The following is a 137,128-nucleotide window of genomic DNA, read 5'->3' on the forward strand; positions in this document are numbered from 1 at the left end:
CCTCTTCTCCAGACTGAACAACCCCAGTTCCCTCAGCTGCTCCTCATCAGACTTGTGCTTCAGACCCCTCACCAGCTTCGTTGCCCTTCTCTGGACACGCTCCAGCACCTCAATGTCCTTCTTGGAGTGAGGGGCCCAAAACTGAACACAGCATTCGAGGTGCGGCCTCACCAGCACCGAGTACAAGGGCACGATCACCTCCCTGCTCCTGCTGGCCACACTGTTTCTGATACAAGCCAGGATGCCGTTGGCCTTCTTGGCCACCTGGGCACACTGCTGGCTCATATTCAGCCGGCTGTCGATCAACACCCCCAGGTCCTTTTCTGCGGGGGAGCTTTCCAGCCACTCATCCCCAAGTCTGTAGCGTTGTCTGGGGTTGTTGTGGCCAAAGTGTAGAACCCGACAACTGGCCTTGTTGAACCTCATGCAGTTGGCCTCAGCCCATGGATCCAGCCTGTCCAGATCCCTCTGCAGAGCCTTCCTACCCTTGAGCAGATCAACACTCCCGCCCAGCTTGGTGTCCTCTGCAAACTTGCTGAGGGTGCACTCTATCCCCTCATCCAGATCATCAATAAAGATATTAAACAAGACCGGTCCCAAAACTGAGCCCTGGGGGAGTCCACTTGTGACCGGCCGCCAGCTGGATTTCACCCCATTCACCACAACTCTCTGGGCATAAGAAGTGACAACCACAGGAGGTCCTGCCACCTTCAAACTCCAACTGCTCCCAACACACCAGCCAGGACAAAAGTGCCAACATCTCTATTCTGTTAATAAGGAACACAGCAGATGAAGGCCATGTTTGCAAAAAATATTTAAAGCACAACTATTTCACCACTTAATCCCCCTACATTTGTGTTGAATCAAGATCCCTTGATGCTCCTGATCTGTAGGTCAGAGCATTTTACCTGAAGTAACCACAAAATTGCCATTTCACACCCAAATCCTGACTTCTACTTCCTCTCCTACAACCCGATGGGTCCATAAAACTTACCATGCAGCACTCACACCATGGCAGACAGGTGAGTTGGAGGGGGCAGACACAGGGAGAGGTACAGGGGGCCAAGCAGATAAAAGGAGTCCCTGGGAACGCCAGTCACCAAGAATTGAATAAGTGCTGTCTCAGCAGCTTGGACCCCACAGAGTTCCACAGTGCCAGGGATGCTATCCCAGCAGAAAAGGTCCGTCTCATGCATGACACCAAGAAACCCATCTCCCCGCCTTGGAAATCTCTGCCTTGCATGCTGCTGTCTCTTGGAAGGGCGATACCTCAACCTGCAAATCTGCAAGGACGGGGCCTTTAACAAAGCGTAGGTAGTAAGTGAAGACATTTGCAAAGTGCAGCATAGACATTAAGTACAAGGCCCAGGGCTCTCTATGGCAGTCAGAGCCCTGGGCTGCTGCAGAACAGATGCGTTATGGCTTGAGCTCTGCTAATAGGAGAAGAGGCTGTGGGCAAAGAGCTCCTGCTGGGATAGGCAGGGCTCTGTTTCCAGTCTGCCTGTCACAGCTCTAAACTGATGCTGCAGGTCTTACATCAACCAAGGGAGCTCATATGGTTGAAGTGAGGGAAAGATTTAAGCACGCTTCTTAATCATAGTGTGCCCCAGGAGTCAAAAGACAAGGGCTCCTGATGATGTTGAGAGTGAGGAAAAAACAATGATAGTGGCAGGATATTGGGATAGGAGATCCAGGCTTCCCTGACGAGAGGCGGCAGCAGCTGTCCTTGCTTCGTGGAGGCAGGAAAGCAGCTTCCTGGGTTGCATGCATACGGCTCGGGAATTTCAAAGGGGGTTAAGAGCATACAGGTCCATGTCTTCCTAATCCTAACTCTTTTCATTGCACTTCTCCTCGGAATGAATCAGGAACAAACCCCAAGCAGCTACTCTGTTTGTCCAGGTGAATTTACCACAAGAGAGGGCGAGCTTTGCTCTGCAGTCCTGTTTCAGCCCCTACGTGGCCTGTGAGCAGCCCTTAGCAACTGTCTCGCTGACTATACGTAGTCTTTACAGGCTCACGTTGTGCAACTGGTCCTTTTGCTTTCTGCCAAGTATCTCTTAGGATGGATTCCTTCACTCACAAAACCCTTACAAGTATTTTTGACACTAGCTCCCCCACAGAATTATTTCTGCATAAATAGTCACTGTTTTCTGCTTGGAAGTATTTTTGTACCTGGAAACTCATTGACTGAAGGAAAGAAGGTCCCTGCAGCCTCAACACCTGTCCCTGAACTTGAAAGCACCCTTTCTGAACAGTGACAGACTTTCCCCAGCCTAATTAGGGCTGTCTGAGTAAAACCAGTCCTTCCCTGTGCGGCCAGATGCTGCATTGTGCCACTAGCCCGGAGAGAAAGCAAGCAACTTAGGCTGTACTGACAGAATTCTTAATGGAATAATTAAACTCAAATAACTCAATTAACATTGCAATTGAGTAATTGCATTTAGAGCATTGCTGTAATTGAGCAATATTTGTGTTGTTCCAGCAATGAGGATAGGCACAGTCGCCTTTCAACAGGCAGAGGGAGACAGATGGCATTAATGAAGGGCAGAAGATAAATGCGAGGTCACTAGATTAAGTGCTCTTCCTTTTTTGGCTAGAGAAGAAAGTCAAGCCACTGTGATCCTGTTGCCTTTGAAAGCCTAAGTAACAGAAATAGAAGAGACTCTGCAGGATTGCAGGAGTCTGCTTTACCATTAATTACTTTTTATTGAAAGCTCAGAGCCCACTTGGCATTGCATCAACAAGAGAGCAGCCACGGTCCCTGCCCAGCTAGTCCGTTATCTTAATCAAACACTGCTTCAGAGTTCAGACACCAGCAGCAAATGGGGAGCTGAGACTTCGGGAGGAATTTCTGCTTCCCTTCACAACCTGAATGAGCCTGCAGCAAGTGCCAGGCCAGAAGTCAGGAAACCAGATGTCTGTAAGATCAAACAGAGACAGAAAATTAAAACATTCAGTTTTAGGACGCCTCAATTCTTGTGCTAGGTGTAGCTGCATCTTGAGAGTCTGCAGGACTGAGACCAGTGAGGATGCTCTGGGTCAGTGAAGATGGCGGTTAAATTACCACCCATGCCACCCTCACTTGCATCGCAGCTCAGTTCTGGGGAACAGTGTCCAAACTGGCCGCCCCACTATCTGTCAAGTTTGACCCAAGCAAATCCACTAACTCTTCTTTCCCTAACAGAAAAAAAAAAGTGGTGTTGCAGTGAATGTAAAAGCCTGTTTACCTGTTAGTACAAGGGGCTTCAGGTGCCGGGTGTTTGTCTTTCCCTTGAGGCCCAAGCTGATGATCAGCCTTGGGCGTACAGGCACTTGGGTTTTCAGGGATCAGCCTCTAACCAAACAAGAGCTGCAGTTTACAGCTTCCTTGCCTGTATTTGGCCATATGGGTATTTACTGGGAAACCGTTTTTATCATGTAGCCTAAGGTGCTGGGAATGGAAAGGTTAATGACATGGTTAACCCCTTCAAGCCTGTGAAGTCACTGCAAACATGATGTACATCACATCTAGCTATTCTGATCTGGGTTCTTTGCAGCTCTGTTACAGTACCACAAGTATGCCTCTCTCTTCCTCTCCCCAAGCAATTTCAGTTTTGTTTCCCCACTCCCAGAGCTCTCTAAGTAATTTAAATTTGTTTGGCAGATTTTTTTTTTTTTTTTTTTTTTTAAGAAAGAGGCAGCTGATACTATTGTGCTGTTTGCATCTCCTCTCCGCTCCCACTCTCAGGAACTTCTGCGCTTGGTGGTTAATTAATGTGAGACCTCTATCAGAGATAGCTGGAATGATTTTTATTTTTACTTTCTGCATATCAACAAGCAACTAGATGGAAAATAAACTTATTGATGCTCCGACTGTTGGAGAAAACAGTGTGCTGACTCAGGCTCTATCAGGCATTTGAATCCATGTGGATGACAGGCACACCCTGCTCTGCAAGAAAGCTCTGATCACCAAGGTCCGTATTAGGTTCTCCTATGTCCACTGCAAGACAAATCCATAGAAACTAGGCTTGTTAACTCAGCTCATTTGTCCACATGTGCAAAGTTGACTCAATTTAACTGTACTTGAAATACATTTTGAAGGTCTTTTCCCAGGCACCCATAGCCAGGAAGGAGCACGGGACCCTCTCTGGGTGGGAAAGCACTGCTAACAGCCCCAAGGTCTCTTCCAGCCTGTGACCTGGGAGGGCAGCTGGCCATGGGCTGTCTGCATCTCAGTCCCCATGCTGCCACTTGGATTTGCAGAAAGAGAAAACAGAAACAGGTCTGTTCCTTTGGGCACCGCAAGTCTTGCTGCAGACCCGTGGCAGAATAAGCCACAGAACTGAGTTCTGTCTCCTTTTCCTTCAAGGCACACAGCAATGCAAGTATGAGAGGGGACAAACATGTCCTTGTGACTGGAAAGCCACATGATGGTGACGAGTGGATCTGACTCATAGCTCAAGCGATGCTGCAATATACCACCACTGGCCTGCTCTGTCCACCAGAGCACTGAAGTAGAGCTTTAGCGTTCATGTCCATATTTACTGTAGGACCCCATTTTCCCACCACAAGAGCAATCCCAAACCTAGGGGCAGAGTTATCCTTGATTACTGTAGCAGCTTGTCTTCCGATTAAGATCTTGCGCACAAACTCATTCCCAGCTCTCTCAGGGAAACATTACCACTGTTTCTTCTGTTGTGCTTGGGCTTTCTATGTGCTTTGGTTTTATCAGGTGTTTGAGGAAGAACAACTAGCATTAGCATGCTCCAGAAAATCCCGCTGTGCAACTCAAAATAAGCCCAGACACACACAGTGGCATCGTCATAGGAGCAACCCTAGTAGCTCCCTCCCCGCACATTCCCTTTGATAGCAGGGATTGCATTAAAACCAAAATCAGCAAAATCCCTGCAGTGGCACTGTTTTACACTGAGGCAGGTCTCCAATAAACATTGGAAAAATCTCTGCAGGTTTGATGAACCCTGTCCTAGACTTTGGGGGTAGCAAGGTCTCATTGCTTCAGGAAGGTCCTGAGCAGATTTTCATCAAGAGCTATGTACTGCGATGGCCAATTCCTAAACCTCACTAAATGTAAACAAGAGTTGGGCTGTTCCAGCATATTGCATGCTTGCTGGAAAAGTATATGTTTTGGGGTTTCAAAACTGCATTCTGGCTTCTGTAGGTGGGAATGCAGTTGCCATTAGCCCCTGTTTCTGCCAGTAGTCCGTAGTTAATATGCTTGCTCAGAAAGTGGGTAGACAGATACTGGAACTTTTTTTTTAATAAAAGAATGAGTGAAAAGAGTGCTGTTGTCTATGTGTATAAGTAAGTGTGAAAACATACAGCTCAACATCAGCAGGTGACAGCGCACATACATATTCCAACTCTCTGACTACCCTGTTGTACGCTAGCTGGTGGAAAAGCAGTCACTACCAGTCTTAAGAGTCCAGTCTCCAAATTCCCTTGCTTTCCTTGAAGAAGCCCCAAACCAACCGATTTTCCTTCGGACCGAAAGAAGGATTTCAATTTGTGGGAAACAACAACAGAAAATTTATTTTGGCAAGGAAAGAGGAACTTGTAGTCTTCCCCCCTACACTTTGATCAAAGTCGAATTTTTCTGTTGTGCTGCTGGTCTTGAAGGGTGGGGGGTGGGAAACAGTTATTTGCAAAGCCCAATTTACTGTCTGATGACTTGTTTCATATCAGCCAGTGATCAGCCCATTTGTACTTGGGAAGGTATCCAGGTTCTGAAAACTACAGCCACTGTCATCTGTCAGAGTCAACAGCAAGTGCCAGAAGACAATTGCATAATGATAAATAAGCTGCTCTGCATCCCTTTGATAACCCCTCCAGATCAGCGGGCCACTGCTTTTGGCTTCGCTGCAGACCCATTCTGCAGCCTTGGGGAAGTTGTTCTCCCCAGCCCAAAGACAGGACTCAGCTATTCTGCAGCTTCCAATAGTAAAATCCCCACCGCACAGAAGAAAGAGATGCCTGCATGTCTAGCAGGAACAGTTTGGGAGAGACTGAGCAGCATGGCTCTCTCTGGTGGTGTGATGCAGTACGCCAGCTTTCATTTCACCGGGCATCACACGCTCCGCCTGGAGAAGGAGAAGCTGTCACCCAGCAGCACTTGAATGCTCTGCCACATCTAAGTCAGGGAACTTGCTTTCTGAAGATGGATTGACTATGGCTCACCCTCTTCCCCCTCTTGTCCTCTGCAGTGATCTCCTGCCTCTGTGCCCACAAATCTGGAATTAAGTTTCTCCACCTCCTAGCTCTAAGCAAGCTGATCACACAGGCTGCATCAAGGCTCACATCAGGTGACAACTGTCTCCCTGCCATACGTTCCAGTGTTGTATCATGTTAAAGGTTGACAGTACACCCTTTCTGCCCCTCCAGTCTGACTGACAGCATTTATTTTATAAAGATCAAAAAGCCACGTCAGGGTTGTTGGTAAGTGGGGGCTGAACGGCATAGTGCACAGGGGGCCTATGAGTTAACTTGTTCTCAATAGACATTCTCTGTACAGAGGCATCAAGTCCCATCAACTCAAGTGTCCACAGCATGTAATGCTTATCACAGAAGCAACCTTCTCCATTAATCTCTTGGCAGCATCCCTCTGAGGGAAGACATAGCCCTCACTACTTCTATGTCTGTAGGTACAATGTACCAGTAACTGGCCAGCAGAGTCCTGCAAGTTAGAGTGTCTCCAGTTGAAAAATGCAAACATAACACAGTTAAAGAGCACTGCTGAGGCTGTAGCAACCAGCAGGGCAGTGAATGCAGGGTCAGGGCTTTAAACTGCAACCCTCTACCCCAGGGACCTGCATGCCCTTCAGTTGAGCAACCAAGTCAGAGCCCACCAGGACTCCTCCAAATCAAGCACCAAGTGGAAAGAGCTGCTCAACTGATTGCCTCCTGCAGTTTAACACCTCTTCTTCCTCAGCAGTTCACCCCATGGGTGCTCCAATTTCAGTCCCATGCAGACCACTGACACTTTCCTCCAAGTGGTTCTGGACTTACGTAGCAGGCTAATCCCTGAAACACAGGGCATGGGTCAGCCCCATCTCCACTTCAGTCTTATCCCCTCCTGTGAACACCAAAGCAGTCTGCTTCCAGGGGACAAATTATTACATAAAAAACCCACTACCGATAGGTATTTTAATTTTTTTTTTCCCTTTTGGTAGGGCATATAAGCAAGTAGATTCTCTCTTTTGATCTATATCACACTTTCTCCTATTTTTGTCATGTACATTGCTCTATTACACAGTGTACATCTTTGTACCAAGAAATACTATAATAAACACATATGTAAGTGCTATTTATGCTGGTCCATGATGCTTCCAGGGAGAACAATACCAACAGAAAGAAATCTAGCTTGGTAAATGCTGCCCAGGAACAGCCCTGATCATCCTTACGCTGCACTGCACAGCCTTCATTAACTTACAAATGAATTCCTGCTGTGTCTCATGGCTTTCTTCAGACATTATTATTCCAGCCTCCAAGGACATAAACAATTCTCTTGATTTAAGGAACTAGGCTGAGATGCTGCTTGACTGTGGCTTGGGGAGGGGCAACAGCATTGCAAAAGATGTTTTATTCAAGAAAACAAAAAAATTACTTCCAAATAGAAGCAGAGGTCCAACTTAAACTCACAGAGCATAAGCTGGGGAATTAATGCTTAAAGAGAACAACAGAAATGGGGTTTTGTATTACTTCAGCTATTCTCTTCATTCAGGACCCACAACACAGCAAACAGTTGATCACTTTCATCTCTCTCATCTGAGCACTGGTTCGGGACAACCTTGCGGGATCTTTCTAGATGAAGAAATCCTTCTCTTCATCCAAAAGATGCTCTGCCCTGAAGGTAGCATCCTGCTGCTGAATAAGAACAACTCTAATCCCCTCATTTACCTATTTACCTACTGTTCTTAGAGCAAAGGCTTGGGGTTTGTTTGTTTTTTCTTTTTTAAATAAACAAAGCCTGCTTTAAATAGGGAAGAAGGCATATGCATGTGGGCCTAAAACTAGATGTGACATCCACTGTTCCAGGCCAAGGCACAGCAATCTGTCACCCAGGCACTTCACGCACTAACTCTGCTTACACAGAAACAGGTACAGCAAGGACAATGGAGAAAGTCAGGCAGTTGTAAGCATTTGAGAGGGTTCATGAACTGCAGCCACGTTTCCCACTCCTCCCACACCAATTCGCCTTTCATCCACTATTGATAAAAATAATTGCCATGTGCCACCTTGGCCTGATCCCTGGAGTAAGACGGTTTTCCCAGCTCAATAGACCTATGTGACCTTAGCACTCAGGTCCTCTTGGAAACCTCATAGCTATTCCAGGCACAGTGCCCTTCCCACAGCTTCTTTTGGCACAGAATTTCCAGTGCTGGTGACATTCTAACAAAGGTATCTCATCTGTCCCAAGCTTAGGGTGATCAGCGGTCTGATCTGACCTTTCCCTTCAGCACAGTGGTTTTAAAGAAGCTTTGATAATTTCTTTCTTTTCCCAATTGTGCTTTTACCCAATGCACATCACTCCCCCACATTCACTGTCTCACTCCATCACCACACACACCATTTAGCCTGTCACTCACCGCCTTACAGCACAGCTCCGATCCTACATGACCCCCTTACTCCCCTATCCCTGAATTCCCATATCTCTGCCTGCACCCTCCAGACCCACCGGTGCTCTCCATAGCAAGGCTCAGAGCCTTGCCCAGCTCACCACCGCACACATCAACAATGGCCTGCAATACCTTCATCCACATTAGTCACTGGCCTCCAAGCAGCTCCACAAATACACAATCATCCAGGTCTAGCAGCAAGTTGCTAAAGGCAAATCACAATACAAGTTGTATTTGGGACCAGGGTGGCATTTTCAGTGTTTGCCTGTGATCTCCTGTAGCTCCTCTCAGCACCTCAGGTTTCCCCCAGAAACTTCTTACAGTTCTGACAGTTGCTGCTGACCAAGAGCCATACATCCAGCTAAGTCACACTGACACTCCAGCCTTCATACAGTGCCTGTAACCCAGAACAAAACCAGAAACATTTCTCACCTTGTCAGACCTTCCCACATCCAGCTGTTGGCCAATTACCTCTTAAATCTTCCAGGTACGGTACAGGTAGTCCTAAAGTCAAAACAAATCATGCACCTTCCAGCTACCTTACTGCTTCTTGAACAATAGCAATACAACTTTCCCTCCTCATCTCCCCAGGAATACCATGTACATAGCACACACTGTCCCTGCTAGCTCCCCTGCTTGCTTAGCTTCTTCCAGTGCTGCTCTGCAACCATTTAAGTCCTCCTGGGTGGACCCCTCTGGCTCCCAGGTGGCTGGGATCAGCTCAGGTGAGACAAGGTAGAGCTGACTATCCCAAGTGAAGTCAACCCCTCATTCCCCTCTATATACTTGCCAGCTTGCCATAGTGCTACCCAAGGCTCTGCTTCAGGGATATGGCTACAGGTATCTGAGTCCTCCAGGTAGAAAGTTATTGGTCAGGAGATGCCATCACCTGGGTCCCCAGCCAGAGAAAACCATGGGGATGGTAGACTCTCATTACTTGGGCATGTGTGAGGGGTGGAACCCACCCAAAGCTCACAGCATTGTTAAGCTCAGGCATTGATATTTACATCTGCTACAATTCCTAGCCTGCCACTGTCTAGGAAATGTCTTGCTTGCCCACATCATCTCCTTATGAGTTAACAAAATCAGCTGTGTCTATCTCCATTCCTATCCTCTTTCTTTTTAAGTACCTTTTCCACAGGAAAAGAATTTCCCAGAGGAGGTCTATGGCTTTTTTCTTCTCTGCTGAGCAGCTGCAGGAGATAGGTTGCCAAATACAACCTAGCTGCCTTGGCAGTCTTTGCTGACTTGTGGTATCACTAAGTTAAAATGGCATGGATTAAAAAAATGCTGATCGGCATCAGAAGTGAGCTACCAGGGTGCTGGGATCCACAAAGGAGGCTCACAATTAAAGAGAGATGGTCTCGAAGGATTGTAGGTGGACAGTATCAGCTACTGTGCTGGCAACTTCCTATGATCTTCTCTTCAGAAATGAGTGCATGAAGACAGAGAAAAGAGGTGAAAAGGAGACCTTGAAATGAGTATGCCCAAAGTGGTCAAAGATTTCAATGAATTGAGAGGAAACACTCCAAAACCAAAGGCATTCTTGCATTGTCTATATCGCTGTTGCCCTGGACTGGATCTCAAAAACTTCTTTAAGTACTCATCTGAGACACAGGGAGACATATCAGGAAACAGAAAGAAACTTTCCAGGCCCTTGAGAAGGGCTGAAATTCTGAATGATTCTGACTTTTTCTGAATTGGCTCATGCCTTTATAACCAGCCCTATTTGCACCAGGGAGCTGGGGGGCTGGCTATGTTTGAAGCATAGACTCAAGCAGGTTGTTCAAGTGCCAAGAGACCCCTGGTTAATTCTGTCAACACTCCTCACACAGCTCTGCCTTGACCTGCAGCATCTGCTGCTTTTGTGCCGTGGTCCTTCAGTATAACTGCCTTAACGAAATCCAGGTTCTGCCTGTGGTGCCCCTGCTTGTGTCCCCTTCCCATGCACACAGACTGGATGCATAGCAAGGAAGAACAGTGCGTCACCCAGCATTAAGCTGAGTGAGGGGAGATGAATCACACACTTCACCAACATTTGGCACATCCAGCAAGGGTCAGATATGTCAACTACAACCTGTGAGGAGACTGGTGAGAAATGTCCTGATGAGAACGACCAAGGGAAGTGAGATAAAGCACTTAGGAAAGCAGAGAAGAGATCAGAGTCCCCTGAAACAAGCACAGAACAAACATTCGTGAGGGAGAAGGAAAAACGGGGACTGGCTGTTCTGCATCACAATCTGAAAGTAAAATCTACCTGAAGTGTCGGGAGTTTTCCGAAGATGTCGGGAGTTTCCCGATGCCAGGAGTTGACCGACGGTTCGCGGCTGAAGGAACAGATGCGTCCGACTCAATATGAGTGATAAAGCACAGTCCCCTTTATTATTCAAGCAACACATATTTATACCGTTAGACCTAATACGCACCTACTTGTTAGATCCTAATTGGCTGAGCCTAAAACATACGTCTACTTGCAGTTTGAGCCTAACAGTTACTTTTGTTTATGTTCTTCTACTTGCAGTTTGAGCAGCTGTATAACTCCCTTCTACTTTGATCATAACTACTTGTTATCTACATCCTCATTTCTCAAGGACGCCCAGTCCTTGCCACGTAGCCCTTATTTATTGCTTCGCTTGTAATTTTCCACAGGCCCGTCTTTGTCTCTCTCAGAACAAGCTCTGATCCATCAGCTGCACAGGACCACCCCAGGGGCCCGCATCCTGCCCTGCACAGGACCACCCCAGGGGCCCGCATCCTGCCTTCCCACACTGAAGGAGAAGACAGAGAGTGAAGAGAGACACAAAGAGAGAAATCATCTCCTGTTTGTGAAGATTATAGGAAAGAAATAACCCAACCTTCCACAGATTCCAGGCACCTTCCCTGGAGACAAGACCACAGGCAGACAACAGTGACTGACTGTCCATGGCAGCAGCTTTCGAAGGGGATCCCAGAGAATAAGGGTGAATCCAAGATGCAGGTGCTGCAGAGAAGAGGGTAAAGGTCTGCCAACACCAGCAGGTTCAAAGGCACCCACTCCAGCATGAGCACGCAGTGAGCCTGCTGGACATATTCGAGGCGCTGCCTGCATGGCTCGGCATTGGTGCGTGCCCTTGTCCATCAGTCTGTTTTGCTGGATATCCAGTAGCCCGTGCTGCCAAACATCCAGAGCAGATACTGCTAAAAGCAGTCACCTGCTACCTGAATGAGAAAGTCTGGGAGGCTTTGGGGACAGAGGTTACTTCACCGAGAGTTGCCTTTGCGTATCCGCACTCCTCTGAGTGTCAGTGTGCACCACAGCCTGCAGGAGATGCTGCAGACCTCCCCTTTGCCCACAGGAGTCCAGCCTCAGGCACTGAGCGTCGGGGCCAGGGTTAGATGAGAAAGACAGATGCAATACCAGTCTTGTCTCCTTACTGACTCTGTAGGCTGTAGGGGAGAGATCTTTCTGTACAAATAGATACAGCTTATTTATTTTAGATAAACTTTATCTGGAGGGAAGCAGATACCGATAAAGCAGTGTTTCACACAATGGAAGAAGTACATAGAAATTTTGGATACAAACTTTAAACTGAACAGCAGAAAAATGAAGTAGTCTTCCTTTTAAAACAAATACAAGGGGTATTTGATGATACAAACAATGGACTTGGAGGAAGATGGGAATGAGGCAGCCCAGAAGCTAGACTGCAGGTTTAAAGGAAAAATGTAAATTTAAGTTCTTGCTCTGTCTCGGGTGTTTATACGGAGCAACTCTTCTGGGTTTTCTCTTTCTCAGGCTGTAGAATGAGGAAAGTGTCTTTGCCTCAGAAGGTCAGTATGTGGGCAAAGGGGAGTATGAAGAGAGGTGAAACACACAGAGCAAGATGGGCTATGTACTTTAGCACACCACCATAGTTCTGACAGAAGGCAGGAACAAGTCAAAATGGGAATGGTGGCTCTGCCACCACAACTGGAGGACAGAATGCATGAACAAGGCGAGATGACAACCTGCAGTTTATTGGGATACTATCATAAACAGCCTCTATCTCATTTCCATAGCTACAGTACCCTCTACTTAACTGCAATACATTTAATCAAGATGTTTCTTAGGGAACCGAATAAAGCTTGATGATGCTTAATGGCTGGGGCTTAATGGCTGGGTTGTTTAACTGGGCTCATAATTTTGATTAATTAAGATGCCTGCAGGTGTTGGAGTGGTACTTAGGCAGTAGCTTTGATGTTCAGAGGCAAAGACGTTTTTGTATCCCCTTCAAAAGGATTTCTGCCAGTGCTAGTTCAGCAAAGCAAAACTGCCTTCAAGCCCTTGCAAAAAAGTTAACTCTCTTGTGGCTGACAGTAGCCCCCAGATTTCTGTGAAGCTTGGCAGCCTGCATGTCCTTTTGACCAGTTTTCTCTTGGAATAATCTGGAAAAAAAAAACCCAATCTTTTGCCTAGGGCAGCCTCTATCTCCTTCTTAGGAAGAAAGTAAGAATGTGAGAGGATCTCCAGGTGGTGATGGTGCATTCAGGCAATGGACCCAATCAGAACAGCAAATTGACCACCTCCGGACCAATGTTTCTACTCTATTGAAAACAGCAGTAGAACTTGTCCTTTCGAGCAATGGAAAACATGAAACCTGGCTTCCTATGAGTTTGTCCCCTGTGTTCATATACCCTAACACTGTGATTTCAGCTTCCCCCTGCCAGCGTACCTCCCTTTCCCTGCAATACCTTCCCTATCCTGCTATGTTACCAATTTGCCAGCTTCCCGTCATGGAGTGGTATGGATGACCTACTGTAGCCTGGAGTATGGGTGTACAGAGTGACTGGCCAGCATGTGCAAGAAATCACACTAGAACTTTCACCTTAGGCAGTACTAATTTGTACTTCCCTTTTCTATTTAGCAGCCAACTTTCTTATAAAACATACTTACCCCAGATTTATGTCTCTTGAATGTAGATAAAATGCCCCCATGTTAAAAAGTATTTTGGGAGAAAATAGGACATCGATTGCACTGTGGCATATGCTCATTTCCATAGGAAACTAAAACACCGGAGAGAGGCACAATGAGCCAAACTCATCATTGTTTTCAGTATCAAACATTGACACTAAATTAAGCAGAATTAAGATTTAAGGCTTAGTAAATTTCTACTGCCAACGATAAAGACAACATTACCTTGTGGATAGAGCACTGAAATAGGGCTCAGAAGAGCAGAGTTATATTCTGCTTTGCCATGGATTTACTGAATGAATTTGGGCAAATGTTATCTTCTCATGTGTATAAATACAGGTCAATCTTCCACTTTTCTTGTAATCTGTATAAGAAATGCAAAAATGAAGCAGCATATTGTCTAGGGACCACAAAGACAACCTTTTTCCAAGAAACAGACTTACTGTAACTTCTTGGCAACCACAGGCAGTACAAACTGAGTCAGAAGGAATGATCTCAGCCTTTTCATACATCTGCATTGTTCCCCTCCACCACAGCTTTGTAGAGTAGGAATAAGAGACATTAAAATGCAATTTATGGAAACCTAAGCAAATACAAATTGGAGTAGCCCCTTACTGTTATCAGCATATTCGATAGCTTGTGATGAATCATAACTGAGGTATCTGCTTTCCATTGCATTAATACTAAAGCAGAGGTTGGGTAGTATTATTCTGACCCAAGCAATGGGTCCACTTTTAAGGGAAGTGGTTGAAATGTCCAGACACCAGCTTAATTTGTCGTAGAGTTATAATGCAGTATATTACAAACATACTGTGAATTCTGAAAATTCCTGACAAAACAAAAAAATATACCTGGAAACTCACTGTCAGTGTCTTCAATCCATCATGGAGAATTCATCTTCTCATTACAGCCTGTCACAAATTTAGCTGCATGGGTACCGTCTGCAACCTAACTGGTCAACTATTTTTCTCTGCTTCTATGCCAGAAGAATGCAGGACCCAAGCTACTTTGTTTTTAAAGTGCCTACAAGCTTTTGGTTAAGTGTACCTGAAGTCCATCAACATGCAAGGCCCTGCTTGTCCTCTCCACTTTGATCATTGAGCAAATACCTTTGTTTCCTGCATTATTAACAATGTTAAATGAATGTATTTGCCCAGCAGCTAGTAAGAGAAACATTTTGGTTACCCATCTCGGTAGCTCTAGATTGGACCTGAAGGCCAAAGAAAAGCTTTTGTTGCATTTCAGCCCTCTAAGTGATGCTTTGGTTTGCAAAGTTCCTCTTATCTCCCTTTCAGGAAGTCTCTCCAGACATAATATAGAGAAGGCAGAGTGAAAAGTAACTGGAACTGTTCATTAGAACACATTCTTTATTAATCAAGAAAGATCAGAAAAATACCTGGAGGGACAACAGGTGAACAGATGACACTGAACACTGGACATTGTCAAAAATTGTTCAAAAGAGCTGAGCTGTTCAACAATCCAACTATAGTTGGTGACCTTGTTCTGCCAGTGTAAAGGGGTCTCAGATGTGGATATGGATCCCTGAAGAGCTTTGATCTTCTCATCAAGTAGTAGCTAAGAGGAGATTCGGAACCGGTCCCAGTCCCAGCACTGAAGACCAAGCAAGAGTATTACCACTTGCAAGTCTTGCAACAGTAACTAAGCACCAGACTCATTGGCCAAACCTACATTGTGCAACTTATCAGCCATAACCACAAAAAGACTTTCTCTGGTTTACAGAATTGTAATCTCTTAGTTTCTGATTCACAGAGCCTGTATCAGACTGAAGGAAGCAGAACATTAACCAGAACAGTGCAAGAGCTGGACTGCCTCAGCTTATAGATCCTACAGGTGCTCTGTTCCTCCTGACTCATTCAATTTCTCCAGGGATATTCCCCCGGACTGTTCAAGGGAAACAATCTACTATTTCATGACCAGTTAGGTTTCAAGAAGACTTCAAACTAAGAGATTACTTTTTGCAAACTTTCTCTATTTCTCTATTTCTCTATCCATCAGACAAAATTTATGAAATCAAACTTCCTTGATACTCTCAAGGTGACTTCCAAGGTCTCCTCTTCCGAGAGAAAACGAGCTTTACCATTCTTGCTGTCTACACGGTAGGGGAGGTGCAGCAGCAGCTTCCTGTAAAAGAGGACAGTGAATTTCAACGTCTCAGACTGTGTGAGCAATTAAGATGGCACTGCAAGTTACTCTTGCAATTTGTCAATCAGTATACCAAGGAATGTTCTTTCAGTATATCTCGTTCTCATGACGGGTTGTGGGGTTCCTGCAATACCTGATGCACAGCTATACAGGCCCTGAAATATTTCCAACACTATTCCTTTCTTTTGGCTGTGGCTATGACAACAGTTTCCAATGATGGATTGTGAGCTCTCTCCACTGTTCTTGCTTTTGCACAGTGCTGCATTTTAAATGCAGAGGAAGGAGGAGCTGCATTGATAATGTTCTCCTGGTGGTAAAAATCTGAATAATGCCTAAAGCCTGAACATGTCTTCAGGAGTTTGTCTTCTCCAGTAAAAAGAAGTAAGTGGTGCAGCCTGATTAGAGATCCCAGTTTCACAAAGGATATGTTTACACTGCAAAGCACAGTTCAGGTATGAGAATGGACTTACAGTCATGAAGTTGCTGGAATTTTAACCTACATTGAAGATTAATTCAGTGATCCCCTACCTGTGGCTTAAGCACATAATACACAAAGAAAGGCTGGATCTTGGACTCGGGAACTATTCCACAGTTCCTTGCTATGTCAGACAAGACTTCCGGTTTATCTCCTTACGACGATGTCTCAGTCTGGACCCATTCAACTCTTCTCGCTGACAACAGTTCAAACTTACTTTCTCATGCAAATTCTGGACTCTTTCCCCTCTTATCCCAGGCTTATATATTAACAATATGAATGATGGGCCAGTCTTGGACCTCCACTCTACTGACAGTGCAAACAGAATCAAGGACACTTTAGAATCAAGAGATCTGCCCAGCCAAACTCTATAAAGCCCAACAAGACAACATGGTAGCATAGAGGGGGGTTACTTTAAATTGGGATTTAAGTCATGCTGATTCTTTCTCAGACCTTTTCAGCTGTCTTGTAGGAGCCATGCCTGAAAGATGTACAGTCAAAACACCTTTGCACCATACCTACTGAAGGCAAACATTTGCTGTAATTTGGAAAAGTCCTTAAAATCAGCTTGGCTTAGAATCAGCCCCAGGACTACAGAGTTAGAAACAGTTCCTTTGAGCCCTCCTACACATCCATGAGAATACAGTGTTTTTCAGTACGTAGAAATTGAAATCTTGTTTGTTTCTTTCGTACTGAGAAAACTTGCACTACCACTACCAGTTCCAGAGGGCAGACTTCAGCCTGTTCAGGACACTGGTTGAGAGGGTCACTTGGGAGACAGTCCTGAATGGAAAAGGGGTCCAGGAAGGCCGGACCTTCTTCAGGAAGGAAACCTTAAAGGTGCAGGAGCAGGCAGCCCCCATGTGCCGTAAGAAGAGCCGGCGGAGAAGACAACTGGCCTGGCTGAATGGGGAGCTTTTGCTGGGACTCAGGAAAAAAAGGAGAGTTTATCACCTTTGCAAGAAGGGGCAGGAAACTGAAGAAGAATACAAGGACCTCGTTAGGTCATGCAGTGAGGGAATTAGAAAGGCAAAAGCCCAGCTAGAGCTTCATCTGGCCACAGTCATAAGGGATAACAAAAAATGCTTCTACAACTACATTAACAACAAAACGAGAAACAAGGAGAATCTCCATCCTTTACTGGATGCAGGGGGGAACATTGTCACGAAGGATGAGGAAAAGTCTGAGGTACTTAATGCCTTCTTTGCCTCAGTCTTTAATAGCCACACCAGGTATCCTCAGGGTATCCAGCTCCCTGAGCTGGAAGACAAGGATGGAGAGCAAAATAAACTCCCCGTGATCCAGGAGGAAGCAGTTAATGACCTGCTATGCCACCTGGACACCCACAAGTCTATGGGGCCTGATGGCATCCACCCAAGGGTGCTGATGGAGCTGGCAGAGCAGCTTGCCAAGCCACCCTCCATCATTTATCAACAGTCCTGGTTAACAGGGGAGGTCCCGGATGACTGGAGGATTGCCAACGTGACACTCATCTACAAGAAGGGCCAGAAGGAGGATCCGGAGAACTACAGGCCTGTCAGGCTGACCTCGGTGCTGGGGAAGATTATGGAGAGGTTCATCTGGAGGGCGCTCACAGGGCATGTGCAGGACAACCAAGGGATCAGGCCCAGCCAGCACGGGTTCATGAAAGGCAGGTCCTGCTTGACCAACCTGATCTCCTTCTATGACCAGGTGACCCACCTAGTGGATGAGGGACAGGCTGTGAATGTTGTCTACCTGGACTTTAGTAAAGCCTTCGACACTGTCTCCCACAGTATTCTCCTGGAGAAGCTGGTGAATCGTGGCTTAGACAGGTGCACTCTTCGCTGGGTAAAAAACTGGCTGGACAGCCAAGCCCAGAGAGTCATCGTGAATGGAGACAAATCCAGTTGGCAGCCGGTCACAAGTGGACTCCCCCAGGGCTCAGTTTTGGGGCTGGTCTTGCTTAATATATTTATCGACAATCTGGATGAGGGAATTGAGTGCTCCCTCAGCAAGTTTGCAGACGACACCAAGTTGGGCGGGAGTGTTGATCTGCTCGAGGGTAGGAAGGCTCTGCAGAGGGATCTGGACAGGCTGGATCCATGGGCCGAGGCCAATTGTATGCAGTTCAACAAGGCCAAGTACCAAGTACTGCACTTGGGTCACAACAACCCCATGCAACGCTACAGGCTTGGGGACGAGAGGGTGGAAAGCTCCCCTGCAGAAAAGGACCTGGGGGTGTTGATTGACAGCTGGCTGAATATGAGCCAGCAGTGTGCCCAGGTGGCCAAGAAGGCCAGCGGCATCCTGGCCTGTATCAGAAACAGTGTAGCCAGCAGGAGCAGGGAGGTGATCGTGCCCCTGTACTCGGTGCTGGTGAGGCCGCACCTCGAATGCTGTGTTCAGTTTTGGGCCCCTCACTACAAGAAGGACACTGAGGTGCTGGAGCATGTCCAGAGAAGGGCAACAAAGCTGGTGAGGGGTCTGGAGCACAAGTCTTATGAGGAGTGGCTGAGGGAACTGGGGTTGTTCAGTCTGGAGAAGAGGAGGCTGAGGGGAGACCTCATCGCTCTCTACAATTACCTGAAAGGGGGTTGCAGAGAGGTGGGTGTTGGTCTCTTCTCCCAAGTGACTAGTGACAGGACAAGAGGAAAGGGCCTCAAGTTGCCTCAGGGGAGGTTTAGGCTGGATGTTAGGAAAAATTTCTTTCCTGAGAGAGTGGTGAAACACTGGAACAGGCTGCCCAGGGAGGTGGTGGAGTCACCCTCACTGGAGGTGTTCAAGGAACGCATGGACGTGGCATTGCAGGACATGGTTTAGTGGCCATGGTGGTGTTGGGCTGATGGTTGGACTTGATGATCTTACAGTTCTTTTCCAACCTTAGTGATTCTGTGGTATTTGTGAAAGCGGCACTGGCTCAGGCTGTACCCAAGCAACCATTAGATTTACGGCAAACTTTTTGTTTGCTAGGCTTGTGACTAGAGACAGCTGGATACTAAGAAGATAACAGCAGATCTGAGTCACCAAAAAGACAGAACTGCAAAAGAAAAAGGATGCTGAGGTTTTCCTATATCTGCGGTATTGCATTGAGTTACCTCTTTAAACTACCTATAGGTTCTGCAAGTCATTAGCTGAACAATTATTCCCCCTGATTTTCCAGTTTGAGAGCTAGCACTTCCAAACATTCTTCCACTCGTGTTGCATCTTTGGGTTAAATCCAACCAGGGGGTAATCAACTCAGCTGGGTATTGTCTGTGAGAAAGATGGCTTTTCTATAGTTAGTCTGCTAGGGACAGAAGTTATTTGGGCCTTAATCCATGGCCTGCACTTTGAATTTATTTGTAGGAAGCTGTTCACATATGGATCTTCCCACATCCCATTCAATGCCAGCCCAGAGAAGGTTAAGATTTCTTGTGAAAGCACTCTATTGTGAAGAAGGACTTAAAGCAAAACAGACATGGGAATTATCTGGAAATCTCAGGCACGGCAATTGCACGCTGAGGGAAATAAGGAGGAAGACTGACAAGTCTGAGAGTATACCAGTCAGTAGATTATCTTTGTAGGTTTGAAATAGCCCTATATAAAAAAACCAAAACTCAAAGGAAATATCTTTAGGGAAACCTTGTAACATTTCCATCTCTGCATCCCTGCCTGGATATGTCCACAATTTGGATTTCCCCTGCTGCAAATGTATCTACACATTTTTGACCATCTTCAGTTACTTATTTGTACAAATTAGTGTTTAGAAAGCAAACTCCCAAGAAGTCCTTCAAGACCGTGGGCAGTTTTTTGCCAGACATTTGGGGCCCTTGAAGTCTTGCTGTTTAAGTAGCCAAAACCTGTCTTAAAGCTATTTTTGCTAGAACAGTATCGCAGATTCAAAGCTAGCACAATATACACCTACAGACGGACTATGGTGGGTTTTGTCTATATCTATTTTTCATGTGCAATTAATAATCAGACCTTCACCTTTAGCTTATCTTTCCACACAGCATTCAGTGGAAGGTTTGGTTAAACCTCCTTTCAAACAAAATATTAACTGTACTTCTACCAATTGTGTTTCACTTACTTTTTGGGAGTTCGAAGGTCAAGAACCTTGTCCTGGATATCTAATGTGATGTCTGAGTACTTTGTCTCTGGCAGGTTGATTTTAATCTGAAATGATGGGCAGAGGTAAAGCTGTGATGAGATATGCAGCCCTACGAGCCACGAAAGATCTCATCTCCATGAATATTTTGATGCTAGTGTCAAAGAGCAGCATTCTGAGTAGGCAATTTGTATCAGAGAAGATATGACAGTGATAATCATTTGTATCGGAGAAAATAGGACAGTGATAATCATTGCTTTCAATAGCTTAGCGACGTGTATTGATACGCTATTTTCTTCAAAATCTTGAGCTGATAATGTACTTGACAGGTATTCTACATCCAGCAAAACCCCCTGGCTTTGTGTGTGCCAAGAACAGCTTGCTTCGATTAGAAAAATTGCACAGCAGTTCTACCTGTCCTGAAGTTCAGAAAGCAGGGAAGTCTTTGATCATACAATAATGGGAAACGATCTGATACCTGTAACTTTAAAGACTGTCAGTATTGTAGCATTCTGCTAACTCACATACCTTGTAGTAAATGCAGGCAGATGAAAACCACCTCCTTCCCACCCCTCTCCCCTCCAAAACTGTGTCCAAGATGGAACTTCATCTTAGAGCTACTTTTTATTTCCATCAAGTCTGTATGTGGCATATACATTTGCACAGATTCTCTTGAGTACACTAGGTCCGTGAGGAGATACGCAGAGCTCCTCAGGTTAGCAAGTGTGAGTATCATCTACAAATGCTTGGAAGAACCACGAGAAAATTCTACAGGAGGCCAAAGGCAGCAATAGAGCTTGGTGTTTACATTCTGTCCCTCAAGAAGGCAGCAGGATTGAAAAGGGCAGAGAAAGAGCACAAAGAAGGGATGGGAGATACAGGTTCAGCTCACCACCATATCTTCACAGCAGGCTGTGGAGGGGTCTTTCCTGCTCATCCCAAAGAAGACGTCCTCTGTTCCCACACACTGTTTGAATAAAATCTGATACCTGAGGAAGAGAAGTAGTTGCCTAGTAATACTGGAGAAGGGGCAGGAGGCTAAAGGAGATTGTATTTCTCAGAGGACCGTAAATATCCTCATCGCATTGTCTCTCCTCCTTTTCAGTCTCCCTTCAAGCCTTCAACCCGTCTGCACTGGGTTTCTGTTCAGAGCAATGACTGAGTTAGCTAGAAGGCAGATGAAGGTCATTCACTCCACCTTCCAAGGCACTCACTTTGCTGCCTCTACTTCACTAACCAGCCTTTGCAGGATCAGGAAATGCATCCTAAGTGAATAGGGTACTTACCAACTAGTCAAACACCACAGACTCTTGGGAAACGCATTTGAAAAGGATGCTGTCGCAGTTACGCGTGTTCTCTTCTGTCAGGCAGCCTGAGCATTCTTGCAGCCTGAGCGTAACACACCTTTGCCAAATTTCAATTCTTTTGCGTTCAGCCGACATTTATTTTCTCCCCCTCCACGTCTACAAAATGTAGAATCACGTACTCCCTTGCTCTTGAGACTTAATGAGGAAATGCAAACTAAATTTGTCTTTAGAACATGCGTTACTCCTACTAAATAGGGCAAAATAAGTGGAGTGAGTCACTTCTCGAAGCCGTTGGAAAGAGTGTATGGAAACTCTTTTTCATATCTCCAGTGTTCATTTGTGTACGTAATAATTCCTGAGTCAATGAGAAATCTGTCTAATGGCTCTGGATGCACCTCTCTAGCCATCTGTTTTCCGTTTGGGCTGTTTTCCTTGATTCAGTTTGATGAACTATTACAAAGACTCATACTCTCTTTTCATCTGTGCAACACAGGACATAATTGCTTGAGGCTAAAGAAGCCCTGCGTTTTACCCAGGAGGGAGGGGAAGGGTCAAAAAATGGCATGAGAAAAGCTTCCGTTGTGCCCACCATATAAAGAGAGCGTGTTCTATACCTCACACAGGTGACAGTCTCAAGAACAACTGTATGTGAGGCCATAGGTGAATGCCAAATCATTTTCAGAAATGCTGAGTCCAAGTTCAGGTGGGTCTCAGTCCCGTGTTTAGATCAGGAAACTGAACACCTAATGGCATGACTTAGGTGCAGAGAAAAATGAGGATTCTGGACCACAAACTAGCGTACGACGTGCAGCTTCATGGGCTTCAGCCCATCTGCTCCAGCATTTAGCACTCCAGGATATTGCATCAGAACACAATGATTAGAAATGCAAAGGCTGCTTTGTGGATTGACCCTGAAGGCTTTCTGACCTCCACAAACTACAAGTAACATGCCTGATGGTATCTATTTCAAGAACGTTTTTGTTATAGTTTTTCTATGGACAAGGGAAAAGGCTCTGGTTTTAAGGCTGTCCCTTGACAAACTAAGCTTGAATGACAAGATTTAAAAGTTCAAAACTGCCTGCATATAGCCTTCCTTCCCGTAGTACTATTTGTCTCTGAAGAGCTTAATTCTTTGAAATGCAAATACAAGTTGGAGTACTTTATGAATTGATGACTATGAAAAATGAATGCATCTCCGTTGCAGCGGGAAAAGACAGGTATTTCACACAAACGGTGTATCTGAAAGCTAGTAAACCATTTTGCTGGCCTACTTCCCCTCCTAATCTCACTTTATACAAGTATCTTGACACTACATAAGTAGTCTTATGACGGGAAAAACCAACTCTACATTTCTGTTATGAGATCAGAAGGTTTCCAAGAGAGAGGTTAAAATCAACTCCTCATGGGTTGCTGCTTTAGATGCCACACTGATGCCCTTCCTTTCTCCTTCCATGACACCAGCTTTTCAGATGGCTGTTTAACTCATATTTCCATTAATGCTACGTAGAGCCCATGCAGGCAGTCTCAGCTCACTTACTCCGGCTGTTCTCTAGGGTCCCAGGTATCATCAAATTCAGATCCTTCTGGGACCTCCTCTGTATTCCAAATAGTTTTCCTGTTTTCAGATTTCACTTGAAAAGTACCTGTAAGTGATGCGAAAAATCACGCTGTCAGATTTTGGAATGTCTCTGTTCCTCCAGCTTTGCTGAAAACTTAGATTTTTGTAGACTTTAGAAAACTCTTTGTACTAAAAGCATTCTAGTTCACGATTACGGTCCCCTTCACCTCAGTATCTTAGGAATAAGAATTTGCAGAGGGAGGATGTTTTATCTTCCTTTCCCTTAAATCTCCTTCACCCAACCTCTCTGTCAAGGAAATCCTCCTTTCAGGCATAAAATACCTAGCCCTTCAAAATGGGTGAAGTGTAGAAGTATGAAATGTTAATCTTCCCCAAGCCCCCCGACATGAGATTTTTAAGAGAGCAGCGTCATTTACAAAGGACCTCCTCCTCACAAAGAAATCCCGTTCTTCCCATTAATTATTGAGCACAGCCCAGATGAGGTACTGAAGACACATGAAAGTTCACGAGCAGAACACTATGGTTTACGCCTGTCCTACATGGAAAAATGTATTTTCTAGTAAGCTGGTAAATCTGCAACTTGGAGGTTTTTAAAACAGACTCTCTGGTCATTGTTGGAATCCCAGGCAAAAACACTCTATTTGTTCTCTTTGCTACAGCTCCTTTCCTGCTACACTCATCCTGGGCCTTGTTGAAGCTCTTCCTCCTCATAGGCATAGGCTCAGTTCCACACAGTTTACTCCATGATGGTCCTTTCAGGTGAGTACTTAGAAGTCCATCTCCCTTGTTTGTGCTAAGTGAGCATTAACAGTTCCATGAGAGTACTTATACGGAGCTGTTTGCTGCTCAGTTATGATTCCCCTCAGGCCGTGACCAGGTTGTGCTCTGTACTCTGCTTATCATCGCCACTTGAGGCTGCTGTGCTCTGGAGTTACCCTTTCTGCTTCTCTTTGTATATTTTGCAGTTAAGCTTTCAGGAGAAGAAGAATTCCACAGTGTAATTGTAAAAACATAATGCTATTTCCATCTCAAAGGTCAGTGACCACTCTCTTATTGAGGCAAACCCCATCAGTGGTAACTTACTACAGCTGTTACAGTCTGCTAACATGGGACTGAATGCTAAACCATACAAACACTCCTCCTTACCAGTGGTCTCTTTCTTCACTGGTCCAATACTACCAGGAGTCATGGCGCTAACAGAACAGTGTGGCTGCAAAAAAGGCAAATGGAACTGCAATCAATTTTCACAGAGCCCAGCTCATTAACAATGATAATGTCAATAAATATAAAATGTTATCTGAGGTCAAACAAATCCTTGCTAGAATCCAAAAAATATTATCCCACAATTCCATGACCGAACCACTGAACGTTCTCTCTTCTCCACTCTCACCCAGCAGAAAGTGACCTTGACACACTGGGTTTAAGCAGGACTCCCAGAAGCACGGTATTACAGACAGATGTGCTTTTGGAGTATTAGTTCCCATGGCATTTTGGCGAAATTTCCATGCTTTGTCTGCCATGAAAATATTGCAGGAAACCAAGGGTGCGACATGAAAACCCCATCACAGCGTTTGGATTCCTTTTGACAGTAGCGATCATGTGAGGCAACAACATTTTCCTCTGATTATGAATCAATTTAGTGCTAATAGGCCCATGCGAGGCATTTCTCTGTATAGGAAGATTCCTTGGTTTGATAAAAGTGCCTCATATGCGCAGAACATTAAATTAAATCAAAATAAAGATCTCAATTTACCCAGATTGACTCAGACTTAATTGACATCCCTTGTGGCAATTTTCCATTTCTGCCTCTGAAGTATCATTCATGTTATTAATAAGATGTAAACAAATTCTTTTAAAATCAGGATGTTTACTGCAAAGATGTACAGCCATAATGCTAGTTTTAAAAGGCAGGCATTAAACAGCTGAAGGGTAGTTAGAGTGTGAAGGACCACATCTACCACCTACGGAGAGGGAATTTCACGGGATATGCACCCCTTTTACCCCAAATATTACTACCATTGCCACTACTAGCGCACAACTGCCGGGTCAGCCAGCCGGCTCTTTGTCGAGGAGTGATTTGGAGGAACACTGAGGCATTTGCCACTTTTGTTATCCATGCCATACTGTGACTTGTTCAAAATCCTAAGAGACTTGGCAAAGCTTTGAGCCTTCACAGAGGCCTCCTACGTTGTGACTGTTGGCACCTGTGGCCCTCCTGGGATGCTTCTCCCCAGCACACATGCATGCCTAGATAAAAGCAGCAGTTGCACACTGCGGGAACAATGTGCATTTTCCAAAAGCTGTGGTTTTCATCTAGTCCTGAAATGAATTGATGTAGAAGAATGGAAAGATATTTCTCTCATTAATCATTCAGATCATTCACCTTAGAATGATTACTCACCCTTCCCCATTCTACAATCACCAACATATCTATTGCACTTCAGTGATCAGTTATCCCTACAGTTCTTCAACGCCTGACACACAGAATTGGTACACTCAGTCGCCTCTGGATATTTCAGTCTTTACTCAGAAGTTGAGCAGCAACTTTTTTCCCTGCATACGCAGTATTTAGCTCTAATTGCCTTCATCTCTGGCAGACTTCAGGGAAAAGTAGGGGGAAGTCTAAAGCATCTAAAGCTCGTTCAACTACGTGTTCTTGTTTCCTTCAGGCTGAAAAATTAAACCTCCCTCCCATTTTGTGGTCACAATGTCTCCTTGTTTTCCTGGGGCATCTTCCTTATTCTCTCCCGCAAGAGCTTGTTACCCTAAAAGTCTCTTCTAGCTGTTTCAGTCAGTCCAAAAACCTTCTAAGGTTTTCATTCTCTTTTTATTCACTTTGGGAAAAGGGAGATTTGCTTCTCCTCAGTTAACAAGGTTAGGCTGTGGTACAACATGTAAAAGAAGCAGAGCATTTCTTATGAAAGACTCACCACATGTTCATCATCATCATCGTCGTCGTCTTCTTGAGCATCACAAAGCAGTTTGGCAAGGAACTGCAGAGAAGAGCCTGAGGAAACACTGTCCATGCCAATACCCACTGCTCACCTATGCAGAAAAAAGAAGTGGCAGATGAAGGAAGAACAACGTACGAGCGTAGCGTCCATGAAGCACCATTTTCCTGCTGTGTGTTCTGGAAGGATAAAGTTTAGCCAAACTCTTAGATGCGTGATGTCAAAACCTATATAATGGGACACAATCAACCTTCCCTCTCTGAGCTCAGGCTGTAGGCTCTTTTGCTCCACAGGCATCACTTGCAAACACAGCTCAAGCCTTAGAGTGACGATGAGCTCGATGAGCTCTGGTAGACCCCACGATGAGCTCGATGAGCTCTGGTAGACCCCACGTCACCGTGGATTTGCAGCTGCTGCAGCCAGGGCGAGGGCAGCACGACACTTCGGCTCAGGCCCGGCCCTGAGGGGCCACGCAGAGGTCTGCGCACAGGTTCTCTGCCAGCCCGCCTTGCTCCAGGCAGGCTCAGGACAGCCCCAGCTCCAGGCCCAAGCTGAGGGCGAACGGAAGCTCAGTGTCTGTCAGGGAAACCCGCCCTCACCACGGCCCCGCTTTCAGGCTGCACAGCGGCTCCCGGCCCCGCGGTACGGGCACCGGGACAGCCCACCCTCCCGCAGACGGCCCCAGGCTCGGCTCGGCGCAGCGGCCCGCCCCGGGGCGGCCGGCTCTCCAGCGGCAGCGAGCAGCCGCTCTGGCCGCCCAAACGTCCCGGTGCCGCCACCGGCCGCGTCCGCCGTCACCACAGTAACGGGGCGCCGCTGCCCCTCCGCGCCTCTTGTAGCCCCGCGAGCCAATCCGACGGGGCCGCCCACGAGCGGCGGCGGGGCTAGCCAGTAGCTGTTGAGGGCGGGCAGACCCGGCCGGTGATTGGGAGGCGGGGGAGAGGGGCGGGTGCAGAGCGGCGGTAAAGTGCGTCATCCCTGCGCGCGCGCGGCGCCGTGGGGCTCGGCGGGCCGGTGGGCTGTGGGAGCTGGGCCGCCGCCGCCCCCTCCTCCTCCTCCTTCGCCCGGGTCCGCGGCCGCTGGCGGTGGCGGTCCCGGTCCCTCTTCCCGCTCGCCGCAGCCGCCATGAACCAGTTCAACCTCGGGTCGGGTGCGGCGGGAGGCGGTTTCACTTTCGGCACGCCGAAGGCGGCCGCCACGACGGCCACGACCGGCTTCTCCTTCTCCACGCCTGCCGCCTCGGGGGGCTTCAGCTTCGGGAGCGCGGCCCAGACGTCTGCCAGCAGCCAGCCCGCCGGGCTCTTCTCCTTCAGCACGCCGGGCACTGCCGCGCAGCCGGCCAGCTTCAGCTTCGGGACGCCGGCCACGGCCTCCGCGGCTCCGGCAGCAAACGTGTTCCCGCTGGGGTGAGAGGCCGGTGCCGGGGTGGGGGTGTTGGCGTCGCTGAGCGGCCCCGGCCAGTGGGGAGTGCGAGTGGCTGACGTGCTCCTCGTTGCTGTGGAAGCGCTTGGCAAGTAATTCTCGAGGGAGCAAACCTGTTGCTCTCGTGCCTTAGAATTCCTGCTGCGCCATGGCACGTCTGGGAAAGCGTGCAGTGAGACCTGTTAGTTGTCAGCGTTGACTTTTTCTGCTGGGTAGTGAGAGTAAGCTGTTCCACGCTTCAGTCTGCAATTGGGGTATTGATGCTTGCATGAAGAAACGGTAAGGCTTTGCATCTGAGCATAAAACGTCTTGTCCTTTCTGATGGGAATCTGGAGCGCTCAGAATGGTTCGTCAGCCAAGTGGGATCGCTTTGTCCTTAGGAATGGCCGTAGGCTTTGCTGTGATTCTTCAGGACTGCTGTTGTCAAAGGTTGCCAGTGGGAAGGGAGCTCAGATGGGGACTAGCAGTAGAAGTTAGCTGAAAAAAAGTAGTCTTGTGTAGAGGGAGCGAGAAGGGTGCTTAGGAGCTGAGAGAATCATCAACTTCACTTAGACTGCCATAAATGTCTTCTGGTGCCTGGATGGGTGGAGGTAATTAAGGGGGAGTCAGCATAAAGAGACTTAACAGAGGATTGCAGATGGCAGGAGCGGCGATAACAGTCTTTGTCGAAACGGAAACGTTAACCTGGTCAAGCGCACAACTCTTTGAAAGGTGGTTTCTGCTGTCAGCAAACGGTCTGTAAGAAAGCCGACGCTGTACTTGACTGCACATACGTCTCAAAGACATTGGCTTCTTCTCTTCTCTTCTCTAGGGCAAATGCACCAAAATTAAACTTTGGAGGCAGCACTGCAACTCAAGCTACTGGAATCACAGGGGGCTTTGGATTTAGTGGCTCTGTACCAGCCAGCGTGCCCTCAAGTCAAGCAGCAGCCCCTTCTGGCTTTGTGTTTGGATCTGCTGGTACCACCACCACTGCCACCGCCGCTGTGTCTGGGACAACTGGAGGTTTTACTTTTTCCAGTGGTGCCACAACTCAGGCCGGAACAGCCAGCTTCAGCATCGGCACTGCAGCTCCGCAAGCAGCGCCCACAGGGTTGACCTTTGGAACAGCACCTGCAGCTGCTGCCACCACTGCTGCCACCTTAGGAGCTGCAACCCAGTCAACAACGCCCTTCAGCCTTGGGGGGCAGTCCGCAGGTGGGTGCCTGGGCTTGACATGGCAGCTGTAGTCAGGAAGCCTGTCAGCAGGGAGGGCAGCTGGGGATGCTGGGGAGGTTCTGCAGCATCCTGCTTCTGCTGGTGTGAAATGAAGCGAGTGGCTGGAATCAGTGTTTTTTCCGATATGCTTACCCAGGGTCTCCAGTGATGAGTAACAATTGGTATTTAGCCTTCGGCACACTGTTTTCCTGGGAAGTAGATGTCTCCAGCCTCGTGTGTTATTGAACTTGTATTGGTCATTTGTTTTCTTGTGGCCAGCAGGTAATACAGACAGAAAACCCCATCCGTTAGGGTCCCAGCAGGTGTGCTTGAATCCGTTTGTTTCTTCACATTACAGTAACTGGCAGAGTTTGAATATGTGTTTAAATAAGCTAGTGAGTTTGTCTCTTGCCTAGGCCAGTCTGGCCAAGCAAAGCATGTGTTTGGGGAAGCTTCTCAGGACAGTACCTTGGCCTGGCTGGATGTTGTGATTAAACTGCGGTTTACCTTCCCAGTGGCAGGAGCCTGCCCACTCCTGCAGGTTTAGCCTGGCAAAAGTTCAGTTTGCAGCATTTGATTTACTTGTGGGTGACAGTGCAGGCCTCGGAGCGAAGGTCACCAGCTCTGGGGTGAGGGTGGTGTTCATCTGTGTAACAGTCATTCTTGAAAGTCTTTGTAGGCAACGAGCTTGTTAGCCCTAGTTTATTTCCTGGATAATGCAGAGTATTTGTCACATTGACTGTTACTGTTTTTCTTATGCTCTTACTGCTTCTAACTTGGCTGTTGCTGTGATCAGCGGAAGCTACAGTGTCTCTGTAGGAAAAGGTTCATCTTTAACTTATGCTACTTGTTCCAGTTCTAAACTTTGGGTCATTGCCTTCAACAGCAGCCACTAGTGCACCCATGGCAACGCTGACCACTAGTACCACCCAGGGACCCGCTCTGTCCTTTGGAACCAAACTTGGAGGTAGGATGTGATTTTAGGAAATAATTGCTCCGGACTTTGCGACTGCGCTGTCCTTCTGGGAATAGTTTTCTAAACTGGAGTCTGGAAATGTGCTAGAAGCGTTTGTTACTGTGAATTTGCAATGGCGTCAGTAATCTGTGACAGTTCATACAGCCATTGAACTTCGTATCCTGTATTTTTTTTTTATTGCGTCCCACGTGCCAAATTCTGTTCTGTACTTGTTGTTGGAGCGCAGTGGAAAGTGGGAGGGAGCCGCAGGTTTAAAGGATACATTGGAAAAGAGATAGAGTTGAGGTAGAGTAAGAGGAAAATTAGTTTAAAATTCTGACATCCATAAAAAGGTGGTGTGGATAGGCAAATTTGTATTGCATTCTCAGCACGATTGTACAAGATGGACGCTTTTTCTGTTTGTAGTAACATCCACAGCTGCTACAGCTGCCTCTACCACCACAACCTCCATTCTTGGTTCAACGGGGCCTACGTTGTTTGCATCTATAGTGAGTTCTTCAGCACCGACGTCGTCTACCAGCACAGGCCTTTCACGTAAGTCACAATGTAGAGATTTTACCTGTTGGGGGAATAAATGGTCAGCATGGTTGGTGCCACCTGTCAGTAGTGGAGCTGCGGATGCTGGGGTAACATGGGAGAATTCAAAAGGCCAGCTCTTCTCGCTGTTTGCCACCCTCCCTCTTTGTGATTTCTGGCAAACTGCCTTCAGTGGTGAGGCATGGAGGGTTTTGTTCAAACCAAAGCACACTTTAGATTCAGAGTGGGCAAGTGGCACAGGGCAGTTTTAGCTGTATGTGAATTTTTTGTTTCTCTGTCTGGGTAGTATTGCCACAACTGAGCTTTCTAGTGATGTTTTAGCTGCTGTCTTCCAGACGCCAGTGCCCTGAGTCTGGTTACGTCTGCCTTTGACTCTTGCATTAGGTGTTTGCACTTCTTTAAGAACAGTGGCCTGTGACAGCGGACATGCAGCATGCTAAAACCAAGTATTCACACAGCTGTATGTTTGCAAGTTCCTCTGGTAATAACTGGCAAGTTTCCTCCTGCAAAACTATTTTTATGGCAGGAAAATAGTGTCTGTTTTCTGATAGCTTCAAGGCAGTAGCCCAGGTTTGAAGACAGTCCTAACAGCTTGCGTTCTCAACCTGCAATGAGGTGTTAATGCTTCAGTTTCCTTTGATTGTGGAGGCTAGCTACAGCAAATGTCAATGTTTGCCAGAGTTAATACAACTGTCTTACACCTACCTCTGTAAAGTTAGGCAGCTACTCCCAAGGACCTTCACAAGTTTTATGTTAAAGTCACACTGATTATTTTTAACTCTGATGAGCCGCAATTTATATACCATATACACCAGCCTAACAACGTGTATTTTTAGTAGCTCTGCAATGCTTGCATTGCTACTCTGGTTCCAAAGCTGACCTTCATCTTGGTGTTTAAGAATGCTTTTAAGCTAATGGGCACTCTCTGTTTATCAGGATGTCTGAAACCTTGTTCTTAGATGATGATAATAGGTGGGTTCTTTCCAGGCAACAGAGATGTGACCGGCGTGTTTCCTGTAGTATGTGCAATTGTATTGCTTTAGCAAGTAGACTCATGCAGAGATTGCATTTCCTGCCTGCCAGTGCCCGGTGCCCTTTGCTTCTTCTAGCATTTGATAGCAGTTCAATGTTAGATAATTCAGAATAGGTAAAGAGAAGTGACAGTAGCTTGGCACCTGGGTCGACAAATTTCCCTGGAAGAATCGCAGAGCATTCTGGCTATTTTGTAGCTTCAGCCTGCCTTTTTTCATGTCGTGTCTGGATGATCCTTCACCTAAAGGGTGATCCTGGATAATACAAAGAAAGACCAGATGGGGATGAGTGAGCAAGCAGGGTGGAGCTTTTCAAAGGGGCACTGTGTTTACTGGGTTACGCAAACTCTTAATGTTGTCTTCTGTTTACAGTTGGTGCCCCTTCCACTGGGACAGCCAGTCTTGGAACTCTTGGGTTTGGATTAAAAGTTCCTGGAACAACAGCTGCCGCAACAAGCACTGCCACTAGTAAGAACTAGCTGCTGAAAGTAGCTGAAGAGAAGGAAGCCGGCCTTCAGTGCTCTGTAGTAGTGTAAAGGGCCACGCTGGTGTAGCAGCACAGCAGTTGTAATTTCTAATGCCCTCCAGTAACTGAAAATAATGCAGTACTACTTTCTCTGATCCTCCTTTTCCATCTCCCCAAATGCACAGTTACTGATGACTTCTGAGGGCCTGTCCACAGCAAAGGGACTTTGGGTGAAGGAAGGCCCCTAGGCTTTGATGTTCTACTCTGGAGCAAGTAAAGTACATAGATTAGCTGCTCTTCCTCTAGCCTGCCTGTGTAGGTGCAGAATTGCTCTAAGAGGTGAGGGAGAGGTGTCCCAGTGGGGGAAGGGAGAGGCCAAAGACTTGTGGGGATTATTAGGGAGAGACATTTTATGTTTCAGTTCTGCCCCGTTAGTCTGCTTCTTCCCTATTGTAATTTTCAAAGTGTTGGATTTCATGAACTTTTCTTCCCCAAACTGCAGAGGTAAGTGCTGTGTTTAAGTGGCCACCCTCATGTGAAAACCTGCAGTGGAATTTGCTGGTGCACAGTGTTGGGATTCAGGACTGAACATCCTTTTCTGGATGCAGTTAGCGGTCAGTGTCCAGTGTAATAACATGGACGCTGCTCAGCTCTCAAGGTCTTTCTAAAGCTTGTTTCTGGAGTGACTGAAGAATTTGAGCTGAGTGCCTAGAAGTGGTGTTTGACTGGCTGCCAGTACCATCTGACAGATGCTCTTAGCTCTGTGAAAACACAGGAACCTCATCTTCTGCAAAGATGCAGGAGAGGAACTGGGAGCGCTGGTAGTTACTAGGTCTAATACTAAAACATGAGGAGATTTGAGAGAGGTGTGGGCTAAAGCTGTGTTTCTCTGAGTAAGGGACCTATTTGAGCTCATACAGTGCCGTGCTTAGAAGTGTATATTGGACCTGTTCTCGATTTATTAGATAGCAGATGTGTCCTCTCCTGTTGCTTGACTTGAATCTCTTCTTTCAGGCACTACTTCTGCTTCTGGCTTTGCTTTGAATCTGAAGCCATTAACTACAACTGGTGCCATTGGAGCTGGGACTTCTGCAGCTGCCATAACTACAACAACCACCACCAGGTGAGTGTTTTGTTACAACTGACTATGTTGTGACTGGGGCAAGAGGCAGGGTTAATGCTGCTATCTGGTGGAGGAAGGGGAAATGAGTGTTGTTGTGATTATATTTTGGGTTTTGATCTTGTGTTTTGTGCTGTCTCGTGCTTCCTGTCAGCGCGCCTCCAGTGATGACTTATGCCCAGCTGGAGAGTTTGATAAACAAGTGGAGTCTGGAACTGGAAGACCAAGAGAAACACTTTCTCCATCAGGCTACGCAAGTTAATGCCTGGGATCGGACGCTGATAGAGAATGGGGAGAAGGTAAGGTGACATCCAGCGTAACCTGATTTTGCTTGCCTAGATTCTTAAAGGCCTTCAGTGTTACAGATGCGGCAAGCCATCTAGTGGGACCTTCTACTGGTAAAAACCCACATGTGATTACATCTGAATGCTTTTGAAAGGCTCACTGTATGTTCTGTTCTATAGGCACTGCAGCTTGGAAATCTGTTCTGTGAGTTTACACTAAGATAACAAGTTATCTTAGGGTGGGGCTTTCAAAGCCAAACCTCCATTACTCAGTTTTTGGTCTGGAAACCTTTATGTAACTGTTTCTTGTTTCCAGTAGACATCTGTATGGTGCTGGCTTTCTCAGTTCCACCACTCTTCTTTTATGAGTTGACTTTTGAGTTTTTGTAGTATAATTAAGTGTCTTCTGTTTCCAGATTACTTCACTACACAGAGAAGTAGAGAAAGTGAAGCTTGATCAGAAGAGGTAGGAAACTATGAACACTTGAGATGATTTTGTTTCTTTTTTGCATCTTCCCGCGTTGTGGCATGGCAGATGTAGAATGTATATAAACTCTAAGTGGCGTGGTTAACGCTGTCTCTTTTCAGACTGGATCAGGAGCTAGACTTCATTCTGTCACAGCAGAAAGAGCTTGAAGACTTGTTGACCCCTCTGGAGGAGTCTGTGAAGGAACAGAGCGGGACTATCTACTTGCAGCATGCAGATGAAGAACGGGAGAGGACGTAAGAGAAAAATCCGCGTGGAACATGTGATGAGCGGGCTAATGTGGTGATGATCAATCAGCAAGAAGTAGAGTTGGGACACATGACAATATTGAACTATCAGTGGCCTTTGTCAAACATGTAATCCTGTTTTATGCATGGCAACTTAGATTTTACACATTAGAAATAGGGGAATTGCAACTGGAAGCCCTTGAATCAGCACGAAAAGCTCTTTGGATGTTGGTCTAATCTGCTCTCTGGGAAGAGGTTACTAATTTTGGCATAATCTCTGAAAATTAGTGACTATTTAGTAATAGAAGTGGTGAGCCACACACAGTGCATTCTGCTCTCAAGCATCCTTGTAAGCCTTAAGTGTTGAATCGTAGCAGGGTAATTGAAAGAAGTGTTTGGTTCAAGAGAGATGAATCTTGAAGAATCTGGACTAGCTGGTTCCTTCAGTTCTGACAAAACCTTCCAGAAAGCCCTCCACACTGTTGCTTGTCTGATTCCATGTATCTGTCAAGAGAGGAAGAGGTTAAGAGTTGCTTCATCTGTGTGATAGAATGCCTCTCATGGTGCTGTTCCCACGTATCTGCCAGCCTTGGTTGAAAGGCGTTGGAGGCTAATTCTGATTCCCCAAATTGGTGTGACTTGGGAGCAGGTCTTCTGAAGCTCACTTTAAATATTCTGACTTTAGTTCCCATGTGTTTTGCAGCTATAAACTGGCTGAAAACATAGATGCTCAGTTGAAGCGTATGGCACAAGATCTGAAGGACATCATTGAGCACTTAAATACATCAGGAGGCCCAGCAGACACGAGTGACCCGGTAAATCCAAGCTTTATTTTTTGTATGTTGGGAAAGAGACAAAGGATATTTAAACAGTTGTAACTCTTTGTTTGTCCACTCGTGGATACTCCACTGTTTGTAGTTTCAGCCTTGGAAAGGTATTTTGTTTTGCCTTTGAGTTGGTTCTCTTCTGGTAAAATTTGCCTTATGACACAGTACAAGCCAGCCTGACTCGCGTACTTGCTCTGCAGTTCTGTTCATAGTTTTCAAATTATCTCACTCTGGTTCTTTGCTTGTTGTCTAATTTTTGCCTAGATTACAACTTGTTTCAGAGGCATTTCTTAACGTTGATCCGCTGCCTACTCCACCGCTTGCATCTTTCTTGTGGCAAATCTAAATTTTGTTCAGAATGCCCTCCATAGCTGCTGCATAATTTCTCTGTATACTACTGTGGTATCCTCATGAAAACAAGATCTGAATTACCAGCTCTTTCGGATATGTATTAAATTGATCTTGATATTCTTGTGGCTTTACTGAGAAGCTTTTTTTCAGTAGAAATTTCCCTTCAGTACTGCAGACTGAGCTTTTTCCCATTCCTTTTTAGTTTTTCCACCTCAAGCCTAAGGTGGTTAATGTTGTGGTGGTTCCTCGGTCTGAATTGGAAGAAGCCTAAGCCACAGGCATATACTCCCAACCAGTCTGTTTTCTTGATGGTAAAGAGAAGCAAAGCAACACGATTGCTGCACAGACTTCCCTGGGAAAGTGGCTGCTGAGTTAATGGAGCTGTACATAGGAGAAATTTGATTGCATGATGTTCCAAAGGCAGGGACGGGCAGGCTGTCTTCTACTGCTCTTAGTTTTTGTGTACTCTAACAAATGACTTGCCCGTTCTGTTTCTACTCAGCTTCAGCAGATCTGTAAAATTTTGAATGCACACATGGATTCATTGCAGTGGATTGACCAGAACTCAGGTGAGTCTTGTCTTGCAGCTTTTTTGGGAATGTAAACAGAAGGCATGTAGCACGTGTGCAAGTGTTTCTTGAACGTAAATGAATTCGCGAAGATCCCTGAGGAATCTTCTCCTCCTCACTTTCAATGGCACTGCCCCTTCTGTGCTTGAATTCTCCTGACGTGCATTAAAGGCCTCTGCTGAGAAGTAATTCCTGGCAACTGCCAATGTTTTACAAAAAAGCACTGCTTGAAGTGCATCGGTGCAAAGCAGAGGACTTGAAAACCTTATGCTTTGTTCTGTCACACTAAGGTTAAGTATTTCAACTTCTGAAAGGTTGCGGGATTTCCCTTTGGAATAGGACAATTCGGGGGGTGGGGGTGTGTGTGTTTAATATTGTCATCCTCCCCTGCCCCCCTCAACGGGAAAGCCCAATCTAGGTGAGACTGAGCAGCATGCATTTATGTGCAAGGGCAGTAACTCTGGAGCGTGGAAATTTTACAGTAGCACTAACTTGAGATGTAATGCAGAGCTGAAGATGCACTCAGTAGTGAAAACTTGATAGTGTAGTTACTGTTGTTTCTTGTCTTGGATTCACCCTTAACTAGTATACCATGGTGCCATAGTAAAAACAAACAGAAAAAAGGGAACTTTTCTCACAGGGAGTGCCTCCTTGTGAGGGATTCAAGAAGTCTACACGGTTTTGATTTTAACTGATGTTAGCAGCCACACGGGGGCATGGCAGAATAAAGCAGCGCTCCTCTCACCAGCACCAAATTGCACTGTGTGCTGCAGTGCTGTGCAAGTGCTCACATCTGGTGTACTTCTTGGGTGAAAGCAGGCACACTACTATCCACGTTTAAATAGTAGTATTGGCTTAGGTCAGGATTTCATTTGGCTTTTTCTTCCAGAACATATATGCTAACTTCCGCATTCCAAACATGTGGAAAATCTGGTGCAGCTCCCATGGCATCAGAATTCTGACTTTACAGGACGTGTGTGAAAATAGCAACCTGTTTCCTTTAAGATATCCTAGAACGGGGACCCATTTTTTTCCTCTGTCATTCAGTACCAAAGAAACTGTCTTATCAGTTAATAACAATTCATCCTCTTTGCTGGGAAATGTAAATCTGAAGAAACAGTTCATCTTCAGTTCACCTTCAAAGAAGAAAGAAGCAATAAGCCTAAGAAATGGCAGTTTTTGAAAAAGGTTACTGCATCTCTCTGTTTCTGCGGGTTCCTTAGCGAGGAGGAGAATTCCTGTTACTGTGTGCACTTAAGTGGTACGGTGGAAAAACGATGCAATTTTGAAGTAAGCCTTCACGTAGCCCTTGCCGTCAGTAAATGGAGTAGGCCTGGGAAGGACACATTCCTTAACATTCTTTTTGTATGTAAAGAGAAAAAACCAACCAGCAAACCAGAACTAGACGTTTGTGCTGCAGGTAATGTTGCCAGTGTTGCTTCCTTTGGAACACCTCCAGGACTGTTTCACAACAGCCAGTGACCTTTTCTAGGCAAAGTCATATACAGTGGCTACTAACAAGTCTGACTTGTTAAACAATTGTGTGCAGCTGTGGCACTTTCTTCAAATTAATGTTAACCTACACTGCCACATGGTGAACAAGGACACAGGGTGGTGCTGCTTCCACAAGTGAAAGGAGTGTTTGGACAGAGCCTTGTTCTGACCTCCTGCCTCTGCCTGAGAGAACCAGAAAGTCTTCTCTTTTTGTAGTTACAACTGAGTTCAGAGTTGAGTGAGAGAGATCTGTGAGGCAGGGAAGCAGACTGCCATTGTATGCCGTAATCACTTTTGCATGGTGAATTTTTGAAAGGTGACAAACTGAAATGTGTTGCTTAGTATGCTACCGGAAAATTTTGGGTTTGGCATGCTGTACGAAATAAAACTCAACCTGGAATATCTGTCTCCAGGCCACAGGCTGACATAATGCCGTAGCCCTGTTGAATAGCTTCTGATAAGCTTTCATGGAATTAAATTAGAAATTGCTTTAGCTTGTGCCAAGGCTCTTTGTGTATTGCGATGCCCGCTGCATTTAAAGTTGATGATCAATCAGTGGCTTACGTGTTTCCAAATCAGTGATCTGCAAATAACAGATGATCTGTGTTGTGGCTGCAAGTGCTCTGCAGCTCTTCTGTGCGATTGCACTGTCTTTTCTGTATTTACAGTTAAAAGCTTGTTATGGCTGTGTGATATCCTGCAAGAAAATGCATCTATGCTTCTAACAGATTGTGTGGTTTGCCTGTAATTTGCATAATTCGAAGCTAGTTTCACAGGCGGTGGGTAGGGGAAACTGGTTTATAGAGCAATTGCTTTTTCTCAAGCTGCAGACCAGCTTGCAGGTCCTGTTCAGGGAGGGTTTGCTCTGCTCTCTGATGCAGCGCCCTGAAACTACAACAAACTGGCGTGGCAAAAAGTGTCAACGACATGTCCCAGGACTCCTCTGATTCTGCCTGCCAGTCCCTGAATGCCTCAGAATACTTCTTGGACATCGTTTGCTTTGGAGGGTTAGCAGTGCTTTGTGTTGGGTTTTCGTCCTTCTTTGTGCACTGTCAAATCTGAGTGACTGTCAAAATGAAAATGTTTTTCTTGCTGCTTCTGCAGGCTGTACTGTGCAGGGTTGTGTTTTCGGGTGATGGTAAGATTAATCACTTGTTTCTCTCACAGCTGTGTTGCAGAGAAAGGTAGAAGAGGTGACAAAGGTTTGCGAGAGCCGCCGCAAGGAGCAAGAGCGCAGTTTTCGGATCACGTTTGATTGAATGACTCAAAGTTTGAAGGATTAAGCTAAAATCTCCACAGAAAAGAGAGGTGGTTGGGGACCTAGACCTCAAATTATGATCTGGGTTTGTTTCTTGTCTTGCAATAAAATTTGTTGTTTGTTCCAAGGCCAGTCTTTGCAGTGTCTTACTGGAGTTCACCCGCTCCAGTCTGAGAGACTGCATGAAGTTTGTGCTGAAAGCATGTGCTCTTCATCTCTGTTCTTTATAACTGCCTGCAGACTGGGGAGATATACAAATGCTGCCCTTGAGGGATTTAAGCAGTATGTGACTCCATGGCTGAGCTCTCCAGTACTTAAATGTAACTTGAATATGTTCAGCTGGGACTTCATAAGCTTTTATTTGGGTCCTTACAGAGATGGTTTCATGAAGAGCTGTCCTCCAAAGGAGCTGCAGCAGTCCGAGAGCCTCGGATTCCTCATCTCGCTAGCTGGAGTTTGTGTTTAAATTAGGCGTGCTTCCACTTGTGAAAGTGGGCCTCGTTTTCTGGACTTTTGGCAATAAACGGCTTTTGTGCTGGTACCTGTAAGCAGAATTTCTACGCAATTGACAATTTGTTAGATGTGCCATTAGGAAAGTAGTACTTGTGTGGTGATTTGGTGTAGCGAGGCTTGTTCAGTCACAGGGGAACGGGAAAGAACAGGGTCAACAAGTCTGCTGCAAAGACTTTCTAAGAGACGTGTCACCGCTTTCTGATAAAGTGTGATTATAATGCACATTCCAGTGTATCTTTACTAATGGAGGGAAGTGAACGATCACGTATTTAGCAGAACTGCCCTCATAGTCAATTCTCCTTTACACTTCATGCTTCTACTCTGCAGAATGCTGAAGGGGTGCAAATAATGTGTAGTGGCTTTACTTTCTATTTACCGTCCTCTGCCTACACCCCATCTGCCTTGGTCTTACATCTTGTCCCCTGGAAAAAAGGGAAGGGCCTGCTTAATAGAATAATTTACTGACTTTAATGTGACTTAACACTTGGGAGTTGCTCTTTCACTTTTATTTCCCCGACGTGCAGATTCCATTGTCTTTAAAGGAGAGGGAGGGAAGTCTCATAGAAGCTATGGCTGAGACTGGTGTTGAGGGACGTGTGGGGAAACCCTTGCAGAGGGCTCCAGCCACTTCCCTGTGGGTATTCATCGGGGAGGGGAGCTGCTTAACTGCCCCGGCAATTGCTAGTAGTAACTGAATTTTAACTCTGAGGCTTGCAGTGAACTGGTGGAATCCTACAATTGGATTTCAACTTCTGAAAATGTAGGAAACCTTAAAGGTGTAGGAGCAGGCAGCCCCCATGTGCTGTAAGAAGAGCCGGGGGGGAAGACAACTGGCCTGGCTGAATGGGGAGCTTTTGCTGGGACTCAGGAAAAAAAGGAGCGTTTATCACCTTTGGAAGAAGGGGCAGGAAACTGAAGAAGAATACAAGGACGTCGTTAGGTCATGCAGTGAGGGAATTAGAAAGGCAAAAGCCCAGCTAGAGCTTCATCTGGCCACAGTCGTAAGGGATAACAAAAAATGCTTCTACAAATATATTAACAACAAAATGGGAGACAAGGAGAATCTCCATCCTTTACTGGATGCAGGGGGGAACATTGTCACGAAGGATGAGGAAAAGTCTGAGGTACTTAATGCCTTCCTTGCCTCAGTCTATAATAGCCACACCATGTATCCTCAGGGTATCCAGCTCCCTGAGCTGGAAGACAAGGATGGAGAGCAAAATAAACTCCCCATGATCCAGGAGGAAGCAGTTAATGACCCGCTATGCCACCTGGACACCCACAAGTCTATGGGGCCTGATGGCATCCACCCAAGGGTGCTGATGGAGCTGGCAGAGGAGCTTGCCAAGCCACCCTCCATCATTTATCAACAGTCCTGGTTAACAGGGGAGGTCCTGGATGACTGGAGGATTGCCAACGTGACACTCATCTACAAGAAGGGCCAGAAGGAGGATCCGGAGAACTACAGGCCTGTCAGGCTGACCTCGGTGCTGGGGAAGATTATGGAGAGGTTCATCTGGAGGGCGATCACAGGGCATGTGCAGGACAACCAAGGGATCAGGCCCAGCCAGCACGGGTTCATGAAAGGCAGGTCCTGCTTGACCAACCTGATCTCCTTCTATGACCAGGTGACCCGCCTATTGGATGAGGGAAAGGCTGTGGATGTTGTCTACCTGGACTTTAGTAAAGCCTTCGACACTGTCTCCCACAGTATTCTCCTGGAGAAGCTGGTGAATCGTGGCTTAGACAGGTGCACTCTTTGCTGGGTAAAAAACTGGCTGGACAGCCAAGCCCAGAGAGTTGTGGTGAATGGAGTTAGATCCAGTTGGCAGCCAGTCACAAGTGGAGTCCCCCAGGGCTGGGTTTGGGGTTGGTCTTGCTTAATATATTTATCGACAATCTGGATGAGGGAATTGAGTGCTCTCTCAGCAAGTTTGCAGACAATACCAAGTTGGGCGGGAGTGTTGATCTGCTCTCGAGGGTAGGAAGGCTCTGCAGAGGGATCTGGACAGGCTGGATCCATGGGCTGAGGCCAAATGTATGCGGTTCAACAAGGCCAAGTACCAAGTACTGCACTTGGGTCACAACAACCCCATGCAACGCTACAGGCTTGGGGACGAGTGGCTGGAAAGCTCCCCCACAGAAAAGGACCTGGGGGTGTTGATTGACAGCTGGCTGAATATGAGCCAGCAGTGTGCCCAGGTGGCCAAGAAGGCCAATGGCATCCTGGCCTGTATCAGAAATAGTGTGGCCAGCGGGAGCAGGGAGGTGATCGTGCCCCTGTACTCGGTGCTGGTGAGGCCGCACCTCGAATGCTGTGTTCAGTTTTGGGCCCCTCACTACAAGAAGGACACTGAGGTGCTGGAGCGTGTCCAGAGAAGGGCAACGAAGCTGGTGAGGGGTCTGGAGCACAAGTCTGATGAGGAGTGGCTGAGGGAACTGGGGTTGTTCAGTCTGGAGAAGAGGAGGCTGAGGGGAGACCTTATCGCTCTCTACAATTGCCTGAAAGGGGGTTGCAGAGAGGTGGGTGTTGGTCTCTTCTCCCAAGTGACTAGTGACAGGACAAGAGGAAAGGGCCTCAAGTTGCCTCAGGGGAGGTTTAGGCTGGATGTTAGGAAAAATTTCTTTCCTGAGAGAGTGGTGAAACACTGGAACAGGCTGCCCAGGGAGGTGGTGGAGTCACCCTCACTGGAGGTGTTCAAGGAACGCGTGGACATGGCATTGCAGGACATGGTTTAGTGGCCATGGTGGTGTTGGGCTGATGGTTGGACTTGATGATCTTACAGTTCTTTTCCAACCTTAGTGATTCTGTGGTATTTGTGAAAGCGGTACTGGCTCAGGCTGTACTCAAGGAACCATTAGATTTACGGCAAACTTTTTGTTTGCTAGGCTTGTGACTAGAGACAGCTGGATACTAAGAAGATAACAGCAGATCTGAGTCACCAAAAAGACAGAACTGCAAAAGAAAAAGGATGCTGAGGTTTTCCTATATCCGCAGTATTGCATTGAGTTACCTCTTTAAACTACCTATAGGTTCTGCAAGTCATTAGCTGAACAATTATTCCCCCTGATTTTCCAGTTTGAGAGCTAGCACTTCCAAACATTCTTCCACTCCTGTTGCATCTTTGGGTTAAATCCAACCAGGGGGTAATCAACTCAGCTGGGTATTGTCTGTGAGAAAGGTGGCTTTTCTATAGTTAGTCTGCTAGGGACAGAAGTTATTTGGGCCTTAATCCATGGCCTGCACTTTGAATTTATTTGTAGGAAGCTGTTCACATAGGGATCTTCCCACATCCCATTCAATGCCAGCCCAGAGAAGATTAAGATTTCTTGTGAAAGCACTCTATTGTGAAGAAGGACTTAAAGCAAAACAGACATGGGAATTATCTGGAAATCTCAGGCACGGCAATTGCACGCTGAGGGAAATAAGGAGGAAGACTGACAAGTCTGAGAGTATACCAGTCAGTAGATTATCTTTGTAGGTTTGAAATAGCCCTATATAAAAAAACCAAAACTCAAAGGAAATATCTTTAGGGAAACCTTGTAACATTTCCATCTCTGCATCCCTGCCTGGATATGTCCACAATTTGGATTTCCCCTGCTGCAAATGTATCTTCACATTTTTGACCATCTTCAGTTACATATTTGTACAAATTAGTGTTTAGAAAGCAAACTCCCAAGAAGTCCTTCAAGACCGTGGGCAGTTTTTTGCCAGACATTTGGGGCCCTTGAAGTCTTGCTGTTTAAGTAGCCAAAACCTGTCTTAAAGCTATTTTTGCTAGAACAGTATCGCAGATTCAAAGCTAGCACACTATACACCTACAGACGGACTATGGTGGGTTTTGTCTATATCTATTTTTCATGTGCAATTAATAATCCGACCTTCACCTTTAGCTTATCTTTCCACACAGCATTCAGCGGAAGGTTTGGTTAAACCTCCTTTCAAACAAAATATTAACCGTACTTCTACCAATTGTGTTTCACTTACTTTTTGGGAGTTCGAAGGTCAAGAACCTTGTCCTGGATATCTAATGTGATGTCTGAGTACTTTGTCTCTGGCAGGTTGATTTTAATCTGAAATGATGGGCAGAGGTAAAGCTGTGATGAGATATGCAGCCCTACGAGCCACAAAAGATCTCATCTCCATGAATATTTTGATGCTAGTGTCAAAGAGCAGCATTCTGAGTAGGCAATTTGTATCAGAGAAGATATGACAGTGATAATCATTTGTATCGGAGAAAATAGGACAGTGATAATCATTGCTTTCAATAGCTTAGCGACGTGTATTGATACGCTATTTTCTTCAAAATCTTGAGCTGATAATGTACTTGACAGGTATTCTACATCCAGCAAAACCCCCTGGCTTTGTGTGTGCCAAGAACAGCTTGCTTCTATTAGAAAAATTGCACAGCAGTTCTACCTGTCCTGAAGTTCAGAAAGCAGGGAAGTCTTTGATCATACAATAATGGGAAACGATCTGATACCTGTAACTTTAAAGACTGTCAGTATTGTAGCATTCTGCTAACTCACATACCTTGTAGTAAATGCAGGCAGATGAAAACCACCTCCTTCCCAGCCCCTCTCCCCTCCAAAACTGTGTCCAAGATGGAACTTCATCTTAGAGCTACTTTTTATTTCCATCAAGTCTGTATGTGGCATATACATTTGCACAGATTCTCTTGAGTACACTAGGTCCGTGAGGAGATACGCAGAGCTCCTCAGGTTAGCAAGTGTGAGTATCATCTACAAATGCTTGGAAGAACCACGAGAAAATTCTACAGGAGGCCAAAGGCAGCAATAGAGCTTGGTGTTTACATTCTGTCCCTCAAGAAGGCAGCAGGATTGAAAAGGGCAGAGAAAGAGCACAAAGAAGGGATGGGAGATACAGGTTCAGCTCACCACCATATCTTCACAGCAGGCTGTGGAGGGGTCTTTCCTGCTCATCCCAAAGAAGACGTCCTCTGTTCCCACACACTGTTTGAATAAAATCTGATACCTGAGGAAGAGAAGTAGTTGCCTAGTAATACTGGAGAAGGGGCAGGAGGCTAAAGGAGATTGTATTTCTCAGAGGACCGTAAATATCCTCATCGCATTGTCTCTCCTCCTTTTCAGTCTCCCTTCAAGCCTTTAACCCGTCTGCACTGGGTTTCTGTTCAGAGCAATGACTGAGTTAGCTAGAAGACAGATGAAGGTCATTCACTCCACCTTCCAAGGCACTCACTTTGCTGCCTCTACTTCACTAATCAGCCTTTGCAGGATCAGGAAATGCATCCTAAGTGAATAGGGTACTTACCAACTAGTCAAACACCACAGACTCTTGGGAAACGCATTTGAAAAGGATGCTGTCGCAGTTACGCGTGTTCTCTTCTGTCAGGCAGCCTGAGCATTCTTGCAGCCTGAGCGTAACACACCTTTGCCAAATTTCAATTCTTTTGCGTTCGGCCGACATTTATTTTCTCCCCCTCCATGTCTACAAAATGTAGAATCACGTACTCCCTTGCTCTTGAGACTTAATGAGGAAATGCAAACTAAATTTGTCTTTAGAACATGCGTTACTCCTACTAAATAGGGCAAAATAAGTGGAGTGAGTCACTTCTCAAAGCCGTTGGAAAGAGTGTATGGAAACTCTTTTTCATATCTCCAGTGTTCATTTGTGTACGTAATAATTCCTGAGTCAATGAGAAATCTGTCTAATGGCTCTGGATGCACCTCTCTAGCCATCTGTTTTCCCTTTGGGCTGTTTTCCTTGATTCAGTTTGATGAACTATTACAAAGACTCATACTCTCTTTTCATCTGTGCAACACAGGACATAATTGCTTGAGGCTAAAGAAGCCCTGCGTTTTACCCAGGAGGGAGGGGAAGGGTCAAAAAATGGCATGAGAAAAGCTTCCGTTGTGCCCACCATATAAAGAGAGCGTGTTCTATACCTCACACAGGTGACAGTCTCAAGAACAACTGTATGTGAGGCCATAGGTGAATGCCAAATCATTTTCAGAAATGCTGAGTCCAAGTTCAGGTGGGTCTCAGTCCCGTGTTTAGATCAGGAAACTGAACACCTAATGGCATGACTTAGGTGCAGAGAAAAATGAGGATTCTGGACCACAAACTAGCGTACGACGTGCAGCTTCATGGGCTTCAGCCCATCTGCTCCAGCATTTAGCACTCCAGGATATTGCATCAGAACACAATGATTAGAAATGCAAAGGCTGCTTTGTGGATTGACCCTGAAGGCTTTCTGACCTCTACAAACTACAAGTAACATGCCTGATGGTATCTATTTCAAGAACATTTTTGTTATAGTTTTTCTATGGACAAGGGAAAAGGCTCTGGTTTTAAGGCTGTCCCTTGACAAACTAAGCTTGAATGACAAGATTTAAAAGTTCAAAACTGCCTGCATATAGCCTTCCTTCCCGTAGTACTATTTGTCTCTGAAGAGCTTAATTCTTTGAAATGCAAATACAAGTTGGAGTACTTTATGAATTGATGACTATGAAAAATGAATGCATCTCCGTTGCAGCGGGAAAAGACAGGTATTTCACACAAACGGTGTATCTGAAAGCTAGTAAACCATTTTGCTGGCCTACTTCCCCTCCTAATCTCACTTTATACAAGTATCTTGACACTACATAAGTAGTCTTATGACGGGAAAAACCAACTCTACATTTCTGTTATGAGATCAGAAGGTTTCCAAGAGAGAGGTTAAAATCAACTCCTCATGGGTTGCTGCTTTAGATGCAACACTGATGCCCTTCCTTTCTCCTTCCATGACACCAGCTTTTCAGATGGCTGTTTAACTCATATTTCCATTAATGCTACGTAGAGCCCATGCAGGCAGTCTCAGCTCACTTACTCCGGCTGTTCTCTAGGGTCCCAGGTATCATCAAATTCAGATCCTTCTGGGACCTCCTCTGTATTCCAAATAGTTTTCCTGTTTTCAGATTTCACTTGAAAAGTACCTGTAAGTGATGCGAAAAATCACGCTGTCAGATTTTGGAATGTCTCTGTTCCTCCAGCTTTGCTGAAAACTTAGATTTTTGTAGACTTTAGAAAACTCTTTGTACTAAAAGCATTCTAGTTCACGATTACGGTCCCCTTCACCTCAGTATCTTAGGAATGAGAATTTGCAGAGGGAGGATGTTTTATCTTCCTTTCCCTTAAATCTCCTTCACCCAACCTCTCTGTCAAGGAAATCCTCCTTTCAGGCATAAAATACCTAGCCCTTCAAAATGGGTGAAGTGTAGAAGTATGAAATGTTAATCTTCCCCAAGCCCCCCGACATGAGATTTTTAAGAGAGCAGCGTCATTTACAAAGGACCTCCTCCTCACAAAGAAATCCCGTTCTTCCCATTAATTATTGAGCACAGCCCAGATGAGGTACTGAAGACACATGAAAGTTCACGAGCAGAACACTATGGTTTACGCCTGTCCTACATGGAAAAATGTATTTTCTAGTAAGCTGGTAAATCTGCAACTTGGAGGTTTTTAAAACAGACTCTCTGGTCATTGTTGGAATCCCAGGCAAAAACACTCTATTTGTTCTCTTTGCTACAGCTCCTTTCCTGCTACACTCATCCTGGGCCTTGTTGAAGCTCTTCCTCCTCATAGGCATAGGCTCAGTTCCACACAGTTTACTCCATGATGGTCCTTTCAGGTGAGTACTTAGAAGTCCATCTCCCTTGTTTGTGCTAAGTGAGCATTAACAGTTCTATGAGAGTACTTATACGGAGCTGTTTGCTGCTCAGTTATGATTCCCCTCAGCCCGTGACCAGGTTGTGCTCTGTACTCTGCTTATCATCGCCACTTGAGGCTGCTGTGCTCTGGAGTTACCCTTTCTGCTTCTCTTTGTATATTTTGCAGTTAAGCTTTCAGGAGAAGAAGAATTCCACAGTGTAATTGTAAAAACATAATGCTATTTCCATCTCAAAGGTCAGTGACCACTCTCTTATTGAGGCAAACCCCATCAGTGGTAACTTACTACAGCTGTTACAGTCTGCTAACATGGGACTGAATGCTAAACCATACAAACACTCCTCCTTACCAGTGGTCTCTTTCTTCACTGGTCCAATACTACCAGGAGTCATGGCGCTAACAGAACAGTGTGGCTGCAAAAAAGGCAAATGGAACTGCAATCAATTTTCATAGAGCCCAGCTGAGTAACAATGATAACGTCAATAAATATAAAATGTTATCTGAGGTCAAACAAATCCTTGCTAGAATCCAAAAAATATTATCCCACAATTCCATGACCGAACCACTGAACGTTCTCTCTTCTCCACTCTCACCCAGCAGAAAGTGACCTTGACACACTGGGTTTAAGCAGGACTCCCAGAAGCACGGTATTACAGACAGATGTGCTTTTGGAGTATTAGTTCCCATGGCATTTTGGCAAAATTTCCATGCTTTGTCTGCCATGAAAATATTGCAGGAAACCAAGGGTGCGACATGAAAACCCCATCACAGCGTTTGGATTCCTTTTGACAGTAGCGATCATGTGAGGCAACAACATTTTCCTCTGATTATGAATCAATTTAGTGCTAATAGGCCCATGCGAGGCATTTCTCTGTATAGGAAGATTCCTTGGTTTGATAAAAGTGCCTCATATGCGCAGAACATTAAATTAAATCAAAATAAAGATCTCAATTTACCCAGATTGACTCAGACTTAATTGACATCCCTTGTGGCAATTTTCCATTTCTCTCTCTGAAGTATCATTCATTTTATTAATAAGATGTAAACAAATTCTTTTAAAATCAGGATGTTTACTGCAAAGATGTACAGCCATAATGCTAGTTTTAAAAGGCAGGCATTAAACAGCTGAAGGGTAGTTAGAGTGTGAAGGACCACATCTACCACCTACGGAGAGGGAATTTCACGGGATATGCACCCCTTTTACCCCAAATATTACTACCATTGCCACTACTAGCACACAACTGCCGGGTCAGCCAGCCGGCTCTTTGTCGAGGAGTGATTTGGAGGAACACTGAGGCATTTGCCATTTTTGTTATCCATGCCATACCGTGACTTGTTCAAAATCCTAAGAGACTTGGCAAAGCTTTGAGCCTTCACAGAGGCCTCCTACGTTGTGACTGTTGGCACCTGTGGCCCTCCTGGGATGCTTCTCCCCAGCACACATGCATGCCTAGATAAAAGCAGCAGTTGCACACTGCGGGAACAATGTGCATTTTCCAAAAGCTGTGGTTTTCATCTAGTCCTGAAATGAATTGATGTAGAAGAATGGAAAGATATTTCTCTCATTAATCATTCAGATCATTCACCTTAGAATGATTACTCACCCTTCCCCATTCTACAATCACCAACATATCTATTGCACTTCAGTGATCAGTTATCCCTACAGTTCTTCAACGCCTGACACACAGAATTGGTACACTCAGTCGCCTCTGGATATTTCAGTCTTTACTCAGAAGTTGAGCAGCAACTTTTTTCCCTGCATACGCAGTATTTAGCTCTAATTGCCTTCATCTCTGGCAGACTTCAGGGAAAAGTAGGGGGAAGTCTAAAGCATCTAAAGCTCGTTCAACTACGTGTTCTCGTTTCCTTCAGGCTGAAAAATTAAACCTCCCTCCCATTTTGTGGTCACAATGTCTCCTTGTTTTCCTGGGGCATCTTCCTTATTCTCTCCCGCAAGAGCTTGTTACCCTAAAAGTCTCTTCTAGCTGTTTCAGTCAGTCCAAAAACCTTGTAAGGTTTTCATTCTCTTTTTATTCACTTTGGGAAAAGGGAGATTTGCTTCTCCTCAGTTAACAAGGTTAGGCTGTGGTACAACATGTAAAAGAAGCAGAGCATTTCTTATGAAAGACTCACCACATGTTCATCATCATCATCGTCGTCGTCTTCTTGAGCATCACAAAGCAGTTTGGCAAGGAACTGCAGAGAAGAGCCTGAGGAAACACTGTCCATGCCAATACCCACTGCTCACCTATGCAGAAAAAAGAAGTGGCAGATGAAGGAAGAACAACGTACGAGCGTAGCGTCCATGAAGCACCATTTTCCTGCTGTGTGTTCTGGAAGGATAAAGTTTAGCCAAACTCTTAGATGCGTGATGTCAAAACCTATATAATGGGACACAATCAACCTTCCCTCTCTGAGCTCAGGCTGTAGGCTCTTTTGCTCCACAGGCATCACTTGCAAACACAGCTCAAGCCTTAGAGTGACGATGAGCTCGATGAGCTCTGGTAGACCCCACGATGAGCTCGATGAGCTCTGGTAGACCCCACGTCACCGTGGATTTGCAGCTGCTGCAGCCAGGGCGAGGGCAGCACGACACTTCGGCTCAGGCCCCGCCCTGAGGGGCCACGCAGAGGTCTGCGCACAGGTTCTCTGCCAGCCCGCCTTGCTCCAGGCAGGCTCAGGACAGCCCCAGCTCCAGGCCCAAGCTGAGGGCGAACGGAAGCTCAGTGTCTCTCAGGGAAACCCGCCCTCACCACGGCCCCGCTTTCAGGCTGCACAGCGGCTCCCGGCCCCGCGGTACGGGCACCGGGACAGCCCACCCTCCCGCAGACGGCCCCAGGCTCGGCTCGGCGCAGCGGCCCGCCCCGGGGCGGCCGGCTCTCCAGCGGCAGCGAGCAGCCGCTCTGGCCGCCCAAACGTCCCGGTGCCGCCACCGGCCGCGTCCGCCGTCACCACAGTAACGGGGCGGCGCTGCCCCTCCGCGCCTCTTGTAGCCCCGCGAGCCAATCCGACGGGGCCGCCCACGAGCGGCGGCGGGGCTAGCCAGTAGCTGTTGAGGGCGGGCAGACCCGGCCGGTGGTTGGGAGGCGGGGGAGAGGGGCGGGTGCAGAGCGGCGGTAAAGTGCGTCATCCCTGCGCGCGCGCGGCGCCGTGGGGCTCGGCGGGCCGGTGGGCTGTGGGAGCTGGGCCGCCGCCGCCCCCTCCTCCTCCGCCCGGGTCCGCGGCCGCTGGCGGTGGCGGTCCCGGTCCCTCTTCCCGCTCGCCGCAGCCGCCATGAACCAGTTCAACCTCGGGTCGGGTGCGGCGGGAGGCGGTTTCACTTTCGGCACGCCGAAGGCGGCCGCCACGACGGCCACGACCGGCTTCTCCTTCTCCACGCCTGCCGCCTCGGGGGGCTTCAGCTTCGGGAGCGCGGCCCAGACGTCTGCCAGCAGCCAGCCCGCCGGGCTCTTCTCCTTCAGCACGCCGGGCACTGCCGCGCAGCCGGCCAGCTTCAGCTTCGGGACGCCGGCCACGGCCTCCGCGGCTCCGGCAGCAAACGTGTTCCCGCTGGGGTGAGAGGCCGGTGCCGGGGTGGGGGTGTTGGCGTCGCTGAGCGGCCCCGGCCAGTGGGGAGTGCGAGTGGCTGACGTGCTCCTCGTTGCTGTGGAAGCGCTTGGCAAGTAATTCTCGAGGGAGCAAACCTGTTGCTCTCGTGCCTTAGAATTCCTGCTGCGCCATGGCACGTCTGGGAAAGCGTGCAGTGAGACCTGTTAGTTGTCAGCGTTGACTTTTTCTGCTGGGTAGTGAGAGTAAGCTGTTCCACGCTTCAGTCTGCAATTGGGGTATTGATGCTTGCATGAAGAAATGGTAAGGCTTTGCATCTGAGCATAAAACGTCTTGTCCTTTCTGATGGGAATCTGGAGCGCTCAGAATGGTTCGTCAGCCAAGTGGGATCGCTTTGTCCTTAGGAATGGCCGTAGGCTTTGCTGTGATTCTTCAGGACTGCTGTTGTCAAAGGTTGCCAGTGGGAAGGGAGCTCAGATGGGGACTAGCAGTAGAAGTTAGCTGAAAAAAAGTAGTCTTGTGTAGAGGGAGCGAGAAGGGTGCTTAGGAGCTGAGAGAATCATCAACTTCACTTAGACCGCCATAAATGTCTTCTGGTGCCTGGATGGGTGGAGGTAATTAAGGGGGAGTCAGCATAAAGAGACTTAACAGAGGATTGCAGATGGCAGGAGCAGCAATATAGTCTTTGTCGAAACGGAAACGTTAACCTGGTCAAGCGCACAACTCTTTGAAAGGTGGTTTCTGCTGTCAGCAAACGGTCTGTAAGAAAGCCGACTCTGTACTTGACTGCACGTACGTCTCAAAGAGATTGGCTTCTTTTCTTCTCTTCTCTAGGGCAAATGCACCAAAATTAAACTTCGGAGGCAGCACTGCAACTCAAGCTACTGGAATCACAGGGGGCTTTGGATTTAGTGGCTCTGTACCAGCCAGCGTGCCCTCAAGTCAAGCAGCAGCCCCTTCTGGCTTTGTGTTTGGATCTGCTGGTACCACCACCACTGCCACCGCCGCTGTGTCTGGGACAACTGGAGGTTTTACTTTTTCCAGTGGTGCCACAACTCAGGCCGGAACAGCCAGCTTCAACATCGGCACTGCAGCTCCGCAAGCAGCGCCCACAGGGTTGACCTTTGGAACAGCACCTGCAGCTGCTGCCACCACTGCTGCCACCTTAGGAGCTGCAACCCAGTCAACAACGCCCTTCAGCCTTGGGGGGCAGTCTGCAGGTGGGTGCCTGGGCTTGACATGGCAGCTGTAGTCAGGAAGCCTGTCAGCAGGGAGGGCAGCTGGGGATGCTGGGGAGGTTCTGCAGCGTCCTGCTTCTGCTGGTGTGAAATGAAGCGAGCGGCTGGAATCAGTGTTTTTTCCGATATGCTTACCCAGGGTCTCCAGTGATGAGTAACAATTGGTATTTAGCCTTCGGCACACTGTTTTCCTGGGAAGTAGATGTCTCCAGCCTCGTGTGTTATTGAACTTGTATTGGTCATTTGTTTTCTTGTGGCCAGCAGGTAATACAGACAGAAAACCCCATCCGTTAGGGTCCCAGCAGGTGTGCCTGAATCCGTTTGTTTCTTCACATTACAGTAACTGGCAGAGTTTGAATATGTGTTTAAATAAGCTAGTGAGTTTGTCTCTTGCCTAGGCCAGTCTGGCCAAGCAAAGCATGTGTTTGGGGAAGCTTCTCAGGACAGTACCTTGGCCTGGCTGGATGTTGTGATTAAACTGCGGTTTACCTTCCCAGTGGCAGGAGCCTGCCCACTCCTGCAGGTTTAGCCTGGCAAAAGTTCATTTTGCAGCATTTGATTTACTTGTGGGTGACAGTGCAGGCCTCGGAGCGAAGGTCACCAGCTCTGGGGTGAGGGTGGTGTTTATCTGTGTAACAGTCATTCTTGAAAGTCTTTGTAGGCAACGAGCTTGTTAGCCCTAGTTTATTTCCTGGATAATGCAGAGTATTTGTCACATTGACTGTTACTGTTTTTCTTATGCTCTTACTGCTTCTAACTTGGCTGTTGCTGTGATCAGTGGAATCTACAGTGTCTCTGTAGGAAAAGGTTCATCTTTAACTTATGCTACTTGTTCCAGTTCTAAACTTTGGGTCATTGCCTTCAACAGCAGCCACTAGTGCACCCATGGCAACGCTGACCACTAGTACCACCCAGGGACCCGCTCTGTCCTTTGGAACCAAACTTGGAGGTAGGATGTGATTTTAGGAAATAATTGCTCCGGACTTTGCGACTGCGCTGTCCTTCTGGGAATAGTTTTCTAAACTGGAGTCTGGAAATGTGCTAGAAGCGTTTGTTACTGTGAATTTGCAATGGCGTCAGTAATCTGTGACAGTTCATACAGCCATTGAACTTCGTATCCTGTATTTTTTTTTTATTGCGTCCCACGTGCCAAATTCTGTTCTGTACTTGTTGTTGGAGCGCAGTGGAAAGTGGGAGGGAGCCGCAGGTTTAAAGGATACATTGGAAAAGAGATAGAGTTGAGGTAGAGTAAGAGGAAAATTAGTTTAAAATTCTGACATCCATAAAAAGCTGGTGTGGATAGGCAAATTTGTATTGCATTCTCAGCACAATTGTACAAGATGGACGCTTTTTCTGTTTGTAGTAACATCCACAGCTGCTACAGCTGCCTCTACCACCACAACCTCCATTCTTGGTTCAACGGGGCCTACGTTGTTTGCATCTATAGTGAGTTCTTCAGCACCGACGTCGTCTACCAGCACAGGCCTTTCACGTAAGTCACAATGTAGAGATTTTACCTGTTGGGGGAATAAATGGTCAGCACGGTTGGTGCCACCTGTCAGTAGTGGAGCTGCGGATGCTGGGGTAACATGGGAGAATTCAAAAGGCCAGCTCTTCTCGCTGTTTGCCACCCTCCCTCTTTGTGATTTCTGGCAAACTGCCTTCAGTGGTGAGGCATGGAGGGTTTTGTTCAAACCAAAGCACACTTTAGATTCAGAGTGGGCAAGTGGCACAGGGCAGTTTTAGCTGTATGTGAATTTTTTGTTTCTCTGTCTGGGTAGTATTGCCACAACTGAGCTTTCTAGTGATGTTTTAGCTGCTGTCTTCCAGACGCCAGTGCCCTGAGTCTGGTTACGTCTGCCTTTGACTCTTGCATTAGGTGTTTGCACTTCTTTAAGAACAGTGGCCTGTGACAGCGGACATGCAGCGTGCTAAAACCAAGTATTCACACAGCTGTATGTTTGCAAGTTCCTCTGGTAATAACTGGCAAGTTTCCTCTTGCAAAACTATTTTTATGGCAGGAAAATAGTGTCTGTTTTCTGATAGCTTCAAGGCAGTAGGCCAGGTTTGAAGACAGTCCTAACAGCTTGCGTTCTCAACCTGCAATGAGGTGTTAATGCTTCAGTTTCCTTTGATTGTGGAGGCTAGCTACAGCAAATGTCAATGTTTACCAGAGTTAATACAACTGTCTTATACCTACCTCTGTAAAGTTAGGCAGCTACTCCCAAGGACCTTCACAAGTTTTATGTTAAAGCCACACTGATTATTTTTAACTCTGATGAGCCGCAATTTATATACCATATACACCAGCCTAACAACGTGTATTTTTAGTAGCTCTGCAATGCTTGCATTGCTACTCTGGTTCCAAAGCTGACCTTCATCTTGGTGTTTAAGAATGCTTTTAAGCTAATGGGTACTCTCTGTTTATCAGGATGTCTGAAACCTTGTTCTTAGATGATGATAATAGGTGGGTTCTTTCCAGGCAACAGAGATGTGACCGGTGTGTTTCCTGTAGTATGTGCAATTGTATTGCTTTAGCAAGTAGACTCGTGCAGAGATTGCATTTCCTGCCTGCCAGTGCCCGGTGCCCTTTGCTTCTTCTAGCATTTGATAGCAGTTCAATGTTAGATAATTCAGAATAGGTAAAGAGAAGTGACAGTAGCTTGGCACCTGGGTCGACAAATTTCCCTGGAAGAATCGCAGAGCATTCTGGCTATTTTGTAGCTTCAGCCTGCCTTTTTTCATGTCGTGTCTGGATGATCCTTCACCTAAAGGGTGATCCTGGATAATACAAAGAAAGACCAGATGGGGATGAGTGAGCAAGCAGGGTGGAGCTTTTCAAAGGGGCACTGTGTTTACTGGGTTACGCAAACTCTTAATGTTGTCTTCTGTTTACAGTTGGTGCCCCTTCCACTGGGACAGCCAGTCTTGGAACTCTTGGGTTTGGATTAAAAGTTCCTGGAACAACAGCTGCCGCAACAAGCACTGCCACTAGTAAGAACTAGCTGCTGAAAGTAGCTGAAGAGAAGGAAGCCGGACTTCAGTGCTCTGTAGTAGTGTAAAGGGCCACGCTGGTGTAGCAGCACAGCAGTTGTAATTTCTAATGCCCTCCAGTAACTGAAAATAACACAGTACTACTTTCTCTGATCCTCCTTTTCCATCTCCCCAAATGCACAGTTACTGATGACTTCTGAGGGCCTGTCCACAGCAAAGGGACTTTGGGTGAAGGAAGGCCCCTAGGCTTTGATGTTCTACTCTGGAGCAAGTAAAGTACATAGATTAGCTGCTCTTCCTCTAGCCTGCCTGTGTAGGTGCAGAATTGCTCTAAGAGGTGAGGGAGAGGTGTCCCAGTGGGGGAAGGGAGAGGCCAAAGACTTGTGGGGATTATAAGGGAGAGACATTTTATGTTTCAGTTCTGCCCCGTTAGTCTGCTTCTTCCCTATTGTAATTTTCAAAGTGTTGGATTTCATGAACTTTTCTTCCCCAAACTGCAGAGGTAAGTGCTGTGTTTAAGTGGCCACCCTCATGTGAAAACCTGCAGTGGAATTTGCTGGTGCACAGTGTTGGGATTCAGGACTGAACATCCTTTTCTGGATGCAGTTAGCGGTCAGTGTCCAGTGTAATAACATGGACGCTGCTCAGCTCTCAAGGTCTTTCTAAAGCTTGTTTCTGGAGTGACTGAAGAATTTGAGCTGAGTGCCTAGAAGTGGTGTTTGACTGGCTGCCAGTACCATCTGACAGATGCTCTTAGCTCTGTGAAAACACAGGAACCTCATCTTCTGCAAAGATGCAGGAGAGGAACTGGGAGCGCTGGTAGTTACTAGGTCTAATACTAAAACATGAGGAGATTTGAGAGAGGTGTGGGCTAAAGCTGTGTTTCTCTGAGTAAGGGACCTATTTGAGCTCATACAGTGCCGTGCTTAGAAGTGTATATTGGACCTGTTCTCGATTTATTAGATAGCAGATGTGTCCTCTCCTGTTGCTTGACTTGAATCTCTTCTTTCAGGCACTACTGCTTCTGGCTTTGCTTTGAATCTGAAGCCATTAACTACAACTGGTGCCATTGGAGCTGGGACTTCTGCAGCTGCCATAACTACAACAACCACCAGCAGGTGAGTGTTTTGTTACAACTGACTATGTTGTGACTGGGGCAAGAGGCAGGGTTAATGCTGCTATCTGGTGGAGGAAGGGGAAATGAGTGTTGTTGTGATTATATTTTGGGTTTTGATCTTGTGTTTTGTGCTGTCTCGTGCTTCCTGTCAGCGCGCCTCCAGTGATGACTTATGCCCAGCTGGAGAGTTTGATAAACAAGTGGAGTCTGGAACTGGAAGACCAAGAGAAACACTTTCTCCATCAGGCTACGCAAGTTAATGCCTGGGATCGGACGCTGATAGAGAATGGGGAGAAGGTAAGGTGACATCCAGCGTAACCTGATTTTGCTTGCCTAGATTCTTAAAGGCCTTCAGTGTTACAGATGCGGCAAGCCATCTAGTGGGACCTTCTACTGGTAAAAACCCACATGTGAGTTACATCTGAATGCTTTTGAAAGGCTCACTGTATGTTCTGTTTTATAGGCACTGCAGCTTGGAAATCTGTTCTGTGAGTTTACACTAAGATAACAAGTTATCTTAGGGTGGGGCTTTCAAAGCCAAACCTCCATTACTCAGTTTTTGGTCTGGAAACCTTTATGTAACTGTTTCTTGTTTCCAGTAGACATCTGTATTGTGCTGGCTTTCTCAGTTCCACCACTCTTCTTTTATGAGTTGACTTTTGAGTTTTTGTAGTATAATTAAGTGTCTTCTGTTTCCAGATTACTTCACTACACAGAGAAGTAGAGAAAGTGAAGCTTGATCAGAAGAGGTAGGAAACTATGAACACTTGAGATGATTTTGTTTCTTTTTTGCATCTTCCCGCGTTGTGGCATGGCAGATGTAGAATGTATATAAACTCTAAGTGGCGTGGTTAACGCTGTCTCTTTTCAGACTGGATCAGGAGCTAGACTTCATTCTGTCACAGCAGAAAGAGCTTGAAGACTTGTTGACCCCTCTGGAGGAGTCTGTGAAGGAACAGAGCGGGACTATCTACTTGCAGCATGCAGATGAAGAACGGGAGAGGACGTAAGAGAAAAATCCGCGTGGAACATGTGATGAGCGGGCTAATGTGGTGATGATCAATCAGCAAGAAGTAGAGTTGGGACACATGACAATATTGAACTATCAGTGGTCTTTGTCAAATATGTAATCCAGTTTTATGCATGGCAACTTAGATTTTACGCATTAGAAATAGGGGAATTGCAACTGGAAGCCCTTGAATCAGCACGAAAAGCTCTTTGGATGTTGGTCTAATCTGCTCTCTGGGAAGAGGTTACTAATTTTGGCATAATCTCTGAAAATTAGTGACTATTTAGTAATAGAAGTGGTGAGCCACACACAGTGCATTCTGCTCTCAAGCATCCTTGTAAGCCTTAAGTGTTGAATCGTAGCAGGGTAATTGAAAGAAGTGTTTGTCTGGTTCAGGAGAGATGAATCTTGAAGAATCTGGACTAGCTGGTTCCTTCAGTTCTGACAAAACCTTCCAGAAAGCCCTCCACACTGTTGCTTGTCTGATTCCATGTATCTGTCAAGAGAGGAGGAGGTTAAGAGTTGCTTCATCTGTGTGATAGAATGCCTCTCATGGTGCTGTTCCCACGTATCTGCCAGCCTTGGTTGAAAGGCGTTGGAGGCTAATTCTGATTCCCCAAATTGGTGTGACTTGGGAGCAGGTCTTCTGAAGCTCACTTTAAATATTCTGACTTTAGTTCCCATGTGTTTTGCAGCTATAAACTGGCTGAAAACATAGATGCTCAGTTGAAGCGTATGGCACAAGATCTGAAGGACATCACTGAGCACTTAAATACATCAAGAGGCCCAGCAGACACGAGTGACCCGGTAAATCCAAGCTTTATTTTTTGTATGTTGGGAAAGAGACAAAGGATATTTAAACAGTTGTAACTCTTTGTTTGTCCACTCGTGGATACTCCGCTGTTTGTAGTTTCAGCCTTGGAAAGGTATTTTGTTTTGCCTTTGGGTTGGTTCTCTTCTGGTAAAATTTGCCTTATGACACAGTACAAGCCAGTCTGACTCGCGTACTTGCTCTGCAGTTCTGTTCATAGTTTTCAAATTATCTCACTCTGGTTCTTTGCTTGTTGTCTAATTTTGCCTAGATTACAACTTGTTTCAGAGGCATTTCTTAACGTTGATCTGGCTGCCTACTCCACCGCTTGCATCTTGTGGCAAATCTAAATTTTGTTCAGAATGCCCTCCATAGCTGCTGCATAATTTCTCTGTATACTACTGTGGTATCCTCATGAAAACAAGATCTGAATTACCAGCTCTTTCGGATATGTATTAAATTGATCTTGATATTCTTGTGGCTTTACTGAGAAGCTTTTTTTCAGTAGAAATTTCCCTTCAGTACTGCCGACTGAGCTTTTTCCCATTCCTTTTTAGTTTTTCCACCTCAAGCCTAAGGTGGTTAATGTTGTGGTGGTTCCTCGGTCTGAATTGGAAGAAGCCTAAGCCACAGGCATATACTCCCAACCAGTCTGTTTTCTTGATGGTAAAGAGAAGCAAAGCAACACGATTGCTGCACAGACTTCCCTGGGAAAGTGGCTGCTGAGTTAATGGAGCTGTACATAGGAGAAATTTGATTGCATGATGTTCCAAAGGCAGGGACGGGCAGGCTGTCTTCTACTGCTCTTAGTTTTTGTGTACTCTAACAAATGACTTGCCCGTTCTGTTTCTACTCAGCTTCAGCAGATCTGTAAAATTTTGAATGCACACATGGATTCATTGCAGTGGATTGACCAGAACTCAGGTGAGTCTTGTCTTGCAGCTTTTTTGGGAATGTAAACAGAAAGCATGTAGCACGTGTGCAAGTGTTTCTTGAACATAAATGAATTCGAGAAGATCCCTGAGGAATCTTCTCCTCCTCACTTTCAATGGCACTGCCCCTTCTGTGCTTGAATTCTCCTGACGTGCATTAAAGGCCTCTGCTGAGAAGTAATTCCTGGCAACTGCTAATGTTTTACAAAAAAGCACTGCTTGAAGTGCATCGGTGCAAAGCAGAGGACTTGAAAACCTTATGCTTTGTTCTGTCGCACTAAGGTTAAATATTTCAACTTCTGAAAGGGTGTGGGATTTCCCTTTGGAATAGGACAATTCGGGGGTGTGTGTGTGTGTGTGTGTTTAATATTGTCATCCTCCCCTGCCCCCCTCAACGGGAAAGCCCAATCTAGGTGAGACTGCGCAGCATGCATTTATGTGCAAGGGCAGTAACTCTGGAGCGTGGAAATTTTACAGTAGCACTAACTTGAGATGTAGTGCAGAGCTGAAGATGCACTCAGTAGTGAAAACTTGATAGTGTAGTTACTGTTGTTTCTTGTCTTGGATTCACCCTTAACTAGTATACCATGGTGCCGTAGTAAAAACAAACAGAAAAAAAGGAACTTTTCTCACAGGGAGTGCCTCCTTGTGAGGGATTCAAGAAGTCTACACGGTTTTGATTTTAACTGATGTTAGTAGCCACACGGGGGCATGGCAGAATAAAGCAGCGCTCCTCTCACCAGCACCAAATTGCACTGTGTGCTGCAGTGCTGTGCAAGTGCTCACATCTGGTGTACTTCTTGGGTGAAAGCAGGCACACTACTATCCACGTTTAAATAGTAGTATTGGCTTAGGTCAGGATTTCATTTGGCTTTTTCTTCCAGAACACACATGCTAACTTCCGCATTCCAAACATGTGGAAAATCTGGTGCAGCTCCCGTGGCATCAGAATTCTGACTTTACAGGACGTGTGTGAAAATAGCAACCTGTTTCCTTTAAGATATCCTAGAACGGGGACCCATTTTTTTCCTCTGTCATTCAGTACCAAAGAAACTGTCTTATCAGTTAATAACAATTCATCCTCTTTGCTGGGAAATGTAAATCTGAAGAAACAGTTCATCTTCAGTTTACCTTCAAAGAAGAAAGAAGCAATAAGCCTAAGAAATGGCAGTTTTTGAAAAAGGTTAATGCATCTCTCTGTTTCTGCGGGTTCCTTAGCGAGGAGGAGAATTCCTGTTACTGTGTGCACTTAAGTGGTACGGTGGAAAAATGATGCAATTTTGAAGTAAGCCTTCACGTAGCCCTTGCCGTCAGTAAATGGAGTAGGCCTGGGAAGGACACATTCCTTAACATTCTTTTTGTATGTAAAGAGAAAAAACCAACCAGCAAACCAGAACTAGACGTTTGTGCTGCAGGTAATGTTGCCAGTGTTGCTTCCAAAGTGTTGCTTCCTTTGGAACACCTCCAGGACTGTTTCACAACAGCCAGTGACCTTTTCTAGGCAAAGTCATATACAGTGGCTACTAACAAGTCTGACTTGTTAAACAATTGGTGCAGCTGTGGCACTTTCTTCAAATTAATGTTAACCTACACTGCCACATGGTGAACAAGGACGCAGGGTGGTGCTGCTTCCACAAGTGAAAGGAGTGTTTGGACAGAGCCTTGTTCTGACCCTCCTGCCTCTGCCTGAGAGAACCAGAAAGTCTTCTCTTTTTGTAGTTACAACTGAGTTCAGAGTTGAGTGAGAGAGATCTGTGAGGCAGGGAAGCAGACTGCCATTGTATGCCGTAATCACTTTTGCATGGTGAATTTTTTGAAAGGTGACAAACTGAAATGTGTTGCTTAATATGCTACCGGAAGATTTTGGGTTTGGCATGCTGTACGAAATAAAACTCAACCTGGAATATCTGTCTCCAGGCCACAGGCTGACATAATGCCGTAGCCCTGTTGAATAGCTTCTGATAAGCTTTCATGGAATTAAATTAGAAATTGCTTTAGCTTGTGCCAAGGCTCTTTGTGTATTGCGATGCCCGCTGCATTTAAAGTTGATGATCAATCAGTGGCTTACGTGTTTCCAAATCAGTGATCTGCAAATAACAGATGATCTGTGTTGTGGCTGCAAGTGCTCTGCAGCTCTTCTGTGCGATTGCACTGTCTTTTCTGTATTTACAGTTAAAAGCTTGTTATGGCTGTGTGATATCCTGCAAGAAAATGCATCTATGCTTCTAACAGATTGTGTGGTTTGCCTGTAATTTGCATAATTCAAAGCTAGTTTCACAGGCGGTGGGTAGGGGAAACTGGTTTATAGAGCAATTGCTTTTTCTCAAGCTGCAGACCAGCTTGCAGGTCCTGTTCAGGGAGGGTTTGCTCTGCTCTCTGATGCAGCGCCCTGAAACTACAACAAACTGGCGTGGCAAAAAGTGTCAACGACATGTCCCAGGGCTCCTCTGATTCTGCCTGCCAGTCCCTGAATGCCTCAGAATACTTCTTGGACATCGTTTGCCTTGGAGGGTTAGCAGTGCTTTGTGTTGGGTTTTCGTCCTTCTTTGTGCACTGTCAAATCTGAGTGACTGTCAAAATGAAAATGTTTTTCTTGCTGCTTCTGCAGGCTGTACTGTGCAGGGTTGTGTTTTCGGGTGATGGTAAGATTAATCACTTGTTTCTCTCACAGCTGTGTTGCAGAGAAAGGTAGAAGAGGTGACAAAGGTTTGCGAGAGCCGCCGCAAGGAGCAAGAGCGCAGTTTTCGGATCACGTTTGATTGAATGACTCAAAGTTTGAAGGATTAAGCTAAAATCTCCACAGAAAAGAGAGGTGGTTGGGGACCTAGACCTCAAATTATGATCTGGGTTTGTTTCTTGTCTTGCAATAAAATTTGTTGTTTGTTCCAAGGCCAGTCTTTGCAGTGTCTTACTGGAGTTCACCCGCTCCAGTCTGAGAGACTGCATGAAGTTTGTGCTGAAAGCATGTGCTCTTCATCTCTGTTCTTTACAACTGCCTGCAGACTGGGGAGATATACAAATGCTGCCCTTGAGGGATTTAAGCAGTATGTGACTCCATGGCTGAGCTCTCCAGTACTTAAATGTAACTTGAATATGTTCAACCGGGACTTCATAAGCTTTTATTTGGGTCCTTACAGAGATGGTTTCATGAAGAGCTGTCCTCCAAAGGAGCTGCAGCAGTCCGAGAGCCTCGGATTCCTCATCTCGCTAGCTGGAGTTTGTGTTTAAATTAGGCGTGCTTCCACTTGTGAAAGTGGGCCTCGTTTTCTGGACTTTTGGTAATAAACTGCTTTTGTGCTGGTACCTGTAAGCAGAATTTCTACGCAATTGACAATTTGTTAGATGTGCCATTAGGAAAGTAGTACTTGTGTGGTGATTTGGTGTAGCGAGGCTTGTTCAGTCACAGGGGAACGGGAAAGAACAGGGTCAACAAGTCTGCTGCAAAGACTTTCTAAGAGACGTGTCACCACTTTCTGATAAAGTGTGATTATAATGCACATTCCAGTGTATCTTTACTAATGGAGGGAAGTGAACGATCACGTATTTAGCAGAACTGCCCTCATAGTCAATTCTCCTTTACACTTCATGCTTCTACTCTGCAGAATGCTGAAGGGGTGCAAATAATGTGTAGTGGCTTTACTTTCTATTTACCGTCCTCTGCCTACACCCCATCTGCCTTGGTCTTACATCTTGTCCCCTGGAAAAAAGGGAAGGGCCTGCTTAATAGAATAATTTACTGACTTTAATGTGACTTAACACTTGGGAGTTGCTCTTTCACTTTTATTTCCCCGACGTGCAGATTCCATTGTCTTTAAAGGAGAGGGAGGGAAGTCTCATAGAAGCTATGGCTGAGACTGGTGTTGAGGGACGTGTGGGGAAACCCTTGCAGAGGGCTCCAGCCACTTCCCTGTGGGTATTCATCGGGGAGGGGAGCTGCTTAACTGCCCCGGCAATTGCTAGCAGTAACTGAATTTTAACTCTGAGGCTTGCGGTGAACTGGCAGATGGCGGTTTTCCCCCGAGCAGCCCGTGCCGAGGGCTCGGGCCGGGCCCGCACGGCCCTTCCGCACTACAGCTCCCAGCGGCCCCTGCGCCCCGGCCGGGCGGCGCCCGCGGGCTCTGCTGGGAGTTGGAGTCGGGGCCGGCGCGAAGCCTGGGAGGGCCGCGGCCATGCGGAGGTGAGCGGGGGGTGCGGGGCTGGCAGCGGGCCCGGGGCGGTCTGCGCTGGCTCCGGGCGAAGTCTCCTCCTGTTTGAAGCCGGCCAGCGCGGAGCTCCTGTCAGCCTTTCCTGCGGGTGACAGCACGGCCCGGCTATTGCTCATCCGGCGCCTCGCCGGCCACGGCGTTCCTGTGGAGACGGCGACGCATTGGAATGTGCTTTTTGGGCGGTCCGCCGGAGCCGTCAAACCTTCCCGGAGCTGCCGTGGTCCCAAGAGTGGCAGCGACCGCTTCCACCTGTAACTGGGCTGCGTGCCCGCCCCTCGCCGTTGCGGAGTCGGCCCAGAACGGCTTCCCGGGGCGGGCGTGGGCTTCCCCTCCGAGCCCCGGGCCGGGCTGCGGGCGGCGGGCCGGGTCCCGCGCACCCAGCGGCTCGGCGGAAGCGCAGCTGCAGGAGCGCGGTCTCCGCAGGAGCGGTCAGCAGGGCCCTGCTGCCGCGCGGAAATGCGTGCTGCCTGCGGGGCGGCTGTGCAGGCGGTGTCTGTCTGTCTGTCTGCGTGGAAGCAGGTGACCCCAGGAAGGGCAAATCACAGAATCACTAAGGTTGGAAAAGACCTGTAAGATCATCAAGTCCAACCTAAGGGACTTAGGGAAAGGGAGTTTTCTGTAGAGTGCTGCTCAAAGTCGGTGTTTCTCGTCTCTCTAAGCAGTTTTCTTTCGTTCTTAAGTCATTGGAAACTAGCAGCGTCTGTCTACATACTGATACAAAACAATTTTCCAGCAGTAAAAAGAAGATTGCGTGCGATTTTTTTTTTAAAAAGAAAGCTCCCTGGGGTATTTTTAATGTTCTCAAAGTAGTCTCAAATCTGTTGGTTCTTCTAGTTAACATTAGTGGGAGCTTCGGTCAAGTAGTTTTGGTTCCTTGTTGTGTTTTAAATCCCATAAAAATAAGCCAAGGAGGTAGAGAGGCTGTAGCGGTGGTGTGTTTTGAGCAATGTTTTCACCGTTGCCTTACTGACTGCCTCTGTGCTGTGCTTGTGTGCTCCAGGGTCAACAGCAGCCTGTCCAGTGATGAGCCCCTCCTGGAAGATTTGGAGACAGAAGGAGAGAGGCAGCTGAAGAGCCTCCTTCACCACCAGCTCGATACCACTGTCTCCATCGAGCAGTAAGTCCTGAGCTGGCCCCTGGGGGTGCTGCCGGAGGGGCCATTGAGTGGAGTCTGGCCACATTAGGGGCAGCAGCAGTGTCGCCTCACTGGGGCCTCCTCCCCAGGGAGATGTTTGGTGCAGGCTGTTGTCTGCCAAAACAGCTGCACAAACCTTCTTCCTTTGCTGGGTCTCCTGCCTGGACATGCCAGCAGGACATAAGCACGTCTTTTCTTCTGGAGCAAATGCTGGTGGTAACTTATTTTCACCCATCAGGTGAAAATAACCCAGCCCAGGCAAATCGGTGAGTTTTTAGGTTGGAGAGCTCATCCCCACCAGGCTGGCATGCGTTTGCACCTGCAGGGTGCTTGGTGTCACAGTGTCAGGAGGTGCCTCCTGCCCCATGTTGGGGCAGTATCCTGCTCTGTGGGATCTCGTGGGCTTGGAAAAGGGTCAGGAGAGTGTGGGTCAATTGTGTTTTGGAAACATGGCATCTCTGCCTAGGTGCAGCAGGACCAAGTGTGGTTGGGGGGAGAGGTCAGCCCCTTCCTATTCCCCCAGTTTCTCAGTGCTAAGTTGTTTCTGCTGTTCTGTTGCTTTGGGTTACAGGTGCAAGTCAAAGCGGAGATGCTTTGCCCCTGCAGCTTTTTACAAGCCTTTTGGGGAAGAGGCTGCGGGGGCTTTGACTTTGTCACAGTTCCAGGCCCTGCAGGAGAGCAACAAAGAAACTGCCTCCCTCCGGGAGCTAGGGCTCTCCGACTCAGAGATCCTGCTCTGGAAGAACCAGGCTTCAACAGGGAAGGTAGGCATGCCTTGCTGTGATATGAACGTGGTCAGGTCCCTCTAACACCATGGCCTGTGGCACCCTGGAAAAAAAATTCAGGTCCTTTGTAAGCCCTCTGGTAAAGAATGGCTGTTCCATGTATCTCTTGCCTTTAGGCCAGCATGATCCCACATTTATTCTGGCCTGTTTTCTTTGGTGGAATGGTCTCTGCTAAAAGCTGTGGTGGAGAGAAGAGTTGGTCCTTTGGAACATAGCAGGACCTGACTATATTCCTGCCTCTGCCTTGATGGTCTCAAGCAAAACACTTCATCTGTTTATAGCTGTGTAAGAAGGATTTAAAGGCTGGAGGAGAAAAAGGAGGAAACATTTCAAAGCGCTTCAACCTCCTCCTTTCTGTATTCTGACATCCCTGGATCCCATGGCTGGCTTGGGATAGCTGTCCGTAGGGAGGGTTTTGTAAGTTCTCAGGGGCTTGCAGATGCTTCAGGGGACTTGAAACAGCCGTGTAAAAATAGCAGTGCAACTATCTATAGTTAGACCAACTGTGTGATTGCAATGACATACTCCTCTTTGGATGCAGTTTGCAGCAGAACAGTGCCAAAGCAGGTTTCTCCCCCTCCCGTACCTTCATCCTTTTCATTCACATTCCAGAGACAAGGGGCTTTCAAGGTTGTCCTGTGGCAGGTGCACTGGAGTGTCCTGCTCTTAATTTGGTAAACCAGAAGGTGCAAAATAGGACTTGGGCTGACCCTTGACTTCTCTCTGTCTCTCCTTCTCTTTCTGAGTAATAGCTATGTGCAGGAGGAAGCTGGTTATGGTAATCATGGGGTTTGCCTCTCTTCAGCTGAAGTCTGCTTGCTTTGGTGTTTAAATGCAAACCCAGCCCTGGTGTGTGGCCTGCATTAAAGCTTAGGTTGGAGAGGGGTGGTATTAATTTAAGAATGAAAATTAATGTCGACAGTACCAGCTGTTGTATTTGGTACAAAATCAGTTCTGGAATGTTTAGAAATAAAGATTAGCATGGAAAACACTACTCTGACAGAAAGAACCAGTAGCATTAGGGTACATCTTCTAGAGCATGTGAGAGAAGAAGAATATTTAGAGAGAAAGCCCAAATTAGGTAGCGATGTGCAGCTTTGTTTGTGGAGGCCCTGACTGAAAGATTCCACCAAAGATGAATCAGCTGAGACAGAGCGGACTTCATATTACCCGTGGAGCTCTTGGCAAAGTACTGAGTGCAGGCTTCTGTTATTTTCAGCTGTTAAGTTGCAGCTTTTTTGAAAACAAAGTACTACAAATGATTTCCTGGAATTGCTTTTCCATATAAACAGTGGTTTGTGTCCCAGGGAAGCTGTGAAATGGTGAATGGAAGCCTTGCAGATGTGAGCCCATGCAGTCAGGAGGGAAGGGAAAGGTACCCATGGGAAAGTCTTTGTTAGATTGTGCTCAGTGCAGGGAGAAAGCCTGGTTTCTTGCCTGAGGCAGAAGGATCTGCCACAGTAATTCTTGAACTGAATTTGAGAAAAGAAAAGCCACATAAAAAACAGCCCCATAAAAGTGTGTTCTGATTCTGATAGAAGTGGATGGGGAAACAGAAATGCCCCTGCAGAAGTTGGGGTATGTCTCTGTGCTTTGGCAGCCTGAGTCTGGTGAATCTTAGCTGCCCTGGCCCCATGCAGTGAGGAATATATACAGGAATGCTCACTCATAGCCAGGTTACCTATGAGGTCTGTGCTGCAGTAGCTGGGTGATTTCTGGGAGCTGGCTCATGTGAAGCTGGTCAGGGGTTTAGTCCTCAGCATAAACTTACCCTTGGGTGCCAAACGGCAGCTTGGGGTCCACTTTTCAGCAAATAAGGTTCTCTTAGTGACACCAGGGTCATAGACCCAAAAGCTTGGTGGAATTGTGAGCTCAGGGATGCTATAGGCGTGGCAAAAGAAATGCCAAAGGGGTATTGTGCAGTTACTTGTAGGTGGCCTTTAGAAAATGGCGATAGCTGGCAGAGGCAGGGATTGCTGGGACGGAGGCACACAGGCACCATCAGACTGTGAGGCCAGGGGAAGGAAAGCAGCACAGAAAGGTCAGGAGAAAGGGGTTGTTTCTCCACTTCTCTCAAGAACTGAGGCTTGCTGAGTGGTTGTATTTCTGTCCTACCCTTGCAGTAACAGAACCTCTTGGTGACCTGCTCTTTGGGGGATGGTTTCTAGTTGCACCTGCTCCAGGACTGGAGGATGTGAAGTTTGACTGCTGGCTGAGCCTCTGAAAAGGAGGCATGTGCCATATCTGAGCAAAGCTGTGCCTGTCTTCCAGGGCTCTGGGCTCGGAGCAGCCCCAGAGGCCACGCGGGACCGACTCCATGCCATCCAGGAGAAGATGGAAGAGCGTCAGCGCATACTCGCTCTGCCCCAGAGGTTTGCTGGCAGCAAGCAGCTGAGCCGGCGGGAGATGGAGATTGAAAATGCCCTCTTTCAGGGAACAGACCGCCACTCCTTCCTTCGGGCACTCTACCACCAAGGTTTGTGGGCTCAAGGCTGTTCCTGCCTTTGCTCCAGCACGGAGAGCCAGGATGGGTGGGAGTCCAACACATTTCTGTCTGGTCTTCTGTCCCTGAAGACATGGTTCTGTTTTGGCAGTGTGTGGGAGGAGATAATTTTCCTCACTTACGTGAGCAGATAGAAAGTGGGCTTTCTGAAGGGTTTAATATAGAGGCTTGTAAAGTCCATCTGTGTTTGGAGAGCGTGGATCTTGTTGATGTGCTGCATGTACTGCAGAGCCCAGCTTGGTAAGTGGAATAGCTGCCAGGATTATGCTTTGGTAGAACCCAGAGGTCCCCATTGCACTGAGTGACACGAGGTGCCTGTGTGGGGCTAGGGGTTGTCCCATCTCTGATTTAACTGCAGTCTAACAAGGGTGGGAGGGAAGCAAAGGCACAGAGCAAGAAAGAGTAGGAGTGACTTGTTAAAGGCCCCTCCTAGTAGCCAAAGTGGAAGTGGAGCCCAGTTACTGATTCCCAGTACCATGTCCACAGGATGACAGCACTTCTCACCCCAGCAGTGTTGTCCCTGTGCTTAATGTGAGCCTGTGGCTTAATGTGACTTTTCTGGATGGAGAGTCAAGTGTTGCCCAGAGATGGCAAAAACTGCTCCAATCTGCTTTAGCTGGAGAACATGCGTGCATGAAGCTCCAGCCCAGACTAATTTTTTGTATGTAACACAGTATTAAATAGAAGGTGAGGGGGAACTCCAACTCCTAACTCCTAAAACACCACTTTGATCAATGTTGACACTGTTAAAGCTAAAATGTCCAGCTGATCCAGTGTCCTCTGGCCCCTACTCCCTCCTTTGATGTCAGTGTTGTGGCATTTAGCAAAACCAAGAGGCAGCAACGTTGAGGCTTGTAGGCTGGGAGATGCCCCTCTCGTTTCTGTCCTCATTTCCATTAAATAAAGAAGATATCATTGGTCAGTCCATGCCATGGACCTTTTTTAAACCCAGGAGCTTAATGTGATGTCCCTGGAAGCAAAAAGTTTATATTCCACGTAGCGGTGTAGAAAGGCAGCATGGCACAGCCTGGCCATGCATGCAGGGCGAGGAAGGTGTGTTGAAGGAGTCACTAGAATGTGCTGAAACGTGGCTGCAGATACATCTCTGGAATCTCTGCAGGACATGTCTGGAAGAAATGAGCTCTGTACAAAGCACTGGTGGAGCTGCTGTTCTCTGCAGGTTCATCCTGAGCTGGGACACCAGCACTTGCTGGCTGCTGAGGCTACTCTTGTTTTAAATAACCTGCAGGGCCTGGTTGGCAGATGCATATAGGCTGGGTCAGAACAGGGTTTCTCCTGTCTGTGTCTCTTCCTGCAGTCTGTGCATTTTCCAGGTTCTTGGTGGTAGTCACATTACCATGTTTCTCTGTTGTGGATTAGATGACACTCAGAAGAGGGTAACAGATGAAAAGGACCCCATGGTTCATCTGGAGAGTGTTTACCAAGAGCTGCTGAGCAAGAAGCGGCCTGAAGAAGTCCAGCCTATCAAGAGTGACCCATGCTTGTGCCCTTCCCTGGCCCCGCAGGGGCCTGTGGCTGAGGAGTCATCACTACCAGATCAGGAAGAGCAGGCAGAACAGGCAAGAAGTCCCAGCCTTCCTGCAACAAGTCCCCACCAGTCCCCTCCAACGCTTGTGATTATCAAAGAGCCTGTAGAGTTTGTCCCGGAAGAGGAGATCTGCAAGAACCGTCTCTCAGAGGAAGAACTCCGGAATATACCTAGATTCTCATCCTACCATCCTGGGGACCCCAACAAGGTATGTTGAGATTAACCAGGATTTCCTCTTCTTCCTTACTAGCATGCCCTGAAGCTACTTCAGCAGGCAAAGGCTCCTCTTTGCTATTTACTGGCTGTTGCCTGGAGGGTGCTTGACTGATCCTGCCGGCCAAGGGAGAGCAGCCTCCATTCTAGGAGGGAAGGGAACCTTTGGATCTATGGGGAAGTCGCCTGGCTTGGCAAAGAGCTGTACTTCAGACACCAGCCTTTCCTGGCTCTGGCAGGTCATTAGTCAAGATGCCCTCTCCTTATTTGGGCCTGAGACCAGCTGTGATTTACTCAAACTGTGCTTAACTGGTAGCTGAAGCGTTTTATAAATAATTGAAGCTATCAGCACTTGGCGCAGGCAAGCATGGTGATGCCTTCAGTCCAGAGCTGTCCTTCTCCCTACACCCACCTGACTTTCCAAACTCCACCATTAGCATGTGTATGGGAGAAGGACTCTGGGATGGCAGGGGGGCTGAACGAATTCATACCTTTGAGGTGTACGGACTTGGGACCAGGTTGAAAGGTGTCTGTTTGCAGGGCGCAGGCCAGCTGACCCTCTGTCTCTGGAACAGGTGCTGTATTTGAAGAACCTGGGCCCTCGAGTGACGATGAAGGACCTAGTGTCTTTGTTTGCTCGGTTCCAGAAGGAGGACAGCCCACCGATCCAGTTCCGCCTCCTGAGCGGCCGGATGAGGGGTCAGGCTTTCATCACCTTCCCTGGTGAGTTGCTGCCTCGTGCCTCTCAGTTCTTCCCTGACCCACGAAGGTGCCGCATCTTCCCACAGGGCGCTGGGCTGGTGCCAAGCCTGCTCTCCAAGGAGAAGGAGGGGAGTTCACTCTGTCTTCTTCCTATCACGTCATAGTCTTTTCCCTGGACTGGAAGAGGATTCATCAAAACAGAAGGGATGCAGTCTGTTACGTGCCGTATTTATATTCAGCACGTCACTCTGGTGGGAGGATTCCAGCACCGCACTGGATCACGGTGCAGGCTGAGAGTCTGTGAGCCAGGAATATCTATGTGAACACCATGTATGTCTGTGCCAGAACTTGCTGTGTAACCTGCGCCCGTTTTTCTCTCTTGTTGCAGATACTGAGATGGCCCAGGATGCCATGCTGTTGGTGAATGGGTACAATCTGCAGGGGAAGCCACTGGTGATTGAATTTGGGAAAAGCAAGGGGCATTCGCCAGAGGCTGACTCTGCCATCCCCTGCTCCTCTGCTGGAGAGAACGCCCCGGCCAAGTAAGGGATGGGTAACTGGGAACCTTGTGGATTTGCATGGGCCATGGGAACTCCTTGGTCGTAACTGGGACAGTGAAGGACTGTTGGAAGTTAACGTGCAGGTCCATAAATCTCAAAGTGGGGAAGGGAGAGAGCTGGGGACTAGGCTCTTCCTTGAGAGAGATGGGCTCTGTCTTTACACTGTTGGGGTGTACTGGCTTTTTCCTCCTGTTCTACATGTGTGTCTGCCTTCTCAGCCCTTTGTGGCAAGTTAGGGAGGGAGGAGGCCATGTAAATAAATGTATTTATTACGGTATTTCCTTAGTGTGTGTTTATTCACCTTTGTCCTGGGCAAGTCTTCTAGAGCTAAGGGTGCTGCACTCTACTGATGCAGGACTGTGTCAGCAGAGTTCAGTCGTGGCCTCTGTGCTGGGAGCTGACTGATTCAGGGACTGGTGGGGCTGCTGTGCCATCTGTGGTGTCAGCAGATATGTTTCTGTAGGACAAGAAAAAAGACTGCCCCTTTTCTTCCAGACACTATGGCTGCACAGGTATCTAATTACACAGGTGCTTTATGATCACAAATATGTCTTGGCTCCTCACTATTGATTCCCATAAAGCCCTGTGGAATGGAGGATGGTTGCTCTGGTGGGGTACCATTGTGGCAGACACCAAGGTTTATCTGCTGACCTGTTTTAACGCTTTTTGTGAACAAGGCAAGCTAATGTCATATGCTTCCCCCAGTATCCCAGCGCTCCTGGGAGAGCAACATCTGAGCTCTTGGTGATGCTGGCTGAGGGAACTCAGGCTTTCCCAGCAGAGCTGAGTTGCAGGCTTCCTTTGCATACCTAAATACAGCCATGTGGAGAAGAGGAATGTTCCCAAGAGCCGTTGTTTTTCTCCCTGCTGCCATCTCCTCCTCCAGGCTGCATGACTCCCATCACAACTGTCTTTCTGGTAAATGCACTCACAGCAACACACAGATATACCGATCTGGCCAAGGCTGCACCCGATCTACAAGGAGGTGATTCTGGTTCAGAGCAAAGTGAAAAATTGAAAGAGAAAAGGGGCTGTGGTGTTGCTGAGCACCAGCTTTGCCATGGCTTTGCCCTGTCCAAGCTCCAGAGGAGTCAGTGTAGCTGCAGGGTGGTTCTGGGCCCCAGCGCCCCAGAGCTGTGAACAGACCGGTGCTCTTCTGCACTGGGTGCTGCCACCCTCTTGCACAGCGCCGGCGCTGCCATGTCGCCGTGTCCGGCGGGGGAAGGAGGGGCCTTAGCGCTTTCAACCGCCCACCCGCGTGGGAGCCGCTGTTGTGCCGCCGAGTGCTGCATCCCGTGGCGGGCAGCGGGCTGAGGGGGCCGGGGGCATGGCTGTGGCCAGCCAGGCCGGGACCGAGGGGGTCATCTGCTTCCGAGCTGTAAAGCGCGGGCTGGGCCGCCGGCACTGACCACCGCTGTCTCTGTCCCCACAGATAAGCCCCTGCTACCTGTAGAGCTGCAGCACCATCTACGCGCGGCCCTTCAGTGCCGTGGCCGAGCTGCTCAGTAAGCACCGGGCCCCGTGGGGAGAGGGGGTCCCAGCACTGCCCCACCGGCCTTGCTCCCGGGCAGGGCTCAGTACACCTTGGCAGCAAGTCCGTGGCCTGCACCCGGGCTTCAGCCCCGGCCCCAGGCTGGCTGGGGTGCTGGAGGCATCAGCGCAAGCTGTGGTGTGTCTTAACAGAAATCCACATGGATTTACTAAGTGGCCTCTCCATAATGTGCGTGATGCACTGAGGGGATGTAGATCATGGAGGTTTTATTAGTAGTTGCTGCAGTGACTGCTGAGTGGATTCACACAGCTCGCCCGCAACTCCCTCAGCCCTGGTGGCAGCGGTCCCCATTCGTTGCCGTCCAGCTGATGTCGTGGCGTGTCCCCATGTGCTTTGTGCCACCTGGCTCCGGCACGCCCTCCCCACCTCACCCCCGGGCAGGTCGTTCCCTGCCACCGGGAGGTTCAGCCAGCGTGCCACCTCCCTTCCCACATACAACCTCCCGTTTGGAAGAGAGGAGGTTTGGGAAATTGCTTTGCTCCTTGGAACTGACCTGAGGGCAAAGAGGGTTTGGGAGGGAAAGAGGGTGAAATACCGTTGTTTCTTACAGCCCAGATTTCTTCTCACCATAGACAATGCTTCACATTGCAGCATGACAGCTAAGCTTTTCTGCATTGATGTTGTGGAGCTCAAGGGTCACCTTTGTCTAACTTTTATGGATAATGAGGCAGGAATGACTCCTCGCAGTCTCTACTGTGTGCTCAGGTAATGAGCTATGAGCCCTCCTACGTCCAGATGCTGGGCTGGATTCTCCTCCCTCCTGTGAGCATTGCCACTGGCCTTTGGCTTGCTATTGTAAGCATCCAGCATTAATGTATACACCTCTCCCTGCTTCTTCCTTACTTTCCCAGTATGCAGAGGTGCAAAATAAACTGCTTTTATACGTGTACAGTCTGCCTGGGTGCTCTAGGTGTTGGAGATACGTGAGAAACGAAACAAAGTCTATTGCTCAAATAGTTAACAAGACATGGCCCTGGGAGAAGGAACAGGATGGCACCATGACCCAGTCAAGCAAGGAAATGCCAAGATAAGCACAAAGGGAACAAAACCACTGATAAAACCAAAGAGAAAATTGCTTGAACTATGAGCACAGTAAAAACCCCGCCCCCAGGTAGGGAAACCCCTCACCAATGAAAGCCCCTTCCTCACAGAATATGCCCAGTAAAAAGAGAGGATGCTGTGACTTTAAGTGAAGACGAAGCATCTAAGAGGCAATGGGAATGAGGGTAACTCAGCTTAACTGTAAAAAGTACTGATAACTGTTGCTCGGAATGTATAAATGCTTAACCGTGTGTTAACCAAGGGGTGCTAGCTTTGTGGAGTTACTACCTAGCACCCATCTCTGCGCAGGCATGAAATAAACAAGTATCTCAACTCTGTGTGTATATCGGCCTCTTGTGCACCGGGTAAAGAACCCAAATTGTGGGACACTGTAGGGACTCATAGCAACTTTTTGCTTGTCATTAACCACCCTAACATAAGCCATTTGGCTTCTTGGTGTGCAAACTGTGTACTAAGCAGAGGAGATGCTTTTGTGCTGGGACATAGAGAAGGTCCACGTAAAACTGAACATATGTGCCTGAAGTCAAACCAAGAGTCCTTTTCTGTAGACTCATGCTACGGAGGAGTTTCCCCTCTTGTCTGTCTTATCCTGTGGATGCTGAAATGAGTCATGGCTTTAGAGGACGTGTTTATATCACGTTAATCATTCTATGTGAACTTATTTTTCTATAGCGATGAGAGAGAATGAGGCAGGCTAATGGCAACAGGATTAAAGCATGATATTGTGTGATAAGGAATTTCAGTTCAGTAGGGCTTATCTTTTAATTACATAACTAACATTAATAAAAATAGGTTTTAAGCTTTTACTTGAACAATCAGTGATGCGAGCTTTACAGAGAGGGTGTAACACTACCAGGGCATTTTGAGCCATCCCTTGCTGGTATAAACCATCCCAGTGAGAGATGGGTCCTGGTGCAGAATTATGAAGAACAGGCACATGGCGTTTCCCTGGCTGGCTGTTGGCCTGGGTGGGCAGTGCTGGAAACAGATTGCCTTGCTCCTCTGCTTCTTGATTTGCCTGTCTGTAATGTAAAAAATGCTGTGGAGGTGCTTAGGGTAAATTAGGGTTTGGAGTCCTTCCCTAGGTGCTAAAGAAATCCTCCCTGTGAGTAACTGTTCCTGACCATCTATGTGGTTCTTCAGTGGTGAAGGCAGTATAGGACTGGCAGGATTTGGCTTCTTTACCAGCACTGCAGCCATCCTGAGTCTTCCTTGTTGAACAGGAGCTAAGCTCCCTTTGCAAAAGTTAAGAGAGGTAATGTGGACCTGTGCCTGAAGTGAGGCAGGCACTCCCTATTTCTAGCCCCTTTCTGCTTTGCTTGCTTTCAGCTTCAGTTTCACGGAGAAGACTGTGAAGAGCGACCACCAGTCCGTTGGATTCTATGGCTTCAAGTCTGCCTTCATGTGGCTGGGGAAGGATGCCACCACCTTCACCAAGACTGGAGGGGCTCTCAGCGTGGGGCTGTGTTCCCAGACCTACATGGACCATGTCCATGCTGAGACTGTGATTATCCCACTGGTGTCGTTCAACCAGCAAAATGGTATCCTCCCTTGGCCGAGTGGCCAAGCTGCTACCCTCCTCCAAAGGGACATGGGGGGCCAGTGGCGCTGCCACGATGCTGAGGGCACAGGCTGCCTGCAGCTGTCCCTTGGCCACGTGCGCACAGCACAATGTTTGGAGAGGGTGAGAATAACTGTAATCAGAGCTGCACCTGGAAAATCCCTGCAGCAGGCTTTGCTGTTAACACACTGCCATGCAGCATTATTCCCTTTTCCTTGAGCTAGAACTTGTCTTGCATCTACTTGGGGGCATCTGCTACTAACTTGGCTCCTGGAAAGCCTTTGCAGTCATGCCACCAACCTACAGGCTACCTGTTTCTGTCCCTTTCCCCCCCTGCCATGCAGACCCATGTACACATGCCCAGCCCAGGAGCTACGCTCTCTGCTGGTTTTCTGCACCTGTAATGGCCTTTGGTGCTGCCTGGGCATGCTGACATACTTCCAGGCTGTGTTTCCTTCACGCCAAAGGGAGTTGAGAATATACAGCTCCCTAGCACCGCTTGTGTATTATCAGCTGGCATGGCGTTACTGCCTCTGACTCAGCTTGATGCTTTTAAGTGTTTTCCTTCAAAGCATTCTACTGTCATGTCTGTCCTGGCTCAGTCTGTCTCTGAGACCATCCTCCTGTAGTCTCTCCTGTGTCACACCGCTCTGGAGTGTCAGGCCTGTGACCAGGTCTTTGCAGCTGGATTTTTTTTGTGCCCCTGTGGCAAAAGGGATGTAGGTGGACTGGGCAACCCTGTTCTCCTTGACTCTGGCTTCTAGAGAAAATGATTATTACTGAAGACTCTGTGCCTAGCGCGGAGGCCATCCTGGAGCATACCCTCTTCAACACCAGGAAGGAGCTGCTGGCACAGTTCAATGCCATTCCAGGCAAAAAGGGCATGTGCATCCTCATCTGGAACATTCGCAGGTGTGGGGCTGGGGCGTGCAGTGAGGCAGTGGTGCCCCAAGGATGGGGAAGAGCTAAAAGCAGAGACAGCTTCAGGACAGTCTGGGTGGTCTAAGCCCACTGTCATCCAGCATGGCCACTGGAGGAACAAATTTCTCCCTCCTCCCTCTGTACGATTGAGCGCTTGGGGTGCCATGCTGGGAGTTAGGAGAGTTGGGTCTAGTTCTGTCTGTCACAGGCATGCTCTTTTTTTCAGAGGAAACCAATTAATACATTTACTTCCTTTTCGCAAATGGAACTTCCCTATTTCTGTGTTATCAAGACTGTTCTGAAGTGTTCTGCTACTTTGGTGTTCTGCACAGAAATACCTGTAATTAAATGACTGACTAATGAGATCCATGGAGCGTGTGAAATACGCTGTTTTATCTGCTCTTCAGGAAGTTCCCTTGGGATCCTGATACAGAAGAGCAGACTCGGGTACTGATGATGGGAGGAGACTGTCTTTATTTTTGTGTTTGGTGTTTTTCAGAAATGAGGATGGGAAGCTGGAGCTGGATTTTGATACAGATAAGCACGATACTCTGATAGCAGACTTCCTTGCAGACGATGGGGAGATTCCCAGCAGAAAAGTTCTGCTCTCTCAGAAGATAGTTCCAGAGTTTCCTGGCCTGGAAATGGAGTAAGTTGACAAGAGCTGAAAGGGAGCAGGATGGCCCTTCCCCAGCTTTGTTCTGTGCATGACTCACAGGGGATGAAAGACATTAAATCCAAACTAGATTTTGGGTTCATCTGGAAAAGACTACATGCAACTAGAATTCTCCTGCCTGTTCTGTTTTGCTGTCCCGTCTCTCAGGCATACTGCAGTATCTTGTATCTGAAGCCCCGCGTGCGGATCATCCTGCGACAGAAGGTGGTGAACACTCAGCTGATCACCAAGAGCCAGCCCAATGTTGAATATGGTTTTTACAAGCCAAGATTCATCGTATCGTCCCTGCCACGTCTTGGGTCCCACAGCAGCCTCAGTACACTGGGGGGTTCCAGACCAACCTCACAGCTGGGCTCAGGCCCATCTGGTCTGATGCATAGAGAAATCCAGGATTTAAATTAATAGAGAGGCTGAATTATCTTCTCCTTCCTATCTTCTGGTCACCTTTGAGAAGCCAAATCCTGATGTGAAGCTTAGAAGGGAGCCCTCAAAGCTGCTTCTGCTGGAGCAGTGGGTGATGGGGCTCACGGCTCACTTTGTACGTGAGCCAGTTTCTACTATTCCCCAAGGCTGATGTGCTGTGTCAGGGGAGAATGAGGTGGAGAAAGGCTTGAGGCTTTTGCTGACTGGTCAGTTTTGCTTGGGAAAATATCTGCTGAGATGTATTTTAAATGACAGGATTATTCAATTCAGTGGAAAAAACACTTTATAAAAGTGTATAATGAGACCAGAAAAGTCTTTCTTCCCCTCTGTCCTGTTCGGCAGCAGCTGGTTGCTGACTTTTCTCAGCTGACTAGAAGTTGGTCATTTGAGTTCTTGGAGTATGTTGATTCTCATTCCCAACACCTGCTCCTAGGCCACCCCAGCTCTTCGGGAGTAATATGACTTTTTTGGCTTACCTGCTGACATGTGCTTTTGGAGAGCAGTGTCCACAGAACAGAAACCAGTATCCCCAAGTAAAGCCAAGTGTGAAGAACAATCCATTCTTCAAATCTCTCCCAGAAAGAACTTTGCTTAAGCTATCTTGAACTACACCTGAGCATCTTTTATCCCCTCTGCTCCTACGTGCTTTAAAGGTCATTTTGTGTCATGAATTTCTGTGCTTATGTTAATATGAAAAGATTGACCAAAGATGAAAAGGTGTTACTTACATTCTGTACCTACGTACTTAGTCAGGAATTGGAGAACCAACAAAGCTGCTTTCCTGCTTTTGTAGCTTCACAGTAGTTCACATCTGTGTGCTAATGCTTTCTCCAGAGATTGCACAGCCACTGTGTTTTGAGATGATTTGCAGAAATGCAGCAGGTTAGAAACCTGTAGTGGTCGTGCCCAAGCAGTAGTGGTTTTCCACTTGCTTTCAAAGGTGGTTTGGCCTTGCATAGCTGGTGAGCATAAAATAATAGATCATCGAGATTTGGAGTTTAGCACCTGTTGTGTACAGATAAAGTAGCATTGTATTGGAAAGCATGTGATGACCATGTGCATTGCAAACATGAGCTCTGACTCTAAGAAATAAGCAAATGAAAATATATTTAGACAAAAAGTGGTTAATGAAATATTTTAATCCTAAACACACAGTGCCCCATCTAATAGTGGCCTGTCTAGAACTGAATTTATGAAACTGGAGTCTGCTGAAGGAGAACTTGCTTTTCTTTGATGGGCCTTAGTGTCATTCTTAGTTACTAACATTTCTTCAGCCCCAACTGGATGTGCTTGATTTGGTTTTGTAAACATTGGTCATTTATCTTTTAGTCACAAATAAAATTATTAGTCATTAGTTATCTCATTTGTGATATACTCCAAGGCAGTTTTCTTTGGCCAGATCTTGCCTGTGCTATTATCAGGGTAATATAAACGCATATCAGAGTTTTTATTAAATCTATAACCAAGGCATATTTTGACTTGGCAGTGACGGACTGGCTTCGCTCAGTACAGCTGTATCCAACTCCCTTCCAGTCTGTTACACGTGTTCTTATCTGTAATTGTTGGCTGCGTGCATGGGGTTGTTAGCAGGCCAAGGCTGAGCGCTTTGACCCTGCTGAAGATCAAAGGTGTTGTGCTGAGGAACGCAGTGTGGGCTGCTTGATGCTGCGGCCTCTCCAGAGTGTTTCACTCCTTCCTGTGGAACTCGTTCATCTCCTCTGCTCCTCCTCTGGTGCTTGCTGTTTATTTCTTCCTTGAGACATTTCCCCTCAGTGCAAAAGGGTGAAGATCACCTTTGGATTCACCTGCAAGAACAAAAGCCACTACAGGATCATGGTGTACCACAACAACCAGATTATCAGATCCTATGAGAAGGTGGGCTGTCAAAGGATGGTGAGTAGTTGGACTTGTCTTTTACCCCTTTTTATCTGGGAGAGGAGAGAATGGGATTTTGCAAAAAAGCACCCTTGATTTAAATCCTTGCTTCTACATTGCATGGTGTCCAGAGTTGAACAAGGAGACCTGGTGTGTCTAGGATCAGATCAGTGTGTGCATCTGCACAATGGGTGCCTGTCTGAGTTTTAGGTGACTAGAGACTTCCAGCTACTGTTTAATACTACTGTGGCTGGAGGTGCTACCAGAAGATGGCAGCTTGCCTCTCCTCCAGGGTGATTTCCAGAAGGGGATCTGCTCTGGCAGGATAGCCTGGACTCTGTTAGGAAGTAGTCGCTGAAGCAGTTGCTTCTAGGTGTTATCTTGCAGCAGTATCTCAGAGCTATGGCATGCCTTGGAGGTGATGACCGTCTTTGCCACAGATAATTCTGGTCTGTTAGTTAAGCCAGCCTGTGCTCTGCTTTCTGGAAGAAAAAGCTTCAGTATTATATGCCCAAAATACCTTTGCAGTGGGATTTGCCAGGTGTTTGTACCTCATATGTGCTGTTGGCATGCAATACACAGGCGATGGTGTTGCCATCAACCTTTGTGTCAGGGGTTTGGGGTGTCAGTGCTCCCCAAAGGACTACTTTTTTTTTTTTTTTTGAGCAGAATTGGCTAAAGCAGCTCTTTCCCTTCATTTCTGGCCCCTGGTGCAGGAAGGAGGTGTAGGTGTGATTGTTGTAATCGAATGCAACTTCCTGAATTGAGCACACAACAAAGAGGACTTTGAAGAAGGCAAAGAGTACGGGTAAGGGAGACCTGTGGCCAAGGTTGCTGCTTGGAGAGGGTTTTGTTGTGATACAGCCTTTGTTCTGAGCACTGCACATGTTCTTAGGTCTGTTTATTGTGAAGTAGCCCCAGACTGGCCCATTTTTTCCTTCTCTAGTGACCCTAGAGAGCATGGAGAATTTTATCCTGAAAGTCTGGTGCAGACATATAGCCTTGGGTTGAGGAAAGGACACAGTCTCTGTGTTCTTCCAGTTCATTCCCTCACAAGACTCCAGCCCTGAGGACACTCCACCAAAATAAAATGGAACCTGTGTTCGTGTACAATTTAGCAGAGCCACCCACACTGGGAACACACCTATAAAGCCAAAAGAAAAAGTCAGATGCTTATGTGGAGCCTCCAGTTAAGGGGTGCAGCAGGAGCAGGCAACGTCCTCCCTCCAGGCACTAGCCCCTGCTCTCCTCAGGGTGCATCACTCCATACTTTGGGAAAGGCTGCACTTGGGAAAAGGGACCTGTAGCCTGAATTTTTTTGTGATGATAGCGGTCCATTTTTTGATTCTGTGGGGTGGGTCATACAGAAGGGCTGCTAAGGTGCCAACCTAAAACCTGCAGTCACAAGTCTAAGTCAAGTTCTTGGGGAAGGGGTTTGTGTTTGCCCTGGTTGTTCCTCACACTGCCTGTTGTGCCAGTGGGAGTTGCCCATTTGTTATGGAGTTCTTCCTTCCAGACAGATGTTCACTGTACTAGGACAGAAACTCAACAGCTATTGGAAGGAGAAGATTGCACAGATGAACTTGGGAAACATGGATGCAGCTTACATGATATCGTAGGAACCAGTTTGCCACTGCGCTGATCTTTCCTTGTGTTAAAGGCCTGGGGGTTTCCCTTGGGCAAGTTGGGGTGGGAACATGCCATCAGGAGGAGCAGAGGCTGCTGAGGGGTGACTGGACTCCTCCTTCCTATAGGGAATTGGATGCCCTGGACTATCCTATGTCCTTTGCCAAATGGGCTGGAATTGCTTTGGGGTCAGGTGGCAGCACTCATTCTGAACAGCTTTTCCTGGTGTTTACTCCGCACTTGAAATACTCAGACTGAGCAGTGGTTTTTGCAGAGAGAGACCAGACCAGATGTGGGTACAATGTGAAGAGTGTCTGAAGTGGACGAAGTTTCCTGACCAGGCTGACCCTACGTTGTTACCAGTAAGCTGGTTTTGTCATCTTCATCCCCTCCCCAAATACAGGTAGGAGACTCATGAACTGAGCCCTGGATGACTTTTTTCCATGCTGTCTCACATCCCTGAAATACAAATGGTTTCTGTCAAATGCTTGACTTCCTGCTTTCCTTCCACATACCCGTGAATGCAGATCTTTGTTAAAACAGGCGATGTTAAAATAGGAACATGTTTCAGTACATGCTTGCTTTGGTCACTGCCTGACCCCTTTTTTCCTGATGCCTTTAAAATAACAGCCTTTGATCTAGAGGAATCTGGCCATTTAAATTATAGTGCTTCTGAAGGATTGGATGAGTTTTAGTTAAATGTGCTGATTGAATTACAGTCAAATGGCAAATGGGAAAACAAAATACAGTTTCTTGTTGAGATCTCCTGACTTGTTGGAGAATAAAAAAGCTTTATTTCCTTACCAAGAGTATCAGCTCAGATGCTAAGCAGAAAGAACTGGTCGAGTTGGGACTGAGACCAACTGTCTGGATGTTACTGAAGGCAAATCCTTTTCTCTGATCAACAAATTCCAGGGTGCAACCAGTTTATACAGCTGAATTGCTGTTATCTGTTTAAGTTCGGCATTCCACAAAGATAGATAAGATAGCCTTCATGATAAACTATTAAGGAAATCATTTGGCCCTCGAGGCTGAGGAGTAAGATTTTATAGCCTAGAAACTAGATAATAAAGCCACTTTTCAACAGAGGAAGAAGCTAATACAGGACTGCCTCAATTTAAAACTCTTTGATACACTAAAAGTCAGTGATCTGGAAGAGGAAGCAGCACAGATTACAGATGGGAAACAGTTCTTTGTCAAGCCAGACAAACGGACTGTGGGATTCGTGAGTGCCTTCAGACTGACCTGGTTCAACTGAGCAATCAGCAAGGCGGTGGCAGACCAGAGCAAGCAAACAAGGTACTATAGAAGGAGTAATTAGGATTGCCTAGGTGTACACATAATTTCTAAGTTAGCAATATTGTCTGAGGACAGAGACCTAAGAATTTGTTGGACAGTTCAGTGAAAACACCTGTGCAGTACTCGTGGCTGCCAGAAAAGTAATAGTTACATTTCTGTTTTAAACCTGTATGCAGAATTTTTATCTTGTGCTTCAGGACATCACTGCAAATGTATAGTGGTACGTAGAGGGAACTTTTCCTATAGACTGTTTCCACATAACTCATGACTGTGACAGTTCCTTTCCTTTGAAGCAGCTGGTATTAGAGGTCTATGCTGCCCACATGGGTTATGATGCATTTCTCCGTAAACTCAAAACTGAAGCAGAAATGATTGGCATAATAGAGTGTGCTGAACTTTGTCTCAGTCTGTACTTCATTTCATCTATGTCATTTTGGGATTCAAGTAGCTCTTTTTCCCTTTAGCCCTTAAGCACAGTGCTTAATTCTTCAGCTGTTCTCTTGATCTTCTTTTATCTGAAATCCTAAAGGATTAGAGACATTGCATAGATGTCCAAACCATAGAGATTTTTGGTGGGAGAGGGAAGTCAAACTGTTCTTTTACACACTCGGGCACGGTTGACTGCTCTTGTTGCAGAAGCTGTTTGGCACCCGAGGAGCAGGAACACAGTGATGAGGAGAAGAGACCAGATACAGCCAGAAATGCCAGAAGGGGTGAGTATGTCCAGTTCCAGTTTGCAGCTCAGCCACCTGCAGCAAGGATGGGGGAAAGACAGGCATTGTGTGTCCTGCATAGAGATGTCTGCTGCTTTTCTCTTGGTGTCCTGTGATTCTCTAGGCAAAAGAATGTTTTACCCCTTGGTAAGTCAGCAAGGAGCTTCTTTTTCCTGTTTGTTTGTCTAGGGAGCTGGACAGAGAGAGGAAGAGGACATTGTCATCGTCATCCGGGGAGAGCGTGGAACAGCAAGTGAGGCAGGAGGGAGAAGGCTGCAGGACCCAGCACAAGGAAAGGCTTGATGCTTGATGCTGCAGGGCTTGCCGGGTTCTCAGTCCTGCCTCACTGTTATTCATGTTCCCTCCTGCCAAGGGAGATGCCAATGCATGAAGATGTTGGAGCATCATATAAAATAAGACTTTGATTCTTATTTTTGTACACCTTGGACATGCTTAAAACTTTTAATATTAACAGGGATCAGGGCAGTTCCAGTCCCTGTGCTCAATCCTATCCTGTCCTGCCTAGTCCTAGTGTGCTCCTTCCTGCCTCTCCTGTCTAGAAGAGGATGCAGAAAGCTGCATGCTTCCTCTCTTGGGGTTGCAGCACTGGTCCTGTGTGGCCTCTTTCCCCATTTTCAGGTTAGCTGGTTATATTAAAGAGTCTGATGTTTTGAATTTTCAGAAGTGTCTTTCGGACACGGCTGCCCAGAATGTGTTCTCTGGGAAGCTCTGTGACACTGCAGCAGAGGACCCTTTGTGGCAGTTGGTATTTTGAAGACTGCTGCAAATGGTGAAGCTCCTGTTTGGCTCTTCCCTTTTGGATGGAAGGTGACACAAGGTGAGCAGCTCTGGTACTGGCACAACCCACAGTGGAGCACTCTGGCGCGGTGTACCATGGGGTTTCCTGAACTGGGGAAACCTCACAGAATCACAGAATCACTAAGGTTGGAAAAGACCTGCAAGATCATCAAGTCCAACCATCAACTAACACCACCATGCCCATTAAAACATGGCACACAATGCCTCGTCCACACGTTCCTTGAACACCTCCAGTGATGGTGACTCCACCACTCCCCTGAATTCCAGGGGAATAATTATTCCTCAGGGGAGCAGTGTGTCCCACCAGGAGCCGGCAGCTCATGTGAGAGTGGCTGACAAGACCTGGGTGGTGCCAGGAACAGCCGTGGCCAAGCCCCCCAGCTATAAAAAAAACCCCCAGGGAGTGTCATCCAGGGCTACGTCCGCAACTGACGCAGCTTCCCAGACAGAGCTCCGATGGGAACATGCTGCTTCCCAGGTGCCAGGCTGCTACTCTTAAACCAGTACCGGATGGCTGCAGTGAGTACACTTGTGGGAGGCGCGTCCTAGCAGAGGAATGCCTCCACTTAATGGCAGAGTTCCGGGAGGAGGTGATTAGGTTGAGGAGTATCAGGGTCTCCAAGAGGGAACCGCACTCTACCTTCCCTGGGACAGGCCTGTGAGGCAGACAGGACACATGATACAGAGGATTCCCTATCCTCTCTCCACCTGGCAGAACGCAGTGACTTAAGGGTTAGGGGGGAATGACAACAAGTTCCTGCCCAATGCAGCAGGCGCATCTCCTCTGTGACTACCCCACCCTCCCAGGTGCCCTTGCATAATAGGTACGAGGCTCTGCAAGTGGAACCGAACAGTGACGAGGACAATGATCCATCTAGGTTGGAGGTGTCGCCAAGGTTAAGTCGGCCTGTGCCCCACATCAGAACCACTTCCATTAAGAAAAAAAGACAGGTTATTGTCATAGGAGACTCTCTTCTGAGGTGAACAGAAGGCCCAATATGCCAACCATTTAGTAAGGTCCCCTGGGGATCTGCTTTTGAAGGCATTGGGGTCCATGAATGCTGGTCACTTTTTAAGAGCCATCTCTTAAGAGCACAGAAGTAGGCAATTCCAAAGTGTCGGAAGTCAAGCAAGTGGGGCAGAAGGCCAACTTGGATGAGCAGGGATCTTCTAGAACTTAGGTGGAAAAGGAAAGTGTATAGACATTGGAAGCAAGGACAGGCGACACAGGAGGACTACAGAGATGCTGTTCACCATTGTAGGAAGAAAATTCATGCGGCCAAAGCTTGATTAGAGTTCAAGCTGGCCAGTACTGCAAAGGACAACAAAAAGGGCTTTTAAAAATATTTTAACAGCAAAGAGGGGATCAGAGATAGCATTGGTCCATTACTTGATGAAATTGGTCACCTCACAAATAGGGACATAGACAAAACGGAGACACTTAATGCCGCCTTCTCCTGTGTGTTCAACACCAATGATGGGCCCTGACACCCCTGGAGCCCTGTGTTGGAAGACCATGACTGGGGGGATGATAAACTCACAGCCGAACCTGAACTTGTTTGAGACTTGCTGCTCCAGCTGGATGCGCCTAAGTCTATGGGACCCAATGGGATTCATCCCAGGGTACTGAAAGAGCTGGCCAATGTAATTATATTTCAACGCTCTTGGGAGTCTGGAGAGGTCTCACTAGTCTGGAAGCTGGCAAATGTTGTCCTAGTTTTCAAGAAGGGTAAGAAGGAAGACCCTGGTAATTACAGGCCTGTCAGTCTCACTTCAGTGCCTGGTAAAATCATGGAGAGTTATTATTCTGGGAGTTATTGAAAAACACTTGAGAGACAATGCAGTTATTGGTCATAGCCAGCACGGGTTCATGAGGGGTAAGTCCTGTTTAATGAACTTAATTTCCTTTTATGACAAGATCACCCATTTAGTTGACCAAGGGAAGCCAGTAGATGTGGTGTTTTTTGAATTTTAGCAAAGCTTTTGATACTGTCTCTCACAGTATCCTTCTGGACAAAATGTCCAGCACACCACCAAACAAGTCCATAATACGATGGGTGAACAATTAGCTGGTGGGTCGGGCTCAAAGAGTTATGGTAAATCAGGCTGGTGGCCAGTCACCAGTGGGATTCCCCAGTGCTCAATTTTAGGGCCAGTGCTCTTTAATGTTTCTATAAATCATCTGAATGCAGGAACAGAATGTACATTAAGTAAGTTTTCTGATGATACTAAACTAAGAGGAGCTGTGGACTCCCTTGAGGGTAGAGAGGCCTCAGAGAGAGATCTGGATAGACTAGAGAGCTGTGTGCTGGATTCCACACCTGGGACGGGGTAATGCTGGTTATACGCACAAATTGGGGGATGAGGGTCTGGAGAGCAGCCCCGCAGAAAGAGATCTGGGGGTTTGTGTTGATGGCAAGTTGAATATGAGTCAACAGTGTGCCCTGCAGCCAAAAGGGCTAAGAGTGTCCTGTGGTGCATCAAGCACAGCATAGCTAGCCAGCCGAGGGAGGCGATTGCCCCAATCTACACTGCACTGGTGCAGCCCCACCTCGAGTACTGTGGGCGCCTCACTGTAAGAAGGACATCAAACTATTAGAGTGTGTCCAGAGGAAGGTGACAAAGATGGTGAAAGGCCTCCAGGGCAAGACTTAGGAGGAACAGCTGAGGTTACTTGGCTTGTTCAGCTTGTAGAAGAGAAGGCTGAGGGGTGACCTCGTCACAGTCTACAACTTCCTCAAGGCGGGCAACGGAGACGGAGGTGCTGATGTTCTCTCTCTGGTGACCAGCGACAGGACACAAAGAAATGGAATGAAGCTGCATCAGGGGAAGTTCAGACTGGACATTAGGAAAAGGTTCTTCACTGAGAGGGTGGTCGGTCACTGGAACAGACTCCCCAGGGAAGTGGTCACAGCACCAAGCCTGTCAGAGTTCAAGGAGCCTCTGGATGATGCTCTTAGTCATATGGTTTAGCTTTAGGTAGTCCTGCAAGGAGCAGGGAATTGGACTTAATGATCCTTATGGGTCCCTTCCAACTTGAGATATTCTGTGATTCTATGATTCTACTTGACAGACCAAAGGTGGAGAAAGCCACATGCCTCAGCAGTGGAGACACAGGAGGAAGAGATTTGCAGGTCCTTAACACACAGGAGCAGGAGGATATAATGGAATGGGAGAATGTCAGAAGACCAGTGGAGAATGTCTTTATGGAACTGAAGACTATTTCGGCAGAGTGCAACGTGCTCTGGTGCAAGGTAATGAATTTGTGGCTGTGCATCCCTGCTGGTTTGGAGGGTTTTGGAGAGAGCAGGTCAAAGTGGGTTGAGAAGGAATGACTTCTCCGTAAAGAATGTAGTGGGCTTCTTCCTTGATCTGCTGACTTTTAACTTCTTCAGGCCTGGCAAAGCTCTTTTTATCTTGCTGATTGATATAATTCCTGTGCATGCATCCTCCTCCCATTTCATGTGGAGAAAACTGAGTGTGAGAAGTGTTGCCTGAAAACAGAGTTCTTGAAATGCCAAGAGGAACTGGCACTGCTCAGAGCTCAGAAGACGGAAGGCTTGCCCTGTGGCAAGAAATACACGTGTTACTGCCAAGCTGTGTGGCAGAAGCGGAAAGCAAGGCTGGCGAGGTCCACAGAGGAGAAGGCTGAACCGATGGAGAGGCTCAAGAATACAGAGGTGCACTTAGGGGTGCTGAGGGAGGCACAGGTTTCCTGCAGGGGCCCAGAGAAAGAAGAAGTGAAGGGGTCAGAGCTGTGGGTTGGCTGGTTGGCAGTCCCTGTCATCCCTAAGGTGGGGGGAGAGGGCAGGAGTCATTGTGGGCTGCTGTTTCCATAGGACACTGCTTCCCTGGTATCCATCACCCTGCTGTCTAGGTAAGCGGGTTATAAGTGAGGATCCTGCTGTTGTGAGGAGGTGGAATCACCAGGTGAATCCAAATAATTGATCTGGCTTCAAAGATGCTTTACAGAAAGGTGGTTTGTCCATACTGTGTCTGACCTGTACTATGGCAACTTGTTGCTGGATCCGTCGCACAGTGTTGGGTCTGTAATGGAGGTAACATCCCTGGTAGCCAAACTCAGAGCTGGTCTCTAGTGGTTGAGTCCCACGAATGGCTGTTACTGAGGGATCTTGATTTAATACCTGGCAGGTGGAATCTGCACAGAATAGGCTTGGTTGTCCTACTGTGCCTCTTTCCTCCTGGCTAAGGCCAAGCTGTGCCTGTGGTGCAGCTGACATACGGAGGTCTGTCGTTCACTTTTTAAATCTCACTTCTTTCCCAGGTGCTGCCCCCTGAATCAATGCCCTGGCCTGCTTGGACCAGCAGTTTCACCTGCACTCTGAAGCTGGAGGCTGAAGAAAAAGTTGTTTATGGGACTGCTGCCTTTCCCCCTTTTCTCAAAAAGATGACTGCAGTCCAGAGAGGAGATGGACCTCCGGAGAAAACCAGACCCTTAAGAGCAAGGTAAGCGGTAGGTTGCAGGCTACTGTCTGCATGTTCTGTCTTCTGTCCTTTGTTTGGGGTCTGTACTGAGGCCACGTGGAGGGTCTTGGTGCGATGCAGTTTGCTGGAATGAGCCCTGGCCAGAGCTGGTGGATCTGTCCTGGGTAGACTTCTCTTCCCTCCCTTTTCGAGAGAGGGGTCTGCAAGACTGAAATGCTCCTTCATCCTCCTGTGTCCAGAGAGAGAAGGGTAGCAGGGTGGAACAGAGGGAGGAACAGAAATGCTTGACAAGTTGGTGTTTTTAAATCCTCCTGGTTTCTGTGTATCAGTGTTAACACCTTCACACCCCTGTGAGCTAAATTCATCTCCACGCGTACAGTTCTCCAGCCCCGTGGTCAGTCTGGATGGCAGCTGATGTGACTGCCTCTCCGCTGCTGGAGCATCCAGCTCGCTCTGTCTATGAATTGCTTTGTACAGAGGACATCTTTACTCGAGAGAAGCCAAATACCTTTTGGCTTCCAGCAAGGAAGCAGATTTCTGGCTGAAAGATTTCTCTGGATAAACCTCACATTCTCCTTACCTTCGGGGGGTGGGGTGGGTGGTGTTGAGATGTGAGTGACCGATTTATTTATTTATTTTTGACTTCTCTCTCCCACCGCCTCCCGAAACCCTTCCCGCCCGGGGCACGAGAGGGCAATGTGGGCCGCTTCCGCACGGTGGCACTACTTGCCCGGCTGAGGGGCTGCCGGCCTGCGTCCGGCACTCGCCCTCTTCCGCCCGGCCGCGGGGCCTGCCCGCGCTCTGCCCCTGCCCCTGCCCGCGCCCTGCCCCTGCCCGCGCGCTGCCCCTGCCCGCGCGCTGCCCCTGCCCGCGCCCTGCCCCTGCCCGCGCGCTGCCCCTGCCCGCGCCCTGCCCCTGCCCGCGCGCTGCCCCTGCCCCTGCCCGCGCGCTGCCCCTGCCCGCGCCCTGCCCCTGCCCGCGCGCTGCCCCGGAAAGGCCCTGCAGCGGGGGGCTGGGCTGTCACGAGGGCAGTCGCGTGCCCCTTGGCCTGTCTCTGTGGCCCTCTGCCCAGGATGCGCCTGGTCAGTGGATCACAGATCTGGTTGACCTTCAGCTGCTCCTTGCGGGCTCTTGCGGAGGGAGGAGGCCGCTGGGTTACGCCAGCTTTGAAAACGTGGTGTGGTAAGAGCGGTCCTGCTTATCCCTAGCTGGCTCAGAGCAGTAATTCGCAAAGCTGCTTCTCTCGTCGTGTTGGTGGGGCCAAACACCTCCTGGTGCTCCTGTTTTCTCTGCCTCAGGTCTTCCCCAGGCCCCTCTTGTTTCTCTTCACTGCTGCCATGCTGAACTACTTTTTCTAAACATGAGCTCTCCACAGCACCTCCAGCAAACTCCACCAGCATCTCTGCCCTCCAACCCTGGTCATCTCTCCCAACAGCCCTGTAACACACTCTGCTTTTTCCTGTGCTCCTCCTTGAGCCCACGTTCCTTGTTCTGTTTGCCCAGTGCTGTTGGGAATCCATCCGAGGGCCTGGGCCATAACACAGACTTGCAGATGGACTGGCCGTTCCCTTCCTGAAGTCAGGCTTTTCATTGCATGACAAATGGGTCAGGTATCCAGGGCTCTGACAGGCACAAGATCTGGTTGGGTTTGTGGACAGACACGCTCCAAAAGATTTTATAGCTCAAGAAGCTTGGAATGGCAGCCCGCCAGAAACATACCTGCCTACCATGTTTAGTGAAATGCGTCAGGCAGATGTATTTCAGACAGGACATTTAGCAAATTTCTGTGGGGTTTTTTTCAGGGACTGCAGTTCAACTCCCATCTCAGATGGCAGACAGGCAGTGGGCTGGGTAGGTAGAGAGCCAGGGTCTTTGGGTCTTGTAGCTCTAATACTGACATGTCCCCTGCGTGAAATGAGCATGATAACTGTCCTAAAATGAAAGCGAGCGTCAGTAGCATCATGCTATAGAGAGAGGCTGATGCCATGAGTTTTCCTCAGCAGCAATCCTCTGTGCTGGGGCAGCAAATGCCTGGCCAGGAGGAGGATTGATCCCCACAGTCAAGGGGTTGGTAGTTTGCTAGAGCTGCAGCAGGTATTGAGGTCTGAGGTCAGCTGTGCTGTGAACTGGGGGCACTCCAGCCTGCTCATCCTCTTTTTTTTTTTATTTTTCTTTTTTTTTCCTTATTTTTCTTTTTTTTTCTTATTTTCCTTTTTTCTTTTTTATTTTTCTTTTTTCTTTTTTCCTTTTTCTTCTTTTTTTTTCTTTTTTTTTTTTTTTTCCTTTTTTTCACCCAGCAAGCTCAAGTTGACCATAAAAGAAGAAATACTGGAAAAGCATGGGGACCTAGTGGAAGCTTCATTCCCAGACCTGACTTGTCCTAGCCCCCCTACTTCTGCCCTTCAGAAGAGCTTTGCAGTACCTTACCAAGAAAGGGAAAAACTTCTGCACATAAACCAGGAGGATATGAATGTAGGTGGCAGCCTGCACACCTGTCTGCTCAAAGAGCAGCTGGGCACTCTGAGCAGCACCAGCCCTGCTAACAGTGTATCACGCTGCCTCAAGACAGACTCCAGCATTGCCCAGTAGCTCAGCAGGAGATCATAGGGAGACTGGTGTGGTCCAGGGGAAGCTGGAAAAGCAAATGCCGAACTTAATAGCAGAAAGACAGGCTACAGACTTGAATGTGTGTGTAAATTTGTACAGGAGCACAAAAGACATAGACAAGGGATTCTTTGTGGCAGTTGGTGTTTCGAAGACTGCTGGAAGTGGTGAAGCTCCCATTTGGCTCTTTCCTTTTGGATGGAAGGCAAGACTTGACAGACCAAAGGTGGAGAAAGCCACATGCCTCAGCAGTAGAGACAGAGGAGGAAGAGATTTGCAGGTCCTTAACACACAGGAGCAGGAGGATATAATGGAGTGGGAGAATGTCAGAAGACCAGTGGAGAATATCTTTATGGAACTGAAGACTATTTCAGCAGAGTGGGATGTGCTCTGGTGCAAGGTAATGAATTTGTGGCTGTGCATCCCTGCTGGTTTGGAGGGTTTTGGAGAGAGCAGGTCAAAGTGAGTTGAGAAGGAATGACTTCTCCGTAAAGAATGTAGTGGGCTTCTTCCTTGATCTGCTGACTTTTAACTTCTTCAGGCCTGGCAAAGCTCTTTTTATCTTGCTGATTGTGCTGGTTTTGGCTGGCATAGAATTAATTTTCTTCATAGTAGCTTGTATGGTGCTATGTTTTAGTGTCGTGACTAAACCAGCCTTGATAATGCACCCATGTTTTAGCTATTGCTGAGCAGCGCTTACACGGAGTCGAGGCCTTTTCTGCTCTTCACCCCACGCCACCAGCGAGTAGGCTGGGGGTGCGTGAGAAGCTGGGAGGGGACACAGCCGGGACAGCTGACGCCAACTGACCAAAGGGATATTCCATACCATATGACATCATGCTCAGCAATAAAAGCTGGGGGAAGAAGAAGGAAGGGGGGGACATTCGGAGTGATGGCATTTGTCTTCCTAGGTAACCGTTACGTATGATGGAGTCCTGCTGTCCTGGAAGTGGCTCTAAACATCTGCCGGATGATGGGAAGTAGTGAATTAATTCCTCATTTTGCTTTGCATGCGTGTGTGGCTTTTGTTTTACCTATTAAATTGTCTTTATCTCAACCCATGATTTTTTTCACTTTTACTCTTCCGATTCTCTCCCCCATCCCACCGGGGGGGCAGTGAGCAAGTGGTTGTGTGGGGCTTAGTTGCCGGCTGGGGTTAAACCACGGCAGTCCTTTTTGGTGTCCAATGTGGGGTATGACGGGTTCAAGATAATGACAGATTTGATTGGAATGTGCTAGATCAAATTAATAGCTGTTATTGCTGTTTAGCTATTAATCGACAGTCTCCTGTGCTTGCCATGGGTGTTGCTTGCCTTACTGTACATAAGAGTCTAGTGCTTGTTAGTGGCTGCATTTTTGCTTTTGTTGCTTGCTGTACTGCTTATCATCTTACTCTGCTGTGCCCAGGAACATTTTGATAACAGCAATGGTGACGTGCCTGGGCTGGCAGATGGCCAGGGCATCACTGCTGTTTCTGTGCTGCTGTACTGGACAGGCTGGAACTCCAGTGTGAACACTTGAGTCAAAGGGACTGTGACCTGTGGATGAGTCCACGTGGGAGCAGGACACCCCGAAGTGTCTGTGACCATGGATAAGTCCACACCAGAGAAGGTACACCTCGCATCTGTGGCCATGGTTATGTCTGTGCCACAGCAAGTATACCTCTGAAGGGATTGTGGCCCAAGGATAAGCCCATGCTGGAGAAGGTACACCTTGAAGCATCTGTGGCTGTGTGTGAGGTCATGCTGGAACACCTCAAAGTCCACAACACTGCTGATACACCCCTGAAGGCACTGCAGCCACGGATAAGGCCATGTTGGAGCAGGTTTACTCCTGAAGGGACTGTGGCTGTGGGTAAGGCCATGCTGGAGCAGGTATATCTCTGAAGGCATTGTGGCCCATAGGTAAGGCCATGCTGAAACAGGTGCACCTCAAAGCGACCGTGGCTGTGGATAAGTCTATGCCGCAGCAGATATACACCTGAAGAGACTGTGGTTATAGATAAGGCTCCACTTGGAGCAGGTACACCCCTAAGGTATTGCAGTCCATGGATAGGTCCGAGCCAGAGCTGGGGCAAGGGGAGTAATTCATTGCAATGTTAAACCCTGTAACCTGACCCAACGGGACCAGGGGTGGAGATTGTAATGGATATACCTTGAAATTGTTGTAACTCATGATTTGAGTGGCATGTTACAGGAATTACTATAGCAGGAACCACCTGAACCACTGGAGGACAAAGCTTACAAGAAGCAGTGCAAGTGCAGCAGTGACCTGACCTGACACGGCTTTGGTGCCCCATAATTCCACGTGGGCTCTAAACACCTGCCTGCCAATGGGAAGTATTGGATAAATTTCTTGTTTTGCTTTGCTTGTGCTCATGGCTTTTGCTTTACTTACTGAACTGTCTTTATCTCAACCCACAAGTTTTCTTACTTTTACCCTTCTGATTTCTCTCCCCCATCCCACCTGGGGGGAGTGAGTGAGTGGCTGTGTGGGGCTTAGTTGCTGGCCAAGGTTAAACAACGACACCAACTGATACAATTCCTGTGCATGCATCCTCCTCCCATTTCATGTGGAGAAAACTGAGTGTGAGAAGTGTTGCCTGAAAACAGAGTTCTTGAAATGCCAAGAGGAACTGGCACTGCTCAGAGCTCAGAAGACGGAAGGCTTGCCCTGTGGCAAGAAATACACGTGTTACTGCCAAGCTGTGTGGCAGAAGCGGAAAGCAAGGCTGGCGAGGTCCACAGAGGAGAAGGCTGAACCGATGGAGAGGCTCAAGAATACAGAGGTGCACTTAGGGGTGCTGAGGGAGGCACAGGTTTCCTGCAGGGGCCCAGAGAAAGAAGAAGTGAAGGGGTCAGAGCTGTGGGTTGGCTGGTTGGCAGTCCCTGTCATCCCTAAGGTGGGGGGAGAGGGCAGGAGTCATTGTGGGCTGCTGTTTCCATAGGACACTGCTTCCCTGGTATCTATCACCCTGCTGTCTAGGTAAGCGGGTTATAAGTGAGGATCCTGCTGTTGTGAGGAGGTGGAATCACCAGATGAATCCAAATAATTGATCTGGCTTCAAAGATGCTTTACAGAAAGGTGGTTTGTCCATACTGTGTCTGTCCTGTACTATGGCACCTTGTTGCTGGATCCCTCGCACAGTGTTGGGTCTGTAATGGAGATAAGAATGGGATGGAGCGAGGAACCCCAGTGCACATGGTCCTCCTGGTAGGAAGGGGGATAGCAGCTGGGTGTGTGATGGGAGGTACCAGATCCAGGCTCCTGTCACTGACTCTCCTCTTGGCTTTTGCCCTCTTGCCCACAGTGTTATGGAGAAACTTAAGAACCTGCATATGAATGTGAGCTGGATTCTCTCGTTCATCTTCCCCCACTTGGAGCTCCAGGATATTAACTGTGAGTCAGATCAGGTACATGAGATCTTGCAGACTGTGCTGGAGGAGACAAACCTCATGTTGGAGTAGTTCCCTCTCTCCTGCCACTGTGCCTTTTGCACATGATCTTTAATAAAACCCTGGTTTCTTTATTTGTGCTCTAGGTCATCATTCTGGTGGGGCAGTGGGTTCTCCTCACCCTCCTCTGTTCTTGCTGGACTGGCATGGCTCTTATGCTCCCCATTTCTGGGGGTTGGGGTTACCCAGGCGGTGGAAAGCCAGAGGTAGTATGAGCAGAGGGGACTGCAGCATGGGCATGGCTCTGAGCACAGCCAGGCTGGGTCGTGCCTGACCAGCGGACACCTCCAACGGCCTCTTCGCTGCGCTCCTTAGCAGTCTGGGTTGAGCAGCAGAGAGGCAGGGAGACCCTAGCAGTGGCTGCCTGGCTCCTGGTGCAAGAAGTATCCCAGGAGGGTGCAGCCTGGGCACTCCACTGTGGCTGTGCTGGAGTCTTCTTGTGACTAACACAGCTGACTGGCTTGGGCTAGAGCAGCATGGTGCTGAGGTTCAGGATTTGGGCCCTTTCACTTCGGGAAGCAGCCTCGAGTCCATAGGTCTGATCAGCCCACGCAGCAGCTAAACTGGGTCCCTGCCTGTGTTTTCCTCTTGAATGCGTCTGTTTATTAAATAATGTAGCAACACAAGGTTCCTTGAACTAAATTTATCTTCCTGTGTAGCTATGGGAACAGCCGGTGGTATGGTGATGCTGGGACTTGCAGGCAGATCTGCTGCAAGGCTCTGGGCTAGTGTGGCTGAGCCCAGCTTCTTTCAACAGATGCTGTCCTGCGTGGGAGCTTTGCCTTTAAACTTTCTTTTTAGGCTTATTTTCTTAGACTCTTCTTTAGCCAGCAGCACAACCATCCTTTTAACCTGGGAAATGTCGAGGACGACGTGGTGTTTGGAGGCAGACGTGGGGTTTGAGACTAGCCAGACATGACACAGGGGAACGATTGCGCTCAGACCAAAGCATGCTGCAACTCCCTGTCCTGCCTCCAGCATGGTTCATGGGAAGACATTAAGGGCAAGGGCAAATGCATATAGTCCAGCGTTGTTCAAGCCTGTACCTATTTCTAGGTCAGAAGCTTCCTGATTCAAACATGGTTTGCTACGGGTATAAAATGACTGGCTTAAAGGAGCTGAGGAGAAACCCCCATACAGTCATGCATTCACTGTCCTTCCTGAAGTGCGTTCTCTTGCCCAGATGGTGGGTATGGAGGAAAGGGTGCATGGGTGGCCAGCGCAGCATTGCTCCTTTGACTCAAACACTTCATTTATTCTGGAAAGGCATGAGACCATGTGACAGAAACCAGCAGCTTAGCTGGTATCACTAAACATGTGTAGTATGTGCTGCCTGAAAGTCAGAGTTGAGCAACACAGCTATGAGGACAGAGAGTGCACCATCCTGCGTGGTGAGGACTTTGCCATGTTCTTTCCCCCATGGCTGGACTTACACGCATTACTGCATAAGTTACTTTCACTGTTGCTAGTGGAGATAGAAAGGACGTGTCTATACAACTGTGTTTTCTCTGCAGTCTGTAGGTGCTCTCTCTGCCTACTGTTCCTGATTTCCTGTCTGTCTGAATCCTGTTTCATTTTCAGCTCGTGTTTCTAGATCTCAGAGCTGTTTCTGTGACCTCTCTTGACATTTTCAGATTGTGCTGTTTACTGTGTTTTCAGGTCAGTGCTGCGGGTGGTAACACTTGAGCTTGAAGGTAGCTCCCTTATCTCCCTCCATTCATGGTTTGAAGGTAGCATTTCTTATCTCCATTCATGTTTGGTTTTTTGCTTTTGACATCTCGCCAGCGGGTCCTCAAACCACAGGACTACACTCCCATCGCATTTAATTTTCAATAAAGCTGTTGAGGAGATTGAATCTGCACCAGGATACCCCAATGAGTCGAAGTTTCCTTTCACGACGTTTGGAATACTTGCAGTAGTTTTTATGGTTGCATGAAATATGGTTTCTGAGGTGCAAAATAGCCAGCGATCTTGGGGAGTGGTCATGCTTCTAGTCATGCTAGGAAGTTTTATCTCAAAAGCCAGTCATCCATTGAAGCATCTACCCTGGGCAGAGGAAGAGACAGACCTTTATTTTCTTCTCCAAAGCTGCTTCTAAAGCAGGAAACATCCACACTTCCTTCAGGCTTGATCTCAATGCTCTTCACAGCACATATGTGTTGAGTTAGTAATCTTAGCTGCTGCTGCTCCTCTTTGCATCTTGTTTATTCCATCCCATTATAACTAGCTCTGGGATCTGAACTTTATCCCTAATACTACTTGGCCTTATTTTTTTAGAAAATTATTCACAGACATCCCCGGTTTGTCACGTCATGTGCGGCACCCTTGGGAATTAACCACCTGGTTAATTCCTGCCACCCGGGGAAAGGAGAACGTATTTGCGTGATGTACAGAAAACAGATGCTCAGGCATTAATGATAGGAATGGGCTTTGCTGAATGAGGAGGTGGTGATCAAAGGGCAGCTTTGATGCAAGCATCAATCAGCAGAGACCCATGAGCCTGTGGAAGTGTTTAACAGCTTGTGAACAGTTAGCAGGCTTCATACTCTCACCTCTCTGTGTCTCGCATTACCAGCAAGGCAAAATAGATGGTCCTTACAGAAATATGTGGGTCTTTTGACATTTCTTGAGCTGATTTGTTTTCCTCAGTATAAAGAAATAACACACAAGGCGGTTCTGTAATGGAGCGTTTCCCAAATGGATGTAACTTGGCAAACAGCACAGCTATTAATTTTTCTTAGATAAGCTGGTATCAAAGTACCTGGTTTTGAATCTTGGCACTTCCCTCCTGCATCTTTCAAAGCTTGCTCAACAGTGTCCGTGCCAGAAGGTTGATGCCATAGTAGTTTGGAGGGATTAAGTTGTGTAGTGAAGATAATTACTGCAGGTGAAGAGGTCAGAAAAGCATCTCAAAGATAAGGCTGATTGGCAAAGGTTTCTTGTTCCAGAGCTCTCCGCGTCCTCCCTGTCAGTACCGTGCTGTGCCCCGTGAAGTCCTGGGGCTGTAGCTGGCAGCCCTGGCAAGCCTCAGGGAGGGAAACCCAGCCTGTCCTGCCCTTGGTTTCCAGCACTGTGTGAGAGGTGTGCAGGAGCAGGCGGGTGGTGCAAGGAGCCAGGGAAGACCAGTGCCATGTTTCCCCTCGGCTCATGCTGCTGCAGGTGGTGTGGCTCTGTTCATCCCCCCGGTGAGCTGGGAGCTTTAGCACTGTATTTTGTGGGCAGCCTCCCTCTGCTTTGCAAAGATCTCCCATGGGAAAAGGTAGCTGCGCTTAGGGACTGCTGAGGATAAACTTGTCTCTTCGAACAAGACTGGACTGGCTTTCTGGTGTGTTTTGTTCTGGTTATTCCTTTTTTTCCCCTGAGGCTTTTACTCAGCCAGAAGTACTGAAGTTGGGTGGATTAGCTGCATCTGCCTGTGACCTGTGTGGTAAAACCTACCTATTTTCAATTGCAGACTTACAAACCAGAAATCAGCCCATGGGGCTCACATGGATGCTTGTCACCCTAGCACATCTGGGAGAGGGGATGTTTTGGTTTTGGGAAAGATCCTATAACTCACAGCAAGACCCTTGTCTGTGAGCAGGCCCTGGGACGTCAGCTACAGGGACAGGTTTCCTGTAGGCAGCTCTGCCTGGGGAGGTGGAAATTTAATGTGTGTTAGTAGGCTCCTGGCAGCCGCAGTTCTTCACGTCTCGCTCCCTGGAGCTGAGCTATGAGGGCTTTGTGCTGGGAGCCACTTTCCCCTTCCAGGGGCTTGGCTTTGCAGCAGAGAGGTTTCTCCTTGCTGAGGAACATCCCTGGTCCTGAAGTACCTGCTCTCCTCACCTTGAAAACAAGGAGCTAATTGTTTTTTCCATCTGCTGTCTCTTACCTGCTGGCCTCCCCTGGGCACAGGCAACCTGTGCCTCCTCTCCCTGCACGGAGATGGAGAGAGCAGCCTTGCATAGGCCAGCGGCCAGACCTGGGCTGAAACGACCTGCCAGTTGGCAGTCTGGAAACACCATTAAAATAAAGGTGGGTTGGGAAGAGCAGAAGGCCAATGAGGAAGCATTCAGTCACAGGGAAGATCAGAGGTTGCTCGCCTCCTCGTCTACTCATGCTCTGCAAGATGTGGTGCCTGGCCTCTGCTGCAGCCAGGGAAAAATCCAAAGGCAAAGAGCAGCGCCCTCGTTCCTGTAAAAGTGTACTGGAATAGCTCAAAGGGCATGGGAGCATCACGGTCGTGGAGCCAGCGATGGCTGCAGTCTGCCCTTAGCTCTGTAATGCCTGCAGACTCCCTGGGTTTCTCTGCGCCTTGGAAAATACTGAAGGCTGGAATTGCTTTCCCCCTCCCCCAAAGGAAAGGGCTAAAAATTTGAGTAATGAAAATGCATCTGTTGGAGCAATCTTGGGAGCACCTGCCAGGTATAGCCAGTGGTGTGGGACTTTGTTCCAGTGACCTGAGAAAGAGAGACGGCTTTTCTAGGAAAGCAAGTTCAAGGCAATCATGCTGTTTGTGACGTGGGTCTTGTCCTGGTTTTAGCCTTTTTTAGCAGGCTGGACATCCCAGAAATAGCAGGTGTTGTAAGTTCTGTGAAAAAAGGCACCTGCCTTGAGGAAAGATTAGTTTTCCGGTGTGGGAAAAGCTTCATCAAAGCACACCCTTTCTCTGAAATCCTGAGCAGAGATAAGAGGCAACCCCAGCTGGTGAAGCCTCCCTGGTTTCTCTGCTTATGGGGTGACTTGTTTCTTCCAGACTCCCAGTGCACAGCTTGGAGGGGCTCGGCTGTCTCTGGGGTCTGACTGCCTTCTAGGTATAAGCGTAGGTTAGCAGCTGCTGAAGTGTTGGTGCCCTCGAGTGTACCCCGAGCACGGAGACGACAGGCTCATAGACTGTATTGCTTGGGATGACTCTGCGGACTGGCTAATGTGGTTGCAGCTCAGTTTGTACATGTAAAGGTGTTTGGGATCCTCATTTCTTCCGTGCAGCATGGTGCTGTTTAACCATCAATCGGCAGTGGAGCTGCCGAGGGTGCAGACAATTTCTCTTCAATTCTGTAGGCCAGTTCTCCAGGGCAGATTTTGGCTAGAGATGGAGTCTGTTTTCACTGATATTTCTGTAAAATCCCTGGAAGAGCTTATGTTTACACCCCTATAAAAGTGTGTCTTGCTGATAAAGCTTATTTTGCTTGCTGAGTTGGTGTAGGTTCTACTGATAAAGGCTGCTCTTGCTGCTACAGATTGCATGTATGCTAGGTTTGCTGAGATTGCTAACCTGAAGCTCCTCTAGCATAGATTAGACTCAAATTAAGAAGTCTGATTATGACATTAATGTAGCACCTGGAAGATAAAACCTCCGTGTCTCCTTCACAGGTATCATGGTTTTCCAAGATGAACACTTTTTATAACTCTGCTGATAGATTTCCGAGCAGTTGTTCAAACCCAGCCAGGAAAGTGCTTTCTAGCAGTCTCCTCTCGTGCACCCAGAGGTCTCTGTCCCCTGAGGTGCCATGGAGTTAATTCTGCTCTGTTTCCCTTGTATCTTTCTTTAAAGACCTTTAAAGCGCCTTTAAACAGGTCTCTCCCAGGAGGCTATGGAAAGCCATGAGTTTGTGGACAGGCTTTTCATCCGACTGAAGGTGTTTTCCAAAGAGAAGCTGGTTTCTCACTACCCCTCACCTCCATTGCAACATCTCCCATTAAAACCAGAAGAGCCAAGCACCAACGGTCTCATGGCAGTGTCACAGCTGTGTGACTCCAGACGGGGCCATCCCCAAGGCAATTGCCAGATGAGCATCATAGATGCCCTATGGTGAAACCATGAGGCTGTTTCCTGGGCTAGAGCGTGGCCACCAGTGGGGACATCAGGTGGGGGCTGGGGTGGAGGGTGCATCTCCCATTCCCACCAGCACGGTCCATGACTTGAGCTTTTGATTAGCTCAGCCTGGGAGTCAGGATTTGAAGTGCCTAAGAGCAGCCCCTCTCCACAGCACATCCTCTGTGGCTCCTGAAAAGGCTGCTGTAACACCATGGGTAGGAAGATTTTGTCCTCTTCCACGCCAGCCCTGGCTTGCCGAGGGGCTGGGAGGCTCCAGTACAGTGCGGGAGGCAGCTGGGAGTGTGCCATGGCTGGGAGGAGGGTGGAGGAATGTGAAGGCCCTTTCCAAGTGCCTTGGCCCATCAGGAACTTGGCCTGAATTTTCTTCCCCTCCTGCCTCTCCTATCTGAGTACCTCCCGGGCGCTGCGGGCAGAGACGGGGTCTCCCAGCACCTGACCTGATACTCCTCAGAGAGCTTGCATGGATTATTTGCTCCTGCTTCAGATCAGCTGTACTAGGCAGGAAAGAGAGGCAGATCAGGGATGCCAGAAGGCGCTAAGCTCTGATTGCTTGGAGAGCTCCAGGGAGGCAGGAGGCTGGGATCTGGCCGGGTCTGGGACAAACCTGTGCCCTTGTGCCCCCCGGGCATCCCTACCCAGTGCTCTGCACAAGAAGAGGCTCTGCTTGCACAGGGCAGCGGCCGGGCACTGCTGGGACAGGGAAGCACGAGGTTATTTTGGCCGGGCCATCACCAGGGGTGCTGTGGGCAGTGGGTGGGAGTGCCTGGTGGGCAAGGGTTGGTTGCAAAGGCCTTGGTGACGAGCATGTGTCATCCTCTCTTCAGAAGAAGAAGTTGGGACTTTTTGCATGGTTCTCATGATCCGATGAGGTTGCAGACCCTGGCCCAGGTGCAGCTGCAGGTTTGGGTGTGCTGGGTGTTTATAGTGCCTCTATTGCTTTTGAAGATAAGGGCATGTTACTATTTTATTGCCCCCTTTCTTCATCTGAGGCACCATCCAGAGCAAGAAGAAGAGAGGAGAAGGACTCACTTCCTTATGACGGGGGATTAGTCATTGCAGCCTGGCCCTTCAGCGAGGGGCTGCAAGGCTCCCTGCTCCACCATGCTGTCCGGCAAGGCGAGGGCTCCAGCCCACGAGCTCGGAGGAGGGAGCTCCCCACCCAGCCCTCTTCCCACCTCTCCTCTGCCTTCCCCCTGGCTGCCCATCCCCCTTGCATCCCGCTCCTGTCCCAAGCTGGGGCTGTACTCCTCTGTGGCTTTCCTGCTGGAAAACCCGGAGCACCCTCAGCTTTTCCCACTGAGCTGGCGAGGGGCAAGAGGCAACCCGAGGGGCTGGCTTGGCTCCATCACTTGGCTCATGCTGAGCGGAGCTGGTTCCCGGGGCACTCCGGGCCCCTGTCCCCTCTGGCCCTGGGCTGGGCTGCATCCAGCCTGCCCTCAAGGACCTGGCTTATCGATAACAGGGAATGTGGCTATTGTGCGAGGCAGAGATAACCACTGCCACCGCATTTGTGCACTCAGTGTCCTTCCCTGCCCCGTCCTCCCCTCCTGCTGGTAAAGAAGTGGAAAATCCTTTTCAACCTGCCTTGCACTGTAGCCAAGTTTCACATCTTTGGGTGCGTTCAAGTTAAAGGCCAGGAAAGCTGGAGGGGAGAAACCGTCCCCTCCCTGAGTCCACCCACACTTAATGCAGGGGCTCCTCCTTGGCAGGGCTGGAGGCATGGGGGCTGGGAAAAGGCTTACCCCCTTTTCAGTGTGGTGCTCCTCAGCTCCTCTCCTGCTGTGCCGCAGCTGAAGCCAGCATGCTGCACCCATGGAATGGGGGTCTGGCATTGCACAGGTGAGAAAGAAACCTGGGGGGCTGTTGGGGATGTTGGGGCCCCTTGCAGTGCCTCTGCCCCGCACTTGCCTGTCCAAACCACAGGTATTTCTGTGCCCGAGCTCCTTGCTCTGCCTGCCTTTGCCTGTGCCGGCTGCCTCCCTCCTTCAGGGGGAAGCTGTGCAAAAGCTGACTCCTCTAAAATCTGAAATCTTCCCTTCTGTTGCTTGAATTAAAGTGTTATTAAACCCAGCAGCAATCCAACTCTGAACTGAGCATTTCAAATGCCCCTTTGTTTAATTAGCGGAGCCCCTGCCTGCAGACACAGGCAGTGCTGTCCGGCCCCACAGCCCAGGGTGGGAGGTGAGGGGCAACAATGCAGCATCCAGGAATTCCTCCTCTTCAGAGGCATGACCTCTCCTACCATTTTCTCACTTCCTCTCTGCATCAGCTGTCCAGAAACAAAACATTTACGGCTGAAGGACTTAAGTGAACTCACAGCATCTCCTGGGGGCCTGCAGCCAGCAGACTAAGCCCCTTGGATGGTTTCCATCCTCTGCACCCAGGGCTCTATTTTCCCCAGGGCAGCAATAAGTAACTCAGCTGACTCAGGGATGAGGCAGCGCTTTGTCCCTTGGCCATGGAAAAGGGGTGACTGGCCTTTGCCTTGAAAGCCACCCTGGTCCCCACCCTGAGGATGGGTCCCGGGTGGCCCCTTGCTCGGTGAGGAGGGGAGAAAGCATGACTCTCTGTTATCAGGAGCGTGTTAACCCCATGGCAAACATGATTTCACTGGTGCAAGGGTAACGGTGGTGACGTCTAAGCGGGGAACATGGTCCCCTCCTCTCTGGGACTTAATCTAAATTGCTTTATGAGGGGCCAGCAGGTAGACCAAAGCCTCCTGCTCCCTGGGGGACTGGGAGCCAGGGCAAGGGGGTACCCGGGCGGCCCTGTCCTGTGGCACTGCAGTGCAGGGATTACCTCGCCTCTGGCAGTGGGACGTCAGATGGGGCACGGTGGATAAAATATACTTGTTCCTTGGTGGGCTGGGGGGCTGGGCTGCCTGCGCCTCCTGCTGTGTCCTGGCAGGAGCCCAGCATCCCCTGGTGCCACTGGCAGCCTGTGCGAGCTGTCATGCTGCTGCTACTTTGCAGGGCACAACACGCAGTGCATCCTGCTGCTGCAGAAGGGTTGTGTGGAGCAGTCTTGGCCCCTGCATGCCTATCCGTTGCGGCTTACAGATGTCTCTCTGGTGGCGTTTTTCCTCCCAAAACAGCCCCTGCAAGGACCCTGGGGCTCAGGACCCACCTGTGAGACCCCTCTGCAGCTGTGTTGGCGTGCTCAGCCTCTGCCGTGGCCAGTGGCTGCCTCGGGTGCTCAGGACCATGTTGCCTCCTGGGTGCTGGTGCTCACAGCATCCTGGGATGGAGATGCAGTGGTGCTGGGGCTCTTCCCACTGCCTGGGGTCCTTGACGTGCCACATGCACCCGGGGGGCAGTGAATCCCCCTGTGGGCACCTGAACCCTTAGAAGAGAACGGCGGGGGGGGGGGGGCATTGCCTGCTGTAGCCCCGGGGAGACGTGCTTGCCCCCGCTGGCACCCTCACAGTGGTGGCATGTGGTGACCTCCCAGTGCGGTGCCCAGGGACAAACTGTGCAGGGGAGTGACTCCCCTCCTCCCCCAGACAGCGCTCCCACCCGCCTGGGCTCCTGGGTGGCAAAGCCACGGTGTGGGGGGGTGACAGGCCACGGGCCAGGGGCTCCCTCTGCACTATGGACCTGCTAGGCGGGCGAGTGTGACCCCCTGCCGGGGGACCTGCCGGGGCCCTTCTGTGCCAGAGGAAAGCTCAGCCACGGCCTGGCTAGAAACAGAGATTTATTGCAATATCAGTTTGCAACCAGCACTCAGCCCCCCGAGCAGCGACTCCAGGCACACGCGGACGCTGTGACCCCTCTATCATGCCTCCACAGCCAGTGGGCTGGTCCCCGGGGGCACAAGCCCACCCACCCCCATCCAGGCAGGCTTGCTGGAGCTGCGGGCTGGGGTCCCGCTCTGCTAGGGCTTGCCGGTGGGCTGGCAGCACAGAGGAGGGAACAGAAGCTGGATTCGGGGTCCTTCACTGATGTAAGCCACCAGCTGGGATCTCTGAGCAGTTGCAAGGCTCTCGGGATCCCTGGGGAGAAAGCCGGGTCAAACCCCCCAAGCTTGTGAGCGAGAGGGCTGAGCACGGGAGATGCTGCTGTGTCCTCCCCTCTTACTGCGCTCCCTCGGTGCCAGCCTGGATGCTTTAGGGAACCAGAAGAGGTGCCAGCCTGGTTCCTACCCACAGCCACTACACGTATCCTGTCAGGTTGTAGGAGTTGAGCTCACTCTTGGTCTTCTGCATCTGGCTGACGGAGGGCTGGGGGCTCTTGCCAGCCAGCAGCCGGGGCTGGTAAGTGCTCGCATAGGTGGCCGTTGGGTCCTGGGCAGGGCAGGAGGAGCAGAGGATGAAGCCGCCAATGAGGGAGAGGAGGGAGGAGATGATACCCAGGTAAAGTGCCTCCCCAAGCTCAAACTTCATGCTGTCAGGGAGGACGGGGTTGCGGAAATCCCGCAGCACCACATGGATGTTCCACACCAGCGGGATGAAGCAGAGCAGCCCCCCGAGGATGAAGACCACACCGCCTGCCACCGCCACCCGGTCCTTGCCTGGTGAGCCCTGGCTGAAGACGGTGCACCTCATGCCCACGATGGTGAGGAGGCAGGCGAGGGAGGAGACGGCACAGGAGCTCACCATCAGGGCTTGGGCTGCCTGGACATCAGCGGGCAGGTTGAGCAGGGAGCTGTAGATGTCGCACTGGGTGATGCCTGTGCTGTACGTGGCACACTCCATCCACAGCCCCTTGGTGAAGCTTACGGCCGTCACGATGCTGGAGCCGATGTAGGAGCTAGTCTTCCAGCTGGGCAGCAGTGTGGCCGTCAGCGTGCCTATGTAGCCCAGGAAGGCCACAGCGTAGCCCAGCAGCTGGAGCCCCATGGAGACCATGGTGGGGGCTGGCTGTCACCTCCCTGGGGCTCGCGGCTTCTCACCCAGCTCACCGGTGGCTCGCTCCCGCGTGCTTACCTTCCCATGGCCCTGCCGGTGGCTCCGCTCACTGCGCCGCAGCTCCACCCCACTCCTGGGGGTGCTGGTTTTGTGCAGGCACCGGCGTGTGGGTGGGAGCCAGGGGGAGGAGAGGTTACCTGCAAGAGTGGAAAGCAATCCCTCCCCAATTAACGATTGACCCAAGCCTGCGGAGGAGCGCCAACTGCCCTTTCACCTCCACTATCTCCCCAGCCAGACTTCAGAGGCAGAGCAGCGCTGCCCGGGAAGGACGCCAAAGCCCTCCCTTGCTCCGGGGCTGCGGGCAGGGATGGAGAGTCAGCTGCTGGTCGGTGTAATGTGCCCGCTGCCTGCCTGGGGGTCCCTTGTCTTCTGTGATGTCCCGAGCCAAGGAAGCCTAAAAGCTACAGCTGCACTATGTGATTTGGGACCTGCCAGAGGCGATTTCAGGTGGTGGCCCTGAGGCTCCCCCAGCCGAGGAAGGGGGATTGCACCTCATCCCCATCTGCGTGGGGCTTACCCAAGGCATCTGCAGCCACCCACCACCCACCCTGAGCTGCCGAGGCTCTGGTGGGACAAATGGGATGCACCCACCTGAGATTGAACCAGGGCTATTGGCCTTTCCGTGCCGCTGGGGACAACGATGGAGAGGGATGCATGTTACAGTGACGCCTGCATCCCCATGAGAGCCTGGAGGTCCATGGAAGGCAGAATTACCGCAGGGCAAAGCACGCTTGCAGTGCCTCTGTGATGCTTCCCTGAAGTGCCCTGGCCAAGCAGGGTGACCCATCCCTCAGTGGGGTGAGCACACTGGGGTCCAGCTCGTGCTCGCTGCCATCAGCAGGGGATTTTCTGCTGGTGCCATCTCCTGACCGCAGCCCTGGGCACAGGCGGGGGGGTTTGGCAGAGGCAGTGGAGTGAGGTGGTTTGTTTTCCTTCTGCCTTGTTTCAAAATTCCCCCTCCCATGGTGTCTTGCGAAACCGGACTGAGTCCACACCACAGCGCGCTGACACCATGGCTGGTGGCCTCTCGCCCTGGGAATGCTCCTGGCTGAGAGTGCTGCCACTGCCCAGTGCCTCCGCTCCTCTCCCCATCCCCCTGCCAGCACCTCAAATGCTTGGTACCAAAGTTTCCCAACTTTCTGTCTCCTTTCCTGTGCACTAACCAAAACCTCCCGCTCCGTCTCAGGGGTGTTCTGCAAAAGAAACACCTGGGGTGCTCGAAGTGCCAGCAAAAAGGCACAGGAGGCTCATGCCGGAGCTCTGTAGTACTTACGGAGGTGGCTGGAGACGTGGTGCGGGACTGAGGGTGGCTGCGGCTGGGGGCCACTCAGGACTGGAGGTGGCTGGTTGGGGCAGGGCGAGTGGCCGGGGCCCCAGCCCCGGGGATCAGGGGCTGTGAATTGTTTAGCTACGGCTTTGCAAAATCCACCTGCAAATCTCAGCCTGGATCAGAGGCTTATTGCAGATCAGAATTAAACCCTTTCGGCGTCGGGAAGGAGTGGGGAGCTGGGATGCCTCGTTTCGCTTGTTGTCTATTAATTATTAGGGTAGGTTTGCCTAAGTGGCTCAGGTCTGTTGGCTTGCTGTCACCTTTCTGGCCAGCCTTGGCAGCTGGCGGGTGACTGTGTGCCACCATCCATGTGTCCGCTTCGGGCTGCGTTGCCCGTGCTGGGGTTGGAGGGGCAGTGGAACACCAGCAGGTTGAACTCCCCGTGCCTGCAGGGTGAGCTCGGGCTTTTGGTTTGCGCCTCCTGGCCCTGCTTGCCCTCTGCGGGGTTTGTTGTTGTAAGACTCCTGGCCCAAATGAGGAGCAAATGGAGACGGTAATGAGCGCTGCGCTGGCCCCGTGCCCCCTCCCGCTCGCTGGCTGCCGCAGATGGAGAGGGGCAGGGAGGGCCCCTGGTGACAAATTGTGCTCAGAGCTGAGCAGGGTCCGGCTGGTGTTTGGACAAGGGTGTTTGGATGCTGATAGCAGAGCTACATTTTCTTTCCTTGTCCCAAACTGAAACCCTCCCGGGAGAGGGAGGTGACCTGTCTGCCAGCGGCACCTCACCTCGAGCGCTTGGGCAGGAGCAGCGGGGACATGGCCATTGCACTGTCTCTATCCCATGCCCATCATGCTGCCCCAGCATTCCCTGTCCCTCCCCCATGTCCCCCCTCCCTTATGCAAATGGCTACAAAGAGCACTTAATCATCCTCATTAATTGTCTCTGCCCTCCCCTGTTCCCCCCTGGGGATTTTCTCACAAATGGTGTCTAACTTTTCCCTTCTGTGTTTTGTTTTTCCACCAGATATTGCAGCCCCTCCGCCTCCTGCCTCCCCCTTACCCTCTGTTTACACAAGTGGGACAAATTTCACACCCCAGGGACTGCTGTCCCCACACCCGTAGTCCCTCGTTCCCCTGCCCTTGCCCCTTCTCTGAAGAATTTGTGAGTCACTGGCCGGGGCAGGGCTATAAAGGTGACCTCGCCAAAGGTCTGCAGCGTCAGAGGGGACACAGTTGCCTGCCACCATGGAAGATGCTGCCCGTTGCCTGCCTCCCCGTGGGCTCTGGGTGCCTGTGGCCGATGCTTGCCCAGTCCCAGGGCTGGAGCAAGGGGGAAGGTACCTGGGTGCTGTGCAGCTTGGGGGGACTGGGGAGGGTGGGGAGGACAGGAGGTGCACGGGAGGTGGGATAGGGAAGGCTCCAGCTGGATTCAGGTGAAGACTGTGTGGCTCCCTGCGCTGATGGGGACCCCTCTGATCCTGGCATAGATCTGATCCTGGGTGGGAAAGGGTGCAGAGCCCAGGGAACAATGCTGGGGGTTCCCAGGGGTGCTGGAGGGGGTGAGGTGGTATAAGTGCACCTGTATGTGCCCGGCACTGCAGTGACACACCCGGGCAGGGGCTGAGCCGGGCAGGTGAGACTGTGGGGCTGGGGGTGCGTGGCTGGGGTGGCGGGGAGCAAGGCAAGGGGGGAACGGGCCAGTGTGCGCGGCCATCGTGCTGAACCTGCTCTCCGGATCCAGCTCCCTGCCTCTCTGGAGACCTTGGCTGCCCGGAGTAGAGGAGGGAACCAGGCAGCGAAGGGAGCAGATGGACACTGTGAGTTTTGCACTACCTGCGGGGTCCCCCCCAATTTCCTGTTGGCATGGTTGGGGTCCCTGTTTGACAGAAAACCAGCCTGCTGCTACAGACTCATTCACCCCAGCACTCATTCATGGGAGCACTGGGTCCGCCTCCCCTGGTGCATCACCCCTCTGCCCCACAAGCCATGCAGCCTTGCAGGGACAGGGCCAGGCAGATCCCCCACCCCCCACCCCGGGCAGCCATGGCCAGCACAGCCGTGCTGCTGGAGCCTGAAAGGGCTGCCTGTTCCCAGCCCTGGCAGGCATTCCTCAGGGGGTTAGCGGGACGCCTGGGCATGAGCTTTGGAGAACAGAGGGGGGAGATTACACTGGCAAAAAGCCCATTGGGGGTGGGGGTGGGTGTGTGTGATGCCAGCTTCCTTTGTGTGGGCATGAGGGCCTAAACCCCAGAGCAGAGGATGGGGCAGAAACTGGCTTCAGGGCAGGCTGACTCTGCAGGGGTCTGCCAGGTCTGGGGGGCATCACCCCCACCAACAGGAGAGAAACGTCCCGGCTCTCACTGCCAGCTGGGGTCCCTGTGCGCCCCGCTGCCGCCATGCCAGGAGCAGGGGGCAGCGGGAACCCCAGGGCAGGTCCCACCTGGACTGTGTCTCCTCAGGCTTGGACTCGGGAAGTGGCGGGGGATGGCGGCCTGGACAAAACGCTGGTGTTTTTCCACCATCCAGTCAGGTATGTCCCCTGCTGCCGGGCACCCCAGCCGGGCCCGAGGGCAGTGGGCGGGTGGGGGCTCTCACCCTGGGTCTCCCCATGCAGGCTCCTCTGGCCCAAGTCCAAGTCCTTCGACTACCTGTACAGCATCGGGGAGAAGCTGCTGGAGAACTTCCCGGTGCAGGCCACCCTCTGCCTCTACGAGGACTCGGGCAGCGAGGAGGAGGAAGAGGAGGAAGAGGAGGAAGAGGAGGAGGAGGAGGAGGAGGAGGAGGCAGGGGACATGGCAGGTCCCTCGCCGCAGGCAGGCAGCCCCGGAAGGCCGGCGTGAGGGCGCGGTGCAGCAGGCGAGGGCAGGCCCGGCGGCACCAAGGAGGTGTAGGCAGATGCCTGCCCGGCAGGCAGCATGTGGGCAGACAGTGGGTACAGACCCCACCGCCCGGGGCCACCGGCCCTCAGGGGTGGCGCGGCCCGCGGCCCGGCCCCGGGCCCTCGCAGTGGCCGCGGGGCCGTGCCCGCCGCCCCCGGGCTCCGGCGGTGAGCGCGCCCGGGCCGGGCCGGCCCGGCAGCGCCGCCCGCGGCTCGCAGCGCTGCGCCGCGACGGGCAGCGGACTACGACTCCCAGCAGCCAGTGCGGCACCTCCCGGCAGCCGTAGCCCACTCTCGTTGGCCACCAGTCTCTCTGGGGTTGGGGGAGGAGCGCGTAGCCCCGCCCAGTCCCCCGCTCCGCGTTCCTATTGCAGCCGCGCGAGGAGGAAGGCGGTGCGCGCTGGCTGCGGGGGGCTCGATTGGCCGAGGGGCGGTGCCGGGGCGGGAGGAGGCGGGGAGGGGGCGGGGCCTTCCCCTCCCCGTCGGCGGGAGGGAGCGGCTGCGCGGGGCGCGAGGCGCGGGGCCGCCATGAGGTATGGGCCCGCCGTGAGGTACGGGCGGGGCGGCGCTGCTGGGGGGTACGGGGCGGGGGAGGCAGGAGCCGTGGGGAGGGTTATGGGGCGAGGGGGGCCGCGGGGCGGCAAGGCAGGGTCACGGGGCGGGGGATCAGGAGCTGTGGGGCCAGTTATGGGGAGCTGGGGCGGGGGGAAGGGGCTGGGGCGGTGGGAGTCGGGGGCTGTGGAGCTGGCAAGGGGTTTCTGGGCCTTTGGGGAAGAGAAGAGCTGCGGAGGTGGGGGGTGGCGGTGGGGCGGGGGGATGTGGCGGTGGGGCAGGGGGTGGGGCGGTGGGGTTCATCTGGGACTCGAAAGCCCCGCTCAGCTGGGCAAGGCCACATTTGGGCTGATGGGGCAGGTGAGTTGGGGGTCCCTGCTGTGGGGTGACACTAGGTGCTGAGGGCAATAGAAATAATTCGGAGCTGGGTTTGGGGAAGGCAGGGCTAGTGCTGGGATGGAGGGGCCAGGGTGGGGGCTGGCCGGGGGCAGTGTGAGGATGGGCCGTGTGGGGTCGGACGGCATCGGAAGGCTGTTTTGGGGGAGCAAGGCATCCTGGCACCCCACGGGGACCCTGCAGACCCTGGCAAGTGGAGCCGGTGCAACCTCTTCTCCTCGCTGTGGATCTTGGCACGGAAACCCCCAAATATTGCTAAGATCCTGCTGAGCGGCTGGCAGCCACGGCTACATGATGCCAGGAGAGCCGGCAGCCTCCATGCGTGCCATGGCACGTCACTGGCATCTGTGGATTCCCCCAACCTGTACCTGTGCCCCCCAGCCTGGCAAGGAGGTGCTGCCTCCCAGTGTGCCCCCACGCCAGCTTGAGGTCTGCGGGGGGCTGGCACTGCGTGCACACCATATTTTACCAGCACGATTTCCTCCTTTGGCATCGGTGACGGGAGCGGGGGTGGAGATGGGGGGAGCCCGGGGGAGACACAAATGTGCGACTGCAGCATCCTCACTCTCACGGCTGCATCCCTCGCGCCTCCTCACGGTTGCCTTAGCAACCTCCTATCGATGGGGTATTTATAGAGGAGGTGAACGCGTGTTGGGAAGCCAGAGCGGGGGACCAGCACTGGGTGGGTGTCTGCTAGGTCAGCCTCCGGCTTCAGGCTTCTCTCAGCTTGCGTGGCTGTTGCGGAGGGAGGAGGGATGCTGCTTGCCTTGGCGTCAATGCGTGCGGTGGTCCACACCTGCTCATTGGAGCTGTGGGAGGTGGTTAGGAATTTGCGTGTGGAAATAAAAATAAGTGTCTGGGATGTCTGCCTTTCTCGCAGGCATTGCTTGTGCTTGTACGCTTGTGTAGACCTGGCTTATTGTTGCACTGGAATAAACCATCTTTGAGCTCTGACACTGGGTGCATTGGCACAGATACTTGGAAAAAAGTTAAAGATAAAATTTTCCTGATGCATTAAATGTGTTGCCTGATGTATGACGTGGGTTATGGAGCTGGGGGTCCTGACAAATGTGGTCTTAATATCCTTATTTCTGCATCTCTGTTCTCCTGTCTATCAAAGGGGGAGAATGCCTGTAACAACGAGTGATACAGATGATTTGTGTGGAAACTGTGGCAAGTTTTCCATGCCATACATTCTTCTATCCTGTAGGTTTGGGTCTCTTCATAAAAACTGATGACAACAAAAGCAGGTCAGGTGGTCCCTGCTCAGAGCTGACGCAGGCTGTGGGGGAATGCAGGATCTGGGGGCCTCTCAGCTGCTCTCACATTCCCCAGGATTGCTCAGAGATGCGGGGCTGGGTGTACAGTTTCTCAAGAAAAGGCCTCCTGATGTGGGCTGTGGGGTGCAGGAGGCGGCAGACCCCTCCTGTGTAATTTTGGTGCACTGCTGCTTTCCCTTGCTCATGCTTAAACTCCAGACTGAGGTTTGCAATCTGAGTTTCGCAAACTGTTGGAAAGAAGCTGCTTTCTGCCTCTGGAGACAGCTCCAGGCTTGCTTGGCCTCTTGCCACTTTTGGTGCAGGAACCTCAGAAACCACAGGAAACCACAGGAAAACTGATGTTGGCAGGGAGAGGTGCTAGGTTTACTGAGTAGGTGGCTGTTGGTGAGGTGTGGTAGTGCCTGCTGTGGTGGTGTGCATCAGCCCTTCTGTGTGTCTGGATTTTATGTGCCTGCCTTTTATGTGAAATGAGAAAGGTGTTTCTAGCCCCACTGAACCCGTGAAGTGCCCTGTGCTGTCCCTGACCTTACTCCAGCTGAGCAGATTCAGTGCTTTTGGGATAACTCTGAATATCTGAAGTCTTGGACCTAAGATCTGCATGTGGTTTAGTTCCTGCTGTTTCTAACTGTGTTTGCTCCTTCATCCGCAATAAATCCCTGTAGGAGCTGGTTAGTCCTGTCCCCTCTGTCTCCTGACAGAGTTGTGGCTTTGCAACAGCAAGGTGTCACGCAAGGCGAGAGGAGGTGAGTTTGCCCAGGATAGTCTAGTGGGGCATCGAGCATAGGGAGAAGACAAAGCATGAAAAACCAGTGAGTGAAACTCCTCCTGATATACTCTGTTTGTGCAGGACTTTCTTTCACTCTTGTGGGGTTTTGTTTAGTTTAGTCTTGCTTTTGAAGCACAAAAGGTGCTTTTCCAGCTGGCGAGCTGTTGTCCTGGGTGTGCAGGGAGCTCTGTCACTCTTACTGCTGCCTGTAGCTTGGCCCAACAACCTTTGGGAGATGCATATCCTTTTCTTTCCTGCTGTGTAGTCAGTTTTATGGCAGTGGAGAAAACAGCATGGCCCTGTTTATTGGAGATTGTGGGTAGGAGTTGCAGAAGTGAGAACTGGCATGGCTGTGAAGTTGATTTAAAACGGGATGACTGCTTTACCTGTATCCATCAATCTCTTGTGGAAGGGAAGAGCACCAGGCTGCTCCCAGCAGCTTCTGACACGCAGGTCATCTCGTCTGCTGATGAGCTATAGGGACTCTCCATGCAGTTCTTCCCTTCCTACTTCACTTGTGTGCAGTGCTCTGGGCTTCTTGGGCAGGGCCCTGGCCCTCCCTGGGCTGGTGCAGCACAAGTATGGCAGAGACCTGCCCCAGGCTCTCAGAGAGCTGGGAATGCCCTGAGCCCCTCCAGTCCCTCCAGCCATGTGATGAATGGGGAGGCAGCATGAAAACTTGGCTCTCTGAAGAGGCACTGTTTGGCTGGGAACCATCGTGGGTCCACCAGACAGCACCCTGCTTTCTGCATGAATCTGACCCTGGGTGATGGAGGTCTTGGGCTTCAGGGGGTGGAATTTCAGCTGTCAGTGACTCTCCTGTTTTCTTTCCTGCAGGTAGGCAGGAGCCCCCTGTAGCCGAGTGAGGCAGCATGGCAAGTAAGTGTTCCGCAGTCAAGACGGAGAGGTAGCAATGGTGCTGGAGGAAAGAAGGGGGATGTTTAGCAACCACCTCTCAAGGAGGGGGTGCTTCTGCTTTTTGGGGGGTGTTATTCTCTGTGGGGAGCAGATGCCATTGGCTGTTATCCCTGGATGAGGTCTGAGGTCCTGCCTGACTTATGCTTCTCTCTTCCCTGTGCAAGGTGGGAGTCGAGAGAAGGTGCTGAAGGGCTGACCTCTCCAGGACTCCCCATATGCTGCAGCATTTCTTCATTTGTGTGATGCTTGCTGTGCAAGGCAGGCCTCCCTGAGGCTCTGTGGACTGACTGGCCCCTCTGCAGGGGTTGCTGGTCTGTGCTGACATTTAGCAACGGTGCCCCTCACGGCCCATGACTGGCATCCCACGGGCTGCCCATCCCCGGGGCCGCACTGCCTTGTAGCCTGTGTGGCTGGTGGCACTGGGGCTCTGCGTTCCCAGTGGATGGGCAGTTGCCTAACTCAGCCCTGCTGGGAGCTTGCTGTGTCTTGGCATCTGAAGGAGTACCTGGCAGATGGTGCTGCTTGGGGCCAGTGGCTAAAGCTGGGCTGAGACTGGCGAGGGTGCAGGGTGGAGGATGGCGTGTGGTCTGTAAAGAGCTGGACTCAACCCTCCCTCCTCGCTCTTCTGGGCAGCCTGTGCAGAGGCTGCATGCAGCGATGTGATGGGAGCTCAAGGAGGACGGCAATTTTGAACGGGGAGATGTAGAGCTCTGGCTGGGATCTTGGGATTTGCTCGGGGTGTTGCTGGAGCCAGCTATGAAGGTGGAGGCAGTAGCCACGCTGGGCAGGAGGAGGACCCCAGGGATGACAGGTATGCCTTCTTTCATTATCTGTGCTGTGCTAGGTGGGGGAGGGAGCAGAGATCTTCAGACAGTGTTTTTAAAAGGCAGTTTTAATCTTCTGTTAATGAGGATGGTACCCAGCTGGGTCCCTGCCTTCCTCCACTGCTGCCTTTTCTCCCTCCCAGAGCTCAGGTGCTGGCTCACCAGCACTTACCGTTTGTGGGAGGTGTCCCGTGTGGTGGCAGTGTCCCCCACCAAGCAGTCCCCTTCGTGTTGACCCTGACATGCAGGAGAGGGATGTGGTGGTCAGCATGTTCATCATCGTGCTGCACTCTCTGGCAGCGTGCAGCCCTGGCTGTTCCTCCACACACATAGCCGCGTGTCATTCTGCAGAGAAGCAGCCCCGGGGGTGTCCCCAAAAGCCGGGCAGCAGAGCTGTGGGGTAGTGGTGTGGCCAAGCCTGCCTGCCACCAGGGGCCAGCAGCACCTCAGGAAACTCATCAGGGATGCAGTGAGCCTAGCCATCGCTCCTGCTCCCCCTGCCTAAACCTCTGATCTTTCCTGAGCACCGGTTCTCCAGCTGGTGTGGGGAGACTTGGAGAGGCATAAGGGGTCAGTACTGAGGCTGCTGGGCCTTGGGAAGTCCCCTCTGCCCAGCGGTTTGGGGACAATACCTGCTCAGCTGTCTGCTCTGTGTCAGATAGGGATCCAGGCTGGAGATGAGAGTTTGCAAGGCTCTTGTTTCCTGAAGGCCATTGGTCTTCCTGCTCTGGTCCCCAGGCACGTGGGAGCTCTTTGCACTTTCTGTGTAAAAGAGAGGGGGGAGCAGTGAGTTAGTTTCTGCTCTTCTGCCATTTCTAGGTCCCTGAGGGAAATTGGATGTGGGGAAAGGCACACACCTCCATCGCAGCATGCTTTCAGTCGGGACATTGCTCATGATACCTGCCTGCCTGTGTGTCTGTTTTTATTTCCCACCAGTTCAGCACAGCAAAGCAGGGTATCTGGTATCTGCATGGATGGAAACCCCTGCCAGTGAGATCTGCAGCCAAGCTTGTTGCTCCAAGGTGTGCTGAGGAAGTTGGAAAGAGGCACAGACTCAAGTGCTGAGGGGGGAAGAGTTGATACCACAGCCTGATCAAGGCAGGAGATAAAGGAGGTGAGGTCAGACTTCTTCAGTAAAGGATGGGACATTTGCGGAATGGATGGTGTCGTCGTAAAATTTCATCTCATTCTGGAAAGGCTCAAGAGAAGGTCAGCCTGCCAACCTGCTCCCTCTGCAGCCAGGATAGCCCTCCTCAACTGCAAAAGCCAAGGCAAGCTGATCCCTGCCCTCCTGCAAGATGCCTTCTGTGCCTCTTGAAAATGCTTTTTTGGTTGTCCTTGTAAAAAAAAAAAAAAAAATGTTTGCATAATAAAGTTGATTCTGAGGGAAGGTCTCTGACTCACATCATTCATGCTGCTCTTCATTCACACCTCAGTGGCTCAGCCCTCTGCAAACTCTCTCACTGAAGCAAGCCATTAATAAATCACGGGGGGAAAATGCACCTACACAGCACAAAAAGAGCACAGTGCCTCCAAGCGTGGGATGGTGTAGCACAGTAGTAGTTGCTTATGCCATGATCTTGTCCCTGCCTTGATATTTACAAATACTCTCACAAATACCTTGCTGTATTGTTTTAGGAGCAGGATACATGGAAGGTAAAGCAGAAGGAAACCTGACAGTCTCTCTGGTAAACGGCTCCTAATGAAAGAAGTTGGTAGCTTTTCACTAACTGTTGTTTGATCTTCACTAAGCTCCTTACTGAAGGAGTATTTCTGTGTTACAGCCAAGCTGGTCTAATGGGAGACTCCAGCTGTACCTTTGCCTCCTTGTCGTGCATCTGTTGATGTTGCTGCAGCGTGAATTGGTTCATCTGGTTGATCCAATGGAAGACTGAACCTGAGGGTGAAGGAGGTAAATAGGTTTCTGCAGATCAGCCAGCTGAACCGATTCATCTTCCTCAAGGGAAGCAGCATGATTATGTGGCTTGGTGGGAGGAGATGGTGCCAGCCTGCAGCTAAGTGTGTTGAGCTGCATCATGGAAACACTCTTACGAAATGCTGCATGGGATGTTTGAATCCTGGAAGGGTCATGGTTTGTGTCGAGTTTCTGCTTTCTGGGCAATAACTCGTTTGCCTCTCCTGTGCTGCTGCAGGTTCTGGTAGGTACTTGCTCCCTGCACCCCGTGGAGGTCTCCCTCCTGCAGAATATGGGGGGAGAGGCTTTGAAAGGGCTGTGTCTCCTGCAGGCAGGAAGGTGCTGTTCCTGCTCAGTCTGGCTTCCTGACTGCATGCTCTGTGGGAAGATCTGATGTGGGCAACGTAGAGTCTCCCAGACTTTGGGAGCAGAGGAGGGTTTGTGAGGCCTCTGCACCAAAATGCAGTAGGGACGAGAATGTGATGCCATGTGAGGAGAGGTTGCTCAGGCCCTTTCAGTATCTGACTCATGACCCCCTGTGCTGTCCCCGTATGTTGGGGATGTTTGCCCTTGTTGGGCCTGGGCTTGGGAGAAGACACAGTGGTTTTTCTGGGACCTGAACAAAGTCCCTGAAGCCACCTGAGCTTGCATGATCCCACAGCATCTGGCAGCAGGGACACCAGCTTCCAGCAGTCTGCCCTCCTCCTGGGGTGCGTTGGAGGTGTGAAGCAAGAGAGGAGGCTCTGGGGTGATGCACGGGGGGAGTGTGGAATGATGCATAATGCACTCTGTGTTGTGAGTCTGTCTCAGTGCTGGCCCTGTGTCTTGGCAGAGAGGCCTGGCTCTGTCCCAGCCCTGCAGAGTCTTGCTCCCCCAGTGGGATCTCCCTTGCCCTGCAGCAAAGGGGCAGCAAGGTGAAATCCCATCAAGGGCAGGAGGTTGAAAACAAGTCTTTTTGGAGCCTTCTGGCTCTTCTTCAGCTGCCCTGTGTGGTCTGCAGCTGCCGCTTCTGTCATCTCTAGTATCTCAGCCCTGCTGGAAGGATGCTTCTTGGTGCCGTATGTCTCTGGGCACACCCCAAGAGCCCTGCACCCCTCTGGGTGTGCTCTCCCTCAGTGGGCACTCTGCTGAGCTAACTGAAGCGTAGCCCTGGGCATTTGGTATTTGGGATGCCTGTATCACCAAAATCCTGTGGGAAGCCAGATGGGAAAGCCTGGCTGGGCAGAGGCCAAGGGTGGGATTGTCCCTGCTCAGCATGTCTCTGTCTTGTCTGTTGCAGTGTTCTTGGGCGCCAGGAATGCCCACTCGGTCCTGAAGCGCTTTCCCCGAGCCAATGGCTTCCTGGAGGAGATCCGGCAGGGCACCATTGAGCGGGAGTGCATTGAAGAGGTCTGCAGCTATGAGGAGGTCAAGGAAGTGTTTGAGAACAAGGAGAAGACGGTGCGTTTGCCCTGCTGTGCTCTCCAGTGGATGTGTGAGGGCTTACGCTTTAGCAAGCTGGGGGCAGAGAAGGAAAGCACAGGGGGAACAGCCTCTCCTGTTCCCTTGGTCCTCTTCTGTCTGCAGGCAGCATGCTGTGGCCTCGCTTTCCAGCATGACTTTCCCTTCCCAGGCAATGTCCTCACCTTGGTATTACGAGGACACCCTGCCCACAGCTGCAGGTCGAGCTGGCACTCACATTGCATGTGTGGGAAATCTGTGCTGTTGTCCGCGACTCTCCAGACTGGGGTTGGTGTTAGCCAAATTTCTCCTTGCTTGGTGTGGGGGCTGTTGTCTGCTGTTGAGGGATGTTTCTATGATCTTTTGTGTTGGTTCCCACAGTGCCTCGGATGCCGGCAGCCCTGGTGAGAGTGGTGGGGGACGGCTGAAAAACTTTCTCTTTTGTGGGGCTAGGGAGGGCAGCGATTATTGCTGGTGGTGGTCAGGGACTGCTTGTCCCACCTGCAGCTTATGATGGTTGCTTCTCTGTTTCTGCCACAGATGGAGTTTTGGAAGGGCTACACCAACTCTGTCTACTCTGTCAAGGACCCTGGGCACAGCACAGAGCGCTCAGACGCTATGTACGTGGTGGTGCCCCTCTTGGGAGTAGCTCTTCTGATAGTCATCGCCCTCTTCATCATCTGGAGGTGCCAGCTTCAAAAGGCCACCCGCCACCGCCCTTCCTATGCCCAGAACCGTTACCTGGCCAGCCGAACGGGACGCAGCCTCCCCAGGGTCATGGTGTACCGGGAGCGGTCGCAAAGCCAAGGGGAAACGCAGTATCAGCGAGAAGCGAGCAACCGGGTGGCTGGAGACAGCAGAGCTGGGGGCACCCCTCAGCAAGACGGCACCCTCTATCCGCCGGAGCATTCGGTCTCCGTCCTCTCCAGACTGTCCAGTGCCACCCCTCCGCCTTCCTATGAGGAGGTGACAGGCCACCCGGAGAGCAGCAGTGGCGAAGAGACCAGCGTCTCCTACAATGACCCGCCACCTACGTATGAAGAGATCGTGGCCGCTGCCCCTGCCGTGGGCAAATAGTGGGTCTGCCTCCCTCCTGCCTCTTCACACACTCACGCTCACCCACCCATCCTCCCTTTGCTGTGCCCGGGACCCCCTTCAGCTGCCGGTTGGCACCCCATCTCACCTGTACAAGCTGGTGCCATTACACAATAGCCTTACCCTCCTAACCAAAAATAGCTGTCCCCAAGTGGGGTGAGGCTCGGCTGCAGGGATGGCTCTGGAGCCAGCCAGCTGTCTCCTGCCCCTCACTCCCCGCTCACGTAAGTGCTGTAGCAGCCAGAGCAGAGCAGCAGCTTGTTCCTGGCTCAGTGTGGGGGTCTCCCCATGGTGCATTTGATTTCCTCACTTCCCCTTCGAATAGACGTAACATTTCCCATGATTGAAACAGCCTTGCTGCCTCCCTGGGGCACTGCTCAGCCTTACCCCATGTCCTCACCGGGCCCCATTTTGCTGCTCAGGGCTCTGGTTAGGGGTTGGGGATGCGGAGGGGTGCGGTGAATTTTGGTCCATCCCCACAGTCGGTGTCCACGCTCTGTGTTTGGGGAGAAAGTGCCTCCCTTGCGTGGATTTGCTGCCAGGTGGGAATGGGGAGCCCGATCCATCCTGCGGTGCCTGTAGTGGTGTTTGCTGTCCAGAGATCAGGGAGGAGCAGTCAGGGAGCTGCTCTCTGATCTCCTAGATCCCTTTGGAATGGGGGAAAGGCTCATGGTGGTCTTGTACATGAGGTAAGTGACTTTGGAGTAGCAGGTCCTTTTCCTGATGCTCTCTGCTTTCCCCCTGTGGGGTGCCAGGCAGCTGGAGGTCTGGCTGCAGCAGAGGTGGCCAATGGGGTCATCTCTGACCTCGAGCCAAAAGTGGTGCCATAGCTTTAAGTCGTGGGGATGCTCCTCTTTCCTGGAGCATGGCCTGTCTGGTGTCTGCCCCAGAGGTGGGAGGCCAGCACAGGGAGACGGCGGATGGGCCAACTGTCCCCTCTCCTGACCCCCATCCCCTCCATCCTGCCTGGCCCCTCTCTTTGGGGCTCTTTGTCCTCCAGAGCAGGTGAAGGGGAATGCGAGACCCCACTCTCCTCCAGGCCCCTCTGGGGGGCAGAGTGCTTGGTGGCCATGGCCATGGCGTGGAGGGCCTGCCAACAGAGGTGGCTGCAGAGGTGAGGGCTGACTGATCATGCCACGACCCAGCGATGCCAGTGGGCTGGGAGCAGGGCCAAACCCTGTTGTGCCTGACCACCGGGTGGTTGTGGTGCCAGGGCAGGGCAGAGCCAGGAGCTTTGCTGTGGGACCAGCTTGTCCCCTTTTCCTGGGCAGCTGCTTTTGGGGTCCAAGCAATGGGGCTGTCCTTTGCCAGTCATGTCTGATGGGTTAAAAAGGGGGTTGTGCTCACCAACACCCCAGGATTAGCCCAGAAACTCCCAGCACTGCCACCCCTTGGTGTTCACCCCAGCACCAGTTTCTCCACCAGCACCGAAAGGCTCTTGTATGTCCATCGGCTGCCTTCACCCTGCTCGGTCCCTCCCTGGGGACTGATGCTCTCGCAGCAGCTGCCCTCAGCCCAGAGCTGAGGCTTGCCCAGTGTGGCTGTTCCAGGGGCAGGACACGTGAGGTTTGCAGCTTCTGGCACCTTGTCTGTCCCTTCCCAGGCCTTTACTTTGCCTTTTGGCCTTAGCAAATTGGGATTATGGGAAGACCTGACAGCGAGCATCGGGGTCAGAGCCTGGAACAGACCGGAGGGAGACGGAAGGGCACTCTGCGTCCTCTGTCTTTGATGCTCGGTCATTATCCCTGCAGTTTGTATTCTGTAAAACTTGGTATATTTCTGTGCAAAAAAAGGTATTTATTAAAAAACCCTCACTGTCTGAGTGGCATAGTGTGGCTTTTTCTCACAGGGGAGATGTCTCACTGGGCACAGCTGGATTTCCATCTCGTGGGGGTGCTGGGGCTCAGCTCTGCGGCGCGATGGAGGCAGCTGTGGGATGATGACACCAATACCCCCCCCCAGGCACGGCTGCAGCACAGTCGCCAGTGAGGAGGGGACCATCTCTGGAGATCGCGTGTGTGCTGCTGTAGGGCCGGGAATGAACCCCACACATCTGCCGGGAGCCTTTGAGTTCCCTGGGCACGTGGTGCAACTCTTGGTGAGAACTGGAGGGTGTCCTGTGAGCCCTGGCGGGTTGGTAGGTGAAGTGTGGAGGGATTTCCTAAGGTCTTTGAGGGGATTTAGGTGCACAAGTTGTCTTGCTGTTCCTCTGTGTGCTCCTAAACCTCTTAGATAATCCCCTTTAAATAGCAAGACCAGGGCAGCGTGGGATTTATTTTAAGCCCTTTCAAAACCAGATTTTACGGTCAGGTCTTGGACTCTGTCCCTATTCAGAAGTGTTTAAAACTGTTCTTCATCCCAAATGGATCATTTTATCGCTGCGGACTCCACTGAGAGGCAGGAGAGATTAGCTCTGGCACAGCTCGGCACTTGGATGGCCGCGTCTCTGCTCCCACCCGGGCTCCCAGGGTGGCATGGGGACGTGCTGTGGCTGGCACTGCCACGCGCAGCGGCGTTGGGGTGCCGAGGGGAGACGGGCTGAGCCCTCACCTTGAAGCGTGGGTTGGTTTGCCTGCAAACATCGCTGGGCTGCGTGTGCCTGGGGACGGGGCGGGGGGGGAACCTGGTGAAGCTCCTGGGTTTGCTTCTGTCCCCCGGGCAAGAGCAATCCTTTCGCTCCGGCAAACTTCGTACCTTCGTGGTCAGTGCTGGGAGAGGCTGACCGCCGGGCCGGGGGGTGCCCGCTGCCCCCGGGGGGGCGCCGCGCTGAGGAGTCGCAGCTCGTTAATCACCGCGGCTGCGGCTTTAAGCAGGAGGGCGGGCTGCCGGGAGGGCGGGCTGTCCCGGCCGGCACCGGCACCGGCACCGGCACCGTCCCCGCCCCCGCCCGGGCTGGCAGCGGGCGCGGCTGTTTACAGGTCCGACAGTTGCCTTGGACTGCAAAAAAAAAAAAGAAAAAAAAAAAGTAAGTGCCCCCCCACTCCCCCCGTTTGGAAGCCGCAGAGCTGGTGGGTGCCGGAGCCGGGGACGGGACGTGGCTCTGCGGACAGCCTCGGCCCCGGCGGGGGAGCGCGTCCGGCAGCGGGGGGCACCGGGGCGTCCCTGCGGGGCGAGGGGCGGGATGGCCTCTCAGCCCCGCCGTGGCCTTCGGAACCGGGGCGCTGTGCCCGGGATCCCCGGAGCCCTTTGCTCCGCAGCGCATCCCTAAGCCGAGGCCGGGGGACGCGGAGGGCGCACCCCGGCTCTGCGGGGCCCGCTGCGCCCCGCGCTTGGCTGTGGCAGGCGGCAGCGCCCGAGCCGGGTGACAGACGCCGTTCCGCTCCCTGTTAGCGTCGTTCTGCCGCGACGGGTTACTGCCCCAAGCTGAGGACAGAGCTGTGAGCGAGGTCAGCCCCTCTAGCAGGGGGCTGCCCACCCCAGCCCCCCACCCCGAGAGCGGAAGGGGGGGCGATGGACCAGGCTGGTACGCCCGCCAGCCTTGTATGGAGCATCCTGGGCCGGGGTGGGACGGAGAGAGGGGGGTTGTGGGGTTTACCTCCCCAGGGCAGGCTTTCCCGGCTTGCAGGACTTAAACCTACTCGCAGGCTTAGCGTGCCGGACATTCCCTGTCGCTGCAAATGCACGGAGAAGTGCCAAAGCAGAGGCCGAGCAGTCTTCTTCCGCTGGCGAGGGGCGGTTGCTTGGCAATAGCTAGAAAAAGCCCTAAAGAAAGTTAAAGGAGGAAATCCAGCCACTTAAGCATTTTGTTCTTATGGGTTTTGACAGCTGATTTTTGTTTCTTTTCTTAACAGCTTAGTCTCTCAGAACCTGCTTCTCACTCCCCTCCCATCCCTCTGCTCTTTGGGAGCTGCAGCAGATTAGAAAATGAACCGATCTGCCCTCTCCAGATTTACTGTTATTAATATATGTTGGTTTCCCCGAGAGCAGGCTGAGAAGGCAACACAGGGTGTTCGTTCCTCTAAAGCACCAAAACTGTGAAGGAGAAATCTTGGTTGTGGATGTCTCCATGGTTGTGGACTGTGGGGCTGGGTATTTGATGCAGGTTTCTCCTATGGGACTGACACCACTTTGGGACCATCCCAGGACTTACGGGACAGTCCCAGAACTTACTCCCCGCTCCTGAGTGGGGGGTTCCTGCAAAAATCCACTTTCTTTGAGGTTTTGGGGAGAAGCAGGGTGTGCGTGTGTTGTGACACCCATGGGTTGGTGTCACCCATGCCAATGTTGGCTCTGGGCAGGGTGGTGGAGAAGGCATGGGGCAGCCGGGGGCTGCTGTGCTGCCGCACACCATGTGCCCGGCAGCGCCTCTGGGGCAGACCCGGTTGCAGAGATGGGGATCTCATCTCTGTGCGGCTGGAAGCAGGAAATTGCCGCAGCTGATGCTGGGCAAATTTATGTCTCTTTTTAATTAAAAGGTTTTTAATGACGGAGGAGGAGAGAGCAGCGCAAGGCAGGTGATCACTGGAAGTGCTGGTTATTGCAGACGTGGAGCCAGTTCTGCTGCCCTCACACACCTGGAGTTACACGGCCTGGCTGCTGCAGGGGATGGGATTGGTGGCTTGGGGGCCACATCTCCTGTGGCCCTTTGGGCTCTGGGAGGCGGTCCTGCTCCCCAGGGATTTCCCTCTGCTCCTCTCCTCTGGGTGATGTCCCAGGGGGTGGCAGGGGGCTGGGGCAGGCGAGAAGGTCTGAAGTGCCCCGAGAAGCAGCAGCGAGGGTGGTGGTGGTAAGCCCTGGCTGCTGCCAGCTGGGCTGGAAATGCAGCATTAGAGACCCAGCTGCTAAATATAGTGTCTGGGCGTGATCAAAGAGGGCAGGGCCCCTGCATACTCCCACTCACTCGCCTCCTCCCATTTCCTCACCTTGAGCTTTGAAAAGGAAGACCTCTCCTTCCTCCGGCTGTTTGGACTGTGCTGGAGCAGGTGGCTCCTCTTATGGTGGAGATTTTGACCTGGAAGCAAAGGGGGACTTTTTTGGACATGGCAAGCTCAAAGGGCAGCAGCAAGGAGGGTGCAGGGGGGCTGTGCATGCATGTGGCACATCTGGGACGCCTGGGCGAGCTGACGGGTGCTTCTCCTTCCCCTCTGGAAGGGTGGGTCAGTATCTGGCAGCCCTGCTCAGGGCAAAGTCCGGCTTGGTGTGGGTCACTAGAGGAGATGGGTGCAAGGAGATGGGTGCTGGATCAGGTGGGGAATGGCATATGGCCCTGGGGCATACTGCAGCGAAAGTGTGTGTGGAGAACGAGTTTAGTGCTCAGCTTTTCCTGTGGTAACCTGGAATCTTATCACCAAAATGTGTCCTGTTTTTAGAAAACCTCATTTTTCTTTGAAGGTGTATGAACACAAAAATGTGCTCCTAGCCCTCCAAAAAACTTTACTTCTGGATGGAAAATAATTTTTTTATCACTAGTTTTTAGGGTATACTTGAACTGCTCTTCTCTCACAGGTGTGCTGAACTATCGCCCTTTCCTTGCTATTATTTGAGTCAATAGGTGCTAAGCTTATGCTTTGCTCCCAGGACACATAGGAGTTTTCTCCTTTCTCACCCTGCCGAGCAGAAGTTCCCTCGTGCCGTGGCCCTGTTCCCTTGCCCCCGCCAGCTGGGCTTCATGGGACACCACGTTCTCTGGGACAGCTCTGACGGTGTCTGTCTTGTGGGTTGTTTCTGCCTGTGTTTTAGCTGTCTTATAGCACATGTGTTGTCCCTGTGCAGGTGCCAGTTTGGAAGAGCAGCTTGCTACCACTTTCGTTCAGCTTTCTTTTCCTCTGTGTGAAACCCAAGGGTGCTCAAGCAATCTGAGGAAATCAAAAAAGATGTGGCCGCTTTGGGGACTGGATCTGAACAGAGTCCGCTATGACCTGCTCTTCACAGAAGCCATCAGTCAAAGGATGCAGGTTCCCAACAGGCTGAAGGTAGCAGATAGCTTCAGCCCTGTGGACAAGGAGCCAGTGACAGAGGATGTCCCTCCTTCCTTTCGGATGCACATCCCTGATAGGATTTCTCTTGCAGGTAATGTCCTGGTTGTTTGGGGTGGCTGGAGGTTGGTGGGGCTCGACAACATCCTAGGGAGTAGGATCCCTTTATAAAGTCCCCGGTGGTTTGCTTTGCAAGAGGAGAGGACAGGGGCAGATACTGTAGTCAGCTTTCTTCTGGAAGGTAGGACAGGATGGTGGAGAGACGCTTGGGGAGAGGTAGGCAAAGGTGACCAAAAGAAGGCAGGAGGTGTCTTAGTTCCAAAAGGTGAGGAGCAAAATGTGGAGGCATCTCCCTCCACATCTCTTACCGTTCCCTCTTGGCCTTTGGTAGGCTCCCTGCTTTGGGATGCAGAGACATCTGGCCCTGTCTCTTTGAAAAATAGCTCCCAAACCTCACTTTCCTGTTGCAGTGTGTCCAGTTGCTTTTCAGTCCGTGGCTCTTTGGGCTGTCCTGGCGCTCACACCTGCAGGACAGAGTTTTTGATGTATGTCTGGTAACACTAGACACAGGGTTGGCTCTTCTACATGGGTGGATCTCTCTTCTCTCCTGTCCTGAGGGCATTCAGGTTGGTTTAATTCTTCCCTCTCCCCTCTCTGTAGAAATATCAGATGCCAGTTTGAGGCCCATCCTGCTGAACCAGCAAAGGAAAGTCCCCTCTGTTGTGGTGCACATGGCCCCGGACTCCTCTGCGCAGCCCACCCACCTCCGGGAGCTCCCTTTTCTGCACATAGCCGGCAGATCAAGCTCCCAGAGACGCAAACGATCGGTACTGTATTGAGAGCGGACGGGGTTGCCTGTGGTGGGAAAAGGGAGCAATCCCAGTGTTGGGTTTCTCCAGAGGTCTGTTATCAGTCCAAGCCAGAATTCATCTTCCAGAGTGCTACCTCCTCCTAGGAGTCCTAGGAGTGAGGGTGTAGGGGTGGTGGGAACTCTTTCTGTCCCATAACCAGTATACACCTGCGTGCTGGGACATCGATTCAGTCAGATCACCTACTGCATTTTTGTGAGCAGAAGATAGGCTGAGGTAGGTGCAGTCCCCCCACAACCCCCTTCTGCTGCTTTTGAAGTCCCTTTTCAACCACTGTTTCTCCTGGATGAAGTATGAGATGGAGCTGTTTCATCATTGCAGCGTAAAGGGTTCTGGTGTCAGAGTTGAAAGCAGATTTTAACCTTGTGTGAAACTAATTCAAAGAGGGGCCCCTGACATGGGCAGGCAAAGGCTTGGTTTGGTTGCTGGAGCTGCTGATCTGCCTTCTCAAATGCTTTCACTTCCCTGAGATTCAAGAGCTGTTCCCGGGTGCGTTAGGTTCAGGATTTTTGATCTGGATAGAGATGAGATCAGCAGGCTCCTTGCTGGTGGCCCTTGCCCTGCTCCAAGCATGTGTCCCTACCCGCTTCAGCATCAGCTCACCAGGTTTGGGGCTCATGTAACGCTCCCACCCCTGAACGCTTTCCCCGTGCTGACGGGCTCCTGGCACTGCAGACCACGCAGGGCACCGGGCTGGGCTCGCGCCGTGCAGGGTCTCTGCACTAACATGGTTGTGTTTGATGCCAACAGGGCCATCACAGCAGCAGGTCGCGGCGGGAGAGGACTCCAAATGACTGTGCCCAGCTGGCCTTGCACAGCCCGGGCCAGCACCATGAGCGGTGAGCACGAACCCAGAGCTGTCTGTGGTGGGTGGGGATCAGCATCTCCTGTCATCTGTGCTGCTTTGATGCTCTGTGGTGTCGGTGCCCCGAGGCAGGGAGGTATCCAGATCCGGGCAAGGCAGTGCCTGGCAAGTCCTACTCTTGCATGAGAGGAACATGACTTCTGGGGTCAGAGAGGTTTGTGCCAGGCAGCGTTGAAGGCAGCTGTGTTGGTCCCCAGGATGATGAGCTCTCTGCTGAGACACACGGGGGAGAGCACGTCCCCTTTTGCAGCAAGTTGAGAGCGCTGTTGATCCTTGCCTGGCCGTCGGGCCAAGAGGACCTTGCTGCCTTCTCTGGCTTGTCCCAGTCTCTCTGGCTTTGCCTGTCTTCCTCTGGATGCTTTGCAATGTGCTCTCTTGCTCAAGCACCAGCACGGCAGAGTGCTGGGGGCTATGGGCAGGTGACCACTGGCAAACAAGGCACCAGGGCTTAACTGGGTTTCTACAAGGGTGGTTGTAACTTGTGGTGCCTTGCAGACAGGGACTAAGAGCACACTTGCTTTTTAGCTCTTTGAGCATAGCTTGTGAGCAGTAGCATGGTGATAATGATCCTCTGCTCATGGCCTTGTGCTCTGGAGACTCTCCGGTGGAGAAATTGTCTCTAACTTAATCCCAAAGCAGAGCCACCTTTCCCCCTAGAAGTCCAGGGTTGTCCTGGGTGAAGAGCTGCCTTCCTCAACCCCTGTGAGAGCAGCTGGTGAAGGTCTGGTTATCACACAGCCATGGTTGGCTTTGGAGGAGTCAGGTGACTGCTTCTGAGTCAGGGGGGTTGCTGGAGGGGGTTTTCCCATCTGGTGATGTGGGGGTCTGGGTGCTGATGGCATTGCCCAGAGATGCTTGGAGCTGCTGAAGGGATGAAGGGCATTGCCAAATGCCAGGCTGTGCCTGCGCTGTACGAGGCCAGGCAATAACAGGCATGATTCTGCACCCCAGGCCGGACGCATGCCCTCTGCCCATGTGCAGTGCCCCACTCCCCCTCCTCGCAGAGACGGGCAGAATCTACTCCTTGCAGAACATCTTCCAGACCATGTATCTCCTGGGCCAGGTGCTCTTCCACCGTGTCCAGGACTCTCTGCAAGACCCAGTGCCATCCAGGTGACTTCAGCTTGGCTTGAGCCACCTCCCTGTCACTCTGCAAGTACTTGCCTTTGCCTCGCTTAGGCATGAGCCAGGCACGAGCTCTGTAAACCGCAGGCTGCACGGCACAGGAGCAGGATGGCCCTGCATGGCTGCCCCAGGCTCTTCTCCTCACCTGTCCTGTCCGCCAGCTCCGGATGCCTGGCCCAGGAGTGCCTGGTGCAGCCAGCCTGGGTGCACCCAGCTAACCCAGCCCACCTTGTGTCTTCTGCTTAGCTTAACATGGGTCCCCCGGGCACCCCGAGTGATCGAATGCCGCCTGTGACATTGCTGGGATTTCAGCTGCTCTTCACTGCTAAGCAAGTGCTAATTTTTCTGCATGCCTTGATAGCTTGACGGAGAGAAATGTGTGAAGGGAATCAAAATCCGGAACAGGTGGCCTGACCCAGGTGCTGTCCCCGAGACATCCACTCCTGCAGGCTCCCAGCACCCTTGGCTGTATCTTGGTCACTCTTAATTAACCTCTTCCACGAACTGGCTGCACTGAGTTACTCATCGTGTAGCCGATGCCTCTGTCCAGGGTGCAGTATGCCTGTGTGCTTGCTGGAGCAGGTATGCAATGACCTCAATCTCTCTGAATGTGCTGGAGCAACTGTCTCCACCACACTCTCATCTGTGCAAGTGCAGTAAATTTAACATGTTCAAAGACATCATTGCAGCCTTAAGGTGTCCCCACTGCTCTAAGGCTGGTGAGCACCCAGAGGAACGTCTAAATACTTCTAACTCTCCTTGAGCAAAGCCTCCAGGCAGAAAGGGAGGAGAGTGAGCATCCATCATCGGTGCCATCATCAGTGGCACACCCTGCCTTCCCTCCCCAGCTGGCGCGGAGGTGCAGGCAGCAGAGCTGGCTTCTGCCTGCGGACAATGCAAAGTGATGTCCCTGCTTTTAACCATAGTAGGCTGACTGTCTTCAAACTTTTTTTAATGAAGTCTGGGCATGCCAACAGATCTGGTTAGTGGCTACGTAAGACCTTCTCCCTCCTCCCATCAGCAGTAGAGGTTTAGGCCATCGTACCATGAGAGGTGGTAGCTTGCGGAGCTGCTGTAACACAGTGGGGTGAGTCCTGGGCCTCTCCCCAGGTCTCGATCTTCCTTTGAAGCCAGCCACCTTGAAACACCTCTTCTTGGTACTTTGCATCACTTCAGATGCATACGGTATCTCTTCAATATGACAACTTTGTACCCCTATGCAACAATAAAAATAAAAAAATTGCTGAGCTTACTTGTTTGTCCTGAAATTTTAATAAAGAAAAGTCTGGTCTCGGATAGAGATGTGAATATTTACCTGACAGTGACCTCTTGAAGGGTCTGAGTCATTGGAAGGTAATTTCTAGTCTTTACTATAAAGGGTGTTCACCTGTATCAACTGTGATTTTTCAGTCAAAAGCTGCAGGATGTGTCCCTTTTTAATGGCTCTGTGCTGGGGGAAATTGGATTTTTATTCTGTTGTGGCTTTCATTTTACACCGCAGCTACATTACGTGGAGATATTATCTCACAAATGTATTTTCAGACAGAGATTCACTGTATCTCCACATGCTGTTCTGGCTTGTCTTCAGCGAGATCAACATCATATTGCAAACAGGAACAAATACCCTCCCCTCCCCAAGGTCTCTGAAGGAGCGGTGTTAGACACTCGGCAACCCGTATGGTACCAGCGAGTGCCCACGCGAGTTACTGGTGTACATAGGGGAGTTTTGATTATAGAACAACTGATGTAGGGCTAGCCTATGATGATAGGAAAAACAGGCCGAATATGGCAGTTTTGATTTTTCTCACTGTGGATCTACTTTATTTTGTGGCTCGGTGCTGTGGGCCCTGCAGCAAGGCTCTGTCTCCAGGGGATGCCCTGGAGATGTGTGGTCTGTGTTGCCTCTGTCAGTGCAGCAGCTAATCCCAGTGGTGGCCCCTTGGTTTCCAGGGATGGAAGAAAGTGGTGCATGCTTGGGTTGCTTGTTTATGTTTCAAGCTGCAGGTAAAATTTGCTATAAGAGCAAAAAGTGATACTTTTTTTGGTGGGGGGGAGGGTGGGGAAAGTGAGTTTATGGTATCTGGAAATACCAGAGAGGAACAAATCCTTGTCTCAGCAAACATAGGGCCCTTTTCTGCTGGCTGATGCACTTGCTTATATAGTTCCCCCCAGTTGGTGGCTGCTTTCCACCAGCTGACGTAAATAAGATCATCCCTCCATTTTGGCATTGGCCCTGTGATACATGTTTACCTGACTGGCTCTAAAGATGATTTATCCAACCCTCAGTGAATTCCTCTGATTATAGAGAACGGGTGCTCGGTAAATATAATGTTTTCTCTCTGTTGGTCCTCTAAAGAAACACAAGCATGCATTTTCCCTGTTGTCTGTCATGGTACGTGCTGTATGTTTTGTTGTGATCACTATGGGGTGCATGGTGGAGGGGTATTAATATGCATGATGGGGGTTAAGAAGAGAGGAGTAGATGCTGTGCAGGTGCTGTTTCCTCTCTCCTGGTGCTGCATCCAGACAGCACATCCTGGGCATGCACATGCTACCTGCATGGCTCGGCTCCCTGTGGCGGTGCTGCGTGTGCGGGAAGGCAGTTGCACCTCTCGAGCAGTGTTTGTCTGTCTGCATCTCTGTTTTTCTTCGCCAGCTCCCAGGAGGCTGGCCCAGCCCCAGAGAGCGCCTTGGAGGAGGTCGGGGTTGCTGAGATGGCAGCAATGAGAAAGCAGGTGAGATGAGGGTGAAGGGCTGCAAATGTTTCCTGGGAAAGCCATAGGAGGGTGGGTGAGGGGGCCGCAGGGGTCTGTTGCTGGGTTCTGATGGGCTGGCGTTGCCAAGCTAGTCCCGGCTGATGGTACTAATGGGGAAGCAGGGGGGGACTTACATGTGTGTTGACCCATCAGACTCCTACCCTGAGGGGCTGTAGGGCTACAGGAGACAGCCAGACCCCCCATCTGCTGTCAGTAAAGGGCTCAGGTGCTCTTCTGTTGGGAAGGACCTGTTCCTGAAGCATCTGTTCAGGAGCTGAGGTACTGCTGTTAATTTTCCCATACAAAGGTAGCTGCTGCTCTAGAAAAGGAGGACCTGAAGAAGATGGCAGCTCCCATCCCTCCATCCCTTGCTGTTCCATGCTTCTGGGGTGTAACCAATGTCCTGCACTTTGCTGCTGACAGTGGACCCACTGTTTCCCTTGCAGTTGACAAGGATCTCGAGGAGGCTCCGCATGCTGGAGGAGCAGCGCAATGCCTGGCAGCAGAAGGAGGCCCTGATCTACTCTGTGATGATCTCTGCCTGCCTCATCAACACATGGCTCTGGCTAAGGAGATGATTTCTCATGCCCTGACCTCCCCTGCCCAACCCTGGCAGTGTGGGTGAGGGCAGGGAGAGAATCCTTGCTCACATACTTGCAAACAGTAAAACTATGTGTTTCTTCTTAACTTGGCCTGCTTTTTGCACTGTAGGCCCTTGAGGATCTGTGTCCTTTAGGCCCTGATTACAATGAAGGTGCCATCCCTCTCCCATGCTTTAGCATCAGAGGTGGGTGAAGGAAACGATGAGTCTGGACCTCGTGCCACAGCAGTTGGAGATCGGTGTCAGGGGGAGGTGGGGTACAAGGAGTATGGCCTGACAGGCATCGTCCCAGGGCTGGGCTGTGGCTGCAAAAGCTCTGTGTACACTAGCAATCACCTTGTATGTTTGATGGGGTCAGTGCTTGTGTGGGAAGCTACTGTGAAGAGCCCAGGTCTCATAAGAAATTGGTGGCTGATACCAGAGGTGTCTGTACTGCACAAAGCAATGGGAGACCCTCTGGCCCTTGGGCCATCTGCCAGAGAAGATGCAAAACCAAGGGCTTGGGTGTTTGCGGACATGGGGTCCTGTTACAGTTTTAGACTGTGGTGGGCCCAGTCCCCTGACCACATCCCAGCTTGGATAACTCAGTTCTGACCCCATAAAAGTCCTCAGCCAACTGCTGTGGTCTGTTCCTCATTTTCCACCCCAAAAGCTTGTGTGGAGTGGTTGAGTGTCTTTAAACTGCTGGTTCCTTGCACAACCGCTCTTTGGTGGAGGCAGTACTGCCAGTTCTCCCATGCCACAGCCCCTGCTCTAGGAGGTGTGGAGCTGGAGCAGCCAGGAGCTCCCATTCCTGCAGCTGCTGCTGTGCCACCGTCTCCTCGGCTCCTGTCCTGCTGGAGGTGGTTCAGCAGCGCATTTGCAAATGTTCAGATCCAAAGTGACTGTAAGAGTGTTGCTGAGGTCTGGGCTTATCCAGGAGCTTGGCACTTGCCCAGAGAGATTTGAATGGGAAACCTCCCCATGATGACTGGATTATAAGACCTCGTACCAACAGTGATAACACCAAGCAGGCCATGGAAAATTGCTCATTTGGGCAGCAGTAGATATTTGTTAGGTTGCCAATGCCAGAGGGCACGACTGCTCACAGCTGCCAAGCTGTAACTTCAGCAATGGTGCAAGAACACAGGTGAGGGGAATTCTTGGCCCAGATGCTCTTTAGCTAAACCCAAGCCCAGTTCAACAGCTTTGCTGTTTCTTTTCTTCTATGGAGTTTAGTAACACTTGGATCTGAGGTGACTTTGAGACACTTTTGGTGATTCATCCAGCACATCTACTGGAGTTGTGCTTGCAGGCTCTGGGGGCAGGTTTTGGCATGGCCTAACAGGACCTCTCTGTTTCACCTATAAGTAATTGTAGCTGGATCTGCAGGTCATCCAGATGTCCTAATAGCATATTTACAGACATGGATGCTTGGGTGGTTTTTGCCTGCAACTGCATCAAGCATCTGTGACTGTAAATCTGGCAGCTGGACATCGACTAATAAATAACTGTCCCACAAGTAATTGGAGGTCTGAACCTGTGCCTGATAGCTGAGCTGAGGAGAGCGCTGAGATTTATTGCAGATGAGAGCCAGGATGGTGTGGTGGGCTTGGCGTGCCGTGCCATGGCAGGGTATATGTAAGGGATGGGAGCACTGGTGCAGGGGTGGTTCCTGTGGCTTGTGGCTCAGGGATGTGGTCAGGGTTACCAGGGGACCTTACACAACAGGTCTGTATAAGGGGGCTGCTGCTGTGTGACTTGTGCCAGGAAAGTAAGTGAATTGTTTGGCTGGTTTCTCTTCTCTGAGAGGTGCAAACGTGCTTTGGAGGAAGCTTGTGTTTGTTGGGTTTTTTAAGACGTATTTTAGGGTAAGAAGGGCTGACCCTTTGGGCAACACACCACCTTCAAAGTGTGGGTTGAAGATGTTTGGAGGAGGGGTGATCAAACTGTATGTGTTCTCAAAGGCTAATTATTGGCAGGTTCTAGGGGATACAGTATGACTTTTAAGTAAGGCATAAATCCTGGTTTAAATCTGGAAACACTGACTCATAAAATGCACATTTTAATAAACTCCATGTGTTCCGGACATGTTTCTTCCAATCATGGACTTTGATCCTGGTATCCCAGTGGATGAGAACAGGTAAGGTTTATTCCCTTGGCAGCAGGACTCTGACCTGGTGCTGGATGTCTCAGCCATGCATGCTTTTTTAATCAGATGCTGGATTTCTGACATCTCTAGAGCGACAGACTATTTGACCCGCTTGTGTAAAACATGCATGCGAGCCACCCTGGCTGGGGGGGATCTGGAGGAGGAGGGTTTCTGGTTAATGCCGTCACTGTTGGGGTGCGATGTTTCTATTTATTTCCTTTCTCTCTTCCACGCCTCCTCTTTCTGGCTCTTCTTTGTCCCAGGGCAGCACATGTGGCAGGGCTGGGTGTCTCCTAGGGTCACTGCCACAACGATGTGCATGGAAAATAAAGTGTCTTGTGCAATATGGTGCTCAAGGGAGCTGCAAAGGAGCAGCTCCTGGAGTTCCCGTGTTGCTTTTGAAGGCAGCTGCAGGCAGGGAGCAAAAGGAGAGGTGGAAGAGAGACAAGTGCTGCTGCCGGTGCTCCTGGTTTGTGAGCTGTCCCCAGTGCAGGGGTCTGTGGTGTGGGGACAAAAGCAGGGTGATGCATCCCTTGCTGCTGGGTGCTTACCCAGGCAGCACCCAATGCCACCAGCAGCCCCAGCCAAGGCTGTAAAAATTCCCTTTCTTATGTTGGGCTCCCTGCTGTCCAGGTTTTCAGTGAGATCAGAACAAGTGGAATTTAAGGCTTTGAAATAAAAAAAGGGTAAACCTTTGATAGTGAAGGGACTCCCAGTGTTGGTGCTGTCAGATCAGCCCTGCACATGGTGCAGAACTCCATGTGCATGGCAGGGTCTGATCCAGCCTCAGCCACTGCAAGTGGCTAGATGCTGGAGGAAGGGGGTAAAAATTAACGTCTTCCTTGTTGCCTTGGGGATGCAAATTTTTTGCTAATTGGTTATTAGAATGGCTTTGTGAACAAAATACGAGGGCAGAAATTGGTGAAAGATGCATTTCATGATCATCTTCAAACTCTGCAGCTCTCTTCACTGGAACTCCAGAGCAACGCATTTGGTCTCCTGCTCCCTCAGTGTGAGAAGAGGTAACTGGTTGGGAGGGTGTTAAAATGTGGCTAATTCTGCAAATTTTCCATCGTAGCAGTAGCTGTGGCACAGCCTGTGAAGCAGGGAAATAGTCACTAGCTTTGTTTTTCCCTAGGGCAGAGGGCTGGGAGGGGAGCAGAAGCAGGCGGCTGGGGAGGCAATCCTGGTGCATCCCCTCGTGTGGCAGGACCTGAGCCCAGCTGGGGGTCTGCTGGCTGTGCCTGTCCCCTGGTGGGCAGTGGCCTGTCCCCAAGGTTTGCTGGGGACTCAGGAGCCTCTGGACCCAGAGCTGCTCAGGATGGCTGTGATCTCCAGCTGGGCTCTGCCCTGAGAGGTGTCTGGGGTCCCTCCAGCCACCGATGAGGTGGCAGGGGGAGAAGGGGTTGCGTGGGTAGGGAAATGGAGCATCCCTGAGCAGCATGTTTCCCTCCTCCCCTTTCATCCCCCAGACACAAAGCTAGCTGCTATTAACTCCTCTGAAGTGCGCCTTGCTGCTCAGGGCGTCGAGCATGCTCAGGGGATGGGCGTGCTGTAGTGACGAGACACACGCACACACGCCTGTGCATCCTCCCCGCACACCGCGGAGGCCCCTCTGCCACTGCCAGGGTGCTGCCTGGCCGCCTTGCCTGCTTCTCTGCTTGGGCATGGGAGAAGCGCAGGAGTGCAGGCAGCTCCGCTTGTGCTGGCTTTGGTTTGCACCTCACCTTGCGTTTTGAAAGCCTGAGTGCTCTGGAGACAGCCTGGGAGGCTCCCGGAGGAGGGATGCTCCCCAGCCACCACGGCTAGCCCACGTTAGGCAGCAGCCAAGTGTTGAAGGCTTCGGGGGACGCCAGGCTCGTAAGTGGACAGTGGTGGCTTCTCGGCAGAGGCTTCACTGCCCCGGGGAGGTGGCTCACCTGGGCGTGCATGACTGTCCCTGTGCGTGCAGCGTGGATGTAGTCTTTGTGCATGTTGGTAGAGGTGTACCAGGCATTGCCTTCACCCAAGCAGAGCCTCAGCCACGGGCTGCACTGTGTGAGAGCACAAGCATGTTGTCTCCAGGAACTTGCCTCATCCATGCATGTATAGAGGGCATACTGTGCCCCGGGGGGAGCTGGCAGGGCAGCCAGGGTAGGAATATGTGGTCTAGGCAGGACTGGGCAATGCCTGTGTGCTTTTGTGTCTGTGCATGTGCAAGTCTGTGTTTCTGTGAGGTTTTTGCATGGTGTGGTCTCTACTAGGGTGCAGCAGAACAGTGTGGGCTGCATGTGATGCTGGGGCTGGGCAAGCCCCATGGGCATCTCTCACTTCTTAGATAAACAAACCCTGGTGAAATCCCACACTTAACAGCTCCACAGCAGCTTCCGTGTATTAATGTAGGGTCTTCTCTTCTGCTTTCTGAAACCAGATGGTAGCTCCTGCCAGCAGGAAACTCAGCAAGACTCTTTTTAAATAGCAAACCTTAATTTCCAACACAGGGGAGATTTCTGCGGTGACAGGAGGTGGGGCTTGCTGGGCAGACCACCAGCAGGTTGCAATTCCCTGGGGAAGAAGGGTGGTTGCTTGGGTGCAAACACCCTTGTACACGCAAAGTCTACCCTGTGCTGCTGCATAACAGCATCTCCCCACCAGGGTTGGCCTTGTGCTTACATCCCTTACGAGTCTATTTTCTTGTCCTTGGGTGCTGAGAGCTGTGGGCTCGTTGTTATGGCACGGCTCGCTGGGCATGCTGTTGCCCCGGCAATGGCTGAGGAGCCTGAACGACAGGAGAGCATCTTTCATGGGCCACGGGCAGATGTGGGATCTCTTGGGGAGGGTGAAATGCTCTGCAGGACTCTTACTGCAGCATCAGCAATGGCTGGTGGTGGAGAACATGGGGTGGGCACATCCCATGGGTTTTGACCCTCTCTTTTCCTGTGCTGTGCCATATCTCTGTGTTCAAACCACGTGATGTGTCCTGCATGGCTCTTCTTGTGGCTGTTTTCTGCTCTTTGCAGGTCTCTAGGGCAGGGTGTGTGCCCGTGGTCTCCTCACATGGAGGATGATGACCAAGAGTAATGGTCTGCACAGCCCACCGGCCAACCACCACCCCTGCCCACTCGCCCAAGCCCAAGTGGAGGGTGATGCGGAAAGGACGGGGCTCAGCACCAGGAGGTCAGGCTGGTCCCTGGTTTGGTTGAGGGAGGCAGCGATGGGGCAGGGGAGGGGAGGGCCAGCTCCGGTATGTTTGTGGAGACCTGGCATGGGCAGGGCTGCGATGCCAAACCTCAGCTGCCTGCTTCCTCCGGTTTGTCTGGCAGGTGCCATGATGGCACAGTGTGGCTGTGACCCACCACTTTTCCCCACTGCAGGACCTGTTTAACCCAGGATGACACCTCCTCAGAGCTGCAGAGAGGGGCTCCCCCGGATGAGGGGGAGCAACCGTCTGCCTCCGCTTTCCAAGGCAGGCGAGCCTTGGCCAGGTACCTGTGTGTGCCGCCAGCCCGGGATGAGCCTGAGCCTTTTGTGCCTGGCTTTGACACTGGGGACTTGCTTGGGGTTAGGATCCCCTCCTGCTGTTTGGCATTCAAGGGTTGCAGGGACCAGTGTCTGTGAATGCTGCTCTGTGTACCTCAGTGCCCATGGGGAGGGCTGCATGAAGGGACGGCTCCATCACCTCTGGGGCCCCGGGAGGATGCAGGGCTCCTTTCCCTTGCAGGCAGCCTCACTCTGCCCCAGTCACTCACACATTCCTCATGTCCCTGTGGGAATGGCAGTAGGATTGGGGAAGGAGCCATGGGACTCTGCCAGGGTGGGCTCTCTTGCTCATATATTCTTGGTCCCATAGCATCACTACAAGGGGGGAGAAAAGGAAATGTTTGGGCTTGAGGGGGAGCTGTGAGAGTTTTCTTCTCAGCTGTAGCCCCCCTGCTCTCAAGCTTTTGCTTTTTGCTTGCTTCACAGACACCTCCTGACTCTGCCTCTCCCCCATCCAGGATAGTCCGGCTGGTGCTGGTGCTGAGGGACTGGGCCAGCAAGAGCTTGCACGAGGAGCAGCAAAGACCAGACCCCTTCCTTGAGCGCTTCCATGGCCCCGAGCTCCAGACAGTGGCTGCAGGCGCTGGCAACCATCTAGAGGATGAGGAGACTGAGGAGGAAAACAAAAAGTAGGGTCCCTTCCCTGCGGCCCCGGCCGCCCTTGGCTGGAGATCAGCTATGCATGGTGCTTGGGGGCTCCCAGCAGTGATGGCTAATGGAAGTGGATGGGGATGGCAAAGGGGGAGGTAGGATGCAGTGGTGGGAAGGGTCCTCCCTGCCCTCTCTAGCCCCTGTCCTGGCAGCCAGCCTGGCTTTGCTGGGCTGTTGTGCAGGCACAGAGGACCTGGTAGTCTGTCCCTGTGGAAAAGACCTGGCCTGTCCCTCACCTGTGGGGTATTCTCTCCGCTGGTCCATGCCCTGGTAGGAAGCACACATTGCATGGCTCGTGACAGCTAGCAGACCTCCTAATTTTCAGAGCAGTTCAACACTAGGGTTGGCATTTGGAGCCAGCCCTGGGTCTGTAAAGAGATGCACCTTCAGCTTGTGCATATGAGGGGTTGGGGACAAGCCAAGGGATGCAGGGTCTCCACCCAGGAGACCACAGCAAGCACAAATGCATGGGATTTGCCAGTCTCATTCATCATCAGCAGGATGAAGGGAGATGAAGAGAGTGCATTTGCTGCCCATGCCCCCCCCACAAGAGCAGACACTGTGACAGCAGCTTTCTGAAAAGGCTCTTTCAAATCCAGCCCTTTCATGTCCTCAGCTCACACTCCCAGTGAAAAGCAATAATCTGGCTTTTCTTCTACTGGCTAATTAAAGGGCAAAGCTCACAGACTACTCTGGACCCTACCATTATACGTGGTAATTAAAACACCAAAAAATGATTGTTTTCTAAGCCATTTATCTGGGTCTTTACTAGTCATGGAAAAAACCGTTCTGCCCTGCAAAGTTAAGGGGAGCTTGGTCATTATCAGAGGGAGCTGAAGCGTGCCATGAAAGGGCTGCTCAGTGCCAGTGGGCTCCTGGGGAGATGGTGGTAACTTCTGCTGTTTTCTAGGTCCTCAGCTCCACAGGTAAGAAGAGCCCCAAGTCTGATAACTCCGAACGTGAACTGCTGTTCATGGCGGTGGGAACCTCCACAGTTGCAGGCTTGGGTGCAAAGCCTTCGGGAAGAGACAGATGATTATTCCGTCTTTCTGGGTTAACCCAGAGCCCTGGTCTTTCAGCCCTGGCCCCACTGTCAGTCAAGTGACTCTGGCCACATGCCATGGGCAGCACTGGTGATTTAAAGCTGAAATTTCCAATGTAAATAACACTGTTATTGAGGTTATTAGTGCTTGTGGGTGTTACAACAGTACTGACTGGCTGCAGGTGAGTCAGTGCTTCCTGTGTGTTGGTGCTGTATGTCCCAGGGAGCAGAGTCCCTTTCTCAAATAACATTTAAGTTGCGCTTTCTGAGCAAAAGATAAGGACTTTGAATGGGGAGGTTGGACCACCTGCTTGTCTGTGGCTGTACCCAGAGCAAATGTGAAGGACCACCACTAGCTTTGCGCTGAGTGCCGGTCCCCACACTCTGGGCACCGCGCGTGCTGCTGCCTGTGCAGCTGGGGAAGGAGACTTCAAGGCAGAGGTTTTGCTTTTGAAGCTGTCAGAAGCAGTGGGGTGGGCACAGGGAATCTGTTGGCAAGTGGGTTGTTTTTTTTGTATCACTGCAGGGAGTTTTGCATGTTCAGAAGCTGGAAGGGAGGGAAGGAGGGAGGGGGAGAGGGAGTTTTGCCCTACCAGGCTGCAGCAGCTAAGCCTATCAGCCCAGCTGCAGAGTTTCTCTTCCCTGGCTTCTCCAGTGAGATCTGGCGACTGGAACACACACATCTTATCTCAGACTCCCAAGATGAGCAGGATCAAACACCTGGGAGCAGTTCAAA

General features: G+C 50.2%; 10 protein-coding genes and 1 long non-coding RNA gene across 13 annotated transcripts in view; 8 read left to right on the forward strand and 3 right to left on the reverse strand.

The window, feature by feature from the left end:
• Positions 1 to 15,551: 15,551 nt before the first annotated feature.
• Positions 15,552 to 27,210, reverse strand: LOC132318183 (dynein axonemal assembly factor 6-like). Its single transcript, XM_059824572.1, has 7 exons — positions 27,096 to 27,210; positions 26,063 to 26,169; positions 24,279 to 24,342; positions 23,091 to 23,196; positions 21,139 to 21,235; positions 20,229 to 20,314; positions 15,552 to 15,681 (listed from the first exon to the last, which is right to left on the reverse strand). The coding sequence occupies exons 1-7, from the start codon at positions 27,208 to 27,210 to the stop codon at positions 15,552 to 15,554; spliced, it is 705 nt and encodes a 234-aa protein (XP_059680555.1).
• LOC132318150 (nuclear pore glycoprotein p62-like) lies at positions 27,209 to 38,462 on the forward strand. Of its 2 annotated transcripts, none has more exons than XM_059824430.1 (12): positions 27,209 to 27,489; positions 28,317 to 28,702; positions 29,559 to 29,669; positions 30,084 to 30,212; positions 31,619 to 31,714; positions 32,727 to 32,835; positions 32,987 to 33,131; positions 33,533 to 33,582; positions 33,705 to 33,839; positions 34,534 to 34,645; positions 35,511 to 35,577; positions 38,239 to 38,462. In XM_059824430.1, the coding sequence occupies exons 1-12, from the start codon at positions 27,209 to 27,211 to the stop codon at positions 38,328 to 38,330; spliced, it is 1,713 nt and encodes a 570-aa protein (XP_059680413.1). In that variant the 3' UTR covers positions 38,331 to 38,462. The 2 variants fall into 2 exon arrangements, with proteins under 2 accessions (XP_059680413.1, XP_059680414.1); XM_059824431.1 differs by having other exon boundaries at positions 29,589 to 29,669.
• A 4,364-nt stretch (positions 38,463 to 42,826) lies between these two features.
• Positions 42,827 to 49,807, reverse strand: LOC132318184 (dynein axonemal assembly factor 6-like). Its single transcript, XM_059824573.1, has 6 exons — positions 49,699 to 49,807; positions 48,666 to 48,772; positions 46,882 to 46,945; positions 45,694 to 45,799; positions 43,742 to 43,838; positions 42,827 to 42,916 (listed from the first exon to the last, which is right to left on the reverse strand). The coding sequence occupies exons 1-6, from the start codon at positions 49,805 to 49,807 to the stop codon at positions 42,827 to 42,829; spliced, it is 573 nt and encodes a 190-aa protein (XP_059680556.1).
• On the forward strand, positions 49,806 to 61,074 carry LOC132318161 (nuclear pore glycoprotein p62-like). The gene is made up of 12 exons (XM_059824498.1): positions 49,806 to 50,086; positions 50,913 to 51,298; positions 52,155 to 52,265; positions 52,680 to 52,808; positions 54,215 to 54,310; positions 55,323 to 55,428; positions 55,580 to 55,724; positions 56,127 to 56,176; positions 56,299 to 56,433; positions 57,132 to 57,243; positions 58,105 to 58,171; positions 60,851 to 61,074. Exons 1-12 carry the CDS (start codon positions 49,806 to 49,808, stop codon positions 60,940 to 60,942), a joined length of 1,710 nt encoding a protein of 569 aa, XP_059680481.1. The 3' UTR covers positions 60,943 to 61,074.
• A 1,255-nt stretch (positions 61,075 to 62,329) lies between these two features.
• Positions 62,330 to 70,077, forward strand: RBM41 (RNA binding motif protein 41). The gene is made up of 7 exons (XM_059824415.1): positions 62,330 to 62,356; positions 63,385 to 63,501; positions 64,091 to 64,283; positions 66,576 to 66,780; positions 68,188 to 68,564; positions 69,145 to 69,292; positions 69,660 to 70,077. Exons 1-7 carry the CDS (start codon positions 62,349 to 62,351, stop codon positions 69,815 to 69,817), a joined length of 1,206 nt encoding a protein of 401 aa, XP_059680398.1. The 5' UTR covers positions 62,330 to 62,348; the 3' UTR covers positions 69,818 to 70,077.
• Positions 70,078 to 71,158: 1,081 nt separating this feature from the next.
• MORC4 (MORC family CW-type zinc finger 4) lies at positions 71,159 to 92,875 on the forward strand. The gene is given in 16 exon segments (XM_059824574.1): positions 71,159 to 71,209; positions 71,264 to 71,336; positions 71,956 to 72,088; positions 73,775 to 73,986; positions 74,771 to 74,918; positions 75,427 to 75,526; positions 75,751 to 75,879; positions 77,800 to 77,926; positions 78,622 to 78,709; positions 79,418 to 79,516; positions 79,802 to 79,930; positions 85,432 to 85,612; positions 86,644 to 86,825; positions 87,877 to 87,986; positions 92,021 to 92,264; positions 92,719 to 92,875. Coding segments are annotated over 16 exon segments (2,163 nt in total).
• A 9,956-nt stretch (positions 92,876 to 102,831) lies between these two features.
• CLDN2 (claudin 2) lies at positions 102,832 to 103,527 on the reverse strand. Its single transcript, XM_059824546.1, has one exon. The coding sequence runs from the start codon at positions 103,525 to 103,527 to the stop codon at positions 102,832 to 102,834; it is 696 nt and encodes a 231-aa protein (XP_059680529.1).
• A 4,701-nt stretch (positions 103,528 to 108,228) lies between these two features.
• LOC132318172 (uncharacterized) lies at positions 108,229 to 113,852 on the forward strand. 2 transcript variants are annotated; one of them, XR_009484294.1, is made up of 4 exons: positions 108,229 to 108,265; positions 111,564 to 111,605; positions 112,278 to 112,455; positions 113,405 to 113,852. It is a non-coding gene; the product is annotated as an uncharacterized LOC132318172 (long non-coding RNA). The 2 variants fall into 2 exon arrangements; XR_009484295.1 differs by having other exon boundaries at positions 108,256 to 108,283.
• Positions 113,853 to 115,552: 1,700 nt separating this feature from the next.
• PRRG3 (proline rich and Gla domain 3) lies at positions 115,553 to 116,930 on the forward strand. The gene is made up of 3 exons (XM_059824258.1): positions 115,553 to 115,574; positions 115,663 to 115,823; positions 116,364 to 116,930. Exons 1-3 carry the CDS (start codon positions 115,553 to 115,555, stop codon positions 116,898 to 116,900), a joined length of 720 nt encoding a protein of 239 aa, XP_059680241.1. The 3' UTR covers positions 116,901 to 116,930.
• A 2,533-nt stretch (positions 116,931 to 119,463) lies between these two features.
• FATE1 (fetal and adult testis expressed 1) lies at positions 119,464 to 129,135 on the forward strand. The gene is made up of 7 exons (XM_059824257.1): positions 119,464 to 119,480; positions 122,631 to 122,927; positions 123,494 to 123,660; positions 124,453 to 124,541; positions 125,519 to 125,680; positions 128,349 to 128,427; positions 128,895 to 129,135. Exons 2-7 carry the CDS (start codon positions 122,732 to 122,734, stop codon positions 129,024 to 129,026), a joined length of 825 nt encoding a protein of 274 aa, XP_059680240.1. The 5' UTR covers positions 119,464 to 119,480; positions 122,631 to 122,731; the 3' UTR covers positions 129,027 to 129,135.
• A 2,982-nt stretch (positions 129,136 to 132,117) lies between these two features.
• The window catches only part of CNGA2 (cyclic nucleotide gated channel subunit alpha 2), an 8,514-nt gene continuing 3,503 nt past the window's right edge, over positions 132,118 to 137,128 (forward strand). Inside the window, 4 exon segments of the mRNA XM_059824256.1 lie at positions 132,118 to 132,202; positions 134,180 to 134,336; positions 134,534 to 134,644; positions 135,158 to 135,328. Coding sequence (XP_059680239.1) covers positions 132,118 to 132,202; positions 134,180 to 134,336; positions 134,534 to 134,644; positions 135,158 to 135,328 — 524 coding nt within the window.

Source organism: Gavia stellata, chromosome 14 (genome assembly GCF_030936135.1).
Source record: "Gavia stellata isolate bGavSte3 chromosome 14, bGavSte3.hap2, whole genome shotgun sequence".
In the NCBI taxonomy this organism is placed as follows: Eukaryota; Metazoa; Chordata; class Aves; order Gaviiformes; family Gaviidae; genus Gavia; species Gavia stellata.

Excerpts from the sequence above, each read along its gene's own strand:
- PRRG3 (XM_059824258.1), top strand. The coding sequence starts at position 115,553 with ATGCCTGTATCACCAAAATCCT. Across the intron at positions 115,575-115,662 it reads GCCTGTATCACCAAAATCCT|TGTTCTTGGGCGCCAGGAAT; the intron begins GTGGGAAGCCAG and ends TGTCTGTTGCAG. Across the intron at positions 115,824-116,363 it reads TTGAGAACAAGGAGAAGACG|ATGGAGTTTTGGAAGGGCTA; the intron begins GTGCGTTTGCCC and ends TTTCTGCCACAG.
- LOC132318150 (XM_059824430.1), top strand. The coding sequence starts at position 27,209 with ATGAACCAGTTCAACCTCGGGTCGGGTGCGGCGGGAGGCGGTTTCACT. Across the intron at positions 28,703-29,558 it reads CCTTGGGGGGCAGTCCGCAG|TTCTAAACTTTGGGTCATTG; the intron begins GTGGGTGCCTGG and ends TACTTGTTCCAG. Across the intron at positions 35,578-38,238 it reads GTGGATTGACCAGAACTCAG|CTGTGTTGCAGAGAAAGGTA; the intron begins GTGAGTCTTGTC and ends TTTCTCTCACAG.
- LOC132318161 (XM_059824498.1), top strand. The coding sequence starts at position 49,806 with ATGAACCAGTTCAACCTCGGGTCGGGTGCGGCGGGAGGCGGTTTCACT. Across the intron at positions 54,311-55,322 it reads CGCAACAAGCACTGCCACTA|GCACTACTGCTTCTGGCTTT; the intron begins GTAAGAACTAGC and ends CTCTTCTTTCAG. Across the intron at positions 55,725-56,126 it reads TGATAGAGAATGGGGAGAAG|ATTACTTCACTACACAGAGA; the intron begins GTAAGGTGACAT and ends TTCTGTTTCCAG.
- CLDN2 (XM_059824546.1), bottom strand. The coding sequence starts at position 103,527 with ATGGTCTCCATGGGGCTCCAGCTGCTGGGCTACGCTGTGGCCTTCCTG.
- RBM41 (XM_059824415.1), top strand. Across the intron at positions 63,502-64,090 it reads ACCACTGTCTCCATCGAGCA|GTGCAAGTCAAAGCGGAGAT; the intron begins GTAAGTCCTGAG and ends TTTGGGTTACAG. Across the intron at positions 68,565-69,144 it reads ATCCTGGGGACCCCAACAAG|GTGCTGTATTTGAAGAACCT; the intron begins GTATGTTGAGAT and ends TCTCTGGAACAG.
- FATE1 (XM_059824257.1), top strand. The coding sequence starts at position 122,732 with ATGTGGCCGCTTTGGGGACTGGATCTGAACAGAGTCCGCTATGACCTG. Across the intron at positions 123,661-124,452 it reads CCCAGAGACGCAAACGATCG|GGCCATCACAGCAGCAGGTC; the intron begins GTACTGTATTGA and ends TGATGCCAACAG. Across the intron at positions 125,681-128,348 it reads CAAGACCCAGTGCCATCCAG|CTCCCAGGAGGCTGGCCCAG; the intron begins GTGACTTCAGCT and ends TTTCTTCGCCAG.
- LOC132318184 (XM_059824573.1), bottom strand. The coding sequence starts at position 49,807 with ATGGCGGCTGCGGCGAGCGGGAAGAGGGACCGGGACCGCCACCGCCAG. Across the intron at positions 43,839-45,693 it reads GACCCTAGAGAACAGCCGGA|GTATCAGATTTTATTCAAAC; the intron begins GTAAGTGAGCTG and ends TCTCTTCCTCAG. Across the intron at positions 42,917-43,741 it reads CCTGCTGTGAAGATATGGTG|ATTAAAATCAACCTGCCAGA; the intron begins GTGAGCTGAACC and ends CCATCATTTCAG.
- LOC132318183 (XM_059824572.1), bottom strand. The coding sequence starts at position 27,210 with ATGGCGGCTGCGGCGAGCGGGAAGAGGGACCGGGACCGCCACCGCCAG. Across the intron at positions 24,343-26,062 it reads ATGATGATGATGAACATGTG|CCACACTGTTCTGTTAGCGC; the intron begins GTGAGTCTTTCA and ends CCTTTTTTGCAG. Across the intron at positions 23,197-24,278 it reads AGTGAAGAAAGAGACCACTG|GTACTTTTCAAGTGAAATCT; the intron begins GTAAGGAGGAGT and ends CATCACTTACAG.